At 39.4% G+C, this 144,179-nt stretch overlaps 6 protein-coding genes across 8 annotated transcripts; 3 read left to right on the top strand and 3 right to left on the bottom strand.

Moving 5' to 3' along the window:
* Nucleotides 1-5,167: 5,167 nt before the first annotated feature.
* On the bottom strand, nucleotides 5,168-7,906 carry LOC143748992 (chemerin-like receptor 1). 2 transcript variants are annotated; one of them, XM_077241333.1, is made up of 4 exons: nucleotides 7,864-7,900; nucleotides 7,372-7,431; nucleotides 6,616-6,646; nucleotides 5,228-6,570 (listed from the first exon to the last, which is right to left on the bottom strand). In XM_077241333.1, the coding sequence occupies exons 3-4, from the start codon at nucleotides 6,634-6,636 to the stop codon at nucleotides 5,614-5,616; spliced, it is 978 nt and encodes a 325-aa protein (XP_077097448.1). In that variant the 5' UTR covers nucleotides 6,637-6,646; nucleotides 7,372-7,431; nucleotides 7,864-7,900; the 3' UTR covers nucleotides 5,228-5,613. The 2 variants fall into 2 exon arrangements, with proteins under 2 accessions (XP_077097447.1, XP_077097448.1); XM_077241332.1 differs by having other exon boundaries at nucleotides 5,168-6,646; nucleotides 7,864-7,906.
* Nucleotides 7,907-38,033: 30,127 nt separating this feature from the next.
* On the bottom strand, nucleotides 38,034-42,128 carry LOC143748991 (chemerin-like receptor 1). Its single transcript, XM_077241331.1, has 2 exons — nucleotides 42,023-42,128; nucleotides 38,034-39,870 (listed from the first exon to the last, which is right to left on the bottom strand). The coding sequence occupies exon 2, from the start codon at nucleotides 39,858-39,860 to the stop codon at nucleotides 38,841-38,843; it is 1,020 nt and encodes a 339-aa protein (XP_077097446.1). The 5' UTR covers nucleotides 39,861-39,870; nucleotides 42,023-42,128; the 3' UTR covers nucleotides 38,034-38,840.
* Nucleotides 42,129-74,493: 32,365 nt separating this feature from the next.
* Nucleotides 74,494-83,098, top strand: LOC143749284 (uncharacterized). Its single transcript, XM_077241831.1, has 16 exons — nucleotides 74,494-74,570; nucleotides 75,510-75,842; nucleotides 77,796-78,263; nucleotides 78,363-78,502; nucleotides 78,725-78,929; nucleotides 79,037-79,141; nucleotides 79,668-79,858; nucleotides 80,024-80,165; nucleotides 80,355-81,002; nucleotides 81,096-81,185; nucleotides 81,273-81,391; nucleotides 81,471-81,590; nucleotides 81,679-81,726; nucleotides 82,114-82,197; nucleotides 82,863-82,954; nucleotides 83,017-83,098. The coding sequence occupies exons 2-16, from the start codon at nucleotides 75,695-75,697 to the stop codon at nucleotides 83,096-83,098; spliced, it is 2,682 nt and encodes an 893-aa protein (XP_077097946.1). The 5' UTR covers nucleotides 74,494-74,570; nucleotides 75,510-75,694.
* A 91-nt stretch (nucleotides 83,099-83,189) lies between these two features.
* Nucleotides 83,190-86,343, top strand: LOC143749008 (uncharacterized). The gene is made up of 6 exons (XM_077241355.1): nucleotides 83,190-83,234; nucleotides 83,302-83,364; nucleotides 83,647-83,699; nucleotides 83,784-83,824; nucleotides 83,924-84,077; nucleotides 85,282-86,343. Exons 4-6 carry the CDS (start codon nucleotides 83,789-83,791, stop codon nucleotides 85,509-85,511), a joined length of 420 nt encoding a protein of 139 aa, XP_077097470.1. The 5' UTR covers nucleotides 83,190-83,234; nucleotides 83,302-83,364; nucleotides 83,647-83,699; nucleotides 83,784-83,788; the 3' UTR covers nucleotides 85,512-86,343.
* Nucleotides 86,344-103,319: 16,976 nt separating this feature from the next.
* limk2 (LIM domain kinase 2) lies at nucleotides 103,320-131,355 on the top strand. The gene is made up of 16 exons (XM_077241341.1): nucleotides 103,320-103,573; nucleotides 104,274-104,370; nucleotides 111,834-111,969; nucleotides 117,071-117,180; nucleotides 118,704-118,895; nucleotides 119,287-119,392; nucleotides 121,997-122,205; nucleotides 122,401-122,587; nucleotides 123,002-123,088; nucleotides 123,367-123,498; nucleotides 124,049-124,105; nucleotides 125,081-125,146; nucleotides 125,773-125,950; nucleotides 126,171-126,226; nucleotides 126,495-126,652; nucleotides 129,769-131,355. The coding sequence occupies exons 1-16, from the start codon at nucleotides 103,558-103,560 to the stop codon at nucleotides 129,929-129,931; spliced, it is 1,950 nt and encodes a 649-aa protein (XP_077097456.1). The 5' UTR covers nucleotides 103,320-103,557; the 3' UTR covers nucleotides 129,932-131,355.
* Nucleotides 131,356-132,300: 945 nt separating this feature from the next.
* On the bottom strand, nucleotides 132,301-142,603 carry pik3ip1 (phosphoinositide-3-kinase interacting protein 1). 2 transcript variants are annotated; one of them, XM_077241354.1, is made up of 6 exons: nucleotides 142,098-142,603; nucleotides 141,660-141,773; nucleotides 141,136-141,252; nucleotides 137,371-137,565; nucleotides 137,210-137,288; nucleotides 132,301-133,771 (listed from the first exon to the last, which is right to left on the bottom strand). In XM_077241354.1, the coding sequence occupies exons 1-6, from the start codon at nucleotides 142,165-142,167 to the stop codon at nucleotides 133,555-133,557; spliced, it is 792 nt and encodes a 263-aa protein (XP_077097469.1). In that variant the 5' UTR covers nucleotides 142,168-142,603; the 3' UTR covers nucleotides 132,301-133,554. The 2 variants fall into 2 exon arrangements, with proteins under 2 accessions (XP_077097469.1, XP_077097468.1); XM_077241353.1 differs by having other exon boundaries at nucleotides 141,136-141,255; nucleotides 142,098-142,391.
* Between the last annotated feature and the right edge of the window lie 1,576 nt (nucleotides 142,604-144,179).

Genomic DNA, 144,179 nt, shown 5'->3' with positions numbered 1-144,179 from the left:
AGCTGATGTTTTCCCAGAGGCCCATCACCCAGAGGAGCGTGGAAAGCCGCAATGGCAGCCACGCACACCTTGAGTGTGGACGGGGTAAGACCAACCGAGAGGCGATCTTGGAGGAGCTCCAGCACTGAAGCCAACCGGGCAGTTAACTGGGTCCACCTCACGCTCTCTACACCAAGATGAAACCCATTCCACTTTAGGCTGTACAATCTCCTCGTGGAAGGATATGAGGGTAATATGATGCCATAAAGAATCGCATGTGCAGGGGAAGATTTGTGAAAGTGTTGTAGGATTAAATTTTTTTATTTAAATGTTTAAGTTAGATTTCCAATACAATAGTATTTTATATTGAGAATTTTATAAATGATGAGACCAGGAAATCTCTGCAAACGGTAGGGGTTCCCAGCGGGATATTCCTGACTGTCTTGTCTCAATACGAGAAGGCTAGGCTTTTCCTGTTCTCATTGTTTTACCGGGTGAAGAGTCATGCTGAGCAAGTTTGAACACCTGCTATTTTATTACTGAGAACGTTTGTCTTGGAGTTCTTGTCTCAGTGCGAGAAGTCCTGCACCGTTCTGTTCTCATGTCTCAGCTCATTTACATGCTTTGTTCATCACAATGTAATCCCTCCCCCTTGAAATGTATTTAAACTGCAATGTAAAGTTCCCTTAGTTAGACTTGACTAGACTTGACTTGGGTAAGATTTTGGACGAAGCAGACTACAGCAAATAAAGAATCCTGCTTAAAAGATACCCCTAAGTCTCCTGGTTTTCGCTTCTAAGTTTTTCTACACTGAAGAAGGAAGAAGTTTACAACAGTGTACATAAGATTGCAAGCGTAAATAAAATCAGCATGTGGAAGAGAAGATTAATTAAGGTGTAAAGAAAAGTGTAAGAAAAAAATATTTGCTGCATTTTACTGTTATTCGTAAGTGTAATGCATGTATTGTGAAACTGCAGCTTCATGGCCTCCTTTACCAGCAGGGAGTTTACTTCCTGTTCCAAAACAACGACACTGCACTGGGTCTACTGCAGCCCACACCACTCCACTGAATTTCGGTGGGCGGAATCGAACTGCAGCCTGTAACCCCTTCTCTATTGTGCGCAGGACCCAAGGAGAAATATTTGGCAGGTGTTGCCATGCTTTGAAATATTCTACTAAGTGAATCAGCTTCTCAAGACTGATTTCGGGTATTATTCGAGATTCGTTCTCGATCCCCTGAAGGAGCTCACCGGCAGGTTTTGGTCAAAAAGATTCTCGATGTGCAGACGCAAGCCCTGCCTGGTCGCAAGCCTGTGGGGCAGACAGTGCAGCGTGCGTTCGCTGGAAACCGATGTGTCCCGAAGTGCACTTGACGGCAGAATACAGACATCGATTTCCTGAGGGCTACATAGATGGGAGGCTCTTTCGGTTTCGTTCTCGACACCCGGAAGTGGAGGACCGGCAGGGAATAATCGAAAACAGCTTCCAAAGAGCGGACGTCCACTGCCAAGCCGCAAGGAGCGAAGGAGCAATTCTCGCTCGTCCCTCCACAGGGGGGACAGCCCTGCTAGTTTCACTTCATTTTCGATACCCTGAAGCCAGTGGCGTAACATTGCTTTAAAATGGGTGAGTGTGTGTTTGGATGGGTGGGGTACATTTAAATAGTACATTGGGTTTAATTTGTTGTTTAATGAGATCTAATATATGTTGTTAGTACCGATAATTTTCACGTGAATAAATATATAGATCCGACTAAAATAAATTACAATACATACACTTCATGTACATTAATGGTCCAGTGGCAAAACTTTAGCCAAGCGTGTCAGAGATTCTGGGTTCAAATCCGCACTTGTATTGTTTTTTTTTTCCTCATTAAAACCAATTATGTTTATCAGTGGTTGTATATCAAACAGGGACACCTGTGAGTGCATTTTATTTTGTGACTTCATCGGAACGAATAGAGAGTCTCCGAAACGGACTAAAGCGTGCGACAGTCCGTGTGAAGACTGCGGTGTGCGCGAGTCACGAGAGAACACAATCTGCACCAAAATTTTGGAACAATCTTCCTAACATGGTCCAGGAAGCAGACACAGTCTGTCAGTTCAAATCTAGACTAAAAACAAATCTCTTTGGCTTAGCATACACATAACACATTATAGATTGCTATAATTCAATGTTAGGCTGTATAGATTAGATCAGCCGGAACCGGGAACACTTCCCGTAAATCCTGATGTACTTTGTACATCATAAGAAGGATGCCGTCTACGCTAATATTAGTCTCTCTGTTCATCCCGAGGTTTACCGCAAATCGCCGGATCCAGGCCATATCCAGATCTGATGAAGGACCATCACATGGACACGACAACAGCGCATCCCTGAAGTGCCAGCCTCATCAACACTGTGAAGGCCTCATGGACACTTCAACAAATCGTCTCCATAGCGGCCTGGATGACTCCGAACCCTAACCAGATGAACTGGATAAATATTGTGAAAGTTCGGATCCAATCTGACTTCTGACCTATTATGCCGCCTAAATCATACTCATACACTGTTCGTTTGTTGGCCAAAGGAGGACTGGCCCCCTGACTGAGCCTGGGTTCTCCCAAGGTTTTTTTCTCCATTCTGTCACCTGATGGAGTTTTGGTTCCTTGCCACTGTTGCCTTTTTCCGCCTTTATTCGCCATTGGCTTTTGGCTTGCTTAGTTGGGGACATTTAAAATTTAATTTTGAATTTAACAATACTATTACAACTTTACTTTCCTGTTATCTCTGTAAAGCTGCTTTGAAAAAAATTTGCATTGTAAAAAGCTCTATATAAATAAAGGTGATTTGACTGACTTGACATATAGGTGAGTAAGCTATGTATATGTATATGTATGTGTATATATATATATATATATATATATATATATATATATATATATATATATATATATATGTGTGTGTGTGTAGCTTGCTCACCTATGTTCCTCTACAGCTTTCTGCATCCCTCGGCCACCCCGACTCCTCACTCTTATCTGGTTTCCTATCCCAGCCAGAGAGAATGGGGAAGTACTCTGGGTTCGGACCAAAATACAGAGCTCGGTGCCAGAGCTATATAAATACAGAGCTCCTCGGACAGCACGTCAAATACGCGTCCTCTTTATGCTGTCCGATTACTTGGTGTAAACTTCAAAATTTTGTAAAATTTTGTAAAATTCAATTTTATTTTATATACCATTCCAAAGCAGAGAAATTGTGTTTTAATGCTTTCTGTAAACCAGCCAAATGCAACCCCACTTAAAAAATCTGAAGCAGGAAGAAACCTTGGGTGGAACCAAGATCCTATCCTCCTCAGGCTGCTTTATAAATAAACGCGCGACCGCCCCTTTTCCCCTATTGTGACGTATATCTGAGCATGTCAAACAATAAATAAATGGGGATAGATGTTGTATTAATGTTTCATTTAACCCTAAAACAGGCGAGAGCGAAAAATTTTCAGCAAAAAAAAGAATTTCATGTCACTTGAATTCATCTGGACTTAAATAAAACAAATCCAAATAAATCTTTGATATACAGTTCTTTTATATAGTTGGGATTTTATGAGTTTTATCTCCCAGGATACGTTACCCTATTAGCATGTTTTAACATGTTGTTTATGAGAAATAGCATGTTGCTAGCATGATTTAGCATATTAATAGCATTTTATCATGCTGCTAGCATTAATTAGCATGTTGTATGTTTTAACACATTTCTAGATTGAATTAGCATGTTGCTATCACAAATTAACATGTTTCTAGCATGTTTTAACATAAATTAGCATGTTACTAGCATTAATTAGCATATTCCTAACATGATTTAACATGTTTGCTAACATGATTTAACCATTTTTTAGCATGAATTAACATGTTTATCATGTTTTAATCCATCAGCTGGAAGTTGAAGCCTCGCGGGAGCCGCCATTGTAGCAGAACTTCACCTGCTGTTAGCATTCCATTGACTCCCATTCATTTTGGCGTCACTTTGACAGCGAATAACTTTACATCTAAGGCGTCCAAAGACTTCATTTGTCCATTATTTATTTCTAAATAAACACGACAATGTATAAAAGGCTCCATTACTTTGTATCTTACGTTATGGCCCAGTAGAAGCCGTTTTTGTTAAAAACAGGCTAACGATTGCGTCATAACCACGCGACTTTATGTCGCACAATAGAGACATTACCGTATAGACAGGAGGAGAAGCTCGCAGGCAATCGGGGGGACGTCCCGTCAAGGGAGAAGCCCATAGATAATGAGTCCATAAAAGCAACGGGACAAAATATTTCAACAACGTTTTTGGGGAATTGGAAATAATTCGGTATGTGGTAAGTGAATACATATGAAGTGATTAACGTTGGCAATTTTCACGCACAGCTACTAGAAGATTTACGTCTGTCAGACAGGTTGCTCACGTCATCAAGCTTAGTTTGAGTCGGTTTGAGTCTGCGCGTCAGGAACGGAAGTGCTCAAAAATCGCTAAAATGGGCTTCAACTGAGTTCCAATGAGATGGCTCTGTCCACTTCTTATACTGTCTATGATATTGTTAGCATGAATTAGCATGTTGCTACACACCCATCACATACAGCACTATTGCATGATGCGTCACCATGGAAATTATTTTGTCTAGCCAACATAAATATGCGATTTTATTTAATGCCAGCTATACATTTACATTTAGCTGACGCTTTTATCCAGAGCGACTTACAATTGCTATATATGTCAGAGGTCGCACGCCTCTGGAGCAACTAGGAGTTAAGTGTCTTGCTCAGGGACACATTGGTGTCACAGTGGATTCGAACCCGGGTCTCTCACACCAACGGCATGTATCTTATCCACTGCGCCATCACCACCCGCCTATAATGTAGGTATAATGTAGATGTTGCATGTAGACGTAATAAAAATATATTTTAAAGAATCTAGCTCTCTGAAGTGCTCTGGTGATTGACAGATGAATTGTCGCCATCCATTGAATGCTTTGAAACACTTTTTCAATGCATGTTTAGAGCTACTGCATTTGCTCTGTCTGCATCTTGCATCATGGACCTCATTCAAGTAATGCGTGCAGAATGAAATCCTCTGTAAATAATATTTAAATCTACTCTTACATAAAATCAGTCTGCACATGTTTCATAAATAAGGCCCAGTGCACACAGACATATTCTCATTATTACTTTGAATCACTGTATATTCTCTCTTTCTAATTTAAAAACAAACAAACAAACATATAATAATATATTCATATATATTCAATACATTAATTTGTATTATATTCATTACACCATAAACAGGTTTATACATGGTTAAATTTATACTGTATATATAAGATACAATAATGTATTATGACAACACAGAAACAATATTATGATACGCACCAACATAAAAAACTCCAAAGAAAACAATGGCAAAAAGGTTGCTATATAAACTTGATTCATATATTCAATAGGAAATATATATTGGGTTAATAGTGTTCCGTAGCAATTATTATTGAATGATGAGACCAATAAGAGAATGGTTATGTAAGTGTATACAGATGTTGTTAATAACAAAGAATGAAATTGCACCATACAGGGGGCCATAGAGAATCTTGGTTTTGACATTCCAGAGTTTAATTTTCTACTGCTTAAGAATGCCTAAGGGCACCATATCCCTCTCATCATTGTGATCTGGGTCATGCCCCATCCACCTCATTTTAAAACTGCATCCCAGGAACAGATAGATGAGTGGGCTGGTAAAGAGGTGGGTTGTGGCCAGTACGGTAGCAGCTGGAAGTCCATATTTTGGCACATTTTCACCCAGGCTGCCGATTACAGTGGCCTGAAGCATAGTTAAGATGATTTGAGGGCCCCAGCACACAAAGTAGGCAATCTTTATAGCACAGATGATTTGTGCCTGCTTCCTGCAAGATTTACATTTTTTGTGAGATGATGTCACACAGCAGCTGAGAAACATTACCAAAGCTGGCACCACTAGCCCGAGGAGGAATCGCATGACCACGACAGCCTTCAGCCTTGTAGTGCCGTCTTGAGTTGTTCTGGATTTGTCCAAGTCATAGTCATCAATGCACTGAAGATATCGGACCTCTCTGGAAAACAGCGAAGGACATGCTAAGACTGCTGCAACAGTCCAAGAGAATGAAATCAGAATGATGTTACAAGTCTTCATCTTTTTTATGCACATGCTTTTTAAAAGAGTTGATTTAATGCTCCAGAGACTCAGCATGGTTCCCGTGAAGAACATACTGCCATAGATGATAAAGGATGACAACTTGCAGCTTGCATTTCCGTAATTCCATTTAAAGTTATTGTAAGCATACAGGAGCTGAAACACAACAGATGTACAGGAGACTAAATGTGTTACAGCCAATGCCATAATCCAAATAGCAACCTCCTGAAAACTCTTGTATTTCCGGCAGCTGATGACAATGACAGTGAAGTTGAGGGTGACACCAAGAATGAAAACAATACAATATGTAATGAAGTAGGTCATCCAGATATAATTTTTGTACTCCTTAATGCTTTTTTCTTCTTTTTGAAATCCACGAATGATATCATCATAGTCTATATTGGTCGATTTACTTTGAAGTCCATGAATTATATCATCATCTATCTTGGTCGAGTTACTGTGATCTGCAGACATCTTGTAAATTCTAAAACAAAATGAAATGGATTATTTCACTGTGTGAATATGCTGCCCTGGAAGGGACAGGTTTCTGTTCATGTTTTGTTGTGTTCTTAAAAGAATAGTGCAGACAAAAAAAGCTCCACAGAAGTGGTGACTATGAACTGACAGAAGTTTTATTTTTGAGTGAACTGTTCCTTTAAGGAGGAGTAAAACATGTTGCTCTGTCCAAATGAGCACGAATGAAAGCATGGAATGCTCTTCTGTTCATACTATCTTATATAATAGAAATATCTTATGTTATAGCAATTACACTGAAATCCTTATACTTTGATCAGTGATGAACACATTTAAATGCCTTATATTATAATCAGGGAAAAAACATTAGATACTTCTTAGTAAGTCAACAGAAAAACTGTAAAACCGTAGTAAATCAAATATCACACACAAAAAAATGCAAATTGTAATATTATGAATGAAAACATTTCCATAACAAGCATCTCCATAACAAACATAAAAAACATTACCACAATTAGAGTACAAAAACAGCAATATCTGCAAAACAACACTGCATGCATGTTAAAAAAATATTATTGTGCATTATTGCACACCACTTTTGAAATCAAATTACATCTGCGCGTATATATATATATATATATATATATATATATATATATATATATTTTTTTTTTTTTTTTTTTTTTTTTTTTTTAATGCTTTGCTTTCTGCATACCTTCTGAAAAATATTCTTACCTTTGGCAGCAACAGTGCAGAATGAAGAAAATCAGAAGACTGTGTCCGTCTGAGAGAACTCTGAAAATGCAAGTAACAAAAAAAGTGCAAAGAATATTTAAGTTTCTTTTTGACGGCTGCAGCACACGCTTGTTTTCGTCAGCTGCAATTTGAGCAGCAGGACTTCTTTGGTTCTTGGAAAAAGTCCAGAAATTGGGTTAATGTGGAAAAAGAAGTGTTATTCTTCTAAATGTAACCATATTTAAAATGTCATTCCATTTATGCTAAAAGTTGGCATCTGAGTTTGTGGTTCTAAGTTTAAAAGAGAGACTTGCACTTTCATAACAAGCTGCCACATGTTGTTTACAGCAACAGCACCACCAGATTACATGTTGAAAAAAATATTTTGTTAAACCTTTAGTAGCTTCACTCAGTTACATTTTCAAGAGCACTTTACCAGAGGCTGAAGTCTTAAAACTCAAGCTCAAAGATAATGAATTAAAAGCAACCTACCTTTAAGTTTTGCTCTGTCCCCTTCCAGTTCATGTGAGAACTGAGCTGACTGTATTGCCTGGGGGACGAATAGATGTCTAGTTTCAAAAACTAAATAGTTTAGGATTCGTGCCAACAGCATAAGAATGAGGGATGTACCAAGATAACACTGAGTTAACTGATGTGCACTTAATGATTAAGCCTTTGTTTTGTACAAATGACTTCCTCACCTTGGGAAGTATTCTATACTGGTGGTCCTATGCATGGGAAATGGCTTTCTTGGTTTCATAAATAGTTAACTCTTTCCCTGCCATTGTTTTTAAAAAGGTTGACATCCACCACCAGCATTTTTGTTCATTTTCACAAAATGGCCCCCAGATTATTTTGTTGTATGAATATCAGAACATGCAATATAGGCCCATAAAAAGAAAGAACAGAGCCTTTTAAATTAAACAAAACCTGTTTTATTGTAGCTTCATGCATTTTTTATCAACACTTGAATGTGTGTAAGGTTCATAAAAAGGCATTTTTTTTTAAACAAACAGCTGAGAAAATAGCGTTAAAAAAAGACTACAACGTGCATTAGCTTTTCTTTTTTTCTTTTATCGCTTGTTTCTGGGGTTTTTTTTGTTTGTTTGTTTGTTTTTTTTTGTTTTGTTTTTTTGCCTGTGTTTTGTTCCGGAGATGTTGTACTCTTTCAGAAGTTGTGTAATAGCGCCTCCTACATAACAGTGAAATCATGCAAAGTCTTAAAATTCCGTCAATGGCAGGGAATGAGATAAAATAAGAGTTAACTCGACGGCAGCTTTCCCGCGAGTGGGCGTGGTTTCAGGGCAGCCAGCAGACACGCCCCTAGCGCTTGAGAGCAGAGACTACAGCTCATTTTTTCAAGATTTTGATAGCTTATTTTATGTACTTGCCGACTTTTTTATCATTCAAATTTGGCTGGGTGGCTAATAACAAATTTTTCTGTGGTGTGAAAAACTCAGAACACATACTTAATTTTGACCTTACAGTGACTTTAAACAGAAGAAGAAAGCAGTATGGCAGTATTTTTCTTAGCGTCCGTTTTCATGGTGACTCGTTGACTCCTCGCTCCTTTGTGAATGTATTGTGTGTTAACTGTGACACGTTTTTGGGACCAGCATAACTAGAGTCAGCAAGGTTTGGGTTTATCAACCAAGATTTCAGTGTAGCCTATGTTAGACGGTAATATAACCTTGTTTCTGGAATAAACTCCTAATAAATTAATAAACTCTAAACTTGAACTCTTAGACTCATTTAAACTTATAAACTCTGAACTCAGAAACTCATACACTTATAAACTCATACACTTATAAACTCATGAATTCATAAACTTATGAACTCTTAAACTCATAAATTAATAAACTCTGAACTCTTACTCATTTAAACTTATAAACTCTAAACTCAAATTCGTACACTTATAAACTCATGAATTCATTAACTTATAAACTCTAAATTCATAAACTTGTACACTTATAAACTCATGAATTCATACACAATGAACTCATGAATTCATAAACTTACAAACTCATACACTTATAAACTCATGAATTCATACACAATGAACTCATGAATTCATAAACTTACAAACTCATACACTTATAAACTCATGAATTGATACACTTATGAACTCAAACTCATAAATTAATAAACTTTGAACTCTTACTCGTTTAAACTCATAAACTTATGAACTCATGAATTCATACACATATGAACTCATGAATTCATAAACTTATAAACTCATACACTTATAAACTCATGAATTCAAACACTTATGAACTCAAACTCATAAATTAATAAACTCTGAACTCTTACTCATTTAAACTTATAAACTCTAAACTCATAAACTCGTACACTTATAAACTCATGAATTCATACACTTATGAATTTTCATAAATTCATACACTTATGAACTTTTAAATTCATAAATAGTTCACCATAGCAACCAGCCAGACCACCCTAACAACCACCCAGAACACCCTAGCAACCACCCAAAATACCTTACAACACCATAGCAACCACCCAAAATACCATAGAACACCCTAGCAACACCATAGCAACCACCCAGAACACCCTAGCAACTGCCTAGCAACAACCCAGAACACCCTAGCAACCACACAAAATACCTTAAAACACCCTAGCAACACCATAGCAACCACCGAAAATACCTTAGAACACCCTAGCAAGACCATAGCAACCACCCAGAACACCCTAGCAACCACCCAAAATACCTTAAAACACACTAGCAACACCATAGCAACCACCTAAAATACCTTATAACACCCTAGCAACACCATAGCAACCACCCAAAATACCTTAGAAAACTATAGAAACACAATAGCAACCAACCAAGATATTTTAGAACACCCTAGCAACACCATAGCAACCACCCAGAACACCCTAGTAACCACCTGAGAAGCCCATTGGTGAGGAGCAGAGAGTTCGCTCGGAGTGTTGCGCTAATCACTCCGCCCAAGTTATGCTTCGCCTTCTGAGAATATAGTTCCCAATATGTATACGGTTAAAAGATGCCTGTGTCTCATATGACCTTGTTATTTGTACACACTGTCACTATACAAATCACAACATATAAATAGGAAAATGTTGGCGTTATTTTGTCACTTATTGGGAGCAGTAGGCTATGCTATCTGAAGCCATTTACTTCCAGTCTTTGTGCTAAGCTAGGCTAGCGGTGGGTGCGTCAGAAAGAGTTACGGGACACATGGAGATGAAAAGGGTATGTATTGACTTATCTAACTCTGGGGGATACGGCGAATAAGCTAAAGTCCCATAAAGTCGGCGTGTTCCTTTAAGAGAGCAGCCTGAAAAATCGAGCGCAACTGGAAGAAAACAAAACTAGAGTTTTTTTCGCATTTCATGGAAAGAGCCTTAAAAGCTGCTAGATCTGCTTATTTTTCAACCCTATTAGAAGAAAATAAACAAAACCCTAGGTATTTATTTGAAACTGGCTAAATTAATAAAAAATAAAGCTTCAACCCCACACGTTTCCAAGCAGCACAGCAGTAATGACTTGTAGTCTCCCTGAGGAAATTTTTGATTCATTCATTGCTATAGGAGAGAAAGAATTTTCTAAACTCGTTAAATCATCTAAATCGACAGCATGTATGTTAGACCCATACCGACTAAGCTTATTAAAAGAGATGCTTCCAGAGGTCATAGATCCTCTTCTTAATACCATTCATTCATCTTTGTCATTGGGATACGTACCAAAAACTTTTAAGCTAGCTATTGAAGCTATTAAAAAAACGCAACTTGATCCTACAGAATTAGTCAATTGGGCCGATATCGAATCTACCTTTTCTGTCAAAGATACTAGAAAAGGCAGTATCCTCAAAACTATGTTCCTTTTTAGAAAGAAATGGTATCTGCAAGGATTTTTAGTTAGGATTTAGACCGTACCATAGTACTGAGACAGCTCTCATCAGAGTCACAAATGATTTGTAGCAGGCTTGTACCTTGGAACCTATTTCATGGTTTGTACAGCTTTTTGCAAATGAGCAGCCGGATCGCATGAAGGGTTTCCTGTTAGAACGGCCCCTAAGTTAATAACTAATGATCATTTCAACGGAAGTGAATCAATCAAAACTAACTTTAGCTAGACAATAACGTTATTCTAGAGCTACTGTGAAGCCAAAACAAACTCTGTTACTTTAATTTTCTATTATCACTGTAAAGCTGCTTTGAAACAATCTATATTGTTAAAAGCGCTATATACCGTATATACCCGAATATAAGACAAGATTTTTGTCCTAATAGGCTGAAAAATGGGAGGTCGTCTTATATTCGCGATATAGACAAAATCACTGGGGGAGAAAGCAGGGAGAAACAGTAGAGGGCGCCAACACAATAGGCTAATTATTGAAAGTGCTATGAATTAAATAAACAGTAAAGTGCTGCCATGGAGAGGTTAAGAGATCATCTTGAGAAAAGCGCTTTAAAAGTCGGTCAAATAAACCAACACGTTCGAAACAGTTATGACGCCAACTTTAAACTCATGGTCATGAATGAGGCGGAATCATCTAATAATTGCAAAGCTGCCAAAAAATTTGGGGTCACAGAATGCAACGTGTATTATGTGTATTATGTGTATACCTCTCTGGGCTGGGCTTGCTGTTTGTTTTTTTAATAACAAAAACACAGCAATAAAATTTTTTTTTTAACATAAATATGATGTTTATCTAAAAGTAATTTTTGCTTATTCCGTACGGTTGAATTGGATCATTGGACATCAGCAAAGATATTGGTTAATAAAATTAGATTAAATGCATAAAGTATATATATGTATATATATTTGGATGATATTCTGAGTTTGCATTTCATTGTTTTTCTATTTTTTTTTTCTTTCTTTTTTTTCTTTTGCGGCATATTGAATCTGTTTTAGTGCCAGCGAGATGAGTAAAAGTTCACATTAGTCCAGATCAATGTTCACACAGCGCTGTGCAATTACTACTGATTTGCGATTTCTCTCAACGAGAGCTGTCAATAAATAAGAAAACAAAGTAACAACGCAAATAATTTTTTTTTTGAAAAAGTAACTCAAAAATGTTGTTGTATTTAAAAGTTACTTGTAATGTGAAATCCCCACCAACACTAATCAAAACACTAGTTGCTGAGATACATCCGTTGCGACAACCTCACCATATGACTCCCCTATACACTTCCTTAAACATTTTGTATAACATTTGGTATACTAGTTTTGTTTTAAAGTGTCTTTTCTAGAAAAAACAGACTATAACCCAACACTCCCTGCAAAGATACAGATAAATCTTTGTTTGATGCATCTGAAAACACTGAAGTAGGTCTTTCTTAATGTGTGTGTCCTCAGATTAACTGCAACATTCCTGCTGCTGCTTCGACCCTTTTATTAAGCATTGAGTCATCCACTGGGGTCATCTAGATTAGTTGTGTTTGCTTTGTGTTAAAGGGATGGATAATTTTTCTGTGTTCAACTGAAGAACTAAAGTCATACATCTGGAACAGCATGCGGATGAGGGCAAGGAATGATGCTTCAACATCAAGAGTTACGGTTTACATTCCTGTTCTGAATACTGCAAAATGGTGTCAGGAGCCAAGTTCCTGTCTAAAGACATGATTATGCCTGTGCCAAAACTCACAATCATAATATACCTCACAACACTGGTTTTTCAGCACCTGTTGAGACAAAAGAAAAGGCATGGACGTTAAACACGGATCTCACTTCTAACATGTTTCATTACCATATTGATCAAATTTCTGTTTTTTTTATTCGCTTTGGTATATTTTCCCAAGTAAAGTATACATTTTCAAAACTCACATAAATCCAAACTGATCACTATTGTAACACAGCTAGTTCTTCTTTCAAAACCCTCTCATTCTTTCATTGCAGTTATACAAATTTTCAGTCATCATAAACATTTTCAAAACACAAGATTAATATAATATGCAATGAGAACATAGGTTCTACCAAGACTCTAATGCCATGTATTTCATTCATAACTATTAGCTAGGTCTGGCCAATCACAGCTTGACACACTTGAAATACTGAAGTACTGAACTTTCTCTTTTACGTTCGCAATTGATGACGCTGACGTTCCCTTCCCAGTCTAGGAAACAGTGCTCTTATACAAAATTAACTACATATATTTTTATTTAAAATTAAGCTTCTGTGAACATATGTAAACTATGTCCCTTTTTCGCGATGCATGCTATATTATTGTGATTATGTAATCATTGTGATTTTGATTGTCCTACTTTAGTGTAAAAATGTTAATAGTTTTAACAATGAAAACCGAAAAATGCTACAGTGGTGCTTTTAAGTCCATGTCAGCCAATCATTCCGAATGTTCATTAAGCTGTGTGCCTAGAAACGTGCAGCATTATTCAGTGTATTAAAGTTATTTCCATTGATTCAGGAAGACAGGCAGGACATATCGATCAGCTCCTCCCCTTTTTTTAAATGGCCAATAGCATTTTGTTTATATTTCAGCTCGGCCAGAGCCGCTAAACTCTGTAAAGCTGCAGTTTCCTCCTAATCTTTAACCATTTTTCCTCATCTCCTCCATATCGCTTTAAAACATGGCATTCTGTGCAGAATTTTTTGTGTGGTATGCGCCTGTAGTAACTCCAGACCAACAACTGTGCAAAGTGAAAAAGGTCTCTCTTTATTGCTTCTTCTGTTATCTTTTAGTCTTACATGCTTTTAACCGCACTCGACAGCATGGCACCCTGGCAAATCTATGAAGGTAAAATGATGACATAAAGAATCGCATGCACTGTGTAAGATTTGTGAAAGAGTACATAAGATTGCAAGCGTAAAATAAATTTGCATGTGCACTAGAAGATTTGTAAAGGTGTAAATCGCCCTTCAAGTGTAAGAAAAAAATATGTGCAGCATTTAACTGTTATTCGTAAGTGTAATTCATGTATTTGCTGCAGCTTCATGCTAACGCAAAATAAATAAGATCTGTATTCTTCAGACTTTCATTTTTCCGCGCTTACACTTGTGGCACGGTTTTTGCGCATGAATGCGGCCAAATTATTTGGCTCAGAAAAGTTCTCATTGCCCAAATGATACTTTTAATGCACACATAAATGTTAAATAAATAAATCATGATTTCCTAATAAGCTGTGAACCAGGCTGACTAACATTCATATTGAATTTCGAGCTGGTGTTAATGTTATTGGATTGAAATTTTACACCACTGAGCTGATGTTAAACTTTACAATCAAAACATTTAATAGCCATTCTTTATGTAATAATACCATTCTGATGCAGTGTTTTTCACATCATGTCTCTGTTCATGGTATTTAACACTCATTTATATATTTTGAAATATTGTCTTGCACTGTCAATATTGATTCTGACTTCTTCCGTGTCACTGATCAAGCTATTATATGTAGCTAGTATGACTAACAAAATGCTTTCTCTGTGTCCAGATTTGACTGTAATGAAAAACTGATACTAAATCAATATGAACTCAACTTTGACAAAAAGTAACTAATAATGTCTGAATTAAAACCCAGCAACCAGGGAATACACAGCATAGATATGTTTATACACTCACCTAAAGGATTATAAGGAACACCATACTAATACTATGTTTGACCCCCTTTCGCCTTCAGAACTGCCTTAATTCTACATGGCATTGATTCAACAAGGTGCTGAAAGCATTCTTTAGAAATGTTAGCCCATATTGATAGGATAGTATCTTGCAGTTGATGGAGATTTGTGGAATGCACATCCAGGGCACAAAGCTCCCGTTCTACCACATCCCAAAGATGCTCTATTGGGTTGACATCTGGTGACTGTGGGGGCCATTTTAGCATTTTAGCCATTTCAGTGAACTCATTGTCATGTTCAAGAAACCAATTTGAAATGATTCGAGCTTTGTGACATGGTGCATTATCAGAGGATGGGTACATGGTGGCCATAAAGGGATGGACATGGTCAGAAACAATGCTCAGGTAGGCCGTGGCATTTAAACAATGCCCAATTGGCACAAGAAAAAATCCCCCACACCATTACACCACAACCACCAGTCTGCACAGTGGTAACAAGGCATGATGGATCCATGTTCTCATTCTGTTTACGCCAAATTCTGACTACCATCTGAATGTCTCAACAGAAATCGAGACTCATCAGACCAGGCAACATTTTTCCAGTCTTCAACTGTCCAATTTTGGTGAGCTCTTGCAAATTGTAGCCTCTTTTTCCTATTTGTAGTGGAGATGAGTGGTACCTGGTGGGGTCTTCTGCTGTTGTAGCCCATCCCATTGTGGCTTCACAAATGCTTTGCTGCATACCTCAGTTGTAACGAGTGGTTATTTCAGTCAAAGTTGCTCCTCTATCAGCTTGAATCAGTCGGCCCATTCTCCTCTGACCTCTAGCATCAACAAGGCATTTTCGCCCACAGGACTGCCGCATACTGGATGTTTTTCCCTTTTCACACCATTCTTTGTAAACCCTAGAAATGGTTGTGTGTGAAAATCCCAGTAACAGAGCAGATTGTGAAATACTCAGAGTGGAACACCAACAGGAGTTCCTAATAATCCTTTAGGTGACTGTATATAGGGATATACAGCCGCCTAGGGGTTACACGATAGAATTGCAGGTGATAAATCTGCATAATTTAAAGATGCTCTTAAAATACATGTTAAAGGGAAAAAATATTATTATAACTCATTTTAGTAAAATAATAATTCTGGAATCCCCCCTGATCAGTAGACCGGTGAAATTATGCATGCAGTAGTACAGATACTAGGCCTACATTCAGCAGCATCAAGATTACATACTATTAGGGCCTGATGAGCAGAATACATGCACTGAATACACAGAAATGTTCTTTCTTAACACACCAGCTCGAAATTCAGTTTTGGCTCATATAGTCAGCCTAATGGTGCACAGCCTATTTAGGAATCATGATTTTTTAATTTTTTAATTTATTTAACATGTATGTGTGTATTAAAAGTACCATTTGGGCAATGAGAACATTTCTGAGCCAAATAAAGATAAAGATGCGTTCTGGTGACTTCTGATTGAACCAATCAGATCAGAGTAAATCGAGTGTCAGCGAGAAGCTCATTTGATTGGCTACATGATGAAGGTGGACCGCCCTCCTCTTCGCGCTTGCAAATGCAAAACTCAGTGAGTGAGAGAATCGTGGCAAAACTGGAAGCGCAGGTAAAAGAAAGACGCTACTGTACAAATCGGTTATTTCGGGAACTATTTCGTATTTTGCAGCTTCAAAATACATGAATTGCACTTACGAATAACAGTTAAATGCTGCAAATATTTTTTTTCTTACACTTGAAGGGCAATTTAAACCTTCACAAATCTTCTCTTGTGCATGCAAATTTATTTTACGCTTGCAATCTTGTGTACTCTTTCACAAATCTTACCCTGCGCATGCGATTTTTTGTCATCATTTTACCTTCATACAAACCCCTTTTCTTAAAGGTGAAGTACAACTCTACAGCGCCGACTCACGCATCCGCTCTGTGCTATAGTGTCTCTTGCAGCGGTTCGCATGACACTAACACGAAACAAGACTTTATTCGCCCCCAATGGAAATCATATTTACACTGTCTGAATCGTTCCCTGTCCCCTATAGTGCACTATGTCAAACGGGTTGGCGAGAGATTGTGAGATTGTGGTTAGGTCTCAGCAGCAGGAGGGATGTAGAGGTCAGTATGCTGGGCTGAGTTGAGTGGGGGACGGAGGGGGGTGACTCTGGGATGCCAGAGTCACTGTCGAGCCGTCTTGAGGTGTCGTGGTCTAGACGACGAAACACTGAGGACGGAAATCAGCATGAAGTTTTAACATCTACTCTCGTGTAGTGGAAATCATGAGCCATTCACCATAGAAAATAGTAAATGTGTGAACAAATGACCGATTTTAGCCGCAGCATCAGTGTCTATTTTCAATGTATGGGGCGGGATGCTTTAGATTCTAGAGGGCATTTGATTGGACATAAATCTGAGTGCAGAGTGATGTCATCAAAATCAGTTATCCATATTGGCGGAAGTGAGAGATTTTAAGTTTTGAAAGCTTATATCTTCTAAACGGGAATTTTATCATTGTTTTGGAGCACACTATAACAGTAATGCTAACATATTCATACTGAAAACTTTCATGGTGACTTTAACTAGTCTACTCTCTTTTAATCATCAGACGCACTTTATTTTATTTATCTTCTGCTACAGCGATATCTGAATGCCTTTGTCCATATTAGAAAAATCCTAGAATGCCATAAGTTTATAACTTGCGTCTCAATTATGGACTTTCTGCACGAGGGTGCCCTCTGGCTATGATTATGATTGAAACAGGTGTACTCTTGCTAATGCTCACAACTCCATATTTTGCTTATATATATATATATATATATATATATATATATATATATATATATATATATATATATATATATATATATATATATATATATATATATATATATATGTATATGCCTATATATATTAAAAAAATACTGTAAAGAAATTTGAAGTAAACACCTCCAAACATTTCTCTGGTTCAAGTAATATACTAGGCTGCAGTTTTATTTTTTTCTTGCAGTGGGTGGCTGCATAAAACTCCTGACTAAAATTACAAAATCAATTTTTTTTTAATAATAATTCAATGTTGAATAATTAAACTTTAGACCTTTCCTGTGATCTTAGGAAAATGAAGTATTTTCAAGTGCTCAACCAAAACAGATCAAAGTCCTGAACAGTTTAACAAAAAGACTGCATCCTGAACCGCACCCAAAATTGCAGCATGGAAAACACAACATTTATTCAAATTGAAAAGAGTAAATTAACTTATGTTATAACCCGATAGGGCACCATGTATTCATTGAGACATAGTGGGGGGAAATGATTAGTTAGAAATAATAAGAGATCATCCGCATACAGAGATAGTTTGTGCACATCCGTGCCAAATGTTATGCCAGTAATTGATGGGTTTGAACGAATGGCAATAGCCGGTGGCTCTATCTATGGCAATAGAAAATAATACAGGTGAGCTTGGGCTTCCCTGCCTACATCCCCCGAAAGAGCGATAAGGCATCCCACAAAACACTAGTAAACATTAGTACAAATCTGAGCCTTAGGTATATTAAAGGGCCCCTATTATGCTATTTTAAAGTTTCCTAATGTTGTTGTGGAGTCTCTTACAACATGTTTACGTGCATCAAAGGAAAAAAAACTGTTTAATTTCCTCATAATATACATTTGTAGGGAAGTAAAATAATGTCAAATGTTTTTGAAATAAAAAGTCTGTTGAATGGCACTACTTTGAAAAAAAATAGGCATTGCATTAATCATGCTTGCATTTTAATGCATTGTATTTTTAGGGTTTGCATTTTTATGGGCTGAAATTCAACATGGTTGAATATTTAAGCTGTGAATATTTCAATTAAAAACATTTCAAACACATTTTCATTATTAAAAATTCAATAATCCATATTCACCCTTCATATTTCACTTCCAAAATATTCTAACTGTTTAAAAATACAACCTATAATATTCAACAGGCAATTTTCGGTCCATTTAATTTCGCTTTACAAATTCGCTTCTACAAATTCAGTGGTTCAAATTCGACAGTAAATTCAACATTGACGTCCAGGAACTGCAGGAAAAGCAGAAGATTGCCGAGCATACTCTCCATCTGCTGTTAGTCGCCCTCACCAGCAGGGGGTGCAAGCGCTTGTTGTTGACGAAGACCAGCAAAATTAGAGCAAGTCAATCATTCATAAAACTCATTTACAGCAATGTAAGTTTATTTGTGATTATTATGACGGCTGTTTTTGTTAAATTCGGTGCCTTCACGGTTACTTTTCCTGTGTAGCCTACATGCATATTTCTCTACCGTGAACGAGATCATAATGTTATTCCCCGATGCGGATATACAGATCCAATGTTACATTTTTGAGGTTGACATATATTTCTCTTGGTTGTTTAGTTGCCTTAACTTTATATTGTGGCGATGTGCTGCATGCAGGCTATTAGGGTTTCCCTCAAATACTTCAGGCAGGGCCGGCCCTGGCCAATTTGCTGCCCTAGGCAAGATTTTACCTGGTGTCCCATGCATCACAGCCCATTTCGCCCTGTCATTGTGTTCATGATTATTTATCCTATATATGTGTGTGTGTATATATATATATATATATATATATATATATATATATATATATATATATACACACACATGTCCTTCAAAAAAATTAGCATATTGTGATAAAGTTCATTATTTTCCATTATGTAATGATAAAAGTTAAACTTTCATAAATTTTAGATTCATTGCACACCAACTGAAATATTTCAGGTCTTTTATTGTTTTAATACTGATGATTTTGGCATACAGCTCATGAAAACCCCAAATTCCTATCTCAAAAAATTAGCATATCATGAAAAGGGTCTCTAAACGAGATATTAACCTAATCATCTGAATCAACTAATTAACTCTAAACACCTGCAAAAGATTCCTGAGGCTTTTAAAAACTCCCAGCCTGTTTCCTTACTCAAAACCGCAATCATGGGTAAGACTGCCGACCTGACTGCTGTCCAGAAGGCCATCATTGACACCCTCAAGCAAGAGGGTAAGACACAGAAAGAAATTTCTGAACAAATAGGCTGTTCCCAGAGTACCCGCATTCCCCAGGTCAAGCCACTTTTGAACCAGAAACAGCGGCAGAAGCGCCTGACCTGGGCTACAGAGAAGCAGCACTGGACTGTTGCTCAGTGGTCCAGAGTACTTTTTTCGGATGAAAGCAAATTTTGCATGTCATTCGGAAATCAAGGTGCCAGAGTCTGGAGGAAGACCGGGGAGAAGGAAATGCCAAAATGCCTGAAGTCCAGTGTCAAGTACCCACAGTCAGTGATGGTCTGGGGTGCCATGTCAGCTACTGGTGTTGGTCCACTGTGTTTTATCAAGGGCAGGGTCAATGCAGCTAGCTATCAGGAGATTTTGGAGCACTTCATGCTTCCATCTGCTGAAAAGCTTTATGGAGATAAAGATTTAATTTTTCAGCACGAACTGGCAGCTGCTCACAGTGTCAAAACCACTGGTAAATGGTTTACTGACCATGGTATTACTGTGCTCAATTGGCCTGCCAACTCTCCTGACCTGAACTCCATAGAGAATCTGTGGGATATTGTGAAGAGAAAGTTGAGAGACGCAAGTGTAACCCTTCTAGCGGTTTCTTAAGTATACCTGACGACTAATTTTATTAGCTATGGATCAAACTGGGTCAATATCAGATTTCTAGGTACGACTACGGAGCCTGAAATGATAGAAATGTTAGCAGAAAAGAGAGAATACAACAGAGGTGAAGATCAAGAGATGTATTGTACAAGTTAATGACAGTTATTTACATTCCCTGCCTACCTAAGCCGGCTTCCTGAGTGCACATTCGCACACTGAACCCAAAATAAACAATTTCAAACAAAAGAAAGAGTCCGTGAAAGTGCTTGGTGTTTGTGTGTGTTCCTCAAAGTATGTATGGTCGTTTCACTACCCGGGTAGGTTTATGTGTTCTTATCTGTATGTAAAGAAGGCACAGGATGAAGATGGTTCCGAAGATGCCACGGCTGGCCACGCCAGGCTCTCGGTCCGCTCAATGGTTTCTTTGGTTGGCTCGCCACTGACCGCAGGTCAGATTCGGATGATTCATTCCTCTCTAAAAAACCAATCTATGCATACAGTACAGAATACATTAGTTACTGTTGCCTCATTTCCACTCAAATCCAATCAACTTATATCCATTCAACTCAAATCAATATATCCAATTGTACAGGATATAAATACTCTAATCATTATGTAAATGAATAGATACACATCACACCATATAAGATAGGTCAGTTCCAATAAACAACAATCAATCATTCATGTATGTACTTCCATCTCACAGCATAAAATAGAATCATGAGATTTCTGAACTCAGATATTTGCTTTTTTAAAATCCATTTTAACTTTTTATGCATCTTAATGACATTTTAACATCACATTTTAATATATTCATACTTTTTAACAGTTAAGATGAACTTATGTTCTTCATATACATATCAAATATGTATATTGGCAATTAAATGAACTAAATCACCCTTATCTTACAGATAACAAACAATAAAATAAATACTCCCTCAATCAAATGACTTCTAAATCAACAAAACAGAGTATAAAACACCCTTAACATTGTGACTACTATAAAAGATCTGCTATAATAGTTACTAGTTTAGCTGAGCTAACAGCAGAGCTAAAATCAAGACAAATTCACATTGTAATTGCTAGTGATTAGCAGGTGGCTAGCGCGATTAGCGATCTTTTATGAGCATCTTAAACAGGATAAAACAACCTGAATCTGCGTCTATATGGTATCAGATAATAAGAATCGGGATCACAACTCCGATTGGTTTTATAAAACAGTATTTTTCACCATGCTGGAGCTAACACGGCCAGCATAACACTCGCATCAATATTAACTTTCTTACCGGAGGTATCTTTAGGAGCTCGCAAAGTTGTGCGATTTCTCTTTCTCTCTCACAGGTTTCAACCTTATGGATACATAATATTTCAATATTTAGTACAAGATTTATCCTAGAATTAATATCTCTCAGAGGATATTTCCATACCAGTCGATGCGTTCGGACAGTGTCTTCAACGGAAGAAAGGTGCGTTTTTTTTCAAAACTCCCTGGAGTGTACGCCCCACCCCCTGGTGGATTAGAGGGTTTGCACTTCAGTAACCGTGTGTGGGTTACACTCTCCCCTCCAAACTTATGCACGTCCCTGTGCATTACAATGTTCAGACGGTTATCACCGGAGGGGACAAAACAGAGGAATGCTTTGACGTATCACTCTCACTTATGATGTCATTCCACACAGTAGTCAGCCCTTGAAAGAGTGACTTCACCACTGTAACTAAGGGAGTTCCCAATACAGTGTAGTCCAGCCGCCTAGGTGGCTGACGATTCCTCTCAGATCTCCTTATTAGGTCATCAGTATTTGCTTGTTCCTCTAGCTCCTTAATCATCTCTTCTCCTTTCTTTTCAGGTACAGGTGTCTCATCACATTCTGGTACGTCGGAGAGGATGGGAAGTTGTTCAGGACAGTCCTCCTCTGAGCCTTCCGCAGGGTCATCATTGTCAGGTAAGTTAATCTCTCTTTCCACAGGTTCATTTCCAGGTAAGTTCAGGTCCAGCGGTACTCGGTTGACTGGAGTGATGTCAGGTAAGATATTCGCATGAGCTGGGACATCATCAGTCACCTTGTTGGGTTTTGGCGTCAAATTCTCTGTAAGATGACTTTGACCATGGTATATTGGAACATCACGCGAGACAATATATCTGGTTACTTCTGGAACTGGTTCTTTTTGGGACCATGTAACAGGAATTATATCATCCTCATCCGAGGACTGATCAACTTCTCTTGAACCACTGCAAATGTTCGGGCGTGTCTTACGGCGCTCAAGTGTTTTGGGTTGTTCTTCTGGTGTTACTTGGAGGAAACCACATGGGAGCAAGAGGTCTCGATGCAGCGTGCGCCAAGGGCCTTCTCCGGTCTCTGGTTTTACTGTATAGACAGGAAGGTCTCCAGCTTTCCGCACTACCACATGGACAGTGGATTCCCATTTATCAGCGAGCTTGTGCTTTCCACGAATGCGTACGTTCCTGACAAGTACTCTGTCTCCAATGTCCAGAGCAGAAGGGGTCACACGCTTGTCAAACCTTATTTTGTTCTTTTCAGCTACCTTGGCAGCACTCCTTGTAGCTATTTTGTAGCTCTCCTCGAGGTGGGATTTGAGGTGCTTTACGTACTGGGAGTGTGTCTTCTGTTGCTCTTCCTTGACAGGTAAGCCGAATGCAAGGTCGACCGGCAGGCGTGGCTGGCGTCCGAACATTAGCTCATACGGCGTGAACCCAGTCACTTCACTCCTGGTACAATTGTACGCGTGGACCAGAGGCTTCACGAAGTCCTTCCAGTGCGACTTATCTTGGTTTTCCAGAGTGCCAAGCATGTCTAACAGAGTGCGATTAAAACGTTCCACCGGGTTGCCCCTTGGGTGGTACGGAGTTGTTCGAATTTTCTGTATGCCTGCAATTTCACACAGTTGTTTAATTAGCCGCGACTCAAAATCAGGACCTTGGTCACTGTGCAATTTCTCTGGAATACCATAATGGACAAAGAAATTGTCCCATAAGCACTTTGCAACCGTTTGAGCCTTTTGGTTTGGTGTTGGAATAGCCACTGCGTATTTTGTGAAGTGATCTGTGATCACGAGAATGTCCTTCGTGTTGCTTCTGTCCGGTTCAATGGACAAGAAGTCCATGCAGACCAGTTCAAGCGGTCTTGTTGTCATGATGTTCACTAAAAGTGCTGCCCTCTCAGGTAAGGTTTTCCTGAGCACACACCTGTTACACATCTTGACTTTCCTCTCAATGTCAGAGGCCATCCTCGGCCAGTAGAATCTGGCTCTGACCAAGTCCAGCGTGCGGTCTTTTCCCATATGACCCATGTTGTCATGCAGGCTCGTTAAGACCGTCTCACGAAGTTCTTCAGGTAAAACTAGCTGATACTGTGTGTGGCCTTCTTCTTGGCGTGTTCTATAGAGGATGCCATTCCGCAGTTCAAGCCTGGTCAACTCTCTCAACAACAGAGGTAGGTCTGGAAGCACAGCTCTTACAGTGGGCGGTGGTTTCTCGCCACACTCAATCTGGGAGATGACATGTTTAATGCACTGGTCCACCCTCTGTTTGTCTCTGAGGTCGGCTTCTGATAAGTGTGGGACGATGGGAAGCCCTCCAAGCTCTTCTTCCTGCTCAAAGCTGTCAGGTACAGCATCTCCAGAGATGGCAAGGCTCTCAACGAGGGAGATACTTCCACCGCTGCCCATTCCATCGTTTGCACAATAAACAAGTTGTCTCTCACAGATGGCACGAACAACCCCCTGATCCACCGCCTCAATTTTATCTGGATTTGATAGATGGTGCTGTGCGAACTGGCGGATCTTGTCCCACTCTTTTTGAGATGAGGGGTCGTCACGCAGGTCGCCATGGGGACGGCGCGATAGTGCGTCAGCATCTCCATTCTGCTTCCCGGGGCGGTACTGGAGCTTAAAGGAGAAAGTAGAGAGAGCAGCTAACCACCTGTAGCTAGTTGCATCGAGTTTGGCTGAGGTAAGTATGTAGGTGAGAGGGTTGCTGTCTGTGACTACGGTGAACTGATTGCCATAGAGGTAGTCGCTGAACTTCTCGGTTACAGACCATTTCAGCGCTAAAAACTCAAGCTTGTGAGCTGGATAGCGGGACTCACTACGTGATAACCCTCTACTCGCGTAGGCGATGACACGCAGCTGTCCCTCCTGCTCCTGATATAAGGCCGCTCCGAGGCCGGTGGTACTTGCATCCGTGTGAAGGATGTAAGAAAGTGCAGGATTTGCGAAAGCCAGAACTGGGGACGTTGTCAACTTGCCGATGATCATCTCGAATGCCTGTTGGCAGGCAGGAGTCCAACGGTTCAAGAATGGTTCTTTGGGGTGGTAGTATTGGCCACTCTTTTCCTTGGACTTTAGGTGCTTCCTTAGAGGCGGGTAGCCAGATGTTAAGTCGTTCAGGGGTTTCATTATACTTGAATAGCCTTTAATGAACTTCCTATAATACCCACAGAATCCGAGGAAAGCCTTTAACTCTTTTAGATGCAGAGGAACTGGCCAGGTCTTTAACGCTGCAATCTTTTCCGGGTCGGTCTCCACTCCCTGCTCTGAGACTACATGCCCCAAGTACCGGACTGAGGACTGAAAGAATTTACACTTTTCCGGGGACAGCTTGAGTCCATACTCCTTCAGGCGGTTGAGAACCTTGGTGAGTCTGGCTTCATGATCTTCTAACGTTCTCGAGAAGACTATCAAGTCATCCAGGAAAACAACAACTTCCTTCAAGTTCATGTCTCCCATGCATTTTTCCATCAGTCTCTGGAAGGTACTTGGGGCGTTTGTCACACCCTGAGGCATGCGGTTAAACTCCCAGAAACCAAGTGGGCATACGAAGGCGGTCTTTGGCTTGTCAACCTCGTCGACTTCGATCTGATAGTAGCCAGACTTTAGGTCGAGGACGCTGAACCACTTGGAACCGGAGAGTGCTGTGAAGGTGTCATCCATCCTCGGAAGTGCATAGGCGTCTTTCACCGTCTGCAGGTTAAGTTTCCTGTAGTCAATACAGAGGCGTACCTGGCCATTCTTCTTCCTGACTACAACGATTGGAGAGGAGAATGGGGACTCACTTTCACGAATCACCCCAGCATTGAGAAGCTCTTGAAGATGTTGACGAACAGCTTCTACGTCGTGTGGGTGTATCGGCCGAGCTCTGAGTTTGAATGGTGTTTCATCAGACAGTTTGATGTGATGCTTGACTTTGTCTGTCCTTCCAAAGTCAGTGTCGTTCTGGGCGAAGACCTCAGTCATGCTATTCAATTTTCGAGTAATTCTGTCTTTCCATTCCGGAGGAACCGGGGACTCACCAAAGTCAAAGGCTAGATCAGCTGCCTTGGAGTGTTCTGGTTCAGCTGAATGGGTCACGCTCTGTTTGTGAGACAGGATAGCCTGGATTGCACTGAGCTCAGTAGTGGGGCAACGGATCATCATTGATCCGTGATCCGTTCGGATCAATATCTTCGGTTCGGCACACACGTGATCCGCGGATTGATTTATAAAAAAAAAAAAAAGTTGTGCGCATGTTCAGTCCACACACAGCGTGGTCATGGCGAGCGGAGGAACGGAGGAGCTTGAACGCCCGCGTCATTTAAATCCCCTGTATGGGAGCATTTTGGCTTCCCTGTCAAATATAATGATGAAGGAAAGAGGTTAGTGGATAAAACCGTGACAATGTGTAGGCACTGTGGCAGCATGGCCACGCATTTGAAGCGACATCACCCCGATGTTTCACTGACAGGAGTGAAAACTAAGGCTGCTCAACAACCGCTTATCACTGCAGCATTTAAGCAGCCCCTTGTTGCACAATCAGACTGGGCTAAAGCCATCACAAACGGCATTCGCGCAGCACTACCCCCTCGCTCGTCCCTCTCTCTCTCTCTCTCTCTCTCTCTCTCTCTCTCTCTCGCGAGCGCTCTCTCTCTCCCTCATATAAGGTGCCATCTAGGGCTTAAATCAAACTTCATTCACGCACACATATATGAAACACTTGCATACACATACTAAGTAGTCAAACATACATGTATACTGCTGAATGCTCAAACAACATATGAAATGCACAAAGACACACCTAAAGTCGCTCACGCACATACACGCAAACTCTACACACGCGAGATGCGCGCACACAAACTCTCCACGCACATAATCATATGAGAGACGCACGCACACACACAAACTCGCGCACATACTCATATGAGACGCATGCTCACACAGTACATGATGCATATGATTCTCAGTGTGAACGTAAGTCACACATTGGTAAGACAAGACATGCATTTTTTGTTAACAGAGAATGAGAGTCCCTTGCTTTTATTGTTTTTGGTTGTTTTGTTCATTTATTGCGGATATTTAAAATGTTTTCAGTGTTAAATAGTCTTTAGAAATAAAAGTTTATTGATCTTTGAAAAGCTATACCTGCATTATTATGCCATTATCATTATTTTAGATGAAAATGGTCTCAGAACGACAATATTATCGTTTATTATCAATATTATCGTTTATCGCAATAATTTCTTGGACAATTTACCGTCCAGCAAAATTTGTAATCGTGACAGGCCTAACTATCGGTGTGGTTATAGGTGCAGACATGAGGCCATTTATTTTTTATTTTTTTTGCTGATCCGAAAAATGATCCGATCCGTTACTCTGATCCGAGAAACGATCCGAACCGTGAGTTTTTTGATCCGTTGCACCCCTAGAGCTCAGCAATCACACTCTTAGCTGGGATAATAATGTCGTGTTCCGACTCGTTCAAGACCACAACTGGTAGTCGGCCTGGTAGATCAACTAGACAGGGTTTTACTAACAGCCCTCCAGGCAGAGAAGAGGATGAAGGGTACCCAATGACAGCAGTCCTCTCAATATGGAACTCTTTAACTGATGCCACTCCCTCCAGAACAACTGTTCCTCCAGCTGGAATGAGCTTTCTGCCCCTGCCTCGCATCCTCACCAGTCCGATGTTACTGTCATGACTTTGTTCCTGTCGCAGTTGAAGTACTTTAAGCACAGTCCTGTAGCCGTTCGAGACAGGGTGGTAGTTTGCTGGACTTTTCTCCCTGCACATAGAATATGCTACATCGAGTGTGTTTGTACCAACCAGTACCTGGTACCCTGAAGTGCCACTGTCCGGAACAACCAAGGCCAATGTCGGGACTTCATATTCAACTCCAAGGAACTGTTTTGGGAAGGTGATTGTGACTTCAACATATCCTAAGTAGGGCACAGATTGACCATTGGCCCCTTCAACTTCCAAAAGGTTATAGAGTGGTTCGATTTGTTGCTCAGACAGGTATTTGTCATAGAAAGACTTGGTGACTGTGGTTACTTGCGAACCTGTGTCAAGGAGACAGCTGAACTGTTTGCCCAGGATGGTAACTTGGCCTGTACTTTTCATGCCTATAAGTTTTTGTGGGACTCTGAAGGGGTGTTTTCTAACAGTAGATTGGTTCAAGGCAGCACTGAACTTGGGCTTGGCATCACTTTTATCATTAGCAGGGCATTGGTGAACTGCTCCAGCCTCAGTTTGCCCTGCAACTGAGACTCCATCTAAAAATCCCTTTTGTCTGGTGAGTGTTCTTTAGTCTCCCAGAGGCGCCGTTTTTCTCTCAATTGATCTCTTTTTTCATTGACGAGAGTGGGGTTTGGATTGTTGCTGCAGGCTGAGGAGATGTGTCCGTCTTCACCGCAGTTGAAACAATACCAAGGTCTCGGCTGGGTGCTTGTCTTTGAGTCGATAGGTTTCCAGCTTGGTGCTCTGGGGTCAAGTTTAGATGCTGGCCCACCTGATGGATGCTCAGTGTTCCCCTTGGTCTTTGGGACCTTCTTGGCCTTCTTAGACATCAGCGTGGTGAGTTGGCTCTGGAGGGACGCCACCTGCTGTCTAAGCTCTGTCAATGGATCGGACTCAGGCTGGAATGCTGCTTGTTGATTGCAGACACATGCACTCTGAGAGCTTGCCATAACCCGCTGCCGGTGTATGCCAAGGTGCTTCTTCATACGTGTGGCTTTAGCTGCCTGCCTGTCCTCCTCAGTGCGGACTAATAACAGGAGCTCTGAAAATGTTGGTGGGTGACTTTTCTTTTCTTCGAGGTTGAGGTCAGAGAGTAAAGGGTTATCCCAACACCTGCGACAAAACTGTTTGAGAATGTGTCTATCTGCTTCTCTAGCAGTAGCTCCTCCTCTCTTAACAGCAAGGTTCAGGGCAGCTTGAAGGCGGCAGAGGTAGGTAGAGGCCTTTTCACCAGGATCCTGAAGAGTATTCATGAACTGGGCGAAAAGCTCCTCGCCGTCCTCAACGGTTCCAAAGGCTGCGTCCAGCAGTTGGAGGTAGGTTTCAGGAGTGGCTTCAGGGCTCAGTCTTTTGACAATATCTGCAGCAGGAGAGAGCAAACTTTCAAAGATTTTCCGTGATTTCTGAAGATTAGACAGGGTGGGGTCTTTCCTGAGAAGCTCAACATGTGAACGCCATGTGTCGTAGTCTGTCTCACTATTGGGTCTGGGGAGCTTGCCTGAGAATGAACGAAGCTTGATGGGAAAGTGTGAATGTGTGTTTAATTCGTCTCTCCTCACAATGTGCTCAACAATGACCTTTTGAATCTCAGGTGGATTCAGGTCGCTCTCCACAACGGACAGACTTCGTTTCACATCAGCTGGTGGGCATGGCTCAGCGCCACTTTGAGTGAACCTTTCCTGTAGAGGATCTGAGAGCAGCCGAGGATGTGGGGGTTCAAATGTGTCAAGAGACGTGTTGAGCTGTCTGGGCCCAATCTCATTATCACCACTGCCATCAGTTTCGATTGTCTCACTGATCTCTGACATCATGTCTTTCAGCACTTCTTCGAAGCCTCGTCCACTCAGTTTCGCTAACTGCTTTATTTCATCAAGGTAGGCTTTGGTAACACTGCAGCCAACTTTAGTGGTGTACACACTTGCCAGAGCTTGGACATAGTATTTTACATCTGGATTGTCCTTAAGCACATGTGTGTAAGGCAGAAGAGGGGCTAAAGCTTCAATAGCAACATCCTCTTGATACTCGATAATCAGGTCTTTATAAAATTCTGAGTTAATGTCAGTAACTGGGACAAGTCTCATGGAGCCATATCTCTTAAGGAAGTCTATGATCTCCTCGTCTTCTGGTGATTCAAGCAAACCACTCACTATCACTGCTTTGGGGACTTTGATACCGGAGCTCATTACGAATTCCATCTTTAGTAGAGTGATCTCTAAACAGATGACAAAGAACTTACACACTTGGAAATATTTTCACACACTTGTAATGTGGTTCACTGCTAACACTTAACCAGACTCCTGGCTGGCTCGCCACTTGTAACCCTTCTAGCGGTTTCTTAAGTATACCTGACGACTAATTTTATTAGCTATGGATCAAACTGGGTCAATATCAGATTCCTAGGTACGACTACGGAGCCTGAAATGATAGAAATGTTAGCAGAAAAGAGAGAATACAACAGAGGTGAAGATCAAGAGATGTATTGTACAAGTTAATGACAGTTATTTACATTCCCTGCCTACCTAAGCCGGCTTCCTGAGTGCACATTCGCACACTGAACCCAAAATAAACAATTTCAAACAAAAGAAAGAGTCCGTGAAAGTGCTTGGTGTTTGTGTGTGTTCCTCAAAGTATGTATGGTCGTTTCACTACCCGGGTAGGTTTATGTGTTCTTATCTGTATGTAAAGAAGGCACAGAATGAAGATGGTTCCGAAGATGCCACGGCTGGCCACGCCAGGCTCTCGGTCCGCTCAATGGTTTCTTTGGTTGGCTCGCCACTGACCGCAGGTCAGATTCGGATGATTCATTCCTCTCTAAAAAACCAATCTATGCATACAGTACAGAATACATTAGTTACTGTTGCCTCATTTCCACTCAAATCCAATCAACTTATATCCATTCAACTCAAATCAATATATCCAATTGTACAGGATATAAATACTCTAATCATTATGTAAATGAATAGATACACATCACACCATATAAGATAGGTCAGTTCCAATAAACAACAATCAATCATTCATGTATGTACTTCCATCTCACAGCATAAAATAGAATCATGAGATTTCTGAACTCAGATATTTGCTTTTTTAAAATCCATTTTAACTTTTTATGCATCTTAATGACATTTTAACATCACATTTTAATATATTCAACCTTTTTAACAGTTAAGATGAACTTATGTTCTTCATATACATATCAAATATGTATATTGGCAATTAAATTAACTAAATCACCCTTATCTTACAGATAACAAACAATAAAATAAATACTCCCTCAATCAAATGACTTCTAAATCAACAAAACAGAGTATAAAACACCCTTAACATTGTGACTACTATAAAAGATCTGCTATAATAGTTACTAGTTTAGCTGAGCTAACAGCAGAGCTAAAATCAAGACAAATTCACATTGTAATTGCTAGTGATTAGCAGGTGGCTAGCGCGATTAGCGATCTTTTATGAGCATCTTAAACAGGATAAAACAACCTGAATCTGCGTCTATATGGTATCAGATAATAAGAATCGAGATCACAACTCCGATTGGTTTTATAAAACAGTATTTTTCACCATGCTGGAGCTAACACGGCCAGCATAACACTCGCATCAATATTAACTTTCTTACCGGAGGTATCTTTAGGAGCTCGCAAAGTTGTGCGATTTCTCTTTCTCTCTCACAGGTTTCAACCTTATGGATACATAATATTTCAATATTTAGTACAAGATTTATCCTAGAATTAATATCTCTCAGAGGATATTTCCATACCAGTCGATGCGTTCGGACAGTGTCTTCAACGGAAGAAAGGTGCGTTTTTTTTCAAAACTCCCTGGAGTGTACGCCCCACCCCCTGGTGGATTAGAGGGTTTGCACTTCAGTAACCGTGTGTGGGTTACACAAGACCCAACACTCTGGATGAGCTTAAGGCCGCTATCGAAGCATCCTGGGCCTCCATAACACCTCAGCAGTGCCACAGGCTGATTGCCTCCATGCCACGCCGCATTGAAGCAGTCATTTCTGCAAAAGGATTCCCGACCAAGTATTGAGTGCATAACTGAACATAATTATTAAGGTTGACTTTTTTTTGTATTAAAAACACTTATTTTATTGGTCGGATGAAATATGCTAATTTTTTTAGATAGGAATTTGGGGTTTTCATGAGCTGTATGCCAAAATCATCAGTATTAAAACAATAAAAGACCTGAAATATTGCAGTTGGTGTGCAATGAATCTAAAATATATGAAAGTTTAATTTTTATTTATTTTATTTTTTTGTGAAGGACCTGTATGTATATAGTTGTATTTTTAAACAGTTTGAATATTTTGGAAATTAAATATGAAGGGTGAATATGGATTTTTGAATTTTTAATAATGAAAATGTGTTTGAAATGTTTTTAATTGAAATATTCACAGCTTAAATATTCAACCATGTTGAATTTCAGCCAATTAAAAATGCAAGCCCTAAAAATACAATGCATTAAAATGCAAGCATGGTTAATGCAATGCCTATTTTTTTACAAGTAGTGCAATTCAACAGGCTTTTTATTTCAAAAACATTTGACATTATTTTACTTCCATACATTTGCACATCATCACATTTTCAATTTCTCAAACGACTTGTCATATGAATCAATCCCTCTAAATCCCTCCTTTCCGCTAGCTACTCTGTTCTGATTGGCCAGACAGCTCAGTCTTTTGTGATTGTGTGTGGTTTACCGTGTACAGTGCGTCGAAAACAAAAACGCCCATTGCCATGTAAACTAAACACAGTAACGAACAGTGACGTCGATTTGACCATATTAATGCGAGTGCAAGTCCGATGATGAAACATTAGAACTAGTTATTCAACCCGAACCTCCATCGCAAGGATGACTTGAACAGGATGTTTCTCAGTGATACGCTACTCAGTTTGAGGCACATTATAAGATGTTGCAACTGTAATTCCTCACCATCAGCATTAACAAGTGCATGTCCAAACCGATAATTTTATTTGTACTAATTTATTTACCATGTATTTTTCTAATATATTGCGGTGAATAGGTGGAAACTGTATCAATAACAGTGCATGTATGCAAGGTACATTAGCTGAACTCTATAGTGAATGATCTGATGTAACATAAACGTTGGTAAAACAAATATTTCCTCAAATTAGTGAGAATGACAGACAATCTGCATTAATAGAAAGAGTTTTAGGTAATAGTGGCCCACAGCTGATTAGCAGAAGTATTTCAGTAAGACAGTGATAACATGAGTTAGCCAGTAACAGGAGACCTACACAATATAAAACTCAAAACAGTATTTTGAACAATATCTTTCAAGAGCAAGAGGTTTGCCCATCCTGCATTGGTGAGCAGGATTTGAGAAGCAGTGGTCAGTAAAATAAAGGGAACACAGCAAAAGTTTAGGATTATACTGCTGTGATATCGTGGTAAAGATGAATTTTAACCACTGATTCTTCACATGCTCGTTCTTGGGCAGTGAAAAAAAAAAGGCTTTACCTTCACATTATAGAGCACAGCGCCGTCTTCTCGACATGATGCTATCCAGTTTCCCCAGGAATCAGCTGCCGGTTCGAGGTTCAAGTTTTCCCTGGTGTCTGCGCATGCAATACGTGGGCGGGCAATATACTAATCTTGACGTCACAACAAAACGACTTATGAATCGTTTAAAAAACGATTCATTTAATTGACTCAGAGTCGACTCTTACTTTTGAAAGATAATAACTTAATATATGGTGCAATTTCAGATTTAAAACTTTGCAGGATGTTTTCATTCACTATGTTTCACACTCAAAAATCCATAATAGGAGCCCTTCGAAGAGCGTTTTGATGCATTGAATAAATGTATTCCTCTAAGTTCATAGCTCTCAGGGTAGATAAATGAAAATTTGGCTCTATTCTGTCGAACGCCTTTTCGAACACAAGTACTCCCCCAAGTTCCCTAGGCCTATGCAATGTAATCGGTGAGTAGTGTCAAAAACCATACTAAAAGTCCTTTTCCCAACTAGTGAATGGTCAGGGACATTAGTGACCAATCCCACTTACCTACTAAATGGCCATTTGTCTACTACCAAATAGGTGTTTTGCATTCATATCTCTATTAAACATCCCATTTCCCCACTAGTTGCATGTGGTGGTCCGTGTGAGTGAGTGACCAGTTCCCTTGGCCTACTATTTGTCCACTCACCAACTAAACTTGAGAATAGCCCCCCTAGGGGTCTAGTGTGGATGTATGCTATCTTGAGAATATCTTGAGAACTGCTATTTGTCCATTTCAGGACAGTTATTTTTGTTTGTTTGTTTCGGCCCAAAAACAACTTGGGCCACATGGCCAGCCTGTTGACCCTCACCAGTGCCCCCCAATGGCCCATTTTGAAACCTGAAAACAAGTTGCTCCGATCAACCCACGCTCCCGATATGGCTTCCCAGGGCCTGTTCCTGTCGAATTTCTGTCAGACCTTTCTAAAATAATCCCATATGCAATCTTTTTGAATAGCCTTACCATAGTACTTTTGTGGACACAGCTCCAAATGACCCGAGGGTGCCATTTGCATCTCTTCATGGGCCCACCGAGCGAGCGGAAAAGTTAGGCACCCTACAACCTCGTTTAGGGGTCAAAAGTTCAAAAAAGGGATCGTTAGTCCATAAAACACCTACAAAAACTCATGCATTTAGTTGGCAAGTAGGACATCAGCCTGAGGGAGACAATTTGCTTCGAGGCTCAAAATCTTTCTTTGGCTCTAGAGATCGGTACTTTTGGTATGTTTTTGGGGGGGCCCAGGGACCATGGCGTAAAATTTGGGGCCCTTGGGGCCCTTCTAAAAAAATCACACTCGTAACCTATTTGAATGGACTTACCTTAGTATCTTCGTGGACACCACTTAGAAAGCTTAGATTGAGCCAACAGTACCATTTACGTCTGTTGGCAGGGTGGCGAGGCGGCTGGGGTCAGACAACAGGGCAGCTTCCATGGGCCACCTAAAGGATATCTGAACGGACGCTGTTCGTCAGTGGCATGCTTCTGTAAGTCAGGCACCAACTACCCAGCATCAGTTTTGTAACTATTAAAACCACATTGTGTAAGAAACATGGGAGAACAGAATCCAACGCCAAACAATCAAGCTGTAGGAAACTTTTTCCCCACCCCCATGATGAGAGATGCTAATGTAGTGGCTTAAAAGATGCTGATTCTATTTTTTGTTTTTAAATAGATGTTTATATATATTTTGGGCTTTTTTGCTTTTTATTATTATAGTTGGCTATGTAGACAGGAATCAAAGTGGGAGAGAGAGGGGGACGGGATTAGCAAAACCCTATCAGTCGAGACCCGAACTCAGGTCCCCGTAGCGCAATGGGACTACATGTTTATGCACTGCGCACCATCCTATCGGCATCAACTAATTGGCATAAGTTTTTTAAATATTGAACCTCATTGTGTAAGAATCACGGGGGGAACGGCAAAGAAACCAGCTGTTGGAATACGTTCCCCCACCCCCATGATTTTTTTTGGCGCTTTTGCCTTTTACTATGATAGAACAGTATGTAAACAGGAAGCAAAGTGGGGGAGAGAGAGGTGGACAGGATCAGCAAAAGCCTATCAGTCTGGACTGATAACTCAAGTCGCCAAAAAGCAATGGGACAATATATTAGTGCGCTGCCCACCAAGCTATTATAGCGCCATCTAATCATTTTTATAAATATACAACCTCTTGTATAAGAAACATGGGGGGAACATAATTTGACGACAAACAAATTACTTTGTTGGAATACGTTCTCCCACCCCCATGATGAGAGATGTTGATGTGGTTTCTTAAAAGATGATAATTCTATTCTGTGTGTGGATGGAGCTTAACCAGCATCAGTTTAGCATTCAATTTAGCCGTTTATTATAATAGGACAGTATGTAAACAGGAAGCAAAGTGGGCAGGAGGAAGACGGGATAGGCAAAAGCCAATAGTCGGAACTCGAACTCAGGTCGCTTAAGCGTAATGGGACTATATATTTGTGCGCTGACCACCAGGCCATCAGTACAAGGTAATCAAAATAATTTTTTATCAGGTAAGAATCATGGGGGGAATGGAATCCGACAGGAAACAATCTAGCTGTCGGTTTTTGCCTATAATTATTATTACAGTCGAGTATTTAGACAGGAAGTAAAGTGTGAGAGTGAGGGGGAGAGGATATACAAAAGCATATCATTTTACATTTACATTTAGTCATTTAGCAGACGCTTTTATCCAAAGCGACTTACATCTGAGGACTAAAGCAAGCGAGTCATCGTGGAGAGGGAAGAACAACGCAAGAAGTGCTCAAAATACAAAGTTCAGGCATTGCTCAGAGTAGCAAAAGCCAGACAAGGGAAGAATTAAAAGGGAAGGAAAGATTTAAAAGAGAAGAAGAATCTTTTTTTAATTTTTTTATGTTAAGTACTCACGGAAGAGATGAGTTTTCAGTTGTCTTTTGAATGCTGTCAGGGATTCTGCATTACGGACGAGGGTGGGGAGATCATTCCACCAGCATGGAACCGTGAATGAGAATGTTCTGGAGAGTGATTTAGTGCCTCGCTGTGATGGCACCATGAGCCGTCGCTCCTTGGCCGATCGTAGGCTTCTGGTAGGGACGTAGACTCGTAGTAGGGAGTGAAAGTAGGACGGAGCTGAGTCTGTGGCAGATCTGTAAGCAAGCGTCAAAGCTTTGAATTTGATGCGAGCAGCGAGTGGTAGCCAATGCAGTGAGATGAACAGAGGAGTGACGTGAGCCCTTTTGGGCTCGTTGAAGACAAGGCGGGCTGCAGCATTCTGGATCATTTGTAGAGGTTTAGTAACACATGATGGAAGTCCAGCTAGAAGAGCATTGCAGTAATCAAGCCTAGAAATAACCAGGGCCTGGACGAGAAGTATCAATCCGGACTTGAACTCAGGCCGCCTAAACACAATGGGATTATATGACTGTGTGCTGCCCACCAGGCTATCGGCACCAACTAATATTAGAACCTCATTGTTTAAGTATCATGGGGGGAACAGAATCCGACGGCAATCAATCCAGAGTTGTCGGAATCCGTTCCCCCTCCCCCATGATGAGAGATGTTGATGTAGTGGCTTAAATGATGCTGATTCCATTCTGTGTGTGGATGGTGCTCAACCTGCATCAGTTTAAAGATTTTTTTTATTTTGGGGGCGTTTTTGCCTTTTAATATTACAGTCGAATATGTAGGCAAGAAGCAAAGTGTGAGAGAAGGGGAGAGGATCAACAATAGCCTATGAGTCAAGACTCGAACTCAGGTCACCGAAGCGCAATGGGACTATATATCGGTGCGCTACCCACCAGGCTATCAGCAGAAGATAATCAAAATCTGTTTTTTTAAATATTAGAACCTCATTGTGTAAGAATCATGGGGGGAACAGAATCCAAGGGCAAACAATCCGGCTGTCGGAATACGTTCCCCCACCCCCATGATGAGAGATGTTGATGTAGTGGCTTAAAAGATGCTGATATTCTGTGTGTGGATGGAGCTTAACCAGCATCAGTTGAAATTTTTTTTATTTATTTTTTATTTTTTTGTGGGGCGTTTTTGCCTTTTATTATGATAGGACAGTATGTATAGAATATATAGTGTAAGTTTTTACCCTAAAATTCAACGTATTGAGTCAAATTGATAACTGTAAATCCACGTTTTGCTGTCTGGAGTCCAGCTCTTTCTGTGAATTGCAGCGATCCATTTGCTTCTCTTTTCCGTTGCTTTCCATGGATTTCTTGTCAAATCTATTTGTACAGTCAATCTTAAAGGTCTTTCCTGTTTAGATCTGTTTTATGTGTTTTTCACGGCATTAACGTTGAAAACCAATGCTGCCACTTAGACTTTTTGCCACTCGGAAAAACACTTCCACAGCCAGTTATTTTACTTTGAAATGTGCATTTCCAGACTGGAATGTTTGTTATTTTTTTGGTCTGTGATACTGCACGTTGCCAATTTTCACTGTCCATTGCGCTCGTTCCTGTTGTGTGTGCTCAAACTGGCAACCCGTGTGGGCCAGCCCAGTCTGAGGAGCAGGATAAAATTTTCTCAGATTTTTTTGAATTCGACTGCAGTACCTGTTTCGACCACCAGTTATCATTCTCACATACTGCACCTTTAAATCTTTATAATTTCTTTATTTAGAGTCTTTATTAAATCCAAAAGTGGTGCTATTTTTTCATATTATCGGGAAACATTCCCAATCCTTTTCTCCAAAAAACATTTCTATTCTACAAGCTTTCCATAACAAGCTAAATGTTTACATGATGACATTTATTTAGCGGCTAAAATAATTGACCGTGTAGTAATTTGCACATTTACTGTAAATATCAAAGATAAAAATAAATCATGAGAGTAGTTTTTTTTAAATAAAAAAAGCAACTTATTCGGTGTTGAAGGTTTATTCACAAATGAGAAGTTATGACATGACATCTTATCAAAAACACTTTTATTTAAAAACAAACATTATACTTTACACAGGGACTTGGGATCCCAGACAGATGAAAGTTTGGTCTGCTTATGTAATCCCAGTGATACCAGCTGGTAGGCTACTTTTGACAAGACTAGGCCTACTTCACTGAGGTAAAGTGATAAGTTACAGTTACACTTTTCTCTCGCAAGCCTCACCATTCTCCCTCCCCACAAAAAAAAACTAGTCAGAAGTTGTCTGCCCTCCTGCAGCTTTCTTTCCCTTTCCCTCTCCCTCCACTCTTTTCTTTTTTGATAAACTGATTTAGGCTTCATTTTTTTGTAGTGCGAGCCGAGGCTCCTTTCCATGCCACAAGCTGAATTTAACCACTTCACTGGACAACAAGGCCAAACTATGTCTGCTTTTGATAGGGGGATCGCTAACATGGGAGGGCACAAGCTGCTAGGTAAATAAATAACATTTCTCAGTTTTAGGGATGTAAAATTGAGTCTTGTGTTTTTTTTATTCCTATCGACAGCATACTGTAACTGTGATTTTGTCTTTTTAATTTTATGGATTATCAACATATATTTTTTCACATACAGACGTCAACGTTGTCAAAACAATCCCGTTCACACGGATCTGCAAAAACGACTAAAAACGCTGTGTTATCCATGCCGGGCCAGTAAACACAACACGCCTATTGACTGAACATACATGTAATACGCATATGCATTACGTCTCCATTTTCACAAATTAACATTTTTGTTGTTTACATGGAGACGATAACGGTATCGGTACCTGTTTTCAAACGCTTAGTTAAAAAATGATGTTGTGTAAACGGCCCCTAAAACACGTTACGGTTAGCGATTTCTACCAAGGGGGCCCCCCTTCCCTCTGAACTGCGATCGTGACACATCCTCTTATCATTGTGATCTGGGTCATGCCCCATCCACCTCATTTTAAAACTGCATCCCAGTAACAAATAGATGAGGGGGCTGGTAAAGAGGTGGATTGTGGCCAGTACGGTAGCAGCTGGAAGTCCATATTTTGGCACATTTTTACCCAGGCTGCCGCTTACAGTGGCTTGAAACATAGTTAAGATGATTTGAGGGCCCCAGCACACAAAGTAGGCAATCTTTATAGCACAGATGATTTGTGCCTGCTTCCTACATAATTTACATAATTTATGAGATGATGTCACACAGCAGCTGAGAAACATTACCAAAGCTGGCACCACTAGCCCGAGGAGGAATCGCATGACAACGACAGCCTTCAGCCTTGTAATGCCGTCTTGAGTTGTTCTGGATTTGTCCAAGTCATAGTCATCAATGCACTGAAGATATCGGACCTCTCTGGAAAACAGCGAAGGACATGCCAAGACTGCTGCAACAGTCCAAGAGAATGAAATCAGAATGATGTTACAACTATCGCTCTTTTTTGTGCAAATGCTCTTTAAAGGTGTAGATTTAATGCTCCAGAGACTCAGCATGGTTGCTGTGAAGAACATACTGCCGTAGATGATAAAGGATGACAACTTGCAGCTTGCATTTCCGTAATTCCATTTAAAGTTATTGTAAGCATACAGGAGCTGAAACACAACAGATGTACAGGAGACTAAATGTGTTACAGCCAATGCCATAATCCAAATAGCAACCTCCTGAAAACTCTTGTATTTCCGGCAGCTGATGACAATGACAGTGAAGTTGAGGGTGACACCAAGAATGAGAACAATATAATATGAAATCAAGTAGGTCATCCTGATCTCATGTTGATAATGCTTACTGCTTGTATTTACTATGCTTTGAAATTCTAGAATGTCAGAATCATAGTCTGTATTGTTCCAGTTACTGTTATCTGCAGACATCTTGTAAATCCTGTAAAAGAAAGAAAAAAATGAATGGATTATTTAATTGTGGTTCTGTTCATGTTTTGTTGTGTTCTAGATCAGTGTTCAAAAAGGATAACGATTTTAGTGTTTGGGGTCTGGTAGATATAATTTTTTTATATGGAAAACTATATATCATTTTTTTATTTTCTCCTCAACTATACATTTATGCTGTGTTTTTGTGGAAATTTGGAAGTTGTTTACTTATTTACTGCACAATTACTTAACTAGGCCATAAATTGGCTCATGAAAAATTATTTTTTAAAGAAAACCACTTAAATGACGATCTTAATTAAATCTAAATTGTTTTTGGACATTGCTCTATTTGTTAGGGATAGAATACTGACATCTGCTGGTTTGTCGAAAAACTTTAGAAATTATAATTAAAGCAAGAATGTGCAATGACCACATATATCCAATAGAGGTCCATATAGGACCACATACGACTTTTTCCACTTCATTTTTCTTGATGCTTCTTCTCCTCACAACTTTATTATATATATTTTGTGAATATATATTTAAACATTCTGAAATACATAAAAAAAATCTATTTTTGTCAAAGTTAGAATTTGTTGTCGTCTGATATATTTTGTATTATCTGCTTTTGCAAATTGTTATACAAACATTTGCAGAAACATTACAAGTCACATTTTCCGACTCTTTCTCTCTCTCTCTCTCTCTCTCTCTCTCTCTCTCTCTCTCTCTCTCTCTCTCTCTCTCTCTCTCTCTCTCTCTCTCTCTCTCTCTCTCTCTCTGTGTGTGTGTGTGTGTATGTGTGTGTGTGTGAACATGCTTGTTCCATGTTGCATTTGTGATATTTTTTCGGATTTATGCCAGTTTAGTTGATTTTTGATTTTTTGCCAATTTCTATGAAAATGCTCTCTGTTGCAGTCACATACATGTGTGTGTTTGTGTTTGTGTTTGTTTGTGTATGAGATAGAAAGTTTGTTCCACTTTGTCTTTATGCTTTAGGACCATACCTTGATATAAATGTAATTTTTTTCAGGTTTATGCCAGTTTAGTTTGTTTTATTTGCCAATTTCTGTAAAAATGCTCTCTGTTGCAGTCACATACATTTGTATGTGTGTGTGTGTATGAGATGGAAAGTTCGTTCTACTTTTTATTTATGCTCTAGGACCAGACCTTGGTTTATATGTAGACATTTTCAGATTTATAATTTACTTTTATTTTTTTGACAAACAAAATGAAAAAAGTCATTTTTTAAATTTTCCCATTCATTTTCAATGTGGGGTCATTTTGACCGCAAACACCTTAAATGGTAAAAAAATGTACACACCTTTAGAACAACACAATCAAGCCCAGTTTTTTGTGCATGTTTAGATAGATTATTTAGGAAAAGTCACAGAGTTTCATGCCCGTGAGATGAAGGTAACACTTTTTAAAAATGAAGGAAAAGTCTAGTGGGGTCCCCTGGTGTACCCCAAACACTGATCTAGAGTTAAAAGAATAGTGCAGACAAAAAGCTTAACAGAAGTTGTGACTATGAACTGTTTTATGGAAAAGAGCTGCATAATGGTTTTATTTTCATGTCCAACAGAAATATTAACCTCATACAGGTTCATGGCCAAGCAATGAAAGAATTTCAATTTTTTTAGTTAACTATTCCTATATCAGGAGATGTAAAACATGTTTCTCTTTCCAAATGACCCCCCAATGAAAGCATGGAATGCTCTTCTGTTCAAACTATCTTCAAGGATAAAATATCATCTTATATTTTAGAAATACTTATGTTATAGTCAATGACACTGAAATTTAATTTCAGTGATGAATGCATTTAAATACCCTATATTATAATCAGGGGGAAAAACATCACATTAGTAATTCAAATATCAAAGACAAAAAACTGCATAATTTAATATATTATGAATGAAAGCATTTACTAAGCATTTCCATTACAAAAAGAAAAATTGTTACCCCGATTAGAGTGCAAAAACAGCAATATCTGCAAAAACAACACTACATGCATGTTAAATATTATTGTCCATTATAGCACACAACTGTTGAAATCAAATAACATCTGCATGTAATTTATCATTTTTTTATAAATATATTATTTTTTATTGTTATTTATTTGGTTTGAATGCTTTGCTTTCAGCATATTTTCTGCAAAATATTCTTACCTTTGGCAGCAACAGTGCAGAATGAAGAAAATCAGAAGACTGCGTCAATCTCAGAGTAGTCTGAAAATGCGAGCTAAAACAGTGCACTGAATATCTAAGTTTCTTTTTGACGGCTGCAGCACACGCTTGTTTTCGTCAGCTGCGATTTGAGCTGCAGGACTTCTTTGTTCTTGGACAGAGGCTCTGCTGCATAGCAGCACTGAATACAAATTCTGGCATTTTGAGCGGTGAGTGTAATATGACAACCTTAAACACCTCAGATTGGCCATTGCGTTTAAGAGATCAACAACTGTGTCCGTGGTTGGCTACATTGCTCGCCACTGCAAAACACGTTGTAAATAGATACACTTTTCATTATCCAGAACGCACACACAAATATGCAGTGGAGCGTTTACCAAATCTGTTTTGGCAATTATGTTATTACAATTTTATTAACTGAGGGTTATTGTCCTTGAAAAGCCTGTAGGCTAAATAATCAGCTATATAAGAGGCAACTATTATAATGTTAATGGTTGTAGTTATAATAATTAAACTATTATGATAACAGGATATCATGGTCATTGATATATTTTCTCCCTCTAGGTCTGTTTTGAGTTATGTTTGCCATTGCCAATGAGACAGACACCAAACTGTTCCACTCAAAGGTAGCTATATATATTTATTTATTTGCATGGGCGTAGCACCAAATTTTGGGCCCTGGGTACAAACCATCTTGCTGGGCCCCTGTACCAAATACCATAGTGATACCAATGGGTGGGGTATTGCATTTTTAGCATAAAAACACTTAAAATGTAAACAAATTGTTGCTAAAATATCCTTTCACAATACATTTTTAAAGTGTAGGACAAGTTAATTGATGATTATTTGTCTGTTTAAAATAAATGCAGACTATAGAATCACAAGGTACACTAACCGCCAAACTAGGAATTCAGCCTTTGAATTACGTTTTAAAATAAGTCATTTTCAATCATTAAGATGTGCATTAAACTGAGAACAATCCTGTACTTAATGTAAGAGCGTGCGCTAGCTAATTTGCATAAAAATGCGGTAAAATAGGCGCTTAACGATCTGTGTTTTCGCGGGTGTTAGATTTTGACAATGGAGGGAAATATACAGTGTTTTCATGTAAACTTCTGACTCTGGGAGTGGGGAGAACTGCAGCAGAAGAGGAGACAAGCTGCGCAGCTGCCTAGAGTGGCAGTGTTTTGAGCTCCGCCTCCGTCTGCTTCTCACTCCGTTATTTACCCAGAAACATTGTTTGCTCGCTTGCTATGTAGGGTGTGAGTATTGGTATATTATTCAAGTAGAGTACGAACATAAATGTATGCTATTCTACCTGGAGAGTAGATATTTATGTTAAAACAATGTCATTGCTCGATGATGCATTTGGAGCTCACCTTTCTTTTCAAAAAACTGAGTGAGCAACTGCTTGCCCTCATTTGCCTTTCGTTTTTGAGCCCATGATTTTCCTTTCTTAAGGAAAGACATGACTCTTCCCGTCTTCCTAGTTCCTATCACGGCTCACTCCAGCTCCTGTCTCATCAAGTGATTCGCCGCAGGTCCGCAGCAGAAGCACATGACCTGCGGGTCGTAGGCCTACCATTTACATTGATTCGAGAGGTGTGGTGGGGCCCTGCACTGCATGAAAATGATTTTTTTATAACAAACCAGTGCCTAACTGCAAGTTTAGTTTTGCACAGGAACTTTTTTATTTGTACATTAATGCTATACAAATGTTAGTGCATGTGTATGTATAGAAAACTGACTTCTAAGGCATGTTTGTGCTGCTTCTATCGGGTCGGGTGGAAACAGGTTTGATGTTTTCCCGCTGCTAGTCGGCAGTCACTCACCGGCACATTTAAAGCACGCTGAAACACCACTGAATTTATACCACTGAATTAGTTTTTCCTCTCTTATCCACTATTTCGTCTGCTTTCTCCTCACTTGTGTAAGCTCGTTCAGTCACATTTGTATTGCGGTCAGGGGCGCTCATTCTAGCTGAAACTTGCCGCGTTGGAGATCAGCCAGCATGGGCCTACTGTGCTGAGCACTGGCTGCATGTCTGTGGTGTACGTCATCACGAAAGTAGCACGAAAGTAAAGTTCTGGGGCCTGATTTATAAAACTGTGCGTAGGATCCTTACTAAAAGTGTACGTGCGACAGAAAGCCAAAAATGGCGTACTCAAAAAAATATTCAGACTTATAAAACCGTGCGTACGCCAGAACCTGCGCAGAATTCACTTTATAAATCCCAGTTAGCGGAAGATTGTGCGCACATGCGTCTCCTCCCCGAAACAACTATATATAGAGCTTACAACGCCTAGTTTTACTATGCATATCCTCATCTGCATATCATTTGCATATTATTATTCATCCACGTGATAACATGTTTAACGGTACAAGACATTAGGAAAATATGAAATGCGGATGTGCTGTCACATTATTTACATTAATAAAAATAATTTAGTAGCCTATCCTTGCCTTGTTCTGAATAAATAAATCAAATAGTGTAATATACATTTCGAAGAAAGTTTTTCTCAATCTTTTCCACTGGCCAAAGAGTATTTTTAATTGATTTATGTTTTTAATGGAAACAGATAGACCTTGTTGTGCATTATTAGTTGCACAAAATTGTTCTCAGACAATCTGCTATTATGATCAGTGTTGGGTAAGTTACTCAAAAAAAGTAATCAATTCAAATTACTAATTACTACTTTAAAATTGTAATTTGATTACATTACTGATTACTGCATGTAAAAAGTAATCAGATTACTAATTACCTTACTTTGAAGTTATGTTCAAAACCTATTAAAACTACAAGAATACACTACAAAGTGAAACTCAGTTCTTTCCGTAATTTAATATGGCAGAATACAGACATCCCAAGTCTCCTGGAAGTTCCGGGAGTCTCCCGCATGTTGAAGCGGCTCCCTGATGCCCGCAAATTAGTTAAAATCTCCCGGAATCTAGAGCGAGCGAGAAAGAGCGCGCATGCGAGACAGAAAAGAGGGCTGTTTCTCAATATGTTCTTGTGGACTTGTGAAACGGCATCAGTCGCTGAAGTACTGTTCCAATTCAAAGTTCACATCTAGCCAAGTCCAGTTCAAGACCCCTGATGTGTTCCTGATCCGCCCCTTTTACCCAGGATGCATCGAGAGGTGACTATAACTTTGTACCCTAGAGAGCTGACTTGTGTTTGACTGAACTGTTTGCTTTATTTCTAATTACAGCTTCTTATACCTTTTAGGCTACTTATACTTTTACACTGGATATTATTGAGCATTAAAACTGACATTTAACAAAAAGAGACATGGTTGTGTAATTTTTATTTTATATATTTTAAAATATATAGAATATTTTTTATATTTATTTTACTATACATTCTCTTCACTGTATGTACATGTATAATAAAATAAAATGACAAGTCTGTCTCTGTTAAATGTCAGTTTTTAATGATCAATAATGTTTCATATTTTAAAAATGAAAACAAAAAGAAGCAGGGTTGTATTTTATATATCGTGATGTTATAAATATATGCAGCAGTAAAGATAATCAACGTACGCGTTGCCTGAACCACATTTGTGTGGCCAGTAATATGTTTACGATTTTTTTAAATGAAAAGAGGCAGAGTTGTGTTTTATAACATATTTTGTTTTATTGTTGACGAAAAGAGGCAGAGTTGTACTTTATACCATATTTCGTTTTATTTTTGCCTGAAATAGGCTATAGCTACATAAAGAGATGACCGGAGTAGCCAGAGCGTGCTGAGTGACGCGATCAAGAACCCCGCGGTTCCATTTGCAGAACCGGACTCGCGCCCTCTCGTCCTCGGGAGTTTGTTCTCCTGAGTCGAACTTGGCAAGTCTGAACTTCCAAGGACGCAAGTCCGAAGTTTGCGTAGGCTACTTCTATTGAGAAACGGCCAGACTGTGCTCCAAATCGTGTAGCGCTGCGTGTGTGTGTGTGTGTGTTTGCCTCATGAACCACGTTCTCCGGTAATTCATTAAAGCGCATGCTGACGGAACCGGCCAAACGTGATTAGAAATGCATTTTTTTCTTAACAATACATTTGTAACGCAAGTAACTTAATTTTATTGACATCAGTAGGCCTAACTGTAATCAAATTCCATACATTTAAAATGTAATGAGTTACATTACTGCGTTACCGCGAAAAGTAATCAGAATACAGTAACGCGTTATTAGAATACAGTAACGCGTTAACAAATATTTCTATTTATTGAATATAAAAAATGTTGTAACTTCTCAGAAGCCTAATGATTTCATGTAATTTAAGTGTTTAACTCAATTAATCAAAATGGCATATTTAATCTAAATCTTTACAACAGAAAACAAAGTTTAAATCATTCCTTTATTTATTTAAACTGTTATTGTGAACATGAACTGTATTTATGATTAGGACTTATAATGAAGATTTACGGTTCGTTTTAGATGCTTTATGCTATTCACTAAACGGGCCAACGCGCTCGCTGGAGCGGACATTTAAGAAGGGATGGATGTTTGCTTAATGTGATAGGCTTGGTGAGTGAAATTATATTTGTATTATCTTTCTGTATATGTATAATTTTCTTTAGATTTTCTGTCTAAAAGTGACCAAAAAGACGTAACTCCAGCTCACCATCGTTGTCGCTAAACTGCTCATCTCCAAAATGTTCGTACGCATGGGTCAGAGTTTGCGTGCAGATGCACAAATTTTCCCATCAAGTTTGTTTTTATAAATCACAACTTGTGCGTCGGAAGTGGCGTACGCCTCTTTCAGCCCCTGTTTTGTGCCTACACAATGGTTATAAATAAGGACCCTGCTCTTTCTGATGGCTGCGCGCCTATCGTCAGTTATATTGAAATATCGAAAATGTGTTTAAAAATCATATCACCGTTATCGGAAAAAAACATATTGCGATATATATTGATATTGAATTATTGTCCAGCCCTAGGTTAGTCCAATTTCAAAGTTCCTTTTACCATAGTTATATTACGTCAAGAGTTTTAGGAGGTTAGAGTTTGACTGATGGCTACATCCTAGAGAAAAAGGAAGTAAGATTGACTTAGATTTATTGTTAGAATCAGGAATGGAAGTTTTAGTCATCTTCAGACATAGGGAGAAAAGGAAGTGTTAAGATGTTGATATACTTCAGATCTTTGTTTAGTAACATAATTAATCTTTATCTATTAAAAAATCCACCACATAGGCATGTAGGCTATTTTTTACTGATAAATACTGAAATACTTTTTTACTTATAAATGATGACTGTGGTTAGGATTAGTTGTTACGTAAATAAACTAATTTATTTTTCACAGATGGCCAGCTTACTCATTCACAGCAAAATCGCCAGAGTTAAAATTCAGGGGCCGTATGTATAAAGCCACTCAGTATAAAATTTTAGTCTTAAGTCTGTCAAAATTCTAAGAATGACGTCATTTTACTCTTATTCCTAAACTTAAGAATAAGAGTGATTCATAAAGGTTACTAAGTGTTTAAGACTATGGTCTCAGCTCCTAAATTATTTAAGAGTGCTGAGAGGTATCCTAAGCTAGTTAGGAATAACAAGATTGCAGCAGAGAAGAGGAGAACACACACTTTCAAATGAACAAGTAGCCCAATGTATTAAAGTCAAATTATGTAATAGGCCTAGCTTCTCCCACTAGACTGACGCAGTCTATTTCAGTTGCCTCAAAATATGCCACAAAACCTCGTTTTCAGATCAGCACACCCATAGGCGCACAAATAGGCACAAATGCATTTGATACTTAAACAATGTGGCGCCGGGCGTGAAAAAGATAACAGCGTCGGGCTGAAACTAGCAAAAAACACTTGCGTCGCACCTGGCGCTGCATTGCGGCAGGTGTATAATGATAGGGCCCTGTGAGAGTAATTAGTTACATCCGGGACATTTACGTGCTGTGCTCCGCGGCTAAACGAGCCCCTTTTTGACCGATTGTGTAACGGTTGAAATAAACAGAAGATGCAAGTGCGAGTTAGGTGATTTATTGGGGGGATAACAGGAACGGTGTCATATGAGTACACCTACCCCCACCTCTGATGAGTCGACCTCCACCACGAACTGACGTAAGGGACCAGGGGCAATCAGGATGGGAGCTGAAATGAAGCGGCTCTTCAGGTTAGCAAATCCAGCTTCGGCTGTATCGGACCACCTGAACGTCGTTCTGGGGGAGGTCAAGGTAGTCAGAGGAGCGGCTAGTTGGCTGAAGTTGCGAATGAATCGTCGATAGAAATTGGCAAACCCCAGAAACCTCTGTAGGGCCTTACGGGAATCTGGACTTGGCCAATCTACCACAGCCTTAACTTTGTTAGGATCCATGTGCACTCCCTCAGACAAGATGATGTAACTTAGGAAAGCAACAGACTGCGCATGAAAAGCGAATTTTTCCGCCTTGACAAAAATCCCATTCTCTAGCAACCGCTGAAGCACTCGTCTGACGCGCTGAACGTGTTCCTTGAGAGAAGAAGAAAAAATGTCATCCAGGTAGACATACTGTATATGAACTGATCTACCATATCTCTCAGGACGTCATTGACGACTGCTTGGAAAACCGCTGGGGAGTTGGACAGCCCAAACGGCATAACCAAATATTCAAAATGGCCCCAGGGGTGTTAAACACGGTTTTCCATTCATACCCCCTTCCTGATGCGAACCAAATGATATGCATTGCGTAAATCCAATTTTGTGAAAACAGGCTCTCTGCAACCGCTCGAAGGCTGAAGAGATCTACGGCAAAGGGTAAGTATTCTTTACCGTGATGTTGTTCAACCCTCTGTAGTCAATACACGGTCGCAGAGACCCGACAAATTCACAGACAGCTCTGGCAAAACAGAACTGGACACCGAAGAACAAGCATACACTAAACAAGACGTATAACATTAAGTACTCCTGGCAGAAACAGAATTATGTCCCCAGTCAACCCTGGGATTGTGCTGTGTGGTGGAAATTTTAAACTGAATATTAAACTAACCATGTTTCTAACATCTAACCTTATCTAATATACTAACACTTTGAAACACCATACTAAACGTTTTGTTCTGTTTTTTGAATGTTGTTGACCTATGTTGCTCTACCCCTGTTGAGTGTAAAAATAACATATATGGGAAATGAAACTGGACAGATGACTAGGTTAGAACTGTTGTGGCAAAAAAAATTTATTAAACAAACAGCATCACAGCGTAAGAGACATCAGGATTCAAATTGTACTTTAAAAGATGTTTATTCTTTTAAAGGAGGGTTGTTCAAAAAACACACCGTAGCAGCTGCCCTACGATGGAACAAGACCTGCATCACACAGAAAACAAGCAGTTTTTATACCCCCTTTTGACAAAGTCTCTTCCTCAGTAATTTTCCGCTTACCCCAGTAAAACCAGATCTAGCAGGTTTTAGAAATACAATGGTCCTTCCTAACCCCCCTTCCTGGGCTTTTACTGTCCCCACACCTGTGAGGTCAAAAGGCTTTATAATACAGTGGTCCCTCTGACCCCCCTGGCCTTTACTGTCTTCACATCTGTGAGGTCAAAAAGGCTGAATTCCCCTTAGTCTTTCTGAAGAAGGTGAGCCTCCCACCCCCCTGGGCTTTACTGTCTAAGAAAATGAAAAAGTAAAATATAAAATTTCCTCAACAATTCCTCCTCTTTATCATTCTCTGATATTCTCTGACATTACATTAAACCCATAAATGGTTACAATCATTTCAAGGCTTTACATCACAGTTATACTCTTCATGTCTGATTTTCGTATACCTGATCACTCTACTTGAATTTTGGAAAGAATATTTTGAAAGTAATAAAAATTTAAAAGTAAAAAGTTTGTAGCAAATAGGTAAACATTTTATCTGAAACCGGGCTAAATAGATAAACACTGTTACCGCATTTCCGACATAAAATCAGACCCTCAGTCATCTCAGACATAGTTTAAAGCATAGTAGGAATAAAGAAAAAGAACAATAAAAATATATATATATATATAAACATAAAATAAAAATCCCTCATTTCAAACCTATCACATATCTGTGTAAATGTCAACACTCTCGTCGCTCTCATAATCCTCACTTTTGTGTGATAAAAACACCTTGATTTTTTTCCCCTAACCATATTTTGTTATATATTACATATTTTTAATCCAATCAGGCAATGGTTTTATTTAGTAAGCTCTATTTAATGCCCTATTTAATAAAATCTTTCCAGAAAAGTTTAATGATCTTATTCAATCTTCTAACCAATGTAGTTGTTCAAAATTATCTCTAATATTTCCATTATGGACCGTCTTTTTTAACTTATTACCGTACTTCACCACAATTAAATTAGATTTTTTTTCTACTTTCCCTGAAAACATTTGAACCAATCAAATCATTAGATCTATATCAATACTAAGCCCTAGTTTGACTCAAATAAAATCATCAAAATCATCACAAAAACATATTCTTCTGCTAAACTTAAACCATCGTTTGATCCACATCTTTCTCCAGATGTTTGGATCATCTCGTTGCCCCATGGACGGATCATCTCGTTGCCCCAATCTGACAATGGATTGCCCAAAATGGTCCATCTTCACCATTTTGACACTTTGTGCGCAGTTGCAGTGGTTTTTCCTGCGTTGGCGAGAGAGGTGCGTTGCTAGCACGCCCTTGATCCCCCACTTTATTCTTCCCGTTGGCGTGTCGGGTTGCTGACGTTGGTTGGTGTAGTTTAAGGTGAGATGCTTGGACCCAGGTCTAACACTCTCCAATCATTTTCCAATCCTTACAAGATTTTCCCTTAGATCACGATCGCACCCCCACTGGAATGAGTCATTTACTGTCTGCTGTCACCTGCGAATGGAGACCTTAAGTGATTTTGTTAGTGACCGCTTGTCTTGTCGTCCTTTTGGGTGTGACCTGTGGAATTTTCAACCTGAAACATATCACCGGATAATTTATTGCTCATTGAATAGCACTCAGGGTCGTTTTCCCCTGAAAAACACTCAACCCATTTTTACTTTATCTTCTTATCAAATTGTTTTAAGGCAACGGCCGCAAGTCTCACAGCGTATCCTGCTTTTCAGGCCTGTTGTTGGTCTCGCAATTCAGTCATCTACAAACATTCTCCAGGTCATCAATTGGTCAGGTCAGGTTGTGGCGTGCACACTTCGTCAACGTCAGTCGAACAACAATCTCCCCCTTTTTACAATACATAACTGTTAAGGGCTCTCTGGATAATCTGATATTTACTTAGCCTATGTGTTTGTTGCTATCAAATCTATAACATTTTCTCAACACATGACTGACGGCTATCTACAAATTCACAATTCTAATTTACACATCAATACTTAAACCTCTCCAGAAAGTAATTAAAATCTACTGCACATCATAAATGACCAAAACAATAACTAACAGACAGAGCTCGATGATCAATCAACTTAAAGCTCGTCCTATGTTCTCTGTTGCCTTCTCATCAGATTGACTCAAATTTCTCAGCTTACTTTCGAATTTGTCATTTGCCTTAACCCATCTATAATTCTAAAACACTCTTTCCAGAGGTAATTGACACATTTATACACACTATTCAGACAGAATAGTTGTCCTAAACTAAAACATACTGTACAAAACATGAATTAACACTCACCCCTGACTATGAACCGCTCATATTTCTTATTCATATCTTTTCTCTAAAAAGATTTAAATTTTAAATGACATTTTAATTGACATTTTTTCTGTGTCTTTTATCTAATGTTTTTTTTTTCTGGCCTCTTAACAGGTTTCAAAAGCATGTCTGTTTATTATTCATTTGATTTTAGAAAAGTCAGCTGTGTTGCTTTGGTTCATTATCATTACTTTGCTTCAGTTTGCCTTGGCTGACTGATAACAGAAAGGTAGAGTACCATCCCCCTTCCTTCACTCAGACAGTCTCTTTCTCCTTCTCTCTTGAACAAACTAATAATCTTTTCAATCAGCCTCCTAAGACTGTAATTTAGACAGAATGTAAATCCCTTACACTAAACTTTGACTATTGTTATTCAGACTTTTAGCCACCACCATGTCCTATAATGGTCCTTTGTCATTCCCGATACCCTGACATCTCTGCATTTTCCTTGCCCTTAAGGCAACTAACATCATAAACAGTTTTGTTACCGCATCTGTGGTCTGTATGTTAATGAAGTTTAGACACCCCATTGCCTGATAAGGTTCTCTGTGTCCCACACCCAGTCCCATTCTACAATTGACTACCATTTGCTCAGGATGTGATCAACCCAAATGGTGAAGAAACAATATAACTTCACTTCCTTCATCTCTATGATAATTAAGCCATTTTGGGGATGAGCTCCTCATTCTAAAGTATATTTTGGAGTGGACTCTGGGTCGAGGCAGACTAAAATTTATTAGAGTCCCCTCTCTGATGCTCTTGACCCAAAGTAGCATCACATCCACTCCCTGCGCACAGATTACACCTCCCTGTTGTGGAAATTCTTTCAACACCTTATACAACAGTTGAAGAACAAATGAAGATCTCGAAAGTTATAAGTATACGTATTTATTTCTTGCAAGAAAGGCAGTTCACACACAGACAGAGTCTGACATGAGAAGGGCAAAAGTCTTCTCTTTTCACAGAGTTTATATACCCAAAAGATCACCCCTCCTCTGAAGATCTTTGGACTAAGGCCCCTGCACGTGGACAGTTTTCAGTTCCCCTACCCTTATCAATGCATCTCCACAGTCAGCACAAATGTCACTTTAAGAAACACCTAACCAAACATGTCTCGCTCTTGATGCACTCTAAATTATCTATTGCTAAGAAAAACTAATCATTCTGTCCCCTTGCACTGTCCCTTTGACCTCTTTGCAAAGAAGACACTATTGAACTATTTGCAAAGAATATTAATGCATCCTGCAACTTCCTCAACACATCTATGTTTTGTAAAACCCACAAGCAGATATAAGTTTCAAAAGATACATTCAAAAGAAATTTCCATTACATTCCACCCCTTTTTCATATCTTGAAAATAAAAACAAAACAGAAATTTCATTTATAAAAGTAATCATAATACAAAAATAAGAAATGAAGTAAAAGAAATGAAAGAAAAAAAAACACCACACTATTTGATTAAGTAAAAGAAAATAGATGAAAGAAAACACCACACTATTTGATATTCATCCATCGTCATGGTTTGCCGGTCCGACCTTTCCCATAACATTTTCATTAGTCAAACTCATGAGCATTTACTTCCACACTATCCAAAACCTTAATTTCTGTATTAATCAGGTTTCGTGGCCTGAATTTTCTCATCGTTACATATTCACCACCCAGGTCTATTTCCATCAGCCTATTTGTTGCAATCCTGGAAATTATTGATTTAGTACAAGAAATTACACACGGTATTGAAATTAATACTATCAGACTTATACCCAGTACAGGCGCACCTATGGATTTTAACCACCTGGACCACCCTTCTAGCCCCAAAAACCACTCATCCAGAAAGCTTCCCATATCGTGTGGAGTGGCTATGGTGTCTTTCATGTGTTGGATAATATCTGACACATTTTTATGCATATCAGGTAAATTGAAACAGCATGATGTCCCCAGCATTTTACAAACTCCGCCTTTTTCTGCGGTAATCATGTCCAAGACAAGCCTATTCTGGATTACAGCTTCTCTAATTCCGTGTAATTCTTCATTTAACAAATTTAAAGCATCTTCAGTATCGTTAGCTAGTTTTAAAACCTGCCATGCTAACCCATTAATCTTTAACAGACTTGCAGCAGTTCCTCCCCCTGGTAAGAAAGACCATCCTGTCATTGCTACTCTGCTAGTCCATGGGTCCCATAGCTTTGTTCCTTGATACATCATAGGCATACTCTTTGACACTGCTCTTTTCTCCCTGCGGTTGTCATTGGGTTGTTGTTTACCATCTGTCCTGTATATACTGGTACCTACGTCTAAAAGGGCTGGATAACAGCATCCAATCCAATCTTGGGGTAAAGAGTGATATGCTGTTTGTCCACATACCCACACTGTAGCAGCGGTGCTGTCATTAAACGAACTCTTTGTTAAAGCGCAATCAATGCCTTTTCCCTCTATTTCACATCCTTTATCTGTCAAGTCTACTTCCGTATGACAATAAGATCGTCCAAGCTTTATCAGTCTTTTCCCGTCTACTTCTTTCCCTCCTTTTCTACACATACATATATCTCCAACCTGCGGCTTTACTGCCCATACATTCTTTTTTCCACCTGTGTAATGCTCCGTCGGATTTGTACAGCCGACATCCCTTTCTTCACTACTTCTATTTTTCATTACCTCTGTCATTCTCAATGTTTCCCACATTCCACACGAAATTAACCCCTTTAATTCGTTCAGGTGTTGGCTCTTTAACGGATGTGCTTTCCAAGTTCTATCCATCTGTAGACACCACCAACACGATTCTGTTATCTCCAGCGCTTGTCTCTGCAAAACACTCAACATACAGGCTTTGTTACCCTCACATTGTGCTCTAGCATGCAGAACTGTTCTATCTTTATGGTCTAGCCCAAATTGGTGTTCTAACCATTGTTCTTCTTCTTCGTCTACACCTTTGTCATTTATCATTGAGTCAAATTTCCCTCCATTTTCAGGTTGCTCAAGCATTGTTATAGTAAATGGGACATACGTGCCTTTTCCTGAAGTCCACCATACACAAAAATATGTACCTCCCCAGTCACCATCTCCCCAATTTCCTGTAGTCAGAGTAACCTTCAATTTTACATTATGATTTTCGATTAGTTCCTCAAATTTCATTTTATAAACCATCTGGGGATCACCATGACCAAATTTAGAGGTATATTCAGGATTTTCACTTTTCCCTGCATTTTTTAACAGCCCGTTCTTTATGGCTTCTTGGTTACCCCCATAAACATCTTTCCAGGCACATGGCTTCTTACAAAAATACATAGCCTTTCCCCACTCTCTAATAGCTTCTTCCTGTGCATACCCTGATGCTGAGATGGGGTCACATATTATTGTGAGTTTAGATCCTTTCCCTTTTGTCATACCCAATTGGACTCCTTCCTGTCCGAATACCTGGAGGCACCCACTAATTAAAAGGATAACTTTTAGTAACATATTGCCACCTGGTATTACCACGCCAGGCCAAGAAATGTTCTTGTGAAAATGCTATGAGTCCTGTTTCCCTATGTATCGTTGGTCTCAGGGCAGGTCTAGTAGATATTATTAGACAGTTAACTGCAATGCCCACTCCGTCAAAACACCACAGAGTTCTTGACGCGGTACGTACTACTCCTAAAATTGCAGAATCGTCCTGTACTATTGATTCGTCCTCTCTCCAATGACGATGGTCTTCTAGTGAGTAACCGACAGGCTGACAAGCAACTTTGGTTAGTCTGGCACCTGTTTCGTACTCGTCAGCTGTGAATGGGATCCTCCTTCCATTGCAGCTACCGCATGAGCTGGCACCGTTGCAGCTACCGCAGGAGCTGGCACTTTTCAACAGTGCGTCCCATGGATCCACGGCACCTTCTCTGCGACCTTCACAGCAGTGTGAGTGACCAGTAGCACCTGGTATGGCCCTTGCCACCTCTTTTGTTTCCAGTGCTTCCTTCTAAAGTCCTTGATGACCACAAAATCTCCAGGCCGGATGGAATGCAGAGGTCCGTCTGCCACCTCCGGTACAGCTGCCTTTACCTGTCGAGATATATCAGAGAAAACCTTATCCAGTTCAACACAATAATTCAGCATATCTTTTTCACACAAAGCAGTGTCAGGCAATGTTCTTTGATCGTGTGGTTCCCAGCCCATATGTGGTGGTCTCCCAAAGAGGATTTCAAATCCTCTGTGTCTCATTCTCATGTGTGTGAGTGCTATGGGCAGTGCTTTTGTCCATGACAAATTCGTTTCTTCACATATGATTCAGGATCGGCTTACCATCAGCTTTCATGAACTTCCTGTGTTTCCATAATGCCCCAAAATCATGCACAACACCAAAAGCATACCTGGAGTCCGTGTAAATGGTGACACGTTTGTCCTCAGCCAGGGTACATGCAGTTGTGAGTGCTACCAACTCCGCCCCCTGAGCTGAAAAGGAAGGAGGCAAAGCTTCCTGAGCCAGAATATCAGTAGATGAGACCACAGCAAACCCAGCTCTATTTTTGCCAAACTCGTCCCGACTCGGTGAGCCATCCACGAATAGGATGAGATCGGGGTTCATCAAAGCCTCACTCTGCAAATCCACTCTGGGGTTGCAAACTTCCTCCAGAACACTAATACAACAATGGGGCTCCCCCTCCCCCTCAATGGGGAGAAGTGTAGCTGGATTTAGCACTGTGCATCGTTTGACATGAACATTTGGCATTTCTAGCAACACAAAATTGTACCTCAACCATCGTGCTGTTGATAGATGTGATGTCTTTTGTTCTAGCAAAATCATGGCCACAGCGTGAGGGACTAATAAAGTCAATTCCCCAAACCCCACAAACTCATTTGAAGCCATGACAGCTTTTTCAGCAGCAGCTACTGCTCTCAGACAGGGAGGAAGTCCCTGTGCAACACTGTCCAGTCTGGAGGAGAAATAGGCCACTGGGCGCAGTTTTCCTCCATGCTCCTGTAATAAGACTGAAACCATATACCCTTTTCTTTCATCCACAGTTTGTGTGAAAGGTCGGCTTGGGTCCGGTATCCCAAGAGTAGGGGCAGTTTGCAAAGCATGTTTCAAATCAACAAAAGCCTGCTCAGCCTCAGGAGTCCATGTCAACGTATCTTTTGCAGCCATACTGTTACCATAAATCATTTTTGTTAATGGTGCCTCTTTATCAGTATAACCTGAGATGAACGTTCTACAATATGATGTCATACCCAAAAAAGACATCATTTGTTTCTTTGTTATAGGTTTTGGAATATTCTGAATGGCTGTCACTCTTTTGTCTGAGAGTGACTTCCCTTCAGCTGACAGGACGTGTCCTAAAAATACGACAGATGTCTGTGCCACAGACACTTTGCAAGGGTTAACCTTGTGACCCTGCTCAGCCAAATGTGTCAACAGAGCCATTGTTGCAACTTTGCATACTTCCACTGACGGACAGCATAGCAAAATTTCGTCGACGTATTGCAACAAAGAGACGCCTTCCGGCAGGTATAATGGCTCTAAGCTTCGTTTCAGCGCTTCGTTATAAATTGTTGGGCTTTCGCAATACCCTTGACACAATCTTGTAAACGTATACGGTTTTCCATTGAAATTGAAAGCGAACCAGAATTGAGAGTCTTTATCAACTGGTACACTGAAGAAGGCATTTGAAATGTCTACCACAGTGTAACAGACTGTCTTGGGCGGAATTTGAGACAGTATTGTATACGGATTTGGCACGTTCGGAGCTCTGGCCTGTACAGCGCTGTTGACCGCTTGGAGATCCTGGACGAATCTCCATTCAGTCGGCTTCCCGCTATCCCTAATTTTCTTTACTGGGAAAATAGGTGTTCTGACAGGTGAATCTGGACACGGCACAATCACGCCCTTTTCCAGTAATGAATTAAATACTGGAGTGATACCATCAATAGCCTCTTGTTTTAGAGCATATTGCATCTTCTTAGGTCTGTAATCACTTTTTGGAGTGATTTTAACAGGGTCACACCCTTTAATCAGACCTACGTCGTATTTGTCACGTGCCCAGAGTCCCTGTGGAACTGCTTCTAAACCCTCAGGAATAGACATTTCCTCATTTTTGGTCATTGTATTATCACACAACACTTCAACAGTCCTAACACCCCTTTATTTGTTTTCTTAGTGGCTGTTTGTAAAACCCTGTGCTCTCAGATTGCCACACATTCTTGTCAGTGGCTGGAAACCAGTCTGTTAATGAGTCACACTGTTTCACAAAAGGCCCCAAATCTTGCCACTCAGCAGTGTGTGGTTTTGCAAGAGAGATGTGTGGGACGGCCCCCACCACATCATACAGTGCAAGCTGACTATCAGTCAATTCAATCTTTACAACACACCACTTATCTGACCAGAATAGCTCTGAGGACTGCAGTTCCTCAATCTCTATTTCAGTCCATTTTTCAGCAAAAATTTCATCTGGCTCACTGCTGACGTGACATGTACAATGCAAATCACTTTCTTCCATGAAATCATGGTTAGGAGACATCCTATTTGTGGCTTTGATTTTTAGCCCACTTTGAGGAGTGCTCCATTCAAACACATACAATATTTCAGCAGGCATTTGTATCATAGTCATATCAGCAGTGAGGCCATTGTCATCACCGTACAAATTCAACTTCAGCTTACACATTAAATCTCTGCCCAGCAGATTACACGGACAAGTTTTTGTCACAAGAAAAGCGTGCGCAAATAAGTGATCACCAATCTGACAAGATAAATCTGTAGTATATGGTTCCCTCACCAGATGCCCTGTGGCACTCCTGGAGGTTGCCCATTTACCAGATAATACAGTTAAATCAGGCAATTCTGTATGCTTAATTACGGAGTTTGTTGCTCCTGAATCAATTAAAAACTTAACTTTTCTGCCCTCAACCTTTACTTCAATCATTGGTAATCTAGCAGATGCTTTATATATTTGTACAGTGTTTGCAAGCAAGATTTCTTCATTGCAAGAAGCAGAAATAGAAATGAGATTAGACATATTTACCACCTGGGAGTCAGACCTCTCACCGTCGCTCCCCTCCCCCTCTCAATCTCCTTGCTTCTCTGGTTGTTGATGTTGCTGAACTCCTTTTTGCCTTGGAGGATATGGACAGTAATTTTTCCAATGTCCCTGTTGTCCGCAGTTAAAACAGGCTTCAGAGTCTATTGCGGGTCTGTTACCCACTCCTTGTCCTTTTCCTCCTCGCCTTCTTCCTCTTTTACCTCCATCTCCACCTCTTCTCGGATGATTTTCCATCATCAAACTTCCCATTTTCAGCAGAGCAAGTTGAGTGTCTTTGTCAGTCTTTTTCTGCTTAGTCTTGGCTTGATCTCTTAGCAGCTGTTGTTGATGGGTTGCGTGTCGTCGGATTTCTTCCAGGCGCGCTTGATGATAGCCCACGCAAGATGTTTTCACCTTTTTCCCTATTTATTTTCCCTAAATATTCTTCATACGTACTTATGCCGGGCGGGACCACAGCTCCCTCGGCTGGTGGACCTGGTTCAGTCAAACCACTGCACTGGTCAAATACTGCTTTCAGTCTTTGAAAATAATCTTCGGTGTCCTCTCCGTCTTTCTGCTTACACGCTCTGATCTTGTCGGTGTGGACGTGAGTTGGAAAAGCTGTTGCAAGTGAGGTTTTTAGCGCGTTGATTTTGCCCACATAGGCAGCGTTGCCCGCGTCCTCCCAGATTGGGTTCACCAAGCGTGCGTTTGTGGGCCAGCGCCCAGTCATTTTTGACAGCTTGGTAGGACCATGTTTCAGTTTCAAAAGTCTTATCAGTTCATCAATGGTTGGTCTGAATTCTTTGCAGAATGCTTCAATTTCTTCACCCAGTTGTTTTCCTCCTGCGTCCAGTTCAGACAAATGACAGGCTGCTTCTTTGATGTCCGCCTGTGTCCATGGTCTGTGGATCAGGATTGGACCTTCGTGTCCCGCGACTTCGATCATGGGTGCTCTGATCATCATCTCCTCATACTCCTCATCTTCCTCCTCCGCTGTGTTCCAATCGTCCTCCGCATTCAGGATCAGGAATCTTTTTCCTGAATCACCTCTTGTCAATGATCTGGTTTGGGGTCTAATAACTCCTTTACCTCGACCTGTCCTTGGTGGTTTTTCCTGGAGCCCTCTTTTGAGTCCTCCTTTTGTCGGTGATTTAGAATCAGCAAAACTTTGTGTTGGAGGAGCATAGGCAGGAGGGGCAGAGGGAAAAGTACCTGAAGCTGTCAGGTTTGGATATACGGGTGTTGACTTGTCCTCTTCTTTGTCATCTTCGTCAGGGTCTTGTCCTCCAGCCGCCTCTGGCTGTCTTTGCGGTTCATTGTCGACTGGCAGTTGCGGTTGGTAGGGGGAGCGGTGAGCCGGACAGCGGTCATCCTCAGCCAGGCGGGTTTTCATGCATCTCATTTCCTCGGAAGAATAAGAAACAGAGTTTAGTAAAGTTTTTCTGACCTCTTCTGCCTTTTCATTTTTATTATCTGCATTTCCTAATGGTGCTAATGCTGCATTTATCTGTTTTCTTTTTCTGATAATTGCCTCATTTAACCATATATCTATAATTTGACCATCGAGGTCATAATCATCTTTTTCTTTTCTTTTTGGACTTGTTTTTGTCCAATTTTCTTTAGTCTTTTGCAGATGGCTTACACTCAAACCCCCATTAAACCCATATTTTTTAATCTGTGGTATCCTGTGATGCCACCATGTTCCATTTTTCTTTGTCATAGAACTATAATTTCCTTTCGAGAAATTCACTGTCTCCAACGACTTTTTACTATTACTACTACCCATTTTTTACATTAATTAGCCTTTTTCCAGAGTATACCGTTCCGGAAATTTTCCGGTGTGGCCACCACACCCTGCCTAGTAGTCCGTCACTACTTGGTCTTTACTTTGGGACTTTCCCAGTGCGGCCACCGCACCCCGCCAATAATCGTCACTATTGGTCTTTACTGAGACTCCCATGTCTCACTGGCCCTTTTGGGAAATGTGCACGTCTCACTGGCCCTTTTAGAAATATCTTATTAATGTAAAAAATGTTTCTCACCGTGCTTTTTGCAGCGTGATTTCTTTTAATCAAGATCGCGTCCACCTAGGCCTTCCGTGGTGTCCACAATTCTCCCGTCCCTCAAAGTTGGGGGTTTGGAGCCATAGACTTTTTGTCTTTGGGGTGATCAGTCAATTGTTTCTCCCACGGAGCTCATCAGTTTTGCGATCCCATCCTCGTCGCCAGATTGTTGTGGAAATTCTTTCAACACCTTATACAACAGTTGAAGAACAAATGAAGATCTCGAAAGGTCACACACAGACAGAGTCTGACATGAGAAGGGCAAAAGTCTTCTCTTTTCACAGAGTTTATATACCCAAAAGATCACCCCTCCTCTGAAGATCTTTGGACTAAGGCCCCTGCACGTGGACAGTTTTCAGTTCCCCTACCCTTATCAATGCATCTCCACAGTCAGCACAAATGTCACTTTAAGAAACACCTAACCAAACATGTCTCGCTCTTGATGCACTCTAAATTATCTATTGCTAAGAAAAACTAATCATTCTGTCCCCTTGCACTGTCCCTTTGACCTCTTTGCAAAGAAGACACTATTGAACTATTTGCAAAGAATATTAATGCATCCTGCAACTTCCTCAACACATCTATGTTTTGTAAAACACACAAGCAGATATAAGTTTCAAAAGATACATTCAAAAGAAATTTCCATTACATCCCTTACCTGGTGGGCAGGTGACCAGAGGCGATGCCGCCCTGGCTTAGGTTGTAATCCTATGTCCATCGGAGAATCGTACCCATCTCTGGGTCGACACCTCATGCACACTGGTTTCAGCTCTATCCAATTGGGCAGAATTATCAAAGAGACTCTTCTAAAATTTGGCAATATGATATACAAACTTCTTGCTTGTGTGTGGGTGAGAAGACATTCAAGAACCATCACAGTCAGTAGGAGTGTCCTAAAACAACAACAACAGTATTTAATCACTTAAATCCATTAAACCTAAAATAAACTAGTCAAAATATTTCTATCATTCAAGTTCTGTATTATTATTTTAAAGACTTCTTTAAAATCGTTCAGTTTTGCTCCTAAAGTATTTACAAATTGTCCTCTGAATTGTTCAAATCTGAACTGCCTCTAACATGATTTCTTTTTGCAATTCCATATCTATGTTTTTTTCAACTGAAACACTGTTTTACTATAAATAGCTTATTATAACTTATGACATAGGCTCAGATAACAGCTCTTAACTGACATTTACTGGGAGAGAGACTCTGAGGCATTCAGGAGTGGTACCTCTGCACCTTCATAAACTTCTAACTTCAGACTTTATCTGTCATCTTTTTAACTCTAGCCCAGCTTAAGGCATATTTTCCATAAATTACATGTATTTTCAATACAAGCATAATTTTATAGTTTTCTCTTGCCCATACAGGGAATTTAGACATTACACATTTCCACTCAGATTGAGTCCCTGTGTCACATGGCAGCTTCAGCCACAGCACACATACACATTCAAATAAGCCAATTTTTTCAACCAAATCTCAAGTTTATCTTCTAAAATCAACACATCAGCTTCTAGTTCTCTCATGGTCAACACTAACAAGCTTTTGTTTAATCAAATTCCCTTTTTTAACGCATTTTACATTTAGCAACTGTTAATCCTGTAACACTGCTTTTGCTTAACTTATTTATTGTTTTCATAAAAATAATAATGTTTCAAATTTCATCCTAAATCTTAGTTGTCAGGTTCTCAATTACCATAGTTTAATATCTGATTGAATTTTCTTAGAAGATTATCAATCTCCAATTATGATTCACACTAACTTGTACGTGGCTATCACGCTCTGCTTATGATACATTTTGATACACATACATCTTTTGCAGTTATCATTTTAAATCATACTCAATGCCTTATTTTATCATGAAACTTACTTTTCATACCATTTAAACAGTTAATTTGACTTCCATAAATTCTGTCAGACATTTTATTTTCATCACATATTGTTTTCTACTATATTTCTTCTCAATCTTTCCCTACATGCCAGTTCCTTCTGTATCCTCTCCTTTCTTTCCCTACATGCCAGTTCCTTCATTATCTAACCAGTACATGATTGTTTGATAACAATCCCCACACACATATCTAACAGACCAACCTTTTTGTTTTGTTTTTTCCCTCTTCCATCAAGTCTCTCACTTACAGTCCCCTCTATTTCACACAGACAACTTTATAGTTCCTTCATTATCTAACCAGTACATGATTGTTTGCTTACAATCCCTACACACATATCTCACAGACCAACCTTTTTGTTTTGTTTTTTCCCTCTTCCATCAAGTCTCTCACTTACAGTTCCCTCTATTTCACACAGACAACTTTATTGCTACTTCAATCCTTATCATGTAAATTTAAGTTATCTAGACATCTAATGTCATGCATCCATTTACTGTAAAATAAACTGAAGTAAAAACTTTATTTCTCCTGGCAGTTCGACTTTTTATCTTCCTATTCACACGTTGAATGCAGCCATTTAAATAACATTGCAATTGTTTTCCCATTCAAACATGCATACAACGCACACATTCTCTGTGCAGAAAATTGTCAAATTTCACACTTTCATTCTTCACTACACCAAGTTTCTTCATAGTTTTAGAAAAACCCTGTGCTTTTGTACATTTTCAAACATACATCGGTACAACATTTCTCAAAACACACAAAGATTTGCAAGCAGATTCTTCATTGCAGATAGCAGAAAGTAAATCAGTGTATGTGTTTGTGTGTGTCGTGTTTGCGTGTTAGTAATGAGAGGTCACTTTCCTGTTTTGTGGTCAGTCCCCCCGATCGCCCTGAACCAGACTCGCTCCGTCCTGCTCTCCGTTCTCCGTGTCCCTTCTTCAGGAAAATCATGATATTTGTTCAACTTTTCCTATGTCCAACATACATTTATGTCCGTGATTCTTTTTTTAATTTGACCGAAAACTGGTGTGTAAAAACTTTTTATCTAGCTTAGGCCTACTGTAAAATGATCCCATACTGGCTGAACTGTATCTCTCCTGAAATTTCCCTCGACGCGCGCGCCTAATAATCTGTCGAACGTCTTCAACAGACCCGGTTCTGTCACCTCGATCCCGCATGGTTAGTAAATATACTCTGCAATTACGGTTTACTCAAAATTCAATTCAATTAAAAATAAAATTGTGTAGCACGTTTCACAATACATAGTTTCAAAGCAGCTTTACAGAAAGTGCATTTCAGAAATGTACATAGAAAAATATAGTTAGCAACAAATCTTTCTGTGAGCGCTTTTCAACGCTCGATTGCATGAAATTGATCCGACTTCCTCAGGTTCCAACTCCAGTTTTCGGCATAAAATTGGCCCGACTTCCTCAAGTTCCAATTAAAGATTTTGTTACGAGACAGTTTTCGGCATAAAATTGGCCCGACTTGCTCAGGTTCCAATTAAAAATTTTGAGTAAACAAATAAATCAGTCGTGACTCTTCCGTTCACTGTGTGGTTCTTAAGGCTCTTCTGTCTACTTAACGAGACTTTCTCAGGTTTTTTAAGTCAAAAGAGACGGCTCTTTTCAGTGAGCTGATTCAAACGAGCCGACTCAAGGAAAAGAGCCGGAATGCTCGTCACTACCTCAATTTACCCCTCGAAAACCTCCTCTGCCCGACCAAAGGGATAATTCCAGCCACTATGGTTCACTCACATTTATATCAAATTACATTGCACAAAAAAAATAATTTTACTGTCTCTTACCCGAGATGCTTTTACTGCCACCGAGTTCTTTCTGATTCCAGTGGGTTCCTGCTAGCCCTGATAGCAGATTTGGCTCTTCTCTCTCAATTTGACGAGATAAGATCAAAGCCTGTGCTTTGAGATGATCAGTTCGTCAAATCCCCTGTCAGGACCAGAAGAAAACCTCAAGGAATCCCACTTCTGACACCAAATTGTTTAGGCAAAAAAACTATTATTAAACAAACAGCATCACAGCGTAAGAGACATCAGGATTCAAATTGTACTTTAAAAGATGTTTATTCTTTTAAAGGAGGGTTGTTCAAAAAACACACCGTAGCAGCTGCCCTACGATGGAACAAGACCTGCATCACACAGAAAACAAGCAGTTTTTATACCCCCTTTTGACAAAGTCTCTTCTTCTGTAATTTTCCGCTTACCCCAGTAAAACCAGATCTAGCAGGTTTTAGAAATACAATGGTCCTTCCTAACCCCCCTTCCTGGGCTTTTACTGTCCCCACACCTGTGAGGTCAAAAGGCTTTATAATACAGTGGGCCCTCTGACCCCCCTGGACTTTACTGTCTTCACATCTGTGAGGTCAAAAAGGCTGAATACCCCTTAGTCTTTCTGAAGAAGGTGAGCCTCCCACCCCCCTGGGCTTTACTGTCTAAGAAAATGGAAAAAGAAAAGGTAAAATATAAAATTTCCACGACGAAACGTTGAGATTAACAACTAAGTAATCATTAAAATAAAGTTTGCTTTACCTAGTAACAGAAAGGTTTGCATATGAAGAACTCTTTGTGAGACTCTTTGGCGGGGTTAGATTGTGTCAACTCGCGCGTTCAGTGGTAACTTAACTGAGTATAATATTTTCAGGTGTCAAGGACACCAGGTTCAACCTAAGTCAGGTGCGTAGGGGAAAAATCTACCACAGCTGTATGAGCCAGGGATGACCGAGGACAATGGGAATGTGAGGGGAATCCAAAAGTAGAAAAGCGAGTTCCTCCGTGTGGTTGCCTGATGTGATGAGTGTCAGCCGACTGGTAGTGTTATGGTTGGTTGGAAATTCTTGACCATTTAGTGCGTTGAAGGAAATCTTGTTAGAGAGTGGAATGATGGGGATCTGAACCTTACATGCCAAAGACAAGTCCATAAAGTTGCCCTACGCTCCAGAGTCCAGTAGGGCTTGACAATGGTGAGACCGGGTTGCCCATTGCAGTTTCCATCCGAGTGATGTTACGAGAAAGGAACTCAGCAAGATCTGGTCTTCTCGCTGCATCCATGATGGTCAGATCGTACTGTAACGGTTGAAATAAACAGAAGATGCAAGTGCGAGTTAGATGATTTATTGGGAGGATAACAGGAAGGGTGTCAGATGAGTGAAGTAACCGGAACAGTCTCTGTGATAGCCAGGGGGCAGATGGGCAACCCGATCCTCCAAGGAAGAAAATTAAGAGAACAGGAATCCTCCGGGAAACGGCAGGCAGACAGAAAAGGTAAGTAAATCCAGCCAGGAACAGGTAGAACACAAAGACACGAAGAAGACCATACACTGCACCGGGAAACATCCAACAACGATCTGACAAACACAAGACGAAGGACCATGAGCATAAATAGACGCCGCTGATCAGGACCAGCTGGCGCTTATGATCAGCGACCACGCCCACACACACACAAACACAGCGCAAGAAAGAGTCAGTGAATTCATGAACCATGACAGTTTGCAGATCTAATAATACACATCATATTTTCTCCCAACTATTTACATCCATTTAAGACATAAACTGTGTTTAAGTGAATACTCTCCTAGTCGGTCATTTTGACATACTGTACGTTCACACAGCCGCCCTGCCAGCGACGCCGTGGAAAGATTCGTGGACACTCTGATGCTTTGACGTAGATCGAACGCGTGGTCTTTTTTACAACTGTATTTAAAGGGGCCACAAAGCAAACAAGCATGTTGATCGTTATTTTTGCAGAAAATTGATCGATGGAAAAAACTTAACAATTACAGTGACATGTTTGCTAATGAAATAAACAAATTAAAAGTCATTTGTGTGGTGTGGCTTTTGTGTTCATGGTTAAGTCATATTATAATTTGCATTCCCGCTGAAAAACAAGCGCTCTAGCGTGAAAATATCGCCTATAAATAGTGTTGCGCGCCTTCTTATCAAATTCAAATGATCAACCTCCTCAATTTTGCTTGGGAACTAATGTGGTCGGAACCAAAGTTTACAGGACAGCGTTCTCTGGACTCCTCTCAAACGGAGCACTTCTATATTCCGATTTGGTTGCCGCCGAACCGCGTCATTGCTTATTACCATAAAGTTGACCTGACTTCAACTCTCCTCACCGCTCTCACCGTCCAAGACGCGCCGCGCCACTCTCGCCGGAGCTCGCCACCGGCTCTCATTGAAAATGAATGACTTCCGGCCACTTTGACGCTCTCGCCGGCGGCGGTGTGAACGCACAGATAGTCTATGTTTGTGTGTATATGATCGTTTAGACGCTCACACAAAGCCTAAAATATAATTGACCCTTTGCTAAGCCTCGCCCTCGCTAGTTACTGTTGCTACGTCTGACAAGCTTTCGCGCCTGGCACGTCTATTAAAGTGTGTATGCAAACAGCTTATCCATAAATCTTGTGGAATAACACTAACACCGGGAGAGCCGCGTTCGGATCGGGTTAAAGTTACTCAGCCAGGGGTAGTAGGCCGTCGATTATCAAAATGCTAAAATATATTTTGAAGTATGTCAGTGAGACTATGTCAGCCCCCGTCTTGTCTTTAATCGTCTTATTTTACGTTAAAATATATGCATTATGAAAGAAGAACCGTCATTATTTCCAAGCAATAGGTGTTTTTGTTATCAATGTTTATAATATCAATGTTTCAAAAGTGGACACTCAACTGAGACTGCCCTGCTCTCAGTAATTGAAACTCTGAGACTGGCAAGATCAGCTTCCAAATCCTCAGTTCTCATCCTGCTGGATCTGTCTGCTGACTTTGACATAGTTAACCACCAGATCATCCTGTCAATTTTAATGACGAAGGGCATCTCGGGAACCGCACTACAATGATTCAAGTCTTACATCTCAGGTAGTTCCTTCAGGGTGTCATGGAGGGGTGAGGTGAGGTGTCCAAAACCCAACATCTAGCTACTGGGGTGCCACAGGGCTCAGTGCTTGGACCACTTCTCTTCTCCATCTACATGACATCAGATCTGTGATTCAACAACATGGCTTTTCCTATCACTGCTACACTGATGACACACAACCCTACCTCTCATTCCAGCCTGATGATCCGACGGTTGCTGCTCGCATCTCAGCCTACCTGACAGACATTTCTGGATGGATGAAGGACCACCACCTTCAACTAAACCAACACTACACCACAACTTCTCCATTGAGCTAAGTTCGTCATCCATAACTACATCAAGGTAAGCCAGGAATCCAGACTGGACTATTGTGCAGAGTCTACGCAGGTATTCTGTATATACCCTCTTCTTTTTCAGTCGCCATTGCGTATAACCACTTCTAAATCCCCTCTGATGTGCACCTCTAATCCAATCTCATGTGTAAAAACACCCAGTCAGGGCCGTACCCACCATTGAGGTCCCCGAGGTCTGGACCTCATAATTTGTTTGAGTGTATAAAATGAAAGTTGTGAAATTATTGCCTAATATTAACTCTAATTTGGTGCTGCAATGATTCGCCCATTGCGACGATAACTGACCTTCTCATCTGAGCTGCTTCAGCACTCAAACACCAACTCATCAATGTCAAAATGTTTGAGACCAATCAAAGCAAGCGGGATTTTTATGTTCACAGAAGCGAAAGCCAAGCGCGAAAGCCAAGCGCGAATCCCAACACGACGCTTTGCACTTCAGTTAACGATAAAGTTTTAAATGACCGACATAAATAATCAGTTTGATCAAAGACAGTGTAAACTATAAGCTCAATTTAACAACACAAGCACCCTATTAAATGTATTGCCATTATTATTATAGTATAAATATATATGTATAACGTTGCCTCGAAAGAGAGTGACTGTCTTTATGAGTGAGCAATTGAACCATTGATTAAATGAGCAGATTAGTCCAAAAACATTGATTAATTAAGCAAAGAAAAAGTAGCTGAAACTGATCTCATATGCCTCTAGAGTCTAGACACAGAAGGATTGCATTGGCGTTTGTTTGAAATGTTAGCCTACATCTATGCAAAATAATCCTTGAATCATTTCTTATTTAAGGCCATTACCGTTTCGAATATGTGATTGTGTATTGTCAACAATGAGCATAAACATTCTGCATTTCCATTTTGTAGTGTGTGGATCGTTCATTGCGACAAAAACTGATTATCTTGTTTAAAAATATCTGATAAAATACTTCATGCTACAGCCGACATGCTTTTAAAGCTACTGTTGTCCATTTTTTTGGCCTTCAAAACACCTTAAAATGAACATGTCGAGATTAGGAAAATCGAAATTTTCTCGAGGGGGCATGCCCCCTAACCCCTCTAGCAAGATAATTTTGGGACCTCGGTATTTATAAAACCCTGCGTACGGACCTAAGGAATAGTCACTGAAAATTCATAATTATTTAGTAATAATAAATAAATAAAAGCCAGTATTAATTGCAAAAATTGCACCTCTTCTGTGGCTAATATTAATTTCATAATGATTCTTTCTCCGTCAAGTCAAGCAGCAAAAGTTTAGTGGTAATTTACAAATACTACTGGCCCATTTTGGGGTGAACTCATATGCAAGACTAGTCTTACATGTCACTGTTTATAACAAAGAGCGTTAATCCTTTGCTGGGACACTTAAAAAAATATTTGGGGCAAAAATTAAGAGGAGGCTATACCCACTTCTCCAGGCACCACTACATCAATGCTCTCCTATAGCAGTATTCCAGCTTGTATTGTCAAACGTCTACAACTGATCCAAAATGCTGCAGCTAGAGTGGTCTTTAACGAGCCGAAGAGAGCACACGTCGTCACTCCTCTCCTCAGAAAATTGCACTGGTTGCCAGTTGCTGCTCGCATCAAATTCAAGTCACTGACTTTTGCCTACAGAACAACCACTGGCTCTGGTCCCTCCTACCTAAACTCATTACTTCAGACTTACGTGCCATCCAAAAACTTGCGCTCTGCAAGTGAACGCCATCTTGTGGTGCCATCTCAAAGAGGCACAAAATCTCTTTCTCTGACCTTTTTCTGGTCTGTTCCATGGGTCACCGTGATTTTGCCAAGTAAGACATGTTCCTTGATCAACATATTTTGTTGATCCTGGAATAACATTCCTGTCCCAAAATGTAGTCCTTACCCTATCCCTACCCCTAAACCCAACCCTACCCATAACTTTTCCCTAAAATCAGAGGGAAATGATAGGTGAATAACACTGATGTTGAAGCACCTCACCCTGGTTCTAAGCCTAAACTTGACATAAAGGGTAAACTTTTCCCTCAAATCTGATTGGTTGATCTGAAAGTTGTTCCAGGATCAACAAAGAAGTTGATCTAGGAACATGTGGTACTTGGTGAAATCACGTTCACCTTGTTGCATGCTGGTGGAATGACCTGCCCAAACTCAACCAGAGCTGCTGAGTCTATGGCCATTTTCAAGAAACGGCTGAACACGCATCTTTTTCGGCAACACTTGATCCATTAATACTAACGCTTCCATAGTCTTTATATATCTCCTGTTAGACAATGTTTTATTTATATTTAATGGTTCCATCTGAATAATAAGAATAACAATTATTAAAAGTAATTTTCTCACAAATCAGGGTGAAAAGTGCCCATGCAAAACATCTAGAGCATTTAGTAAAATAAGTGTCATATTTTCCTCTGAACAGCTAAGAAATTAATAAGTCTCCATAAATCTGTATAGACACAAAAACTTGATTTTTTTCTTCTTTGTTTGTTTCATAGAAGGTATGTTGGTGAATTATGAAATTAGAAATGTTCTTTCCTCTCTGGCTCTCTGTCACCTTCTCTCTAGACATACAGTATATTCCCAACCTCTGCATTTCCATGGTAACCCCTCACCTCATCTATCACTAAAAGATTTGATTATTCACTCTTATGAACTGCACAAAACACACTCATGCAAGTTGATCACACACACATAAACCAATTTATGAATAATTATTAAAGGGGGAAATGCAGGGAGAGGCATGTCCCATGCTGCCTTGATGCTTATTGCTTTATACAGACATGGGCTGTATTTCAATTAAATGTATTTTAAATACGTATTTAATTACTTTAGTGTATTTTGTAATTTGAATTTTGCAGGTGTGGAAAAATTAAAATGTATTTTGTAACAAAATATTTTGAGGGAGTGTATTTGGAGTATTTCAAATACTTAAATACTTAAGAAAAATCACCATAGTAAATGATTTTGCCATATTTTCGGTCTGATGTTGGCAATGGCAATGTCCAGGTTAGATGCACGAAAATCACGTGACACCCTGTAGACCGGGCTCCCTCCAAGAAGTGAATGCGTTTTGAACTCTTAAAAATGGCATTAAGGTAAAGTGTTTTGTGACAAATATACAGTCTACACACACATATATTGCACACTGAATTGTGCCTTATGAGACCAATGCACTGTGTTGTCATTCATAAAAGGACATCATAGGCCCTACCTATTATGTAACAGCGCGCCCGTCGTAACTCCACTGAAATCTACATGCTAAGCAAGCGTTCACAATATAACATCCATCTGCAGTTTTTACACGTTTTTAAACGTATTACATGAGAAATATTGATATTGATTTTGTATAAAATAATCATCAATCCTATTGTTTTTCAGTAATTGCGCACGCAGCGCGATTCTACTATGGAAAAGGCACACAAGGTCAGGGCAGTTAGAGTCTCGTGTGTAAAACAAACCCACACATATTATGATTAATATGATTAATCATATATATTATGATTAAAATGGAATTTTGATTTTGTGACGAAAATTCTCGGTCTGTTATTTTTACACAAAAATCGCTGCAAAAGATGCTTTCCAACAGGTTTTATCGTAGTTTTTGTCCAACTCCATTGACTTGTATTGGATGTTCTGTGAGGTACGGTATTACTCCGCCACCGGAGATGGAAATGGGGTTGTTTGTATTATTTCTGTAGTTATGCAGTCGCGGTATCGTAGGCTACGCTATCCAGACATTGGCAAAGGTGCATTATCGCCACCAACTGGGCTGGAGTGTCTATTATTCAAGCTCTCAACGGAAAAATATCCGGTTGTGAGGCGTTTGGAAAAATAGGTCCACAGTTTTACAACGAATGGTAAAACACCTGTTGGAAAGCATCTTTTGCAGCGATTTTAGTGTGAGCATATCAGTGAAAACCCCAGACCACTCGGTGAGTTTCACGTCTTTGTAAACTAAAGTTTAATGCGTTTTATGAATGATTGTTCCAATGCACCTATGAAACCATTGTGGAGGTGTGGGGGGGGGGTTCAATCTTAATCGTTCTATTTCATCAGAAACGATCTTAAAACAGGGCTTTAAGTGTAAAATACCGAACTTGTCCTTTAAGGCACGAGTAGAGTAACGGTGATAATATGGCTACGTAGCCTACATCAAACACGTTTTGCTATTAAGGGCAGCCTACCACACCATTGATATGAACTTAGCTATACATGCCATTTACGTCAGAGGGAGCTATTTCAGGCCCTGTAGAGGTTTAGTGAAATGCCCATACTTTTTTATTTTGCTTCTTCGCCATTTTGAATATACACATTTCTCATATTTGTATTATTGCTACTATTTGTGTTATTGACCTTTCAGTAATAAAAAAAAAAAGACTTAAGATTATTGTGGGAGTATTTTTGTATTTTCAAAATACTAATTACTTGTATTTTATTTAAATACATTTTTCACATCAGTATTTTGTATTTTATTTTGTTACATTTTATGAGCCAGTATTTGTATTTTGTAACAAAATAGTTTTTGATGTATTTGTGACCACCTCTGGCTTTAGAGGAATGAGGCACACTGCTCTCATTATATGCTGTAATTCATATACTTTATTTCTGCAGGTGGCCTGGGCCACCCAAGGAACCTCTGGTGTAAAATCATGATTGAGATTATTCCAAATGCAATTTCAGTGAAAACAGTCTTTAGATGCCTATCTACAGTTTTTTTATGCAAATATGGATCAAAGTCTATAAAGGACACATTTAATGGGTTTAGTGACTCAGCGAAGGGTCTGGTGAGATATGATTAACACATATAGAGTCTGTATCTCTCCTCTTGGTGTGTATAAAATTGAGTGTGTGTCTTTGGTATCAGCATCTGACTAGCTTTAGGGCTCAAATCGAGTCATAAATCACTGCACAGTTATTGTCTCCTTGGCAACATGTAAAATGTTATATTCTACTCCTTTACACTAACCCTAAACCTACCCATCACAGAAAGCTTTCTGCTCTTTTAGATTTTCAAAAAAAGATACTTCTGTATAATATATAAGCTTGTTTCCTCGTGGGGACCAAAACAAATGTCCCCACCACAAAGTAAAAAAAAATGTCATTAAGGGAGCGATTGGTATTTACGGTGAGAAGTAAGGTACACAATGGAATGTTTATTTTAGTACGCTACACTTCACCAAAAACACACCACAAAAGAATCGTGCAGTAAACCTTGAGATTATTACTTGTTATATTAGAACAAAATAAATTAATCTGAGAACACACTATACGACTAAATACGTTATACGATAACTTACATATTTTCTAATTTCACTAAACATTTTCATTTACTTTCGAGAACATTTTAATATTATAAAACATGGACCATAAAAGGGCTTATGTCTGCTATTGTAGGCTCATTTTGTAAATTTAAGCAACTATTAGACGCACAAACTGGGTGCCGGTGTGTGAGACGTATATGCTCGGCCAGATTCGGCTCGAAGTCGTGCATCTTTGGATACGGAGCCGCGCGCGCACGGAGCCGCGGGCGCAGTTACAAAATCTGCCGTGCACACCGCCAAGCGAAATGGGCCCTTATGTCCCTTCGCGCTCGTACGGACGCGGCGAGTTTCTTCAAAAGCAGATCGTGGAGACATTAAATCATCCACGAACAAAAAGCGTAATATCGCATAAGCGCAAATATAAAACGACTGTTATCATGTCTGAAAACAAACACAAGTAGGCTAATGGAGTTCACAAAACTGTATCGCACGCGTGCTGCAGTGGTAGGCTACATTTATTCATCGCACAGACCAATCCTTTCGTAGATGTATGTCGCACTGTACTGCCCTGCTGTAGGACCCTTTTTAATGAACGTTTGATGTAGGTCTACTAGGCATAGAGATATCTGAACATCTTTGCCAAGCGCAAACCAGTAGGTAATCAATAAGTTATCGGGGAAGGTCATGCCTTCACAATCATTTTGGAGGTTCATAGAATTTTTTTTTGCTGGGGAGGGGAGGGTCGCCCCTTAAATAAAAACGAACAGTCCCTAACTAGAAGTGATTTATTTTTAAGTGAGCACATGTTTAAAAGTGCTAACTTAACAGTAGTTTTTGTCCCCACAGCAATTTCTGATTGAAGTTTAAAAGGTAGCAGATTAGATTTGCTATACGAGGCCTTAGACTTTCTATCACTCATTGATATCTGGAGGCTCGCAGCAATAGATGATAGATTTCATTTTTCTGTATTTTATTGAGGCAATACTGACCCCTAGTGTTTACACTGGCAGTCTGAAGCCAGGTAAGTAGAGAAGCACCTGGCTGCAGCCTGCAGATTTGGGCGGGGGTGCACCTGGGGTGGGGCTGCACGTGCAGCCCCGCCCACAATGCTTCTCATTGGTTAGTTGCAAAGTGGTGACGTAGAACGAGGCGGGGCCGCACCTGGGGTGGGGCTGCACATCTCTGCCCATAGACATCATATGATGTCTATAGGCTTGTTCGACTTGAACCGGCGCTGCACAGACCGATCGGTTTATGACATCAAAGTACCGCGAGAGCGATTAGAGAGCAGACGGCTCCTTATGCTTTTGAATCGCTCTCGCGGTACTTTGATGTCATCAACCGATCGGTCTTTGCAGCGCCGGTTCAAGTCGAACAAGCCTTATGTCTCTACCCACCAACATCTCTTCTCATTGGTTAGTGGCGTGAACTCAACTCATGACGTCGGATCTATCATGGTTTCATTTCCGCTGTTCATCGCTGCATGGTGAGTACAGGCAAGCTACTCTTTTTTTGTTCTAATTTTATGTACAATTTTTAATTCTGATGTGGCGTTTAGTGTGATGTTAAAATGAAGTGGTGTAAAAATAAGATTGTGTAACTTTATTCACCATATCACACAAATAACTAGGGCAGTGTTTCCCAAAAGCATCGTAGGCGTGCGTGTGTGTGTGTGTGTGTGTGTGTGTGTGTGTGTGTGTGTGTGTGTGTGTTTGTGTGTGTGTGTGTGTGTGTGTGTGTGTGTGTGTGTGTGTGTGTGTGTGTGTGTGTGTGTGTGTGTGTGTGTGTGTGTGTGTGTGTGTATGTGTGTATATGTGTGTGTGTGGTTTTGAAGGGATTAGGATAAAGTGTTAAAACAAGGCCCTTAAAAAGAAATACAGTGGCGAAACTGAACCAGGAGAAGAAAAATAGGATTTACTAGTAACACTAGGTTATATTATTATATACTTATATACTAAGTTATATTGTTGGACTTTTTTTTCTATGAATAAATTGATTAAATGTAAGCTATTTTGATATTACTGTTACTAATAAGTATACATTTATTTAATTGAACATTAAACTACATTCAATAGTAATACAAATTCAACAAAACTCCTTGAAAGTAGGGCTTGTTTTATATATTGCATACTGTTACTTATACTTTTGCTGCTATACAGTATATGCACTGTCCAATCCTTCTGCTGGAGGGCCACTGTCCTGTAGAGTTTAGCTCCAACCCCAGTTAAACACACTTGAACCAGCCAATCAAGGTCTTACTAGACATACTAGAAGATTCCAGGCAGGAGTGTGGAGTCAAGCTGGAGCTAAACTCTGCAGGACAGTGGCCCTCCAGGAGCGACTTTGGACACCCCTGCACTAGAGTAATAAAATAATAAAACATTTAATGCTATTTCTGATGCTCTATACTTCTTTCTCTTTGCAGATCCTTGGCATTGTCATCCCCATTTATATTCCCTGTGTACCATTTTTGCTATTTACTTTATATTATTTTTGTTTTGCTGTGTAAATTATTCTCTTACTCTAATCCTCCATCTCTCTCACCTATTTTTTGTTGTTGTTTACTTTATAACCCAAAGGCTCTTTTAAGAGCCATTCCCCCCTGCAAAAATGCACACAACTGTGTTAAGCAAGGGGGAGTGTGAGCAGTATTTAAAAGACTGCAGTAGTAAGTGCCCATTCTGCCTGTACACCAGCATGCCACAGCTGATGTATTACCACATCAAAAATCATTTTCAGTGGGCAGTGCAACATCATGGTGAGTTTAACAGTCTTTTGCTTATGACACTTTATTTAGTTTAAGTATACTATAGTGCAGAACCAGCCAATAATGCACTGTGCATGCATGCTTCTGATTTCATTGCTTTTGAATTTGTAATATAATTTTAAATGAATTTGTAATTGAATTTTAAGGCTTAGGTAAACTTCATTTTCTGCATTCCGCACATTCACAGTTTGAGTGTGCAAACATCCAAAAGCATATTCCATTTACCATGGGTCTTTGTTGCTCAAATCACAAAAACATGTGCTTGCACGTGGATGGTGCTAATGACAGAAAATCTGTCTTGCGACTGTCCACCGTCCAGAGCAAAATGCAAACAAGTGAAGTTTAATTTCATCAAACCTTTTTTCCCCCCTCTTTCAGATTTCACCATTATAAAATGCAGTTTAAAATGTCGGGCAAAGTCCCATTTTCACTGCTGCTATTGTTCAGCAACTGTGATAATTAGGGGAAATTTGCTGAAGCACATTGCCAGCCATCCTTCACCACCAACCCGGCCTCAGTGCTCCTCCTCTGTCCCGCAGCCTCAGTGTTCCTCCTCTGTCCCGCAGCCTCAGTGCTCCTCCTCTGTCCCGCAGCCTCAGTGTTCCTCCTCTGTCCCGCAGCCTCAGTGCTCCTCCTCTGTCCCGCAGCCTCAGTGTTCCTCCTCTGTCCCGCAGCCTCAGTGCTCCTCCTCTGTCCCGCAGCCTCAGTGCTCCTCCTCTGTCCCGCAGCCTCAGTGCTCCTCCTCTGTCCCGCAGCCTCAGTGCTCCTCCTCTGTCCCGCAGCCTCAGTGCTCCTCCTCTGTCCCGCAGCCTCAGTGTTCCTCCTCTGCCCCGCAGCCTCAGTGCTCCTCCTCTGTCCCGCAGCCTCAGTGTTCCTCCTCTGCCCCGCAGCCTCAGTGCTCCTCCTCTGTCCCGCAGCCTCAGTGTTCCTCCTCTGTCCCGCAGCCTCAGTGCTCCTCCTCTGTCCCGCAGCCTCAGTGCTCCTCCTCTGTCCCGCAGCCTCAGTGCTCCTCCTCTGTCCCGCAGCCTCAGTGCTCCTCCTCTGTCCCGCAGCCTCAGTGCTCCTCCTCTGTCCCGCAGCCTCAGTTCTCCTCCTCTGTCCCGCAGCCTCAGTGCTCCTCCTCTGTCCCGCAGCCTCAGTGTTCCTCCTCTGTCCCGCAGCCTCAGTGTTCCTCCTCTGTCCCGCAGCCTCAGTGTTCCTCCTCTGTCCCGCAGCCTCAGTGTTCCTCCTCTGCCCCGCAGCCTCAGTGTTCCTCCTCTGCCCCGCAGCCTCAGTGTTCCTCCTCTGTCCCGCAGCCTCAGTGTTCCTCCTCTGTCCCGCAGCCTCAGTGTTCCTCCTCTGTCCCGCAGCCTCAGTGTTCCTCCTCTCTCCAGCTGCCTCAGTCACCTGCCATCCTCCCAAAATGCTCAGTAAAGAGGACTGTAACTTGCAGCCAATGTGATTTGACCTTGCTTGCCAAAAATCTACGAACTCACATTAGAAGACATCACACTGAAAAGGAAAATGCAATTACTCCTGAGAGGCACTTTCAATCTCAGTGCATTGATGAAAAAATTGGAATATTTGCCATTGAAAAGGCTTTTCACGGTCAAGCAACACCCATACATGTAATAAAAAATACTTGGGGCCCAAACTATCGCTCAGCATGTGAACTTGACCAGTGTATTTTGAATTCAGAGTTTGCCCATAACACTGGGATACTGCCTTTTGAGTGTTGCCATGTCAAATCACTGTCTTTTTGTAAACAAGTTTTCAACCTCAATGATGCACTGACAGAGAACAGTCTCTCTCAGCTGGTGCTGCAGAAGTGGTTTGGTGAGGCAAGAAAAGCCCAGCTGTTAAAGTTGCAGCAAGAGGCAAATACTGCAGAGACACCTTTGTCTTTTCATGTCACTGTTGGAGGTCCATCAACAAAGCATTTCATTTCTGTATTTGAACCAACAGTGTCCTATTACAGCAGGATGGGAAGAGTTATGGTGGCTTATGATAAAAAGAAAAATAACTGGCATTGTCCTTGTGCCCGACCTCGCCAATCATGCATTCACAAGGCTACAGCAAAGTGGCATCTTTTCCAGATGATACCACAACTCTTCAAGAGGGTCAAGAGTTCAGAGGAGGTTTTCAACACTGCTCATACATGTAATGATGATGCCAGCGGTCAAGATCTTTCATATCCCCCCAACTCTACCACTGTTAAAAGGATGATGAAATATATGCTGGAAAATAAGAAGATTCCAGTGGAAATTCCACAGACCATTATGCAAAAGTCAAAACATGGAAAGGCTTTTAATAATTTCCCAAAACATCTTGTGCCTGAGGAAGTTGAATGCGGAATATGCAAGGGAGTTTTGAGTGAGCCAATGATGATAACTTGCCGGGCAAAGATCGTTACATTCAATGGAGTGATTCAGGGTATGACATTTGTTTAATTCATATTGCTTTGATCAATATTTTTTATGTTGTTGCTTTGATAGATATTTATTTGTCAGTAAATAGTCTTTGCTTTCTCAGGTGTATCTACTTACTACAAGCTGTGCCATAAATGCAACCTCACATACAGATACCAAGAATGGAGTGACGGTTTGCACAACTTCAACGATAATGTAATCGTCTCGTTACATTTGTGTGTGGTTTTGCGAAACTCTCTACAGGTACAATATTAGAAAATAATACCTGCTATTTTACTTGTGACTAGCAGGACTCTTTAACTTTTTTTTTTAAACACTTGTAGTATTATTATTGCTAATGACTCAGATAGGACATACATTTGATATTCACTTGGGCTTTAAATGACTAGAACGTCTTTTATAAGTTGAGGGCTCTTATTTTTATTTTATTTTAACCATTTCCCCTCCTTTTTGTTGTCCTTCCAGAATCACACAGCTGTAGGTAGGGTTGTGCAGACAATTGAAGCCACAGAGGGAGAGTCCTTGCCCAAAGGTGACCTAATCATGCAGGCGTATCTTCACTTTGAATCCTTATGTGATCTGGACTACATTTACTCCTGTGTGTCCTGTGGATACAATCCATCTACTGTGATTATGGACCTTCATAAAAAAGGAGTGTTCAGCATCCCAGGTAAGTAAAGTTATTGTAGTTGCATTGGTTCCTATCATAGATTTATGTTTCGGTTTAAATAAATAATTCACATATTTGGCTTTGAATTAAGTTTCTTTATATCAAAGTGAGTGAAATTCAGTCTCCACCTGCGACCTATGATGGTCATGTTGACATAGAAGAATTTTGGGATGCAGTGGCAATGGACATGATAAGCAGAGGGTTTTACCCAAGTAAGTTTCTTATTTGTCTCTCACATAGGGCTGCATGATATTGTGATATGGTTTAGTGTGATTAATTTATTAATTTATTAAATTATTTAAATTATTTGGAATTATATTATGGAAATATTTCCATATAACAATGCAATATTTGCAACAATTTTCCAAATTTCCAAATATACAAAAATTTTCACATGAGGATGCATTTACTGGAGAAGCAAAATCACTTGTTTTCTCTTTGAAATAAGTTATTTTTTCTTATCCCACTGCCAAATATTTAGCTTGTTTTAATCATAAACGCACTTAATTTTGGAATTAGTTTTAGAAAACAAGACTTGCTGTTTTGCTTTTCTACCAAATGCGTTTGAATGTAAGATTTATTTTAATATTTAAACTGGAAAACAAGATAAAAAAATACTATATATTATATATACAGAAAAACTAAATATTGCACTTTCGTTTTTTTCCAATATCATGCATTGCTAGTCTCATTTTGTATGGTTTGCGTGTTGCAATAAATAGCTGTATTTTTCTCAAGGTGGCAAAGAAAACCCATTTACAGTTTCACCTAGTTACCACAACTGGTCCCCATGGATAGGTCCAAAAACAAGGGAATCGGCCATGGTATTAAACACAGAGAGTGCAAAGGTTAAGTCCTCAAATGATGGAAGTGACATTGATGTGCCTTTTACTGAGGAAAGACTTGGTGATGAGCTGCTCCACCTCAAGGTAAATAGTTGTTTAAATTGTTCAGAAGGGTTTTACCACATTAAGCTATTATTACACTGTTGGCTGCATAGCACAGTGGTATGTATAGGGTCTCTTCATAAATATTATAATTTTATAGTAATTTATTTTTGCTGAACCTAATCACAAATTTGCATATTTGATCAGGTTTTCGATTTGAAAAAGCTGTGTCGACAGTGTGGGGTCGATGATGTTGGATCCAAAATGGATCTCATTCTCAGGCTTCGTAATAAAATGTCAAACAGAGTGACTTACAACAAGGTGTTTGAACAGGTGTGGGGTGCTTCTGGTGAGTGATGTTTTTTGTTACTCAATGAAGTTAACAATACAGTACTACAAACATTAATGAAATATGATATGACAAACTGCCTAAAGCAGCAATTACTCGTACCTATATCATTTCATATGTGTTATTGGAATGGTTTCACTGATCTTTCAGAAAATGTAGTTTTCATTCAATTGTTTTGTATGCTTTTAGGTGGCCTGGGTGTAATAATGTGTCCTTGTGGTGTTGTGTACTCTATTAAATTTAACTTGAGAGCAGAGAGTCCCCGTGACTTTGCAGACCTTCTCTTGTCTTGGAAACACTTTCCAAATATCACAATTTACGATTACCCTAGAGGATTAGTGGCACACACTAATAATCGAAAACCACTTCACCCACCTTTCCATCCCTTTGAGGGCAGAGTACAAGACCCCTCCTCTGAAAACATACAAAAAGCAAAAGAAGGAAAGCTAAAGGTTCATCTTCCCTGGTTGACTCACAAGAAAAAACCTATGGATCCTGACTGCCACCCATTGACAGCGTCCTCAGAGCACTATTGCCTGTGTGATGTTTTCCACCAAAGCAATAGTAAAGACAAGAGAGATGTGCTGCGCACTATTGGTCTTGTACCAGAGCTGGCTGGAAAGATCAATAGTCAGTGTGCCGAGCAGCTGTTTTCTGAAGTAAAGAGAAACAATTACTTCATGAATATGATAAGACCTTCTGCACACATTTTTCTTGCTCGAAACATCCTTCACCACCGGAATCTCACATGGAACAGGAAGAAGTTGGAACAATTCAAGAAATTGTTCAGTGGCAGTCCTAATTTGCAATTAGACTCCAATGGAAAGGTCATACTTGGTAATGTATAAATATTCTATTAATGTGCTGCATGTGAATAGGTCATTCCAGTCAATTAATTGTACTAACTATATCTTTATAACACCTGAGTAGGAGCAGAACCAGAACCAAATGTGGGACCAAATTATTCAAAGACAACCCAAACTTTGAATACAACTCTGAATGAGAAGGAAATGCATACAGGTTGAGGTTGTTCTTTAACTCATTGAAGATTTGCTAACATTTTAAGTGAATTATTATTTTTTTTTTTTATCTTTTACTTATGTACAGCTGTCCAGTCGCAGTGTGACCCTAAACTTTGTCGAAGTCCTGTGGTAACAAGCCTGAACATTGTTAAATCAAGCAAAACATTTTGGGGGACCATGCCAAATGAGGGGCAACAGCAGTTGGTAAGTGATTTTCAAGGATTTTATCTTTACAAAATACTGTTCATCAGCCTGAGCATTTATGTATTTATCTGAATGTTAGATAAACAATGCTTTGGATGTCAGAAAGTGCAAAGATGAGCTATTGGCAACTGTATACAACACAACGCTAAACCGATCAGACCTGTGCTGCCTGGGACTGGAAAGAGACGTTGAGGGAACGGTACACAGTTCAAAGACATTATATTTTAATATAGCAATTAATGGTGAAAGTTGTTTATATTGAGTTTCTATATTTTATTTAAACGCAGATTCTCAACTGTTGCCTGAAAGTGGTAGAGACCATAGCAAAATCACAGGTGAAATAGTCAAAATAATATTTTGTGCTCAATTTACTTTAGCTGCTTAAAGGGATAGTTTACCCAAAAATGAAAATTGTCATCATTTGAGTTTATTTCTTCTGTTGAACACAAAAGATGATGACGACTGTTAACCAAAGAGTTGCTGGTCCCCATTGTCTTCCATTGTATTGTAAAAAAATATATATATATGGAAGTATGTACAGGTATAATCATACACCAAAATTTTAATTTATTGGTGAACTATACATTTAAGCAGCCCCTTAGCAGAAATATACATACTTTTGTTGATGTGCTTACAGCGGTCAGAATGTTAATACTCCCAGATGTTGTATTTAAAATTCTCAATTTTGCCTTAAATTAAAGTATGTTCAATTTTCCATACAGAATGTGAATGTTTTTTCGGCCAGTTCACATCAAATTGAAACATGGCCAAACAGGACTCTTGAAGAGCAACTTCTACACCTGCCTGTATGTATTATAGTCAGTTCTGTTTAATATGAAACCCAGTCAAAGTTTCTAAATTTCAGTGATGACCAATATTATTTGTTTTCAAGCTGGATGAAAACATCGACTGGTTTATCTTCCCAACATGGATACCAGGGCATTGGATGGTTTGTGTAAGTCATTCTGAATCTGTAGTGTTTACCTGGGATAACTTATGTCTGCATAATTTTTAGATACTATTTGATATATTAACTGCAATTGTCTTTCGGTATATATATTGTGACATATCAACAGATTATGAAGCCTGGAGAGCATGACATTTTTTTCCTTGATCCTCTGCACGGCAAAACATTCAATAAGGAAGAATACATGCTCATCTACAGGTTTTTTAGTGCACTATTCGGAGTTCAGACATTGTGGTCGTTCCTCCTAACCACATTTTTGATATGATTGTGGTCGTTCTTAACCACTTTTTGATAAGATTGTGGTCGTTCTTAACCACATTTGAATAAAATTGTGGCCATTAACATTAAAGGTTTTTATGTGACTTGTTCATCTGACTTAGGATCTAATTTTTTTACAGATCACTTTTTTTGTAAAGTGTCAATGAAAATGATCATATAATACTCATGCCAAGTTCTGGTTCTGCCTCACATTTCAGTTCTCTTGTATTGTTTTGTTTGATGCAGTGCAGTAACTGTTTTGTCTTTGTCATCACAGAAACATTGCACAAATCATGTCTCCTGGGCCTTGGCATGAATACTGTGTCGATGATATTACGGTACCAATATTCATTTAAATAAATAACTGTAAAAGCATTGGAAATTGTTTTATTTTTTCAAGGTGGATTGACTCTGTGCATGGCAACATTAACAGGGCCTTCCACGACAACATCAAAGCAACAGCTGTGGTGTCTTTGTCCTAATGGTAAGTTTATAAAGCTGATGTGTTGCTTACTATGTGTTTATCCAGTATATGTATCTGAGCAAATTTATTTGTAATGTTTACCATTTCAGTATTCACTGAGCTTTGTGACAGCAGGGGCTTTTGATTTTACAGAGGTAAGTGAAAAATGCAATGGAAACCCCCCATGTTATTAACCTAACTGATTATTTATTTTTAACTTAGCCTGACATGCCTTGCATCAGGAGGTGGTGGTGTCTGCTGCTTTTGGAGAATTTCCCCTTGAGGGTTGTTTTCTTCCTTTTTTTGAATCCACATTTGAACTTGCACTCTAATTTTTGCTGTTCTGTCACACTATACGTACTGTTCATTGAAGTTTCAATTACCAAATGCTTAAATTTAGCAGTTTAAAATAAATAATTGTTTTTAACCATAGATTGCTAATAAATTCATTACATGTATCAATCTAAACAAGTGGATTTCAATTATGGTCCTGGGGATGTCATTAAGAACAAACTGTCTAAAATTGTTTAAATTGAACAAAATGTTTAAAAATTTTAACATTTAAAGGTCAGACGCTGAAAGAAAGCAACTCCGGAAAAAGAGGAGAGTAGAGAGAGCAGGTATTGGTTCCCACCTTAAATCTTGAACCGTAAATAACAGGGATTTGAAAATGATGCTACTCTTGTTCTTACCCTCCAATTTAGAGGTGATGGAAACCCCCCTGCCCATTGATTCTTTGACCAAGGTAAGCGCAGTATAAACTCCTGTCAATCTATCAGTTACCCTTTTTAATAAGTCATATTTAAATTTACATTTTGGACTGACTGTTGGCTACTTTGAACAGATGCCACCTGACATCCTGTGGCGGATCCTGATGGGAGTCGTCACAGATGACGGCGATGTGGCTTTCTGGAGACTTTCACTGACATGTAAGGTTTTCAGGGACGTTGTCAGCGATCCCAAATTCAGAGAAGAGGCCCACTTTGTATGGCTGGACAGTAAGTTTTTTTAAACCTAAGTTGTGAGTACTGTAAAAGGTACTTGAGAAAGTCTGTCCGTCCATCTATTTCTGTCTGTCTGTGGAATCTATCCATCTATCTGTCTGTTCTTCCTATCTATCTGTCTGTCTGTCTGTTCTTCCTATCTATCTATCTGTCTGTCTGTTCTTCCTATCTATCTATCTGTCTGTTCTTCCTATCTATCTATCTATCTATCTGTCTGTTCTTCCTATCTATCTATCTATCTGTCTGTCTGTCTGTCTGTTCTTCCTATCTGTCTGTTCTTCCTATCTATCTGTCTATCTGTTCTTCCTATCTATCTATCTATCTGTTCTTCCTATCTGTCTGTCTGTCTGTTCTTCCTATCTATCTATCTATCTATCTATCTATCTATCTATCTATCTGTTCTTCCTATCTGTCTGTCTGTCTGTTCTTCCTATCTATCTATCTGTTCTTCCTATCTATCTGTCTGTCTGTTCTTCCTATCTATCTATCTGTTCTTCCTATCTATCTATCTGTTCTTCCTATCTATCTGTCTGTCTGTTCTTCCTATCTATCTGTCTGTCTGTCTGTTCTTCCTATCTATCTGTCTATCTATCTGTCTGTTCTTCCTATCTATCTATCTATCTATCTATCTATCTATCTATCTGTTCTTCCTATCTGTCTGTCTGTCTGTTCTTCCTATCTATCTGTCTATCTATCTGTCTGTCTGTTCTTCCTATCTATCTGTCTATCTATCTGTTCTTCCTATCTGTCTGTCTGTCTGTTCTTCCTATCTATCTATCTATCTGTCTGTCTGTTCTTCCTATCTGCCTATCTGTCTGTCTGTCTGTTCTATCTGTCTGTCTCTATCTATCTGTCTGTCTGTCTGTCTGTCTGATAAACTGTATTGCCTTCAAAACTTTCAGCTTAAACTATTTTGATCTTCAAACTGAAAACCTTCAAACTTCAAGCTTTCAAACTTTTAGGATAGGCTTTCTCAAGCCAAATTAAAGTTTGTTGACAAACCTTTTTTTTAAACAAAGTAAGTCTCTTAGGTACTTTACAGACAAAGCCAATAACACTCAAGCATATCTTGTCTAACATTTTCCTATAATATGTTTAAAATGTATAAAAAAGAAATTCCTTGTATGACTCTGTACTATGTTAATGCCTTTCTTCAAAATGATTCAATATTGTTTGTTCTGTATTTTATCTAAATTAGGTGTTGTGAACTGGAGTGCCTTTTCCAGAGAATATAGGCAAGAGTTCCGGGTGCCGTACTCGTTGACTCTGTGCTTGCACTGCACTGAAGTATACAAGGACTGCCCACCTGGATATGTTGGTGATGGCAGAAGAGGAGTCCTGCGTGCATTTTATTCTGAGAAGGAAGTTGAGGGCTATTGCTCGGTTGATTGTTTTTTCAATGATGGAGGGGAATTTCAGGCTGAGTAGATTGTGAGTGTACGTGTGAGTGTACGTGTGAGTGTACGTGTGAGTGTACGTGTGAGTACGTGTGTGTGTGTGTGTGTGTGTGTACGTGTGAGTACGAGTGTACGTGTGTGTGTGAGTGTACGTGTGTGTGTGTGAGTGTACGTCTGTGTGTGAGTGTACGTCTGTGTGTGAGTGTACGTGCACCTGTGAGTGTACGTGCACCTGTGAGTGTGCGTACGTGCGTGAGCGTGCGTACGTGCGTGAGCGTGCGTACGTGCGTGAGTGTACGTGTGCGTACGTGTGTGTGTGTGTGTGTGTGTGTGTGTGTACGTACGTGTGTGTACGTACGTGTGTGTGTGTACGTACGTGTGTGTGTGTACGTACGTGTGTGTGTGTACGTACGTGTGTGTGTGTACGTACGTGTGTGTGTACGTACGTGTGTGTGTGTGTGTGTGTACGTACGTGTGTGTACGTACGTGTGTGTACGTACGTACGTGTGTGTGTGTACGTACGTGTGTGTGTACGTACGTGTGTGTGTGTGTGTGTGTACGTACTCGTGTGTACGTACGTGTGTGTACGTACGTACGTGTGTGTGTGTGTACGTGTTTTCCCTTTGAGTGCACGTACGTGTGCGTGTGTACCTGTGAGTGCACGTACGTGTCTGTGAGTGCACGTACGTGTCTGTGAGTGCACGTACGTGTCTGTGAGTGCACGTACGTGTCTGTGAGTGCACGTACGTGTGTGAGTGTGTACGTACTTGTGTGTGTGTATGGTTGATGTACGTGATTATCTGTATGTGTGCATATCTCTTTACACAATTATTCTTGTTTTGAAATAAAAGTTATCACTGGTATGAGTTTGGTTTTTTGAGTTGGCATGCATAATATGGGATACAGAGATTGACAATGTTTAAAGATTGTTTAACTACAAACTACTTTACTGGCATAAATGCACAAAAATAAACAAGAACTATTACAGAGGAATGATTAAAATAAGAAATATAAGGTGCCATTAATGTTTACAGTAATTTTGTAATTTACATAGTGAAGTGCAACAGAATGTGAAAAACTTTTAAAATACTGCACAGATATTACACAATATATACTCTGTGATTCCTTATAAGTTTACCTTAGATCAGGCATAGTTATGACTATGGATATGTGCTCTACTCCTTTTTGCTACTTTCATTATTACTTTAGAGTTTAATACCTTAAACCAGTATCATTTTATTAAAGTATTATTTCAAATTTGCGCATGCGTTTTGAAGACGCGTGACGTCAATCAACGCAAAATAGCGATTGAGTTTTCAAAGACCGCATTGTTTTCAACAGTATTTCCTGTTTACCGTGGCGTCGACGTCATTACTGTGCCACTAACCAATGAGAAGCGTTATGGGTGCAGCCCCGCCCCAGGTGCGGCCCCGCCTCGATCGACGTCATCACTTTGCCACTAACCAATGAGAAGCGTTATGGGTGGGGCTGCACGTGCAGCCCCGCCCCAGATGCAGCCCCACCCCGATCTGCAGGCTGCAGCCAGGTGTACTTGGGACAAGGAGCAGACATGGATTTACCAACCGTGACACATGTAGATAAGCACATCTTATGGTATGTACAGGCCCGGACTGGCCATCGGGGCACCGGGAGAATTCCCGGTGGCCTGGCGACTAATTTGGCCTGCTGCCAGCCAGCGTTTTTTATATTTATTTATTATTAATATTATATATTACTACCGTTACCAGTGATCATTTTCATTTATAATAAATAAAGTCACGAATCTGTTAGTCTTGACTGGCAAGGCTAACTCATAATTCGACTTTACGCCTCAGCCATACGGTTAAACAAAAAATGCGAGCAGCGCCCGATGATGGAGAGAAAACGGCCAGGTGGAGCAGAGAGGGAAAGGGGAAAGAAAGAGAAAGCACTCCAAAAAGAAGCAGCAAAATTTTGTAAAATTACTGCCTGTTCAGGCCTTCAAGTGCAGGTCAGTTTCATCTGTAAATACTGTACTTTTTTCTTTGTTAACTCGTCTACATTCGTGTAGAAATAAAAAAAAATGAGTGAAACAGCACACAGAAAACTCACAGAAGAAATGTAGGCTAACAGTTACTGAGGTAAAAATTCTAATTGTTTTTTATTTTATTTATAACACATGATTTAGTTTAACATAATACAACTAAGGGAGGTGTTTTGCTGAATATTATCACGATTGAAAATGTTACATTGAATTTATTGTTCAATAAACAAGTAGCGTAGTTAATATTTAATATTAAGTTACTTACATTTTAGACACAAACAATATTAACTGTTTTTGTTCTATTTCACCGACGAAAATAGTTCCAAAGGACAGCAACAGCAGCGCGGTGTTTTGTTACTGAATGATTCAGCGTTTTGAACAAATATTTTGTATGATTCACTCAATGACTCCCTAATTAAAACGGTCACTTGCCGCCACCTATTGGCGGTTTAGTTTAATGTTTAAGTATTGCATTTTTTTTATTTGTATATTCAAACATTTATAACATCATTCTCTTAACAGCATTTATTACAGTTGTAATTTTGCAGTGCAAATTATTTAATTTGATGGGTAACAGCCCTATAGTGTTTTATTATTATAACTGAATTTATTGATCAAATGTAAGAATTTGACATGAAAGATGATGCATACATTTAATAAGGTAATAAAAAATATTTTTATTAATAATTTTATTAAATACATTTATTTAATTAAAAAGTCTTACGCAGCCTGCTGACCTTCAAATGCTTGTATAACGTTATGTGCAGACCCATTTGATATTAGGACTGCTTTACTTCTAGGTTTGTTGTTTATGTTTTTATGTTATGGTCATACTGTGAAATAAATGTAAAAACAGGGTTGTCCGTGTTTCTAAATTTTATTTGGGTGGATGGCCTGGATGGGTGTAGGATTTCCCGGCCTGAAATTGTGTCCCAGTCCGGCCCTGGGTATGTATGTGTATATACATATTTGTAGTGACATGAACAATCCAGTTTGTACCTTTGTGATGGTCTAAAAGTGCAGCGGAAACACAAGCAATCAGTATCTATGGAAAATGGATATTATCATCCCCATTTTAGCAATCTCATTCTGACATTCAATTTGAGAGCAAAGGATGGAAATCCAGAAAAGCCTCTTGACCTTTCAGACACATTTACTCTTTTTACATTTAGTCAAATACAGTGGGAGGGTTGGGCGTGGTATGAAACGAGTGGACTATGCTGCTCAGATTCTTTAACATTTAACAATGTCGATAGGTGCAGTAGGCGTCCACTGTCACATCATGAATGCGACTCATCCAATGACTTGCAATTATTTAGGCATGAATACTTCACCCCATAGTCAAGTCAAGTCACCTTCATTTAGAGTATACAGGTCCTTCTAAAAAAATTAGCATATTGTGTTAAAGTTCATTATTTTCCATAATGTAATGATAAAAATTAAACTTTCATATATTTTAGATTCATTGCACACCAACTGAAATATTTCAGGTCTTTTATTGTTTTAATACTGATGATTTTGGCATACAGCTCATGAAAACCCCAAATTCCTATCTCAAAAAATTAGCGTATCATGAAAAGGGTCTCTAAACGAGCTATTAACCTAATCATCTGAATCAACTAATCAACACTAAACACCTGCAAAAGATTCTTGAGGCTTTTAAAAACTCCCAGCCTGTTTCATTACTCAGAACCGCAATCATGGGTAAGACTGCCGACCTGACTGCTGTCCAGAAGGCCATCATTGACACCCTCAAGCAAGAGGGTAAGACACAGAAAGAAATTTCTCTCTGAAATTTCAAAGAAAGTTCCCAGAGTGCTGTATCAAGGCACCTCAGTGGGAAGTCTGTGGGAAGGAAAAGGTGTGGCAAAAAATGCTGCACAATGAGAAGAGGTGACCGGACCCTGAGGAAGATTTTGGAGAAGGACCAAATCCAGACCTTGGGGGACCTGCGGAAGCAGTGGACTGAGTCTGGAGTAGAAACATCCAGAGCCACCGTGCACAGGCGTGTGCAGGAAATGGGCTACAGTCAGTGATGGTCGGGGTTGCCATGTCATCTACTGGTGTTGGTCCACTGTGTTTAATCAAGGGCAGGGTCAATGCAGCTAGCTATCAGGAGATTTTGGAGCACTTCATGCTTCCATCTGCTGAAAAGGTTTATGGAGTTGAAGATTTAATTTTTCAGCACGACCTGCCACCTGCTCACAGTGCCAAAACCACTGGTAAATGGTTTACTGACCATGGTATTACCGTGCTCAATTGGCCTGCCAACTCTCCTGACCTGAACCCCATAGAGAATCTGTGGGATATTGTGAAGAGAAAGTTGAGAGACTCAAGACCCAACACTCTGGATGAGCTTAAGGCCGCTATCGAAGCATCCTGGGCCTCCATAACACCTCAGCAGTGCCACAGGCTGATTGCCTCCATGCCACGCCGCATTGAAGCAGTCATTTCTGCAAAAGGATTCCCGACCAATTATTGAGTGCATAACTGAACATAATTATTTGAAGGTTGACTTTTTTTGTATTAAAAACACTTATTTTATTGGTCGGATGAAATATGCTAATTTTTTGAGATAGGAATTTTGGGTTTTCATGAGCTGTATGCCAAAATCATCAGTATTAAAACAATAAAAGACCTGAAATATTGCAGTTGGTGTGCAATGAATCTAAAATATATGAAAGTTTAATTTGTATCATTACATTATGGAAAAGAATGAACTTTATCACAATATGCTAATTTTTTGAGAAGGACCTCTATAGCGCTTTTAACAATATAGATTGTTTCAAAGCAGCTTTACAGTGATAATAGGAAATTAAAGTAACAGAGATTGTTTTGGCTTCACAGTAGTTCTAGAATGAAGTTATTGTCTAGCTAAAGTTAGTTTTGATTGATTCACTTCCGTCACAACGATCATTAGTTATTAACTTAACACGACACCGTTCTAACAGAAAACCCTAAATGCAATCCGGCCTGCTCATTTGCACAAAACAGTGCCTGGTGGCTCAAGAACGCAAACCATGAAATAGGTTCTAAGGTAAAAGCCTTGAAAAATGTATAATACATAATTTTTTATCGCTTCCGCGTAGCCACGTGAACCGGAATTATCTCGACAACGTTTTATCTGTACAGAGGTAAGGGGAAGAAAAGAAGGCCTTCACAGGGGAGAGACTAGTTGACATATTAGGACTACGTTGTCGTCGTATCCAGGCGCAGGTCCTTCATCAGATCCGGATACGGCCTGGATCCGGCGGACTGCGGTAAACCTCGGGATTAACAGGGAGACTAATATTAGCGTAGACACCATCCTTCTTATGATGTAACAAGTACATCATGGTTTATGCGAAGTGTTCCCGGTCCCGGCTGACCTAATCTATGCAGCCTGTAATGGTCATCAGCTGGAGTGGCCTCGAGAGCCATCAGAGCCTCCATTTCAGATTGTTATTTTCCCTCACAACTACATTTCCCATACTCACTGCCCGGACTCATCATCACTGATCACATTCACCTTTTTATCATTACCCTGTTTAGCTCACCCCTTATAAGTCTGATTTTATCATTCAATCACTTTGTAGTTTTGTATGTGTTGCACTGCATCTCTGAGCATTTCTTTGGTTCCCTGTTTTTCGGTTTCTTGGACTCTCTGCCTGCCTTTGGAATACCCGTTTGCCTTGTTCCCAACCTTGTGTGTTAATTTGTATGGACTGTCTACCTGGACTTCAACCTATTGCCTGTACATTTGATTACGTGTCTGGATTTTCCTCTTCTTATTAAAGCTGCATTTGGATCTAAAACTTTCTGGTCTCAGAGCAGTTTCGTGACTCAGCCTAACATTGAATTATAAAAGTCTATAATGAGTTATGTGTATGCTAGGTCAAAGAGATGTGTTTTTAGTCTAGATTTGAACTGACAGAGTGTGTCTGCTTCCCGGACAATGTTAGGAAGACTGTTCCAAAGTGTTGGTGCGTAATAGGAAAAGGATCTACCACCAGCAGTCGATTTTGATATTCTAGGTATTATCAACTGGCCGGAATTTTCAGATCGCATTAGATGTGACGGACTATAATGCGTTAAGAGCTCACTCAAGTACAGGGGAGCTAAAACCGTAGACACTGTCTTCGATCTTCTGGGTATGTCCTCCTCACACAGCTATTTTGGGTCACATTTTCTAATTTTATTAACTGCAATGTGCTTCCAGATTTCTCTTTGTTGTTTAAGGATACTGTTTGTTTTCTTAATATACAAAAAGCTAAATTTAATGAATACTTTATTATTAATCTATTATTGCTCCTTGCAAAAATTTCACATTCACCGCAGTAAATTCCCTCATCAAAATACCTTATTCATTGTTTTTAGAAGAGAGGTCCAACAGTCCATTCAAACTATTTCATCATCTAAGAATCTTAATGCTCCTAAGACAATAAACTTGTTTCAACTGTTTAATTTATTTCATTAAAGTTTTTTTTATTCTCTCTTTTTTTATATTGCCTACATAATATAGGCTATATGTAACCTATGTATAAATTATGCTGTGTTTTCATTGTTATTTCATTGTAATTTTTGCTATGAACTTGATACCTTGGCATAAATAAAAATAAAAATAAATCACCCTCCGTCCAGTTCTAGGTTATCACATGAGTGCCCTCTACTGCTCAACTGGTGGCTTCACTGAAATATAAAAACAGTAAATACAAAAAATCTAATAAGTAACCACCATAAACTATGTGTATTGTACATACAAAAATGTCACGATCACTCTTACCTGTCTGCATCCATCTGTTTCGTGACACATAACAATATATAAAATTAGCAGAACTTACATTTATTTAACAAGTTTCACTTGGTTCCATTAATACAATTTGAATTGCTACATAATCAGAGGTGTCAAGTCCAGGTTCAGAAAGTAAAAATCCTTCTCAGTATTTTGTTCCAATCACCTGGATTTGCTAATTAGCACAGTTTTTCAGTCAGGAGATAGAACTAATTAGTGAAATCAGCTGGCTGAGTTCAAGGGTGGAATAAACCCTTTTTAGCAGGACTTTTACTTTCTGAACTCTGGAATTGACTCCTCTGTACATAATGAACAAGTTGTTGGAATATGAGATGTTGTAGTTTCATGAGAAAATAAATTACATGCTTGAAGATTGTTGGTGATGGTTTAAGAAAATGGTTGGGTATAAGAGATATAAAAGAGAGAGAGAGAGAGCGGCATCAAAAGAATGACAAATGTACATACACATTTGCATAACTTTGAACATTTATTACTAGTGGTTTACCACTGGATTTTCAGAATGCCACACTGGCCAAACCCTTTTGAGGGTGCCTCAAATATTCAATTGTGCACTTACAGCACAGTACCAGTCAAAAGTTAGCAAACATTTCTATTTGTCTTGTTTTTGAAAGAAGTATTTTATGCTCATCAAGCCTGAATTTTTTAATCAAACATTCAGAAAAAAAGATTAATATTGTGAAATATTACAGTTTAAAATAATGGCTTTCTATTTTAATATGCTTTAAAATTTAATTTATTTCTGTGATGCAAAGCTGAATTTTCATCAGCCATTACTCCAGTCTTCAGTGTCACATGATCCTTCAGAAATCATTCTAATCTGCTGATTTGATACTCAGTTTTTATCAATGTTGGGCACAGTTGTGTCCCTGCTAATATCTTTTGGAACCTGTGATACTTTTTTTCAGGATTCATTGATGAATACAAAGTTAATAAGAACTGCATTTATTCAAAATAGAAATCTTTTCTAACAATATAAATCTTTACTATCACTTTAAAAAAATCTATTTAACATCCTTGCTGAATAAAAGTATTATCATTTTTTTTAATTACTAAACCTACATTTTTATTTTAAATAAATTCTGTTCATTTTTTAAACTTTTTATTCATCAAAGAATCCTGAAAAAAGTATCACAGGTTATAAAAAATGTTAAGCAGCACAACTGTTTCCAACAATGATAATAAATCAGCATATTACAACCTCCTTTCCAGAATAGTTGGGACATTTTGTAAACGGCAATAAAATCAAGAATCTGTGATTTGTTAATTCTCTTTAACCTTTATTTAACTGACAAATGTAGAAAGAAAATATTTCCAATGTTTTCACTGACCAACTTAGTTTTATTTTGTAAACACACTCCTCAAAAGTTGAGAGAGAGGCATGCTTACTGTGTCACTTCACCTTTCCTTTTAATTACACTTTTTAATAATTTGGGAATTGAGGATACTAATTATTGCAGTTTTGCAAGTGGAATATTTGCCCAATCTCGTCTGATACAAGACAGCTGCTCAACAGTCTGTTGTCATCTTTTCATGATGGGTTATCATATATTTTCAATAAGAGACAGATCTGGACTGCAGGCAGGCACATCTCTTATATTGTGCAGAGTGTCTAGAAACCACTCAGTTTTAGCATGTGCAGAATGAGGCCTGGCATTGTCAGATGGCACCAGAACAGATGTTTGCTTTTGCACCTGTTGCTGAAGAAAATCTGGATGGTCCCTTGAACTCAATAAACTCAATGTCCATTTTTTCCAAAAACGAGCTGAAACATAGGTCCTTCTCAAAAAATTAGCATATTGTGATAAAGTTAATTATTTTCCATAATGTAATGATAAAAATTAAACTTTCATATATTTTAGATTCATTGCACACCAACTGAAATATTTCAGGTCTTTTATTGTTTTAATACTGATGATTTTGGCATACAGCTCATGAAAAGCTTTCTCTTCGCAATATCTCACAGATTCTCTATGGGGTTCAGGTCAAGGAGAGTTGGCAGGCCAATTGAGCACAGTAATACCATGGTCAGTAAACCATTTACCAGTGGTTTTGGCACTGTGAGCAGGTGCCAGGTCGTGCTGAAAAATGAAATCTTCATCTCCATAAAGCTTTTCAGCAGATGGAAGCATGAAGTGCTCCAAAATCTCCTGATAGCTAGCTGCATTGACCCTGCCCTTGATAAAACACAGTGGACCAACACCAGCAGCTGACATGGCACCCCAGACCATCACTGACCGTGGGTACTTGACACTGGACTTCAGGCATTTTGGCATTTTCTTCTCCCCAGTCTTCCTCCAGACTCTGGCACCTTGATTTCCGAATGACATGCAAAATTTGCTTTCATCTGAAAAAAGTACTTTGGACCACTGAGCAACAGTCCAGTGCTGCTTCTCTGTAGCCCAGGTCAGGCGCTTCTGTCGCTCTTTCTGTTTCAAAAGTGGCTTGACCTGGAGAATGCGGCACCTGTAGCCCATTTCCTGCACACGCCTGTGCACGGTGGCTCTGGATGTTTCTACTCCAGACTCAGTCCACTGCTTCCGCAGGTCCCCCATGGTCTGGAATCGGTCCTTCTCCACAATCTTCCTCAGGGCCCGGTCACCTCTTCTCGTTGTGCAGCGTTTTTTGCCACACTTTTTCCTTCCCAAAGACTTTCCACTGAGGTGCCTTGATACAGCACTCTGGGAATAAGCCTATTTGTTCAGAAATTTCTTTCTGTGTCTTACCCTCTTGCTTGAGGCAATGATGGACTTCTGGACAGCAGTCAGGTCGGCAGTCTTACCCATGATTGTGGTTCTGAGTAATGAAACAGGCTGGGAGTTTTTAAAAGCCTCAGGAATCTTTTGCAGGTGTTTAGTGTTAATTAGTTGATTCAGATGATTAGGTTAATAGCTTGTTTAGAGACCCTTTTCATGATATGCTAATTTTTTGAGATAGGAATTTTGGGTTTTCATGAGCTGTATGCCAAAATCATCAGTATTAAAACAATAAAAGACCTGAAATATTTCAGTTGGTGTGCAATAAATCTAAAATATATGAAAGTTTAATTTTTTATCATTACATTATGGAAAATAATTAACTTTATCACAATATGCAAATTTTTTGAGAAGGACCTGTAGACTTGTGACCACAGCAGACATTTCCACTGTCTTTTAGACCATCTGAGGTGAGTTCAGGCCCAGAGAACTCGCTGAAATCTCTGCTTTGAAAAGATCTCTGCTTTCTCTTTGCCTAACAGAGATTCAAGTGGCATTTCTTGATGCAGCATCAGACTGTGAAATGTAAATGTTTTCCAAAGTACTAGTGAGCACATGTGGCTGTATTTAAAAGAGTAGCATGACTGTTTCTCATGCAGTGCCATCTGAGAGCTCAAAGGTCACGCATATTCAACAGAGGTCTCCTGCCTTGCCCTATACACAGACTGAGATTTCTCTGGATTCCCTTAATCTTTTAATAAGCTCTGTTACACTCACATAATCTTTTCACTTTTATTTTGCCTCTGTCCCAACTTTTTTGTAGTGTGTTGCAGCCATCAATATCAAAATGTGTTAATATTTACAAAATACAATTATGTTGGTCAGTCAAAACATTGGAAAACTTTGTACTTTTGTCAGTTTTAAAAAAAAGTTTAAGAGAATTAACAAATCACAGATTGTTCATTTTATTGCATTTAACAAAACGTCCCAACTTTCTGGAAATGCGGTTGTACAATGATTTCTGAAGGATCATGTGACACTGAAGACTAGTAATGATGCTGAAAATTCACCTTTACATTACAGAAATGAATTATATTTCAAAGTATATTCTAATAGAAAACGTACTCGGTTACCAACGTAACCTCGGTTCTCTCTAGAGAGGGAACGAGTACTGCGTAATATCTTACGCTATGGGGAAAACCTCTTTTCCACGAGATATTGAAGCCAAAAATTATCCTTAATTTTTAATTAAAGTAAAACGCTGTGCAGCAGCATGCAGACATAGGCAAGACTTTGTATTCTGAGCACTTCTTGCGTTGTTTTTGCCTCTCCATGATGACTCGCTTGGTTTAATCCTCAAATGTAAGTCGCTTTGGATAAAAGCGTCTGATAAATGACTTAATGTAAATGTAAATGTAAGACGGCTTGCGCGCCTATTGGCTGCTCTGCGGCAATAGCAGCAGCCTATCGAGAGTGGCCCTGCGTGACACATATCCAATGGGGGCATTTCGCGCCCACTTCATCACGTCCCGCCAGAAAGGGCATGGTCCCGCCCTATAAATATAGCTCGATTAGGCTGGTACAACTGGTTTTCATCGCCGAAGCGAACCAGAGCTGTGTATGCACGGCAAGATACGCAGTACTCGTTCCCTCTCTAGAGAGAACCGAGTTTACGTTAGTAACCGAGTACGTTCTATTACGAGAGTATCTCTCGTACTGCGTAATATCTTACGCTATGGGGAACACAATGCAAAACGCCGTGCGTACTGGGATCCGACACCAAAGTCCCAAGGACAGTAGCCCGGGGCTCATATAGTGCATAATCACCATAGACTCACAGAGAGTCGGAGAAGAGAGGCTGCAAGCATCATTCCCCACTAAATAGCATCCTACAGGAGCTAGTTATGTTAACAGTGTTTCACACAGACAGGGTGAACATGTTCAGCCTGAACTGGGTAATAGTACGGGTTATTCAACACCCATGGAGCTGTTTTATCGCTCAGTGAGCGATGCACAAGCAAAACTCAGCATCTGGGCCGGCACAGCGGGGCAGATAGAACTGAATTCTATACCGACAGAAGCTTGGCTTGTAAGGCGGGAACCTCTAGGTTATAAAACCTTATAAATGTAGACGGCGAGGCCCAGCCCGCGGCCGTACAGATAACTTGCAGGGTAACCCCACTATACCACTCCCACGACGAGGCCACGCCTCTCGTGGAGTGCGCTCTGACACCCAAAGGACACTGCAGGCCCTTAGAAGTGTAAGCCAGTGCTATGGCGTCGACTATCCATCTGGATAGGCTCTGTTTTGATGCGGCCAGTCCCTTGGAGCGTCCGCCAAACAAAACAAAGAGTTGCTCGGTCTGTCTGAAGACAGATGAGCGGGACACATAAGCTCTCAGTGGCCCTCAACGGTGTGTTAAGGGATTTGGGCACATACCCGTGCCTTGGTCTGAGTATGACTTTTGAGTCATTAGGCCCAAACTCCATACATGACGCGCTTACTGAAAGCGCTTGAAAGTCCCCTATGTGCTTCATGTCTGACAAATGGATTGGCTCGAACAGGGCACCTTTTATGGCTTCCAAAACCGTAGAAAGGTCCCACACCGGGACTGAAGGAGGTCTGGGAGGGTTCAGCCTCCGAGCTCCCTTGAGGAATTGCACGACTAGGTCGTTTTTCCCCAGTGACTGGCCAGACACAGGTTTTGTAAACGTTGCTATGGCCGCCACGTACACTTTGAGCGTGGATGGGGTCCTGCCCTTATCCAGCAGCTCTTGAAGGAAGGAGAGTACTTCTGTGACCCCGCAGTCTACGGGTGAAAATCCCTGAGCTTGACACCAGGCAGAGAACACAGACCATTTCGAGGAATAGAGCCGTCTAGTAGACGGGGCCCTCGCCTGCGTGATCGTGTTTAACACTCCCTCGGGGGGGTTAGCGGGTACCCGTTGATGGCCCATGCATGTAAGGACCATAGTTGCGGGCGAGGATGCCAAATCGAGCCCTTGGCCTGAGAAAGGAGGTATTTCCTCAATGGTATTGGCCACGGGGCAGTGCTGGTCAGCCGCATCAGGACTGGGAACCAAGTCGGTTTGTCCAGAGCGGAGCCAAGAGCAGCACTGGGCATCCATTTTCCCTGATTCGTTCCAGCACTTGAGGCAGGAGCGAAACGGGGGGAAAAGCATAGAGGGGACAGTGGGGCCAGACTTGGGCCAGCGCGTCCTTATTCTTGGAGAAATATTTCGGACAGTGAGCGTTCTCGTGTGACGCGAACAGGTCCACCTGCGCTCTGCCGAATGTCTCCCACAGCAGTTGGATCGTCTGGGGGTGATGCGACCATTCCCCTGCTGGGACATTGTTTCTAGACAGTCTGTCTGGTCCCAGATTCAGGTGACCAGGCACATGCGCCGCTCTCAGTGAAAGCAGGTTGTGCTGAGCACAGACCAGGAGGCGTTCCGTTAGCCTGTAAAGGTTTCGGGACTTGATGCCGCCCTGGCAATTTATGTATGCCACCACTGACATGTTGTCCGACCGGACCCAGACGTGGTGACCCTCTATCTGGGGACAGAAGCGCCGTAGCGCGTTGTCGACTGCCATCATTTCCAGACAGTTTATGTGTAGGAGCTTTTCCCGTTCTGACCACTGGCCAAAGAATGGTCTGCCCTCGAGCAGCGCTCCCCATCCCGAGGTGGAGGCGTCCGTGGACACCACCTTTACACTCGAGGGAGTCCCCAGACTCACACCTGACTGATACCAGTCGGTTATCTTCCAAGGTTCCAAAGCTGAAAAGCATTTCAGATCGACCCGGAGGCGAAACCGACCAGCGGTCCATGCCCTGGGCGGAACTCGCGCTTTCAGCCACAGCTGCAGTGGGCGCATGCGAAGCAGACCCAGCTGGAGCACTGAAGCTGCTGAGGCCATGAGGCCCAGCATTTTCTGAAACCTTTTGAGCTGGACTATCGAGCCGCGGCAGAAGGATTTCACTGCGTGCTGAATGTCCAGTTCGCGCTCTGGTGACAGACGCGCTGTCATGGATAGCGAGTCCAGCACTGTTCCCAGAAAATAAATTTTCTGGCTGGGAGACAGCGAGCTCTTCGCCCAATTGACTGTGAGACCCAGATTCTCAAGATGCTTGAGTAATGTGGCCCTGTGTTCTATTAGCTCTGATTGGGATCGAGCTATAATCAGCCAATCGTCCAAGTAGTTCAAAATTCGCATGCCCTGGAGTCTCAGGGGTGGGAGAGCCGCGTCCATGCACTTCGTAAATGTACGGGGTGCCAGGGACAGGCCGAACGGCAGGACTTTGTATTGGTATGCCTGGCCCTCGAAGGCGAATCTCAAGAATCGCCTGTGACGTGACGCTATATGTATTTGAAAATAGGCGTCTTTCAGATCTATTGACATAAACCAGTTCTCCTGGCGAACTTGCGCGAGGATTTTCCTGGTTGTAATCATTCTGAACTGGCGCTTCGTGAGCGCTTTGTTCAGCTGTCGCAGATCTAGAATGGGTCTGAGACCCCCATCTTTTTTCGGTACCAGAAAATATCTGCCGTATAGCCCCCAATCGCTCTGAGCCTGAGACAAAGGTTCTATAGCCCCTTTGCTCAGTAGTTTCGCTATCTCGGCTCGAAGTAGATGAGATACTTCGTTTTTTACCGTCGTTTCGACTCGCGTCGCGCAACGGCAGGGGCGTCGAGTGAACTGCAGCGAAAAGCCTCTTTTTATAGTATTCAGCACCCACTTCGATACCCCGGGAAGCTTTGCCCACGCATCTGCGTGAATAGCTAGAGGTAGAATGAAATCTGGGCTCTGGCCGTAGCATAGCGGTGGCCGGAGAGCTCCGGTGTGCTGAGAAATAGACACTGTGTTTGCAGTGTGCGAGGCGGGGGGTGCGCTGATCACAGCGGGCAGCCCGACCGCGCTCAGCTTCTCTCTGACAGGTTGTGGAGAGAAGGCGAGCGGGACGAGCCCCGTGGGGTTCGGCATGTCTGTGAGGGAATGTGGGCGCGGGATAGCGGGCACACTCACTGCACTGAGAACACTGTCGGCTCGCGCCGACTGAAAATGTGTTGGTTTCGTTTTTACAGAAACCGTGGGACATGCTTCGTGTAGTCAAGTCAAGTCAAGTCATCCTCATTTATATAGCGCTTTTAAAAATGTAGATTGTTTCAAAGCAGCTTTACAGAGATAAACATATAATTTAAGGTAACAGAGATTGGTTTGGTTTTATAATGGTTCTTGAAACATGTTTTTTCCAGCTAAAGTTAGTTTTGATTGATTCACTTCCGTCTAAATGATCATTTGTTATTAAATTAGGGCCCGCTAAGACGACACCGTTCTCTCTAAACAGACTTTAAACGTGAACCTGTGATAGACGCTGATGGCGTTCACATACGCATTAAGAATTGAATCTATAGATAGTAGTAGTATAGTAGTGTTTGTGGGCACTGTGTCGTGGGCACGTACACTACATTTATTGCACAATTGACATAGAGTCGATTTTATTTGTGCTAGCCCTGTATTGTGGCGGGCTGTGTCTGTGTGTGGGAATGGGGACTGAGACGTGGGCATTCTTACAACACTCATAACACCATCGGCCGTGGCCGGAACACCAGAAAATACACTCTTTATTGGATTTATCTGGGTAGCCGTAAAAACGACTTTTGTGTGCAGGCAAGCAGGCAAATGGACCGGCTTGTTGACTGCTAAATACGCTGGAACAGTCACATTGCATGGAACTGGACGAGCGAAACGTTTCGGTGAAAATCCGGCCGCAGCGGGATTTGAACACCGTCGCTTTCCTAGAGAGGCTAGGAAGGCTTTGAGACCTCGGCCTTGATTTCGATCCTCGGCCGGGGCCCGCGCTGAGGGGGGCGGCGTCCAGCAGAGCGAGAGCGCAGTATCTGTTCCCGGGCCTGGCGGCGTTGAGAAGCGGCGGCGGCGGGTGGTGCAGGTTGCGGCTGGGAGCTCCGGGCAGACGGCTGTTTAGAGCGACCTGCTGCGGAACTAGAGCGCTTTGGAAGGAAGGTGATAGAGGCCATGTTCCACCCAATGGCCTGTGCAGCTGATTTTGTAGTGCGTAGAGCCAGGTCTGTAGCGCTCCGCAAATCGGCAATGCTGATCGACCCATCGCCTTCCTCGTCCATTTTTCGGAGAAGGTCGGCCTGGAAGATCTGCAAGATGGCCATCGTGTGTAGTGCTGACGCGGCTTGCCCGGCGGCGGCGCATGCGCGACCGTGCATGGCTGACGTCACTCGGCAGGCTTTAGATGGTAGCGCCGTCTGCGCTCGCCGTCCAGCAGAGGGCGGGCAGAGATGGGAAGCTACCGCTGCTTCCACTGGGGGAAGAGAAAGGTATCCTTTGTCTTTCGCACCGTCCACAGTGGAGAATGCAGCCGAGACAAAGGTACGCACCCTGGGCGAGAGGGGGGCGCCCCAGGTCCTCGCGACTTCTTCGTGCAGTTCAGGAATAAAAGGTGCGGGCCTGGATTGTGACGGCGCGTGGTCCTTCTTGAGGAAGCATCCGTCCAGCAGGCTGCGCGGGCGCCTCCCAGTTGAGGGCGAGGTTGTCGACGGCTTGAGAGAGCAGACGCATCAGCTCCGATTCAATGCCGGTTAGTTTCCCAGAAGGCTCGCGGATGGCAGAGGGGAGGTCCACAGAGCTCGCCCAATCCTCACTATCTGACGCCAGGATAGAACAGGCCTCGGCTGTTTCGTTGACCTCAATGGCGGAGGCGGGGGCGGACGGCGGACGCTGTCCGTCGGGGAGGGACTCGAGCGATGCCAGCGAAGCTGGCGGGCGAACCGGCGAGCTTAGGCGGGCTGAAGTGCAGGCTCTGAAAATGATGCCAGGCGAGTCCTCAGAGTCACCATCGGCAGTAGCTCACAGTGAGGGCATCCGCCGTCGACGAGAGCGTGAGCCGCATGATCCTCACCCAGGCAGGAAACGCAGATGACATGCCGATCCTCTTCACTGAGTGTGGCTCGGCACGAGCCGCAGGATCTATGCATCTTGAAAAAGACGCAGCTCTTTTAGGAGAGAGAGAGAGACAGTAAAAAAATGTGTGTCGTAGCGGCGAACACACACACACACTTGAAAAAGATATAACGCCGGAAAGCGTAGCAGGTACGGCAGCTAAAGGCGGCGATGCCAGCGACTTCAGACTCAAGGCTCGTCCCGCTGTGTGCTTTTCCTCAGACGGCGTGGCTTCTCACTCGTGATCCAGCGATGCATGATGCTTCCCTGAAGAGATGAAAATCAGTTGTACCAGCCTAATCAAGCTATATTTATAGGGCGAGACCATGCCCTTTCTGGCGGGACGTGACGAAGTGGGCGCGAAATGCCCCCATTGGATATGTGTCACGCAGGGCCACTCTCGATAGGCTGCTGCTGTTGCCGCAGGGCAGCCAATAGGCGCGCAAGCCGTCTTGCCTATGTCTGCATGCTGCTGCACAGCGTTTTACATTAATTCAAAATTAAGGATGATTTTTGGCTTCAATATCTCGTGGAAAAGAGGTTTTCCCAATAGCGTAAGATATTACGCAGTACGAGAGATACTCTCGTAAGAGAACCATTATATTATATTTTATATTTTGTATTAATATATCACAATATTTTTTTCTGTAGCCTATTTTTAATCAAATAAATACAGATTTGATGAGCACATGAGACTTCTTTCAAAAAGATTAAAAATAGTAATGTTTTCCATCTTTTGACGGGTACTGTATTTAAAGTGTTTACGTCCTTTTCAATGTCTTCTCTCTGAAACAAGATTCTCTCAGCCATCTGAGAAACCGCAAACGGTGCTTTTTACCCAGTTTTAATACACTATATGGAAAATTTATGTGGACACCCCTTTGTAACTAACAGGTTTGGGTAGGCTATTACAGTAATTACAGTGAAAATACTTCTTACTATAAAAAGATGGTATGGAAGAACTTGACTAGCCTGTGCAAGTCCACAGTTCATTTCTGTAAGTACTTGCTTTGCTTAAGGATTTACACTTGTGCTCATGGACATTGTCATGCTGGAACAGAACATTTGAAATAGAAAATACTCTTTAAAATGTTGCAACAAAGTTAAAAACTTACATTCTCAAGAATAGTGATATATTCTCATAGATTAAATTGTTTGTGAATTAAATTGCACGCTCTTTTTGAGCTGTGTGTATGGGGTGAAAAATGTATACAGCAAGAATTGTGAAACAAAGAAAAGCACTGGATTCTGTACGCTTCGTACCATTAGAGATAGATGTCGCTACGGTATCATTCGACGCGCAGTCTGTTGCAAACGCTCCTGTTTCAGGTGATTCTGTTTGATCCCTTCCGGTCTCCGTACATTTCTATGTTATGACGTCATATGTCGGACGAGCGAGAGAAAGAGAGAGAAGCTTTGAACTTGCTAGGAAACTTGATGAAACATTGTTTCTTCCTCAACTTTCAGCTGGATTTTCTCTGTGGGTCTTACACATGGATCAGAAAAGGAGCATCGCTGGTATGCGGCGTGTGAATTTCAGACTTTTCTGGACCAGCATGTGAGCTTGAACAAATATCATTAAATCAGAACAGGGTCATGGACGAACCAGAAGGTAAAGATTACGCGAACGATATTTACTTTTGTTCCCGAAAATGTTTGCTTGAACTCCATTAATACTTAGTATACTACTAATTAATTATTTGTGTTGACTTTGTCGCAGTTCATAGACACTAGTTAACCCAAAAGATTTCAGATCAGATGCAGCAGAAAATAACATGTAGGAATTTGCTCGTTCGATCGCTTTTTTTGTAACTTAGTTGACGTTTGCCGAGAAACAACACTCTGTTATATCATGTCAGAATGAATTAAATATGTATTGCATAATTTCTAAATATTCAAATGTTTTCTCATAATCAAAGTTCAGAACTGCTTTGTGTACGGTTTTTAATCACACAAGTAAATAAAATAAATATCTCAAATGGCCCTCTAACCTGCTTTTCATTTAAAAAGAATTGGAGACAGATTTTAAAGTAGTGTTGGTTTGAGAAGTTCCTTAACATTTAGAAGTTTTAATGGTAAATGCTAATAAATGGTCTAAATGTAATAAATCAGTCGCTAGAATAGATTTGCAGCGCGAGACTAGGCTACAGCCTACTACATAATGTAAAACTTCAGCTCGTGCTCCCAAGTTTTAAAACACAAAATGTCCCACATCGAGTTGAAAATTAAATGCGTGGGCTTTCCCATGAAAACAAACAAGGTCTGTGTATAAGGTGCCAGTTCTGAAAGTTCCTATGATGTTTGATTGACAGATGTGACGGGGTGCGCGTGCACGGGCTGTGGCGGGAGGATCCACGACGCGTTTCATGTGAAGGTTCTTCAAGATGCCTGGCACAACTCATGCTTTCAGTGGGTCTTTACTTGATTTCCCTTTTAAACTGAGCCAGACTGGCTAGAGATGGAGCGAATTTAACAAAATGTGTTTGATTGCTTTCCTTGTATTTTCCTACTACTTTTTAAATGCTCACCCTTCTGAAAAAAAGCATTTTAAACCAGCCTAACATGGTTTTATAGTTTTAAATGTTTTCCCAGCCTTATCTGCTGACTGGTTTTAGATGGATGTCCAGCTGAGCACAAGCCTAAGTTGTCAGCCAGTATTAGACCAAGATTAAACCAGAGAAACATATCCAGACTATTGCATTCAAATGAAAGCATTCTGCATTGTTTTCTTTCACACTTATACATGTATTATGGGCTGCTATGTATCTTGTCAGAGACTACTGGGAACGCTTAGAACTTTTAGCTTAGATGTTTTATGTAAATGCTTGAGAGAGGAAAGTTTGTGTCAAAAAACGTGAAATGATGAAAAGTTGAAATGAGACGATGAAATGACTAAAGTTGTCCTCCCCTTTTCTATCTCTCTTAAGGCTACATAATGGTGTAAAGGTCATTTTTAAAGAAAAAGCTAATGATCTAAAACTCTTAATAATTCTAAATCGCCAGTGCTTGGCTAGATTAATGTTTCATTGAAGTAGTTACATCCCTAGTTAAAAATCTGCTTGCCAGAGCCCATACTTTCTTGATTGTAGGCTATCGGTGACCATTGTTGCGTAAAGGGCATCAGTTAACATAACCTCAGGAAATATTTGTCAAGTCAACTTTATTTATATAGCACTTAATACAATACAGATTTATTCAAAGCAGCTTTACAGTGATAACAGGAAAATGATTTAATGATGGGATCATGTGAACAGAGTTCATTTCAGCTGTAAAGCAGCTAAAAAAAAAACTAGTGTCAGTGTTCTGCTGATCTCAGTTTAGTGTTGATTCAGTTCTGTTGTAAAGATGATCAATTATTGAATTGGTTAATTTCATCTATAAAGCAGTTCTGCAGAACACAGTGATGTCATCGTCCAGCTCGGTTCAATTCGCAACTTATTGTTTGTTGTTAAGCGTTACCGTGAATGAAAGTGAACACTTTTGGGGGCCTGTTTTAACCTTAATCTGACTTTTAGATTCATTAAAATTGACTTGAAAGACAAGTTTGAGAACGTCGTCTGTGGATTAAAACACAATGGCCAGCTGCCTGAGAGGTAGGACAAAAACCCTAAAGTCATTTGAAAAGTTCATAGCCAAGGTTTATGGAACAATTTTGTCATCATGATTGAATCAGTCATGTGCTGGGAGACTTTGGACCATATGGAGAAACCGTGTTCCGTAATGAGGGCAGAAATTACTCCAGGGCCTACAACATTTCATGCAATCTGGAACAAGGGTACAGCTTAGGCCTCTTTCACCAGTTGATTTTTTTTTTCTTCTTGGTTGGATAAATTTGAGTTTCCCAATTAAATCATAAAAGCTTGTTGTCTCTGGCTTAATACCATCACAAGGTTTATTGCTATAGTTTGGTGCTTGATTACACATTTAGTGATTCACTTCTTTCTACTGTCTAATTTATTATAATCTTAATTGATTATGACTCTTTGTTCCTCTGTGGAATCCCTCTGATATTATGGCAGGCATTCCCTGTTTTTCTGTGAGCAGTTGCAGTGCAGGTAGAATCTCCTCTCTGGTTAGTTGTCACATTCCCAGACATCGGCTCATAGATCCACAAGACAAATTCAATTTCCCCCCCTTTCTGCCCCTTTTGTGATTGGAGGGACAGCCTGAACTCTTGTGCTTAAATTACTGTTCTAACTATAATTATGGGAAGGGCTGGGATGTCTTCTGAATGCTTCTTGGATCTGAATTTCCCTATTTACTTGAATTTACTACTGATTAAAATGTGATTTATGTTGCATGGAGTTTATAGTGTTATAGCCAAAGTTTTTTGATACCTTCTTAACTATGTCACATTATTTTGTTTATTGTTGTTGTTATCTGTCATCTTCCCTAATTAAATTGTATTTATGTGAAAGTGCCTGCAGATAGCACAGTTTTTTGTTTTTTTTTAATTATGGTATCGATTGAATCTAGCCATAGCTGTTTTGACCAAAATAAAATAATCACCTATGGCATCTTTAAACACCAGGTTTTTTTTAATCACAGGTTATTGTAGGATTTGAGGATTTTTTTTTCTAATTAAAATTAATGATGTGATGTGAAAATGGGTGATTATTTGGATGGGACTTTCTATGTCTGCTCCCTTTATTTATTTTGATCTTAATCATTGGGTTTTGTGAATGAGGTAGAGCAGAGCTAATAAATGTGATTGGGTACCTGCAAGGTTCAGCAGGTCGGAAAAGAATACCAGTTGCAGGCAGCAGAATGTCTCTTTGTTAATGTGAAAGCAAGTAGAATGAAGGAAGTGAAGAACTGTTTGTTCTGTTCTGCTCTGTCTGTACCGTCTGTCTTGAGTATATGTCAACGTTTGAATCATTTCTTTTGTTTCACGTGTCGTGAAGCCTTTTTTTCCCTCTGGGTGTAAACTGGAACAGGAAAGAGAAGTGAAAGAGACAGATATTTCTTGAAATACCTGGTCATCTAAAAGGGTGTTACAGAGGTTCTGTGTGAGCGTTGTTTACAATGGCAGAATTGTCATTGTGATAATTATTAAAATGTCTCAATAGAAATCGGTTGTTATCATCTCTGCCATATGTCTCTTTGAAATATGATTATGTAAAATAACTCTTTTCTATTTTAATATATATTTTATTTCTTAAAATAGAACTTATTTATTCCTCATATGGCAAAGCTGAATTTTCAGTAGCAATTTGTCCAGTCTTCAGTATCGCATCTCTAGTGAAAAAAAAACTCCTAAATGTATTTCAAATGTAATTTTTTTTGTAGTACAAACCATTAACATATTTACTGACATATCGATTGAGACTTAGGAATATAAATAATTTGTAATTAAATGATGTTTTATTTAACAAGGTTCGGGAGGAGCAGATAATCAACCCAATCAGCACAAGTGTAGATCAATCAGTAATCAACTCAGGACAAGATAAATAACAGCAGAACCCACCTTGGTCATTGACAGTTTATCAGCATCCCACCTCCACCCCATCTCCTCACTTTTAGTTCCATCTCTTGTTCCATCTACTCTTACCAACGGGGGGAGTACTCTGGGTTCGGGCAGAAATTCCGAGCTCGGAGCCCTCCACCCGGACAGCACGCCAAGTACGCATAACCTTTACCATAATAATTATATGTAGATGTGAACTTGTGAAGCTTTATTTGGAGTAATACTTGTACACAAATGTACACAATGCACATTTCTTAATATTAAGCTTAAAATGTTTTTTAATATCACTATTTTTAAGGATAGAATGATCACTGTATAATATCAGTCTTTGAATGCGAGATATTTAGTGTACCTACCATGTAAATGTATAATTGCAAAAGTTCCATTTTAGCACAATCAAATATTCTTAAGTATTTTTGTTCTCATATTATGTTTATAACTTGCAATAATTACTTCAATGAGATATACATGATGTTAGCTAACTCTAACTGTGTGATTTGTATGTACATTTCTGAAATGCATAGCTCGGACACAGTCACCTCTTATAACAGATCACTCTAAATTTTAATGTAGACACGTGCATTTTCTATAAAGCTGCTTTGAATCAATGTATAATGAAAAGCGTCATACAAATAAATGTGAATTAAATTGAATATCTTTAGTTGGACTTCAGCAGTTCTTCCGGATAACTAAAGTGTATTAAGTACAAAATTAGTTGCTCCAATTTAGCAGACTTTAAGTATACCAATTTAGTATACCGAAAGTACAATTCCAAGGTATTTATATTTAGTACATAAATATGTAAATGTATTAATAGTATACTTAGAATAAAATAAATGTTTTCAAATACATTTTGGTATATTTACTTTTATATTTTTATATTTTATATATATATCCATCAGAAAATATTCTAATATGCTGATTTTATGCTATTTTTACATTCAGATTACCTGTGCTTTAACCAAATGTTCACTTTAAGTTGATCTTTAAGAACATGAATAATTAAATAACACTATTTAATGTAATCTCTTCCAAATATCATAATGCATATGCATTTTTCATATTAATTTATTTATATTACAATACTGCAATGCCTAAATTCCTTTGAATTTGAGAAATTCCTTTCCTCATGTGAGTTTAGCTAAAGTTCTGTGAATTGGTATTCTTCATTTGGAGCATGTCAGACATGTTTTGAAATTAGTGGCCAAAATGTACCAGTCACATCTGGTGCACAGGTGAAAGTTTGTCATGGGTGCACAGCTGCACACCTGCTCAGCCTTTGCAATGTCCTCACAGATGTTAGTTCCCTATGTTTGCCAGAGGATGATTCACAAACATTTGCATCTGCTATGATGTCACTGTCAGAGCACAGGTTGCCCAACTTGTGAGCAGATTTCACCCCACAGACACACAAATTGTGTTCCTAGACTGGATGACAAGGTTCTTCCCACTTTGTGTGGGTGACTGACTTATAGTGTCTGCCTCTAGAAACAAGAGCTTATCAACATTCCTCCAAACAAAGGCAACAATCGGGCTTATGGCCAAAATCTAGCCGTTCTGTCGACAGGCTTGAGGGTTTGGTGGCCTTCTCACACTAATGTGATCATTATCAGAACGTCTCAACACTTTTCCACATCCTCCCCACGTTCATTCCATTGAGTGTATTTTTCCCCCCATTTCTTTCCCTCTATTTCCCTTTTTCTGGCACATGGTGTACCAGAGAGAACAGCCTTCAGCAGAACATAGCATGCCAGACGCTTCCCTTTGGCACTTAGTGTTGTTGGGTTTGTCAGAGAGTTGGTTACGATTGGTAGTTGGCCTTCAGTGTGCAGGCCTTGATTTGGATGCTAAAAAACAATCTGAAACGCATAGCTCTAAATTTACTAGGGATTACTAGAACTCACTGTTATTTAAGTTAATACATTTCCATTTATACCGCACACCAAGCCATTCATGCTGTGTGCCAAATTAATTTTAATAGGGTATTTAAAAAGATGAATTGTTAATACCTTCAGCATTGGAGTGTATTTGTGTTTTCCTCATTGTGGAAATAAAGCTCATTGAACTACTGGAACATGGCCTGGAGATGATTTCCTGCCTGGATGCTTGGACTTTGCTTTGGTTCAGACCTAGTGGCTGTCTACCTCCTTTCCTGACCAGAGTCTCATAAAATATAACTGTTTTTCAAAAACATGACTGATTTTTATCATTGTCTGAGAGTTTAATACTATTTTACCCTAGCGGCAAATATGTGTTACTTTTCTCCGAATCCGCTTGATGCACGAGAGAAAAAAACGCGGAAGCACAAAAGTGCTGCGTAACACACGAGAATGAACCTTATTGGTTCTAGCACATCAAGCAAACATGCTTGAGCTTCTGTTTACCAGATCTGATGTGTGAGTTGATGAATGTTTATGTGTGAATAAAAGACTAAACTCAATCTGTTCATCATATAAAGCGATCGTGTCTCTTAAGAAATTTTTTGGACTAAACCGTTCAATTCATATGGATTAGTTTTATGATCTCTTTTTAAAGCGTCAACGTGTTAATTGCGTAGCGGTCTATGGAGGGACAGAAAGGTCTCAGATTTAATCAAAAAGGTCTTCATTTGTGTTCAGAAGATGAACGAAAGTCTTAAGGGTTTGGATTAGAACGACATGAGGGTGAGTAAATTCTGTAAATTTAGATTAATGACAGAATTTTATTTTTATTTTATTTTTGGTGAACTAACCTTTTAAGACTACTGTGATTAATAATCATTCAGGAACAGTGTTGTGATAACTACCTAAAAATAGCATGAATAACTAACTACACAGTACATAATGATAATAAATGATACAGTATATTGATTACCCATTGGGAATTGATTGATAAAAGTATGTAAGACTAAACAGTCCAACTATTTAGCAACACAACTAGCACAAACAATTTGGAGAGGAAATTGTGTGGGCAGTTGCCAGGGCATTGCTATGTGGTTGCTAGGTTCTGCTGTTTTGAGCTATCATTTATATCTGTACAAGGACAAGTAGCACAGGGAAATCTAATACTATTGACTGATTATGTATGTATGTGTGTATGCATGCATTTAAGTTTTTTTGTCCAATAACTAACTTGCAGAACTTATTATATATTTTTTTGCTGGAACATAACATGGTTGTGGTTATTTGCAATTACATTTATGCAGAGTTGTTTTAGAATCACTAATACAACAGTACACCTACTGTTCAGTGACTATATGAGCGGGACTTGGTGTATATTTAGCAGAAATATTTTGGGCATCCATCATGGTACGGCCATTTGCCTCTAAGGCAGTACTTTAAAATTATGCACCCATTAGGTGTTTCACATCTGATGTAGGTCCCAGTTGCCCCCCACCTCACATCACCTAGTCTGGCAAAACAAGCTGTGGCATGTAAAGGAACTTTTTGCTTTTCACTCATCCTTCCCTGTCTCTCCTGGACAAGTGATCCTTTATTGTTTCAAAAAGCCTCAAAGTCCAAGTGCTCTGCTGTTCAAAGTCTTTAATTAGGTGAATTTTTCTTTCTCGTAGGAAGTAGATAATAGTTTAAAGTGGCATAGCTTGTATCCCGACATCAGGTTCCAATTGTAGGTAGGGTGGTTGAGAGAAGAGTGTATGAGAGAATTTCATGACTTGTTTTGGCTCACGTCCCAAATTCCTTAACTATAGTGTTAGTGTGTGTTGACCGGTTGGACTTTGTCTCGGCCATGATTGAAGGAATGTTTGAAGGAACTTGTATGTGTCTCCTTTGACATAATTGACCACGGCTTTAGCTTTACCTCTGATACTAAAAAATATGTCTTAAAAATAGAATGTACTTTGTGAGTTATACTATGTTCAGATGTTTGGCTGAAACACTAAACATTTAATAACATCTGTTGGAGCCAAATGTTTGGTAAATGTTAAAGTTCAACTAACAATACAAATAGTTTACCCATCTACATGTGATCCCAAACCTATGTGACATTCTTTTTGGCTGTGATACACAAAAGGAGAAATATTGAAGAATATACTGACCACTCATTTGCATGTAACAAAGATATATTGGCTTTCAAGCTCCAAAAATGCACAGAAAAAAATGCACAAGCACAGAGGTGTTCATTCTTCAGTATTGCACCTCCTTGTATTCTACTGAATAAAGAAAGTCCTGTGCGCTTGGAACAGATTGACGGAGAGTAAATGAATGTTAGGTAAAATATTTCTTTAAATAATTTGCGTGAAATTCCCAATGACATCGTGAACATGTCAAATACCTAGACTACCTCACTTGCTAAACATTTCAGGCAATCGGGTTTCTATTCTCTCCTGGAGAGCTGCATGTTTAAAGGAACATCTGCGAACAGAATGTTTCACTTACGGACTTTTCCGCTCTTTTTTTTTCCACAGGTGTTCTGTGTGCTTTGATCTCCTGACAAACTGGTACTTTGAGAAAGAGGGGAGGCTGTACTGTCACAAACACTACTGCGAGAAGTTTGGGGAGTTGTGCCATGGCTGCTCGCTGCTTATGACGGGACCTGCTATGGTAAGAAAAGTCATGTGAACTTGTCTGAATTGTTTTTCCACAGAGTTTTAGAAAAAAACACACAGAGAGAGTAAAGAAACTGACTATCAGTCGAAAGCTCTAAAGAAGATCATTTCAGAAGGCTCTGCTAACCTGCGCAAGAACCGGTAAGATAACACGCCATTGTCTCATTCAGTAAATATTTACATGGCTAAATCAAGAGGTCTAAAGGCAGGTAAAGTCAATAAATGCAGATGTTTTTCATAGTCCTGAAGAGGTCACTGATAAGGTAAAGGTTGGTGGACAGGATTTAAACTCTCTTTCCCACTCCTAATGTGATTAGTGAATCACATTTGAGTGATGCTTTTGGGAGGAATTTGAGTTTTTTTTTTTTGTGCCGAAATGTGTCATTGATTGTTTTGCAGCTTTAATGGGATAGTTCACCCTAAAATGAAAGTTCTATTATCATTAATCCATCCTCATGTTGTTTTGCCAAACACAAATAGATAAATTGAAGAATGCTTCTATTGATTTATGGTAATACTTTACAATTAGTTTCCATCAGTTGTTAAGGTTGGTTAATGCATTAACTAATATTAATTAACAATGATAAATACATTTGTTACAGTACTTATTAACCTTTAACAACATTAATTAATAGAAATATAATCTAAAAAACATAAAAAATGTTAATTTTTAGTTTAGGTTAATTAACTAATCTTAACCGAGACAACTATTGATTTTAATCATGGATTCAAATCATGTTGAGATTAACATTATATGAGATTAATAAATGCTTTAGAAATATTTTTTGTTGTTTGTGCATGTTAACTAATGCAATTAACTAATGTTACCATATAAAACCTTATTGTAAAGTGTTTTTATTCCTTCTATGAAAGTTAATTGAAATTAATACTTTCAAGTTACAAAAAGGACATAAAGACCTTACACAAACCTTAAACATAAACTAACTTCAAACATCATTGGTTCTCACATGTCACATGACCAAACGTTTTGACATCAAATATATCACCATATTTGATGTCAAATATAGTTTTGATTTGAGAGTAAATAAAGGCTTACATTTCAATCTGTTCCTCATACAAAGTAATAGTGTTTAAGTTGTTTAGAGTAATTTCATGCAATCTTTATGTCCTTTTTTGGTGCTTAAAAGTATTGGGTCCCATTGATAAAAATGGACAAAACCAGCTGTAACTTTCTTCAAATATCTTCTTTTGTGTTTCTTTGTTCTTATTCTGTGACATATAACTTGGTAGTGTCACATGTTAACTCATGTGTCTCAAGAATATAAATGAATCTCATTTCTGATGAGATATCAAATTCTCAATTATAAATGATCTCATTCCTGTGAGCAGGATGACTGTGATCTGAAGGCTGGAATGGCCACAGTGTTGTGTGCTCTTTCATCATGCGTCTGGAATGCTTTTGCATGGGCTTCAATGAGAAGCTTTGTAATCATAACGCTAATGGAAGTATCAATGCGAGAGAGACTTACAAATCCATCTCTAATGTACACAAAATCAATGCTCACAAAAACAGGTAGTTTTTAAATGGGTTAAGAGAGAAAGGAGCAGAAAGAGGAGAATTTGCCAGAGAGCAAACTGCATAATAGGCCTTTTCTGTTTGGGCTTTGATTAACGGATGCCAAGTATTTCTGTTCAGAGTGTGTTGCCAGTTGTGGGCTCAGAAGCACACGCAGCAGGGTTTCAAGAAGGCAGGAAGAATCACATCCTCACAGCTGAAGTGCTTATTTGAATATGTTTGTGTATTTGATCATTGACCATCCATGATAATAAAATATTTTCTTTGGCTGTTCCTCATTGTTCAGTTTTTGCCGTATTTTTTTCTACCTTCATCTTGTCTAAGGCAGCTGTACTGTTTTTTACACCACTTTTTAGCACATAAAATTTTGGTTGAAAAATTGAACTTGATTAAATGAGATGTGTAGTTTTTTTCTTTTCTTTTTTCAATCTGTTCCATGTTTAGTTGGCTGTGATGATGTGACTCCATGAGTCCTTAGGGTGGGGCAGCTCTTTTACAATGTACTTCTGGGAAACAGTCTTTCTCAAATGCACATTCACACTCTACTGTAACACACAGGCGGGTATGACGTTTGAGTCGTGTAAGCACAAACAAGATTTGAGACATGCTTACTCACAGGTTGAACCAAGTGTCAAGCAGGTCAACTAACTGCCCTTGAGCACAGCACTGTAAATGTAGACACTGAAAAAAAAAACATATATATATACACACACACACACACACACACTTTTGATTCACAGCTTGGTAAACATCACTGCTAATCTGTCTTTTGTGGTATATACTATATATACAGTATATATATTTTATACATAGTAATTATATATACACTCACCTAAAGGATTATTAGGAACACCTGTTCAATTTGTCATTAATGCAATTATCTAATCAACCAATCACATGGCAGTTGCTTCAATGCATTTAGGGGTGTGGTCCTGGTCAAGACAATCTCCTGAACTCCAAACTCAATGTCAGAATGGGAATGAAAGGTGATTTAAGCTATTTTGAGCGTGGCATGGTTGTTGGTGCCAGACGGGCCAGTCTGAGTATTTCACAATCTGCTCAGTTACTGGGATTTTCACGCACAACCATTTCTAGGGTTTACAAAGAATGGTGTGAAAAGGGAAAAATGGGCTAAGAGAAGAAGGAGAATGGGCCGACTGATTCAAGCTGATAGAAGAGCAACTTTGACTGAAAGAACCACTCGTTACAACCGAGGTATGCAGCAAAGCATTTGTGAAGCCACAACACGCACAACCTTGAGGCAGATGGGCTACCACAGCAGAAGACCCCACCAGGTACCACTCATCTGCACTACAAATAGGAAAAAGAGGCTAAAATTTGCAAGAGCTCACCAAAATTGGACAGTTGAAGACTGGAAAAATGTTGCCTGGTCTGATGAGTCTCAATTTCTGTTGAGACATTCAGATGGTAGAGTCAGAATTTGGCGTAAACAGAATGAGAACATGGATCCATCATGCCTTGTTACCACTGTGCAGGCTGGTGGTGCTGGTGTAATGCTGTGGGGAATGTTTTCTTGGCACGCTTTAGGCCCCTTATTGCCAATTGGTTATTGTTTAAATGCCACGGCCTACCTGAGCATTGTTTCTGACCATGTCCATCCCTCTATGGCCACCATGTACTCATCCTCTGATGGCTACTTCCAGCAGGATAATGCACCATGTCACAAAGCTCGAATCATTTCAAATTGGTTTCTTGAACATGACAATGAGTTCACTGTACTAAAATGGCCCCCACAGTCACCAGATCTCAACCCAATAGAGCATCTTTGGGATGTGGTGGAACGGGAGCTTTGTGCCCTGGATGTGCATCCCACAAATCTCCATCAACTTCAAGATGCTATCCTATCAATATGGGCCAACATTTCTAAAGAATACTTTCAGCACCTTGTTGAAACCAATGCCACGTAGAACTAAGGCAGTTCCGAAGGTGAAAGGGGGTCAAACACAGTATTAATGTGATGTTCCTAATAATACTTTAGGTGAGTGTATTTACTATTAATATTATATGAGTATTGTTATTTCTCTCCATACTATGTCTATTATTATTTAGTGTTATGGTAGAAAATCAGTTGTAATGCTGAAATGCATTTCTGTTTTATGCTAGAATAAGTGAGAACAAAACCAAGTTGGCACAAAATCCTCTAATTGCCTGTCTGCATGTTCTACACTCTGGTTGTTGAATAGTGTAGACTTCATGAGGAGGTGTGGCTTACCCAGCCGACAAATTACCCAAGAATTTAGTTAGTCAAACCCTGGGACCGTTGATTCACAGCTCGGTAAACATAACTGCTAATCTGTCTTTTGTGGCTCACATTAAATGAAACCTCAGTGTGACCTCATACTTTCTCCATTCAGCCAGAATGAAAGGAAGAGCCAGAGGATTATTGGTTAAATAATTTTCCATTCACAATAAGAGAATAAAAGTATGTTTCTGTTCCATAACCCTTGTTGATTGGCAGTTCTTTTATATTGAATATATGAGTTTGTGTGCCTTAATAATACCTTAAATGAGGAGCTGCAAACTGTGTAGTTTCTTACTAAGGAGTGAGATGGAAAGCTACTAAGATTTTGGCACTGAGACTTTGTTTGATTTGAAAATCAAAGTAATGAATGTGAGTTTTATTTGGCTTTGCTTTGGAGATAAATGTGTCCTTAGAAATTGACTAACTCCCACAAAACTTCCCTTTGGTGACATCCTCAAACGTAATAAACTTATTAATAAACACTTCCTAATGTTAAAAGTTCAAGATGTTTTCTTAGGGAAGTAGATTTGATTTTGGTTTGTGTTGGTCTGAAGTTAATAGAATATGCTATACATCAAAACAGTATAGAAAGGGATTTGGGATATTTATTTGCTTACAAGGTTAATAAATGTGTTTGATTTATGCAAATGAATTTTGTGGAATTGTATTTGCTAGTAATTAGAAAATGGATGTTTATGGTTATTGTATTTCAAATCTCAGGTTAAAATGTTGTGTAGTTGCATATTTTAAGTTCTTTTTTCCAGTTTATTCATTTTTCAGGGTAAAATGTCAACAAAAGTAAAATGAGAAAATAAAGCTTTACCCCAAACTTTTCTGAAAATGGTTTCTACTTGTAAATGTGTATTTTCTAAGATTTATGAGAGGGAGGTCAAAGAGATAGCCTGCATTAGATAGAGCTAGGAGGTGTTCAACAGAGACTGACACACATTATGTGTTGTGTAAGAGTATGGGATCATGGTTATAGAAAGGTTCTGGCAGACACTTGCAGGTGTTACAGAAAAAGATAGCACACATGCTTACGTCACTGCCAAAGAGCGCAGACCGTACACCAACACAAAGCAGATGAAGCACAATGAAAGCATGATCCACCACACCTGGGCTTGGCAGATATAGCAGTGAGCATGTACTAAGCGTACAGGAGTATTCCAGAAAGATTGTATCTGGACCACTGTCAGGGCTGGTGTTGCTGGTACTGAGGATGTGGGCTTTTGAAGTGAAATCATGAGGCATCTGATGTTCTGAACTTCATCTGCGCTGGGTGTCCGTGTGTTTCAGGTGGCAGGAGACTATAAATATCACCCAGAGTGCTTCGTGTGTTTGAGCTGCAGGGTGGTGATTGAGGATCAGGATACCTATGCCTTAGTGGAACGTACCAAACTTTACTGGTGAGTAACTTCACACTTTTCAAGTCCAAACTGTACATGTATTAATTGTAGACTGTACTGGTGCAGAAAGAAACTTTACTTTAGCTCCAAACTGTATTAATGATTCCTCTGTTGACTTAAGATATCTTAGCTGGAACTATCAGATATGCTGGTTTTACAATGGGTGTCCTGACAATTCACTAAAAAACAAAATGTAAATGTAAATATGTCCCAGTTTCAGTATTAGGCTCACTGAATTTTAATTAAGTATCTTCAGTGTCATTTTATCTGCAGTCTGTGGTACCATTTGAGGTACTCAATAGGATGACCTTGCAGAGACGCAAAGCTGTTTTTGAAAAGCAAACTGAACAAAATCTAAGAATTTCTTTGTTCAACACATGGAATTATGCAGTGTTTTGTTAGGGGTTCTGCTCTCAGCTTACATTTTTGCAATCAAATTGGCATTGCAGGTAACCAGGTAAATTTGAATTTCTATTATTAATTTATATAATGATAGGTGATCGGTTTATATAATGATCTGGCTGGACAAAGGTTTTACATTTTAAAAAACATATCAAAGCTCTTGCCACAAAACTTTTATTTATAACATTTTTATTTATAAAGCTATTTTAGGTCTTTTGCTGCCTTATATCTGTTTAAAATTTGTTCATATGCAAAGTAAATATTATTTAAGATCTAGTGACGGACTACTTTGTAAGGTACCAAGAATGAGGAAGGAAGCAGGAAAGAGGAGTCTGTCTTACTATGGCCCTTTGTCCTGCAATGAACTCCATTCTAGGCTTAAGATTGGTGCGCTAATTTCCTTAACTGCTTTTAAAAAAAGAATATCTAACATGCTGACGGACATATCCACTTGTTTTAATTAATGGTAGGTAGATCTCGAGTCTTCTCGACTTTTATTTTTTATTTGGTTTGTTTATATATTTTATACTCGTATTTTTTTTTCTGTGTGGATATTTTTTAAACTTTATTAAATTAAAATACAATACAGATTTACACAATGTATTGTTTTTCAGCTCATGGTTGAAAATTGGGCTATACAGGACTCCCTTGTAAAAGAGGCTGTGTCTCAATGGGACATTTCCTGTTTAAATAAAGGTTATATATATAAGGTGGACACATCCCATGAAAAAAACACCCCCGTTGTCCTGGTTGTATTTCCAAATTTTACTGAGAAAACTTCACATAAATTAATTAAATTGAAAACTCTGGGAACTTAAATGCATATTACATCCAAACAGTACTGGTAAACAGCAACTAATATTTAATATGATAATAATCATTATCTCCTAATTCTTTATCATAAAGGCTTTTTTAATAGACTTCTTAACTTGCAGTTTGTGTATTCAATTTGCTATTTTGTTTGTTGTTTCTCTTCATTTGTCGTTTTCAGTAAAGCACGGGCAGGTTGACAGTGTTTCATAACATGTCTGGTGGTGACTTGCTCTTGTCAGGTCTTGTCCTAAAAGGTCCTAAAGTGTTCAAACTCTAGTGATTCTCATCAACTTCTCTATCTCACACAGTGGTAAATGCTACAAGCATGAGGTCCTGACACCGATGTTGGAAAAGCGTGGTTTGGCGGACTCTCCAACAGACCTGCTCCCTCACACAGTAACTCTGGTATCCATGCCTTCTGCCACCAATGGAAAAAGGGGCTTCTCTGTCAGCGTGATTAGAGACTGCACGACTGCCACTGCCAGTGTCCAGGTCAAAGAGTAAGTGAAGACATGCAGAATAAACATGTAAAAAAACTTCATGCACCCCCTACTTGCCTTACTTGAGATATTAGTTTGGGATCTGGTTCAGCAAGGAGTCAGATTACGATGAATATGCTGAAAAACATTTGAAATAATAGAGACTTGAAGTTATTTATCACCTCACAGATTCACCACAATGGCAACACACCCCATGCCAGAGACACTGTTAATGCCACATGGAATGTGTTGCATAATTGTGGCAATATGACAGCTCATGTTGGATTAAAGGCAGACTGCCATTTTGTTTTTGTGTTCTTTGGATGCAAAACCATAACCGAAAGTAATGAGAGATATCTCATCGTTCCTAACCTGTCTTTTGACAAAATCTCCCAAAACCTTATCCTTACAGGGTCAGAGGGATGCATATTAGTCCAGAGGTTCGTAACGCCATCCATGTTGGGGACCGAATCCTGGAGATCAATGGACTCCCGGTGACAGCTTTGATGGAGGAGGAGGTATTTTCCATTTTTTACTGCTACCATGCTTGATATTAGCTTTGATGTGAGGTGAAATCATGCCAACGCTAACTTGTTGAAGCAATGTGACAATACAGAGGAACGGCATGATAAGCATTTGAAATACAAACTGTCATACCATAGCTTGTCCCAGCACATACAATGACACTCCTTTCATACCTTGGTAATAACTTTAACCTGATCATGCACTGAATTTACATTACACCTTGTAACACGCTGTTTGTTATATGGCTTTGATGTGTTTTTTGGTTATCATAATCCATATAACATTTGGCACATCTGTTGTGTTTTGTTAAAGGGTTAATGTTGCAAAGCATTATTTCGTTTTCTTAAGAATAAAATGTAAGGAGTCAGGCATGGGTTTAACTTTGTAATGCATACCTGTGTTGGGAGGTTTGTGTTAAAACTCTAGTACTAAAGTGACTTTTCAACTCCTATGTAAATGCTTTGCATTCTCTTCGTGCATTTGTAAATGTGATTTCATTTTCCCACCATTTCTCCTTAACATTTGAATTCCACTGCTTCTCTCTGTTGTAATGGATTTGTGCCTTAATTTAATCATGTACCATTGAGGTTTTAGGACTGACTTTGTTTGGCAGCCATCTGCAAGATGTAATGAGCAGCCTGATATTCCCTTAATCCTAAAAATGGAAAAACGTAAAGTCCTGAAATTAGGGCTGGAACTAATGATTATTTTTTTTAATCGATTAATCTAACAATTTTTTTTTTTTTACTGATTCATTGGATAACCCCGGTAAATCTATTGTTTTTTTTCTGAATAGCCTATTAATCCTGTGGTTAATTGACCAATAAATAATAACCATAAGTAAGCTGTATGAACTTCTGTATGAATACAATTGTGAATCCTGAAATGATTTGTTTATTTAAAAGATTAAAGTAGCTGTTTGAATATGTTCATTCAGCTGTAAGATCAAACAGCTTAAGTCACTGCTGCATTCTAACTAACTAACCATAGCGAACAGTATCAATCATGACGGTTTCCATAAACCGTGAAGTTTTGCCATGTTTGACAGCGCATAATTAAATAAATGAGTCCAATTAGGGCTGGGTATCGTTCAAAAAATTTCGATACCAATACTTTGACTTCTATACTGGTTCCTAAACTATACTTTTTTCATTACCAATTTTATGGAATCTGTTTTAACAAGTTTACTTTATACATTACCTAAAAAAAACTTTGGTTTTATTTTTTCAGTTTGTTGACTTTTCTTACAGACTCAAAGACTCATATAGGCCACTGGGGGGTGGTATATATGCCTTGTGCTCAAGCGCGCGCATAAAGCTTGCCACAAAAGTAGTCTAATGATTATGAATGTGTCGGGGAAAAAATAGCAAGGAGACATTTTGATTGTTTATTAATAAACTAATGTTTTCTGAGTCAGTGTTGGCTGCAAAGATGAAGTTGACGTTACTGAATGGTCATCTCCGCAGTATAGTGAACGCGCATGCGCCAATAGAGAGAGATGCAACTTTAATTTGGATTACATAATCAGAGTATTTGTTTTCGATTCGAATTGGTTCGTTTAAAAGTAGACATTCCAAGCTTTTTATATGTCTATATTCTCATGTCTGTGAGGCAAGTAGCCTATATGCTGAGTGACACGCTCCAGTTCTTTTTGCAGTCAAAGACGGATCAACTTTCTGCTCTTAAGTTTATTCCATGCACTGTCAAGTGCTTCATCAGATTTCTTGTTGCCTGTCTTGGCAGCAATTATCTTTTCGCAAATATTGCATTGCGTGCTGTTGGCATCGAGCCTGGTGAAATGTAGCCAAACTTTTGATCTTTTCCACATCTTTTACATCTATGGGGTTGGGACTCTTACACACTATAGCCTCATGTGTGAGCCACGTCTCTGGGCGTAACCGGCATAAACTAGTGTTTTTCCTTTATGCCTTGCCACAGCCAATCATGCTGCATGCTTAGGTATCGAAATTTGATACGGAACGACAAGACATTGGATGCTCGATGGTATCGAGGCAATTCGGTCAGTGCCTAAAAAGTATCGAACTCGATATCCAGCAGATGTTTTAAATATCTATCAATTTCCACACTTTAGATTGGGCACAATATTTTTGTAATAACGGCTGATTTTCAGCATGCCCAGGAGCCACCATCATTGGGGAACATAAACAGCACAACAAATCTGCACATTACTCGCAAATTGACTAATTTACATAATCAATGTAATCAATTATGTCGGCGTGTCATTCTAGCCTTACAGAAAGCTGTTAGATGTCTTCATTTCTGGATGTCCTGACTTGTGGACCTGAAAATATTTAATCTCAAAATGTATTCCACTGTTCCTGTGTATTACATAATCTTAAATTTAGTGTTCGTATTGAGTGTTTATCTTTTCCACCTTTAGAAAGACCTTTTGTGTGGCACCAGCTTTGACTGGGAGGAAAATCAATGTTATCTATGTGAACAGCACCAGTGCACAATGCTCAAGTTTTATGACTAAATGCTGTCCTCTAGCTTTTATTGTTGTTTTGGCGCACTGGCGCTTATCAAAAAAGACCCGAGTTTTTTGTGACCTTCCGAATTCTGATTGGTCATTCCAGGTGGAGGACCTCATTCATAGGACCAGTCAGACACTGCAGCTGTTGATGGAATATGATCCAGTCAGACAGCGTCTGGACAAACTCCGCCTCGGCTCTTCCCACAATCAGCTGGGTGTCCCCGCGGCCTCCCGCATGCGTCTGTCCTCAGATGCTGAGATTGAGCGGAGTGACACAGTGGACAATAGGACTTTAAAAAGGAGGACACTCAGGTAACTTATCAAATCAGTTTTCAGCACTGGGCTTGTGTAGATATAACATTGAAAACTGGAGCACAATTTGTTTATTCCAAGTGCATGTGGACATACAAAGAGAGTGCAAAGTAAATGTACTACACACTTGTTTATCCTTTCCTAATTGCTTTTTGGGCTTATACAGAATTAATACTTTTAACTTGTGTGTTGTAGACGTAGCAACAGCACCTGCAAGTCTCCAGTCTCTTCATCTCCTAAGGACCCTCCAGTTCTGACTCGAGATATTGGGCGCTCTGAATCCCTCCGATCTCCTTCCAGCTGGTCCCACCGTATCTTCCGTCCCTGTGACCTCATCCATGGAGAAATCCTTGGAAAAGGCTTCTTTGGACAGGCCATCAAGGTTTTCATATGTTTAACAACATATCTAATTTTCTGTATAATTCAGTGTATAGGTGGTCACTGGTTCCACAAAGTTGTCTAGAAGAGTTTTATCACTGCATTGAATAAGCTTAGTTCAGTGTTGTAGGACAGGTTCTGTACAGGAATCATAAGGATTTAAGATTCTGGATTTTAGTTCTGATTTCACAGTTCTGAATTGCATTTCCTTAATCATTGCATTTTCAAACAATTTGGCTGAAGAAATTTCTATTGCTTTGGAATGCCACAGTGCAGGATTATAGTTCCATTCACAACTTGCAGAAGAATGTAGATGTCCGAGAACCCTAGTTCATTAAAACTATTTGGTTCCAATATTTTTGAAGAATTAGAATCACTTTTACGATTTCCAACCCTAAGACTGTGTGATCTTTTATAGGTGACCCATAAAGCCACAGGTGAGGTTATGGTCATGAAGGAGCTGATCCGCTGTGATGAAGAGACACAGAAAACGTTCCTAAAGGAGGTATGAAGATCCCTTTCTTTCCCTGCAAGTATCTCTCATGCCTCCATCTGATTACCACTTAATTTTTTCCTTCATCTCCCTATATCCACTTTTATTCCTTCCCTTTGTTGTCTGCTCTGGGTCAGTATCAGAGTGTGATTTAAAACAGATCCATGTGGCGCCGGGATACACTATTGCTGTAGGGATAGACTTAGTCTTAGATTTATCCAGTCTGTATTTAGTATGAATAACTTTAAGAATCTCAGTAATTAATTTTTTTCTCTTTCTCTCTTTTACAGGTAAAAGTGATGAGAAGTCTTGATCACCCACATGTTTTGAAGTTCATTGGGGTTTTGTACAAGGACAAGCGGCTTAATCTGATAACAGAGTTCATTGAGGGAGGCACTCTGAAGGATTTTATCCGTGACAAGGTGCGTCTTGATTTTAAAATCCCTTTTTTCCTTTCCTCTTGCTTCTTGGAAGGGTCGTACATCATCTGTTAGTGATTTAGTCTTTGTCGCTGTCTCTGTTCACCTGAGATGAACTTTTCAAGGAAAAAAGGGAGAGGGACAGGGAATAGGGACTGAAAACACAAACACAGTATGAAAAATTAAAGGGAGAAAATGCAGTTGTGCATTGCATCGTGATCACCCACTGGGTTTACTTCAAATATTGGTTTCAACACCAAACATAAGGATAACAGATGATATACCTCTCTCGTTCAGTCTTTCATTGTGTCTCTAATGCACTATAATGTTTTCAATAAAATTGTGTCTGCGTGCGAGTAATTTGTGTGTGTAATAAGTGGCTGCCATTATGTAAGCGATTTCCTCTCTTTTTCACGGAGAGCATGGCGTGCTGTCAGACTGGGCTGTATTATAATGTGGTTATAAACTAGGCCAGCAATTCATCTCTCTCTCTCTCTCTCTTTCTCTCTCTCTCTCTCTCTCTCTCTCTCGCTCTCTATCTCTATCCCGACAGGACTCATTCCCATGGGAACAGAGAGTTAGTTTTGCAAAGAGCATTGCATCTGGAATGGTGAGTTGGCTTCTGGGTCTGCACACTTACAGCATTGCAAAACAATATAAGCTATTGTTGTACAATATTTGAGGCACTTTTGGAGCATAGCTGACATACTTATTTACATATATTTTGAAGGAAATGGTTAGATGACATTTAAATGGCTTTTGTGGTCTGTTTTCAGTAGTTTTTTGGAACCCCCCCCCCCCCCCCCATCTTAGATTAATATACAAATACTATAAGACTTCTGTAGGTTGATTGAAGTATAAACACTGTGCCTCTGGTACTATCGAAACGTTGTTGTCATTTTTTTTACATTAAATATGTTTTGATTTAGAGATTTATATCTGTGCCATATTGTTTATCAGCTAATATCGGAATCTTTTATATCGATTGCCATCAGCCATTATTGGATATTTATCCATCAATGTTGGATATTTAATAATTTTTGCTTATTTTAAGATTTAGATCATCATCTGGCACTTATTACTGATAGATTATGGCAAAAATGGAAACCTTGAAGGGGTTTCTAATAGTTCCTAAACAATTTCTAATATGTGTGTATGCTTTTTTTTTAAAGGTAATATTGTCTGGGAATTCTGTTACATGCCTATTCGGAATGGCTGAGATTGTATTGTGCCATGCAATATTTGCACTTCCAGTGTGCACACAGATTACTTGCTAAAAAAAAAACTTGTTAAATTACTCCTGGTTAGGACACAGTTTTCCTTCATCTCCAGGAAGCACGTTCATCTCAAATCAGACTTGTCTGAGTAGTTGAGGAGACAGTGAAGCAACTTCCTGTTTGGTAGGAGGTTTTGTTGTGTCCTGTTGCCTAGCGCTGCTGTGATGCACCACTTCGGTTTTAGTTGTTGTTGTAGTAATGATCAAGTGGTAGATGTCTAATGCACTTCTGTCTTTCCTCATTCTGCTCAGACACAACCTCTTTTTCTTTCTTCTCTGATTGGTTTTGTTCTTTTCTTATTCTTTCAGACATATCTGCATTCAATGAGCATCATACATCGAGACCTAAACTCTCACAACTGCCTGGTCAAACTGGTACGGGAGGAGTTTTATCCATTTCACATTCATTTAGATCAGAGTCTACACTTATTATGCCTTGCTTGGGGAGCCCAGGTCCCACAATAGGTTCCCAAAACAAGTTATGTAAGAATAATACTTGAGCAGGAGAGAGAAAATACAGTGAAGGGTGAAGATCCGTTCACACTTGAGGATTGTTTAGTTTAATGGTTGCTCGCTTCCTTAGTTAGTGGTAAGAAGATGAGACAGGAAAATGCTGTCATTCACATATCCTGAGTGAATCACTTCTGACAAGTTATTGCACTTCCAGTGTGCAATAACTGGACATTGCAATTACAACCTTATTGTATGCAAATAAGGTTTGCATACAAACCTTTTTAAGAGAACAAACGACATTTTAAACATTTAGAAATGCACAAAGAGTTTAAAGCTAGGACTGACTTCTGGTGTTATCAAGATTTTTGACACTACTTTTTAATTTTGTAAATTTTACATTTTTATTATTAATGTTTTTTTTTCTCCATGTTGTTCCTTTATACTCATAAACTTGTATCATAGAAATGTTCATCTAATTCTGTCATAAGCATTTTTGCACATTTAGCATAAATATGTTCATCTTTGCTCTACTTGTCTGACCCCTGCAGGACAACACCGTTGTGGTGGCAGATTTTGGTCTGTCTCGTCTAATCATGGAGGACAAGGTCAAGCAGCCACCCCCCGACAAACCAACCAATAAGAAACGGCTGTTTAGACGCATTGACCGTAAGAAACGCTACACTGTGGTGGGGAACCCTTACTGGATGGCCCCAGAAATGCTCAATGGTGAGAAAGGAGAATTAAACTTAGGATCTTTGAATAGTGCTGCGTCTGAAAGATTTGAAAATATCAGTAAACAGTTTAATTTATATTATAAACATGAATATTGTGTTCATGTTTTTTCTGTTCCTCCAGGTAATTGCCATCATCTGATATAAAGGTGTTTGCGAGTTGTGTTTTGTAAGCTTGTTTTTCTTGATGGAGCTCTTTTTTTCTGTGTGAACAGGTAAACGCTATGATGAGAAGGTGGATATTTTCTCCTTTGGCATTGTGCTTTGTGAGGTAAGAGTCTTTTGTAGTGGTAAACATCTCACAGATTTTATGGCATGTCTTTATGAGTACAGCATGAGCTCTTAGAACAAACTATCTTTTATGTAAGCACTTGCATACAAATGTCGGAATGCCGAAAGCAAAAGTTTACGCTCAAATGGTTTGAGTCAAAATGGATACATTTCATTATCGGTTATGTAAGAGGATGCTTGAAAGTTTCATAGTGTTTGATTTTCTTCCATTTATCCTTATTCATTCTTGATTCTTCTTTTGGTAATAGATTATTGGTCAGGTTTATGCAGATCCCGAGTGTCTTCCGAGAACGCTGGATTTTGGGCTCAATGTGCTAAAATTCATAGAGAAATTTCTTCCTGAGCACTGTCCTCCTGCTTTCTTTGCATTGGCTGTGGCTTGTTGTGACCTCGCCCCTGACAACCGGTAAGTGCCACTGTGTTTTGTCGCAAATGCCCTTCTTTTTTAAGTAGTAATGTTTGAAAAGGTGAGATTGAAATGTTAACAATAGGTTTTTTCTACCTGCGTGAAGTTGGCCCCCCACCCAACGCAAAACATCGTCAAAATAGGCTTAATCGTTTGTGCTCTGTTTGTGCTGGTTTGTGCTGTAAAAAGTTTCGTTTGTGCTGCTTCAATTTTTTAGATATTAAAAGAATATTTTTAGGTCATTCTGAGGTCACTTAGCCCCCCCACATGATCCAAATTCACCCAAAATAGTCTAGTTCGTTTGTGCTGTTTTGTGCCGGTAAAAGTGTCGTTTGTGCTGCGTCGGGTTTTAAAATATAAGACATTGAATTATAGACGATGACGTCACCAGCCCCCCACATGCTCCAAATTCACCCAAAATAGACTCAATCGTTTGTGCTCCGTTTGTGCTGTTTTGTGCTGTAAAAAGTTTATTTTGTGCTGCGTCGGGTTTTAAAATATTAATCATTGAAGGTTAGGTCGATGACGTCACTCAGCCCCCCCACATGATCCAAATTCACCCAAAATAGTCTCGTTCGTTTGTGCTTCGTTTGTGCTGGTTTGTGCCGGTAAAATTTTCGTTTGTGCTGCGTCGGGTTTTAAAATATTAGACATTAAATTATTGTTGATGACGTCACCAGCCCCCCACATTATCCAAATTCACCCAAAATAGTCTCGTTCGTTTGTGCTCCGTTTGTGCTGTAAAAAGTTTCGTTTGAGCTGCTCTGGTTTTTTAGATAATAAAATAGTAGGCTACTAATATTTTTTGGTCATTCTGAGGGCACCAGCCCCCCACATGATCCAAATTCACCCAAAATAGTCTTGTTCGTTTGTGCGGTAAGAAATTCGCTTGGGCTGCGTCGGATTTTTAAAATATTTGACACTGAATTATAGACGGTGACTTCTCCAGTCCATTTTTTATCTACTACAGTTGAAGTAGGCCTAGCCTAAGACCGAAACGGCAAACCAAATCACAATATTCACTTCTGTTACCTATCCTGTGCTTTTTCAACTTTTAACGGACACTGCGGATGTGTGAAATGTAACACGAAAACTGCAAGGTAAGTGTTTTTATGTTGTTTTGTTAGTAGCCTAACATAATATGAACATTGTCATAAAAACACGCACCATAATCTGTTTTGCTGTGTTTAGCCTATACAGGGTGTGTGTGTATTCTTTTTTCTTTTTCTAAAGGTCTCTTAAGCTCACCAAGGCTGATTTTTTTTATTATGATACACTGATAGGCCTATTAATGCAATTAAAATGTAATTTAGTCCTGTGATGTCAAAGCTGAATTTTCTGTATCATTACTTGACTACATGTCACATGATTCTTCAGAAATCATAGTAAAATGTTGATTGATCAATTATTATTGGTGCTCAGTTAAGAAAGGTTCTTATTTTTATCAATGTTGAATAGGCTACCCATAGCGTGGGTTTTGGATGCTTAATGTTTGTGGAAACCGTGATCATTTTTTTCACTTTTGATTAGGCCTATTTAATGCGTCCCTTGCTAAATAAAAGTAGTATTTTTATATACATTACTTAACCAAAAACTTTGAATGGTTGTATATCTTGGTTTCAAGAAGAAGAAAAAATAACAACATTAAGCAGCACAACTGTTTTCAACATTGATAACGATCAGAAATGTTTCTTGAGCATCAAATTCATAACATCAGCATATTAGAATTATTTCTGAAGGATCATGTGACACTGAAGACTGGAGTAATTATGCTGGAAATTGAGGTTTGATCACAGGAATAAATCACACTACTATATATTCACATAGAAAACAGCAGTGAAATACTATTTCACAATATTAGCCTACTGTATTTTTCATCAAATAAATACAGCCTTGGTGAGCAGAAGGGACTTCTTTGAGAAACATTAAAAAATGCTCAAACGTTTGACTGGTGTGTGTGTATATACAGTATGTGCCTGTGTAGGCTATAATATAATTTATTTAATAACTATTATTATTATGTATGTATGTATGTGTAAATTCATGTCAATGAATTAAGTCAAAATGATTAAACTTTTGAAATTTAATCATGTACTATCGAACATCCATTAACAACAAAAAAAATTGACCTTTAAAAACTTAAATTTAAAAACACTTAATACTGACAAGTTACTGTCTTCAAACCAAAAATACCACACAAAGTAATAGACTTGAGTGCAAACTTCCATAAAATAGCACACTACATCTCCTGAACAAATAATGTGATGACAAAGTCTTTGTCAATTCTACTTTAAAAGTGTGCTCACCTCGAGGATATTTTTGCTGTTCTCGTGCCCAAACTTGCTGAAGTTACATTTAAACTACAACTTAAGGGCACGAATCCATTTTGCCCAGAGAGAAAGTGAGTGACAGAAAAAAAAATAGTCTGACAATGTCTGAACACCATGAAGTTTTTTTAAACAATACAGGGACTACAAAAACACTGATACGAAATTAATGTTCTATTAAATCATTTTTATTAGCATCTAACATTTTGGTTAGAGATTTAATAACAAACCCGAACTGACTTAATAAAAATAGATAGACATGTCTTAGAAATAGCCTAAGTAACCAGAATGACCATTACTAACTATTTTTGATATCGGTGACCAATTCAATTAGGCTATCTATTTTATTCAGTCAGCTTGTAGCCTATAGCCTAATAAATAACATTTATAAATTGATTTAATGTCATATGTTAAAACCCGACGCAGCACAAAGGAATTTTTTTTTACAGCACAAAACCAGCACAAACGGAGCACAAACGAACGAGACTATTTTGGGGGAATTTGGATCATGTGGGGGGCTGGCGACGTCATCAACAATAATTTAATGTCTAATATTTTAAAACCCGACGCAGCACAAACGAAAATTTTACCAGCACAGACCAGCACAAACGAAGCACAAACGATTGAGCCTATTTTGGGTGAATTTGAACAAAACATTACATCTTACCAACCCTAAGGTTTTGAACAGTATTGTATCTAGCTATAGTTGAACAATGGTGATTATCATTACCCTTTAATGGACGGAAAGACTTTCAGTTCTTACCTCTTTCCTTTTCCTGTATTCTTCAGGCCTGCTTTTCAGAAGTTGGAGGACTGCTTTGAGGCATTGACTCTTAATCAAGAGTTGAATATCCCTCTGCCTGCTGAACTGGATGAACTTCAGCAGAAGTTTTTAAGGACTTATGGACCCAGTGAAATTGCCTCTGAAACACAGGAAAACAACAGGAACTAATCCAATGGCAGCAAAGGCTGAGATATTGGCTGGATATATATATATAAAACTTTTTTTTTTTACAGAGTTTACAGAACTGAATCAGAGCGTTTACTTTGGGTTTGCATACTGGGTACATGCTCATGTGTTCTTTGGAGAGATCTGTCACGACATGCAGAACTTTGAGCGCATTCTAGAACTGCAAAGGGTTCTAAGCAGAGTTCTACTGAGGGAACAGATACATTTCGGTGACCATGAGCTCTGTCTAATTTGAATGGCTTAGGCCTAGTTATGATTTAACCATGTAGCTCAAACCTTTAAGCCTACCACTAGTTAAATGATCATAAATCTCCCTGATGAAGTTTCCCGTTAATGTCAGATTAATGAAACATCATAGTGTAGCATCCATTACATTGATCATTAAGTTGTTTTTGTCGATCACAGTAATTATAAAAGTGTGGTCGAGTGAATCTCATGAAGTTCTGTCAAGACCATGTCTGGGTCATATTTCTGGCCACATTAAAAAAGGAATTAATCTTTTTTTATATATATATATATTTTGAGACCACTAATAAATTAATGCACAATAAAGAAATGTGCTTAATTGTAATGGAAATGTCACAGTAAGAGTGTTACAAATAGGGTGAACATCAACATATTTTTAAATTATAAAAAATATGGAAAGTTCTTTTGACTCATTGAAACTACCTGAACTCTAGGCACACCGCCTCCTGCAAGTAGTTGTGCTTATGTACACTCAATCCCTTGATTGTTTCTGTACCACTAGCACTTGAGGTCCTGACCTCTGTATTAACTCAAAAAAGACAGAGTGATGAATCTGTTATGAAAGTAAGTAAAACACTTCTGAGTTCTGATTTGGTTTCCAATGTGTGGTTTCTTGGAAATGCTTCTTATGTTGTTGTTAATTCCTGGTACATCAGCTATTTGAAAACTGGAGTTGTTTATTCCGCTGTCATGTACTCACCTTGTAAATATATCATGACAGGGCAAGAATATATTTTTTTCTCTGTATCTAAACCTGATCTGGAGTTGTATTCTCCAAGTGAAATGATAAGTGAGATCGTAATGCTGGATCTTGACCGGCCGTTTCTAAGAGTTTGAGCTTGTGAAACAGCCTGTAATCAAAAGTGTCTGTTTGTGAGGATGTTTGATAATGAATGTCATCCTCACTTTGATCACAAATGTTTAAATTAAAACTGGATATATTTTTCATCTTTGTATAGATTTGATGTCATGTTGGGATAATGTGGATTTGTAGTTTGCATATGTTTGTAGAATGTGAAAAGCTGTATAAGAGCATTTTTTTTCTCTAGTCTTTTCTGTCAATGGTACTGACATGTATAAAATTATAACCACTACTTGTACGCCACAGGTTTCTTACACTAATGTTTAATGAATAAAGAAGATGTAATAAGTATTAGCTATATATGTGCATGTTATCATTTTTGTAAGTGTTTAATCGGCCACAGGGAGGCGCTGTTGTGTAGTATATGGTGATGACAGTGGTTACGACAGAAATGTTTTCTGCAATATTTATGCACTGGGAACAGTAGCCTATGCATAGAATGAGCTTTTAGATTTTATCAAATATACCAAAACCGTGTCCCACAGTGCAGTGTGCTTGAAGTGACGATATCTATGAAGACATATTGCGACGTTTTCTTGACCCGTTATTTCACTGGATTAAAAAGTTCAATATAACCGACACCACTGACTTGTGAGTCTTAACGTACAGATAATGAGTTGTAGTGCAGCCACTCTGCTGTTTTCCAAACCTGGTCCTGGAGCGTTCCCAGCACTGCAAGTTAGTAGAGACTCCAAAGGGTTTTTTTTTTTTTTTTTTTTTTAAATCATCGCGCCTTAAAGGACCATAGTTGACATCGAAATCTCTTCTGGGACAAGGGCCCTTCAACAAAGCCGTTAGAGTACACGCGGCGGTCACTTCTGAGGCGTAAATTTGCGGTTTATGATCACGTGATCCAGAGTAGCGGTAACTTTTAATCCAACGTAAATATGAAATCACATTTGAACTGAATACCAAACAAGAGATAATATATATTTAACATAAATTAAATAATTAAAATTGTCCAGCAAGTGCTCTGTAAAATCGTGAAATTGAAAGTTTTTGTTTAAATAAATGCTTGTGACCCCCAAGCTTTTGATCAGCAGAGTATTATGTACTTTAACATGCATTTTAGTCTGGGACTAGGATTAAGCCTTGTCTGTGAAACCGGGGGAATGTATACTGCACAGTATGCAAGTCTTCCATTCTGAACTTTTTTTTGCTCCTTTACTCCTGATACATAGAATAAGCCATGAATCAGTAGCATAAACTATTGCAAGATCATGTCAAAAAAAGCATGACAATATAATTTCAAACAGATTTTATTTCACAGCAGGAAAAAACTGCCAAACATAAAAATACAATATTTTCTGGAACCTTAAACAGTTGTACAGTCCAATACACCATGAGAAAACAAATGTATACATAAAAAAATCCCATTTCATAAACTACAATCTCTGCTAAAATGAAACCTTTCGTATATGTCATCTTGCACTCTCTTTCTGTCTCAGAATTATATTGCCTTAATGGCATTACATCCGACTTTTATGCAATCCATTTCTCAGCAGTTCATGCTTCATCAAGTCCATTGTCCTATTTCAGCCCATCTGTATGGTCAGGAACATATGAACATTGATATGAAAAGGAGAGGGAGGGGGGGAGGGGGGGGGGGGGGGGGATGTAACCAAAGAACACACATCAAACCCAGCCTGATTGGTTTGCTGAAGTCATGACAGCACTCACTTGCTCTTTATCAGATTGTGGCCACAGAAGCAATAATACATTCAAATGTAATTTACTAAGGCAAGATCTCTGGAAACCTTTCCTCTTCATTTAGTCAAAACCTTCACCCGCTTCAGCTCTAGTGTCCCAGGCCACATGATCTGCCTATTCAATATGGATTTCTGAGAAAAGCTATCAAAGGCAATTAACTCAAATAGCTCTAACTGTGAACCAAAGCTCCCTATAGAGTGAACAGCCCAGCTGTGGAGCAACAGATTGTTACACATTTACAATTTCAGTTTCAACTCCACCACAACTGCATTAGGGACAAAATCAAAGAAAAAGGCAGGAAAGAAGATAAGAATGGATGGTCTTCTTCTTCAAAACACCAGAACATCAGATGATCTGATCAATCGCCACTTCTTAAGAGGACACGGAGCAGTTAACAAGACTGTCGCCCTCTCATTGGAGTTTTAACAAGCAGGGATTATTCCTGCCCTGTGATGATCTGCACAAAATGTACTTGCATTTATTTCGCCACGCGAATCCCTGACATGCATCTTTATACAAAACCACCATTTCACCGTTTCCAGTGTACCCCAAGTCCTACTTTCCCCAACAGCTTCGTTGAGGAAATAAGGACACAGTCTGGGATCCAAAAAAATCTTTCCACCGCTCTCTCAGGGCACATGCCCTACCCTAACCGTGAAACCGTGCTGTAAAGGCAAGGTAAAGAGAAAAGAGACGACAGGCAGAGGGAGGTGGACGTGGAGTTTTGTCCTTTGAGATTCTGCAGTGCTGCATATAAATCTTAACAAGACGCCCATCGAGGCATTCATCAGGCTCCAGGGGTCCCCGCTGTCCCCATAAGAGGGTCGGCCCCGTCTACGGGCTCCTGAGTGGGGGTCAGGTTGTTCGGTTCAGCCGTGATGACGACGGTGTTCTCGTCCACCAGCTCGCAGGTGGGATTGGTGAAGGCAGAGAGAGGAAGAGTGATGCGATGCATCTCACGCTCGTAAACCCGTTGCTCGTGCTGTTTCTTGAGGTCACGACCCCTACGGGATTAAAAACATAAGCATTTTACTTCAACCATTGCCACACACAAATTTATATGTAATCTAGTCTTTAGTCATGTTTTATGTCACTTGTCAACTGATCAAATAAGGTTACGTTCACACTGTCAGTTTTTAGGATTGTCAACTGCATTTATTTACAGGTGTGAGTTTCTAAATGTCCCGTTCACACAGCAACTTACTGTCTGTATGAACGTGCAACGAGAGACAAGCCCGTATTGTCTTAATAGCAACTATAGTGACAGTGACCAAAGAGATATCAAAGATGCAACAGCAAAGTCTTATCACTTTTGACACAACATAATCCAAATGAGCCGCAAGTTCATCCATCAAATCTCCATTAACTGAAAGCAGCTTCTATGTAAACGTGTTAGCCGGACACCTTTAACATATAACACAAAACTGATGGAAGCCAATCCGGTGAAAAACTGTGCCTGGATGTGCCTGAACGTGAATTAATACAATGGGGTCTAAAAGTTAGAGACCACCAGTGAAAATGCATTCTTTAAAAAAAAAAAAAAGTGTTATTTAAAACGTAAACAGCTTATTAACTCGAGTAAAGAGTATATTTTTTTACATATAATTTAAACGCGTTATGCAGTAATGCTCAAATGTTCATCCTGTGTAATGTTCTATTCGAATGAACATTAAGAGGAGAGTACTTCAATCATTAAGAGCCTGTTTTTCTTTTTCTCTTTTTAGAACTTAGGGAAAAACTTTGCAGATTTTTAATGTTTCAATGATTTTCACAGTACATAAAATGAACCTCTAGATATTCAAAAGAATATTCAAGTTTTCTTGAATTCATACTTTTTGTCTCAGCAGCACAGACTCAAAGAACCATTATGAATGACAATCAAAATGAATGACTTATTCTGAAGTGGTTCCATTTCATTTTCTCTGAATATTTAGAAGATTATTTCCGTGTCCAATATTATACATTTCTGTAATATTTAACAGTGACGCACTCCTGGACAGGAGTAGTGACTGGTCTCCAATATCGCCTATTTTTAGCATCGAGTTATAAATGTGCTACTGTAGAGAGAGAGGTCTAATTCCTCATTCGCTGACAAGAGACGGATCTCAATGATCACACGATTCCTAGAAGTGGACGAGATCATGGGAGCTGAATGCTAGAGAAGTGTCATATCACTGGACACACTCCTGCCTATCCTTCCTTTCACTCCATCTCTCTCTGTCTTGCCCATTCAGGCTGTGCACGGCAGGCCTGCGGTACAGTATGTTATGCAATCCTCCTACACTTCCCCAGCACTGTCTGAAGGGAGCTCTGCTTTATCACAACTGAATGGAACGCTACCATCTTCATTTCTCTTCTTATAGTTCACCCAAAAATGAAAATTCTGTCATCATTTACTCACCCTCAAGTTGTTCCAAACCTGTATGAATTTCTTTTTTCTGCTGAGCACAAAATTTATTGTGAAGAATGTCAGTAACCAAACAGTTGATGGACCCAATTGACTTCCATAGTATCCCCCCCCCCCCCCCCCCCCCCCCCATTTAACTGGTTACCCATATTCTTCAGTAGAAGAAAGAAATTAATACAGGTTTGGGACAACTTGAGGGTGAGTAAACAGAATTTTACAGAATTTTTACTGAAACAGAATTTTTAAAAGTGAGAATGAGTGAGAAATGTCAGAATTGTCATTTTGGAGTGAACTATCCGTTTAAAACACACAAGCTCTCTAACAATGAGTAAATAATTTGGTTGAGGAGGTAGATGGAAAATTTGAATATATGAGATCCATGTGCGGTTACATCATAACATGTTTCCTGTGGGTGACATTGTCCCTTAATCCTTCTCTCATCTAAACAACCTGCCTCTGCTTATTAATACTGAGCCAATTAAACTAGAAATATGATGACAAGCACACATAATCAGCTGACGCACGAGCACATGCTGCCTAAGGCTATTGGGTAATCCAAGCTCCGTACAAGACAGAGACGACAATATGCTCAAGTTTTAAACCTGAATTCAGATACTTTTTACTGTCATCTATTCTGAGACATTGAGAGGGTGAGTCACATGACACCTATCTTGGACATGTCCATGTCATATATATTATTTCATCTGATAAATAATGATAGAGAAAAATTTGTATAAATAATGATAGAGAAAAATGAGTATAAATAATGATAGAGAAAAATTTGTATAAAAAATAATGAATTGCTTAATTGTCATTAAAATGATATCACAAGGCAAATATCACATGGTCTAAAAATAAGATTCATTATTTTTTCTCTTTTTTGTTCTTTGATTTTAGGGTGAAATGTGATCAAAACACATATTTCACACATATCATCATGGCTTGATTTATCTGGCTGCATTTGCAGCACATTTGGTTCAGGCCAGTTTCTGGTACATTGTGATTAGAAATGTGCAAAACAGTTGATATCTCTGAATATCAGCTTTCAGAGTCTTTCTGTTCTCCACACCCACTTCTAAACATCTAAACAACACCCTAAATATAGACAGTCAAGATGCCTCCAATATCTACATGCAAGCACTATCTCTCTATCATGTGTCTGATGGCATTAAAGTGACACCAACACTGATGTTAGAAGAACATGGTATGTGTTTCCAGTTAGTGCCTTTTGATCCATGACATTTTTATTCCCACGAAAGCATGTAACAAACCCAATTACATAATTTATCTCTCTAAAGCCAGCACCTATGAGCTAGATCAAAATCAACAAACATCTCAAAAACTCTGTCAAGATCAAACACTATCCCAAACAACTGTGCTCTCCATCAAGTATATCAAGTGTGAGGTATATTGGTAGAGCTGCAGTTTCCTCCTAATCTGTAACCGTTTCTCCTCATCTCCTCCCTATCCCTATAGCTATCCTATATGCTAAAATATGTGCAGAATTCAAATGCGTCCAATACGTTTTCTAGTATATGCCGACTCGCGCTCTGTGTTATTGTGTCTCTGGACTGGAGCAGACTGTGTGCGCACTGAGGCGGTTCACATGACACTTAACGTGAAACCAGACTTCATTTGCCCCAATGGAAAGTATATTTACACTGTCTGAATCATTCCCTCTCCCCTATAGTGCGCTATGTGCCACTATATGTCACAGCTTTACAACTATTTATAATGTAGGGGGAGGAATGCTTTAGATTCTAGAGAGCATTTGATTGGACAGAAAATCTGCAGAGAAGCTGAAGTGCAGAGTGATGTCATCAAAATCATTGATCCATATTGGCAAAAGTGAGAGACTGTAGGTTTTGAAAGCTTTAATTTTCTAAATGCAAATTTTTTCATTTTTTTGGAGCACACTATCTTATAGATAACAGTAAGGCTAACATATTTATATTAAAAGGCAAAATACTTTTTGATTTCATGGGGACTTTTAGTGCACGATGTGATAGGACATTGTGTTTCAGGTTATACTGACCGTTTATAGAAGTATCCCATCGTGATTCCACCTCCAAGTAGGATGATAATGGCCATCATGAAGACGGCGAGAACATAACCTGCCAAGGAAAGATAACCAATATAAGCATGAACTTATCCGGATTTAGTTTGATGTTTTAATCATCTAATCCCAAGACCTACCAAGAGTCCCAAGGTCTTTCTTCTTCTTAGGTCCAGTCCTGGCCTGCTGGCGCACTCCCTTCACGGGCTGCACCGCTGCACCCTCCACCTGCGAGGGGAAGGAGTTTACGGGTTCAAAGGTCTCCACCATCCTTGGGGTGAGTCCCTGAGTGGGGACAGACACTTCTGGAGCTGTAGCTTCTGTGGAGTTTTGGTCTGTGGGGTGACAGAATGAACAGGATATTTTCTCAATCTGCACTGCTAATGTAAGTCAGCTCTGCACTCACATCAATTAACAAGCCCATTGGCATCAAACCATTGTACTAAACAGTTTTACTGTGGTCTGGGACTGAGTGCTCTCAACTGACAGTTGTGTCCTCTAGTAGACATTTCGTTCTTACAATTTTTTTTTTCATTATTAAAAATGTAGTGTTACAATGAAACATATGTGAAAGATCTTTTCTTGCCTATTGTGATGTATATCCGAATGATATGGATTATATAAAAAGAAAAAATATGAAAGATGGGAACTTTTTTATATATCTGTTGTTGATTGGATGGAGGCAGATCTGAATACAAGCTTGCAGTCGATTGTAAAGGCCCTTTCACACCAAAGACGATAACTATAAAGATAACTATAAATATATAGTTTATATTAATTAACGATATGATGAATAACAGTATTAAAGAATAGCAAAGTTCACACAACAACTGTAACGATAACAGCACAGAGAAACGATATCATTGGAATCACTTTCAGAATTTTTTTTCCAGCTGATTAACGATAAAAACATTGAGAGCCAATTAGAATTCACCTGAGTTTAAAAAGCTTGAGCATTTAAAGCGACAGACGACAAAACTGCAGCATGCACTAAGAATAAACAGAACGAAATCGTCTGTTGTGGATGCCGCTTGTGTGGACGCTAATATAGATATTATCATTATAGTTATCTTTGTAGTTATCATTCTTGGTGTGAACAGGCCTTAAAGTCCCCCTGTGGTAAAAATCAAGCTTTTAATATTGTTTATGTGGGGTTTTTAATATGCTTTAAGACAAACCATGTGTAAATTCATGTCAACACCATTGCTGAGTATTTTCTCCTTAAACTGCAGTGGACCAAAGACAGTCTCAAAAACGCGGTTTTAAAAACTACCTTGTAACCAATCAAGTCAACATTTGATCGTCAACGAGTGGACCTCTGAGCTGCTGTGAGTGAGTGGAGGGTGTAATTTGCATATTCATAGAACTGCGTATGCGAAATGAGGCAAGTGTGTAGAGTTACATTCAAGCTATTTTAAGGCATGAATAATTTTTTTTCAAGGAAAAATGCACTTAAATATGTAATTTTGGTGATCAAAGATGAGTTTTAAGGGATAAAATGATTGTCTACAGGGGACTTTAAGAAAGGGGCAGGATGTAAGCGGACTAAATGATTGCAGAGGTGTGGAGCAAGTCACCAAAGTGAAGATCAAAGTTTGCTTTTGGAAATTATAAGGTCAATTTTTTCTTTTAAAATAAAATATACAGATGGGTGAATCATTCACAATAAGATCAACAACATGCATTTTTGAAAATAGGGTAAAATTTAATTTTATGTAAACTTTAAAACAACTTTAAAAAAAAGATTTTGGACAAGAAAACATGCTCTGTCTACACAGTATAAACACAAACACTCATTATAATTGCTCATTAAGTTCTGAAATGAGTCAGATCGCAATAAGCAGAACACATATATAATAGTGTGGTGGTATGCTATTTCAAACAAAGCTTTCGAACACCAGGCGAATACTAGGCCATTTTGCATTTTTTCTTTTCTTTATGAGATAAATGAGATAAAGTTTGGCTATTTTTATTTAAATAGGACATCAGGTGGACGTGATGTATTTCAGAGGTCTCATAGGAAGAATTCATGGCTGAGAACATTATCATGTGCCTCAGTTGCTGTGGTCCAGCCCTCTGGATTTTTTCCACCACCCTCTACTCTAAAAAAATGTTTACACACTAAAGAACATGAGGTCACAGCTCAGCTAGCCAATCAGTATCTGTTGCCGTGGTAAGCATGTTCTTCTGGGCCAATTGGAAATCACAGAGGGCGAGGCCTAGACCTTCAGCAGCAGAACAAGTTTTATTGTTTGTTCCGTTGTCTGTCCCAACTGAAGAAGCCTCAAGGCTGATGATGAGTCTAGACTCGTGTTATTGTTTAACTTTATCTGTCCTTGCCGCATGTTGAGTCAAAAGATGTGTGGATTAAAACTGACCATCTGGCCTAGTGGTCTCAATAAGAGATGTTCTTTAAAGGAAGAAAAAACACACTGCCATACTGTTTTTTGTTAATGAACCAAATAAAAGACAGCTGGCCTTGCTTATCGAAAAATGGTTCATAGCAAAAGAAAAGTTTACTTCAGCTGTAGTGTTGTTTAAAGTAAGCTCAGGGGAAAGTGAATGCATTCAAATATTTGGTGCGGAGCTGCTGCTGTTCACTCCCTAGAGGAGGCTTTTTTAAAGACATTTTCTTTTTCCCAGAAAAAGTAAGATTGCACATTTCTGCACTACGTAAATATTTTTAAATCCGTTTACTCCAGATTCTAGGAAGAAAGTAAGACTAGAAGTTTGAGACTGTGGAAACAGAGTGGCACGTTAGTAAGACCCAGTTGTGAAATGCCAGAGAAAGAGACTCTGACAAGTGAAATAAATCACTTTTCATAAATCATAATCTCATTTTGTGCAGCAGTGTTTATCCAAACCAAAACACCAAGTGATTTGTGATGCTTATTTTCAATAAAAAAGGTTTAATTTACAGTTTTTTACAGTCGCTAGGACACATTTCTCAATACTTAGGTCACTTTTTCAAAACTCTTCACACAGTGAGCACAACAGAAGTATATGTGGGCTAAACTGTGGATCATTTATCATTGCTTTGGCACAAAATGCATTCAATGACTACATCTTTCAAATTAATTGTTTTCTCACTTCGACACAACAACCACCAAAACTCTGTGTACTTACAGGCCAATTTGCACATGCTTACATACCGTTTTCAAAACTGTTAAACTTAAGTTCAAAACAATAACATAATACAAAACTGAATATGACAGCAATTTGCAACATTTCTACAGTAATATTGTAATGATATATTTCGAATCTAAAAATGAAATGCTATAAAAACAATTGGACCAACCACTGCTAATTCCTATTGTATCAGTATCGTGGATGGTGTGTATATAAATTATTGTATTTTGGAATTACTCTGTACAAAAAAAAAAGATAAAATATATTGAAGCATACTGCATCATGTCTGATTCATTCCAGTAACACATATTGCAGTGAATTCTAAACAGTAGAGAGGTGTGCTTGTTTTACAGAAGAAAACATTGTATAATGCTACCTGTTGTTAGTGTTTTTTAGGTCATTGTTTTGTGGGTAACAAAGTGTGTTTGTTGTCTGTCAACCTTTGCTAGTGTGATGGAAGAATATGTTGATTTGAGACATGTATGAAGTGATTTGGTAGTTTTAGTGCATTTTGAAAGTGAAATTAACTGCTGTGCCGAGCTGAAAGTTGGTTTGGAGAACTGTGTGAAGAGTTTTGAAAAAGTGACCCAAGTATTGAGAAACATATCCTAGCGACTGTAAAAAACTGTAATGTCAAGAATTTAGGCTGCATTTTTATGAATCTATAAGAGCTGCTATGATTTAGAGAGAGAGAGAGAGAGAGAGAGAGAGAGAGAGAGAGAGAGAGAGAGAGAGAGAGAGAGAGAGAAATGATTTTTGAGAGAGAAGATGGCTACCTTGGCATATCTTAATATCACATGCTTCTTTTCTGGTTTCCCCACTGGACCCAGAGACGTAGCACCAGGGCTTCTCTGAACCATCTGGGTTACGACAGAAATTGTGATTCCCAAAATCTTCTGAAAAGAAGAAAACAAAACAATTAAAAACCTTTTATATACATTTTACACAACACTTTATTTTTCTATCAAAACATTTCTATGTTTGTGTGAGTATGTGTTTTTGAGTTGTAGTGAGTGTGTGCTCTCGACTGGGTTAGGCAATTGTGATTGCTCAGCTTTTTTGAGTTAGGGCTCATAATACCATCTGGGCAGCATGCCCTCTTTAGACATTACCATAATTTACAAAATGTATAATCAGCAACATTGACAGTCTGCATTTTGCATTTGTCTAAAATGGATACAATCTGTAAATATGGATGAGTGTACATATCTTAGCTTGATTTCCTCAAATATAATGTTTTGGGGTCTTATACAGAAAATAAATGCACAAATAGATGAAGAAAAGTAGAAACAGAAGTTACCCGTCTGTGAGTCTTTAAACTTCAGGTTTAAACTCCTCCAGTTGAGGCATATGTTCCCTGTGGATGTCTTCTGTTGCATTCCCCTGTAGTTCTCGCCATTAGATGTTATACAGTCTTTGGGAAAAACAAATGAGCTTCAAATGATTTGGAAGATTGGTTTCAGATCAGTTCAAATTAGTATAAAGTGGATAATTAATTATGCATAAATACAGCAAATTCATAATTTACTATACTAAACAATCATACTTTTACAATAAAAACAATTTATTATGATAAGATATGGAATGATAACGTACAAAACTGATGTAAAAATGCAAAATGAGGAAAATAAACCCTCATGCATCATTTCCTTTTTTTAATTACTTCAAATAAAGCATAGCCTATACGTTATTTTATTTTTTAGAAAGCTATTGCAAGCTAATTGAAATGGGATCTTACCTTCAACAACAGACAAGCAGCTCACAAAACCAGAGTTCAGCAGGAGCGCAATGTAAAGCAGACGGAACATTTTTATTCGTCGATGTTATTAACAACAAGAACAATTATTATTCACGACGAGTCGACATAAAACAGCTCCGTTTTAATTGAAGAGCCTTTGGTGAATCGAGTCACACTGCTCTCCAAACAAACACACTGCAGTCGTGCTGTTGTTTTGAGCTCTGAGCTAGTAAACAGCCTGAAAGGACTGATCGCTGAAACTCCCTTTGCAGTGACTCCGTCTCCGCGTCCTCCGGGTCCTAGAAACAGCAGCTTCATTAGATTCGAATGATGCATGGGACATGCGGATGATACATGGACCAGAATGTTCCAGCAGACAATCGATTGTGTTAGTGTATTTTAATATAAAACCTTACACATATTTTATTAATTGGTATTAAATAACACACACACACACACACACACACACACACACACACACACACACACACACACACAGAGCGGCTAGCATGAGCACTTTCTGTGTGGAGTTTGCATGTTCTCCCATGTCTGCGTGGGTTTACTCCGGTTTCCCCCACAATCCAAAAACATGTCAGTAGGAGTGAATGCGTGTGTTGTGAGTCAGAACTAAAGCCATGGGGAGGGTTGGGGAAAGATAAAAACCAAACACTTATTTTATGAATTATGAATATTTTTTATATAAATATAATTTAATAATATATTATATACAATATTTGAATTATAATTTCAAATGATAACACATACACATATAATCAAATTATAGTTTAATAAAAAAAATGTTATAATGTATCAAACTCTAGTGAAATAACAATCAAAACTATAATTGATAGTGTATTATCAATTATATCTTTCCTATTAGTAATATTTTATTATTAATGATATTACAATTATATATTTTTTTATTAGACCATCTATGAATATTATATGTTATGTGCTTTGGTTTAATTCTCAGATGACACAACTGGACCTCTTTCAGACTTCTTACCTTGGCAAATTACAAATTGAAAAAGTTATATATAATGTTATGAGCATTTTTTCTGACTAAAGCTGTGCCTGAATGAGCTTTCACTCATCATGGGTTTGCAAAGAATGAAATAGGCCAAAACCTGCACACATTCATCATTACACTATCAATTAGTTCACATCATCCATCCTGGTTGAACAAATCTGACAGAGCAGAACTTCATTAAGTGATCAGGGACCATTAACAATGAGTGCCTGTATTATTTACAAGGAAACAGAGGGTCCCCTGAGGAGACACTATTAAAAGGAGGAAAACAGTGTTGATCAGTTATGACACAATCGGTGTAAGCTATGCAGCTATCCTCTCAGAATAGATGAAAGACACACATAGGCCTACACACACCTGCTTTGTTCATAGAAATACTCTTTTTGTTACATTCTGGACAACTCTGACCTTTCCCTTTGTTTTAAGTGCATTCCCTTTAAGTTCACTACGAAACTATAATAAATTAAAGATAAATTAAAATTAATTATAACCATTAATCTCTAAGTACCTTCTTGTATCAGATCAGAATTTTATGAAATCTTGGAAATTATGTCAAGTTTTTCATGGCATTTTGAAGCATGTAAGCAAGCAATCAGATTTAATTGGACAACATAGTTTACATCCTTTCCATGGTACCGGTTAACTGACCTACTTTAATTTTCCAAAGTAATTACACAAAGTTTCCAAAGTAAAATTGAAGCCAGGTTGGAAGCTTTTTTGGGGAGTTGTGCACCCAAGGAAAAGAATGTGAGAGAGATCAGATATTCAATAACTACACTTTTTCTATTTTAAAGTTTGTTGATTATGTCTTTGGTATTTTTGAAGCCCAGCCATCACTCATATTTGAACTGGGAAATTTACCTGTTATGAACTCCTGTTTGACTGGTTTGTTTAAAAAGTGTTATTTGGAAAAAAATAAATAAAGAAAAGTGAACACATTTTGAAAGCTTTCAGAATACAGCACACAAGCGTCATAATAAGTACAGTGAATAAACAATCAAAAAGGATTCTGTTTACTCGAAAACAACTAGGGACAAACATGATTCATTATT

Source organism: Siphateles boraxobius, unplaced genomic scaffold (assembly GCF_051911475.1).
Source record: "Siphateles boraxobius isolate OS27281-9 unplaced genomic scaffold, OSU_SipBor_1 24, whole genome shotgun sequence".
Taxonomy (NCBI): Eukaryota; Metazoa; Chordata; class Actinopteri; order Cypriniformes; family Leuciscidae; genus Siphateles; species Siphateles boraxobius.
Note: the sequence above shows the minus strand (reverse complement) of the source record. Positions and strands in the feature narration are given on the sequence as shown.

Coding starts and splice junctions, on each gene's coding strand:
- pik3ip1 (XM_077241353.1), bottom strand. CDS start 142,167: ATGTTCCGTCTGCTTTACATTGCGCTCCTGCTGAACTCTGGTTTTGTG. Junction 141,256..141,659: donor GTTTAAAGACTCACAGACGG/GTAACTTCTGTT, acceptor TCTTCTTTTCAG/AAGATTTTGGGAATCACAAT. Junction 137,289..137,370: donor GAAAGACCTTGGGACTCTTG/GTAGGTCTTGGG, acceptor TTTCCTTGGCAG/GTTATGTTCTCGCCGTCTTC.
- LOC143749284 (XM_077241831.1), top strand. CDS start 75,695: ATGCACACAACTGTGTTAAGCAAGGGGGAGTGTGAGCAGTATTTAAAA. Junction 78,503..78,724: donor TTTTGCGAAACTCTCTACAG/GTACAATATTAG, acceptor TTGTCCTTCCAG/AATCACACAGCTGTAGGTAG. Junction 81,591..81,678: donor AAAGAGACGTTGAGGGAACG/GTACACAGTTCA, acceptor ATTTAAACGCAG/ATTCTCAACTGTTGCCTGAA.
- LOC143749008 (XM_077241355.1), top strand. CDS start 83,789: ATGGAAACCCCCCTGCCCATTGATTCTTTGACCAAG. Junction 83,825..83,923: donor CCATTGATTCTTTGACCAAG/GTAAGCGCAGTA, acceptor TACTTTGAACAG/ATGCCACCTGACATCCTGTG. Junction 84,078..85,281: donor CCACTTTGTATGGCTGGACA/GTAAGTTTTTTT, acceptor TATCTAAATTAG/GTGTTGTGAACTGGAGTGCC.
- LOC143748992 (XM_077241332.1), bottom strand. CDS start 6,636: ATGTCTGCAGATCACAGTAACTCGACCAAGATAGATGATGATATAATT.
- limk2 (XM_077241341.1), top strand. Junction 125,951..126,170: donor GGCCCCAGAAATGCTCAATG/GTGAGAAAGGAG, acceptor CTGTGTGAACAG/GTAAACGCTATGATGAGAAG. Junction 126,653..129,768: donor GACCTCGCCCCTGACAACCG/GTAAGTGCCACT, acceptor TGTATTCTTCAG/GCCTGCTTTTCAGAAGTTGG.
- LOC143748991 (XM_077241331.1), bottom strand. CDS start 39,860: ATGTCTGCAGATAACAGTAACTGGAACAATACAGACTATGATTCTGAC.